Raw genomic sequence first — 144,179 nt, forward strand, 5'->3', positions numbered from 1 at the left:
CATTGGAGGTCATTACGAGGTAGGCGGTAAGGGGTTAACGGCACCGGTAAAGGTGCCGGAGCCGTCAACCCCTTACTGCCACATTACGAGTTCTGCTCGTGGGACCCGCTAAGGCCACCAGGTAAAACCAGGCATCCTTAGCGGGTCCTGCGAGCAGACCAGGGTGCTAACAACGGGCCCGTTATTAACGGGCCCGTTGTCAGCACCCTCCCCATTCCCATTTAGCCCTATGGGGATGGGTTCCTTGAATGTGGAATTACCAGGCCCTCCAAGGTCGGAATGGCCCGGTAATTCCTCACTCAAGGAACCCGGTACCCGGTAAGGGGGTAGCCATGCCGCTAATAGCGGCATGGTTACCTCCTACCTCGTAATGACCCCCATTGAGACTCTTGAATGTTACAAGCTGCTGATATTTTGAACGGAAGGCCCTAGTGAACCCAATTGAAGGAGGCCCACGCTGCAAGAAGTATCGGTGCGCGGCAGAGGGGGATCCTAAAGAGAAGAATAGTTTCCCAGTGAAGATTTATTGAAGGAAGGATTTGTTTGTTGTTTATGGCCCATCAGGTCCCCTGCAAATTAACAAGGGGGGTCCTGGGGGTCCCTCTGCCAGACATTAGTCCTGATTACGAGGGACTTACCCAGAGTCTTTAGCTCACTATCTTTCACAGAGAAGAAATATCCCAAACATATCAGTCTGTCCTGCCCTGGGGCAGTCCAGCACCGAAATGCTAGGCAATTCTCCTCTGAACAAGAGTACCAACAGAAACCCCAGACACGTGTTTCGGTCTGGTTGGACCTCATCAGTAGGGTGGATCTGTGCCTCTCTAAGAATAGTGAGCAAGGGGTCCACGTCTGGATTCCCCTAGTAATTTAGGGTGAGACCCAAAGTTACTTAAATATGCAAATTAACAAGGGGGGTCCTGGGAGTCCATCTGCCAGACATTAGTCCTGGTTACGAGGGACTTAACCAGAGTCATTAGCTCACTATCTTTCACAGAGAAGAAATATCTCAAACATATCAGTCTGTCCTGCCCTGGGGCAGTCCAGCACCGAAATGATAGGCAATTCTCCTCTGAACAAGAGTATCAACAGAAACCCCAGACACGTGTTTCGGTCTGGTTGGACCTCATCAGTAGGGTGGATCTGTGCCTCTCTAAGAATAGTGAGCAAGGGGTCCACGTCTGGATTCCCCTAGTAACTTAGGGTGAGACCCAAAGTTACTTAAATATGCAAATTAACAAGGGGGGTCCTGGGAGTCCCTCTGCCAGACATTAGTCCTGGTCCAACCAGAACGAAACACGTGTCTGGGGATGCTGTTGGTAATCTTGTTCAGAGGAGAATTGCCTAGCATTTCGGTGCTGGACTGCCCCAGGGCAGGACAGACTGATATGTTTGGGATATTTCTTCTCTGTGAAAGATAGTGAGCTAAAGACTCTGGGTAAGTCTCTCGTAACCAGGACTAATGTCTGGTAGAGGGACTCCCAGGGACCCCTTGTTAATTTGTATATATAAGTAACTTTGGGTCTCACCCTAAATTACTAGGGGAATCCAGACGTGGACCCCTTGCTCACTATTCTTAGAGAGGCACAGCTCCTCCCTACTGATGAGGTCCAACCAGACTGAAATACGTGTCTGGAGATGCTGTTGGTATTCTTGTTCAGAGGAGAATTGCCTAGCATTTCGGTGCTGGACTGCCCCAGGGCAGGACAAAGACTAATATGTTTGGGATATTTCTTCTCTGTGAAAGATAGTGAGCTAAAGACCCTGGGTAAGTCTCTCGTAACCAGGACTAATGTCTGGTAGAGGGACTCCCAGGGCCCCCCTTGTTAATTTGCTTCAGGTTCCGTGCGGCAAGAGACTTTTTATGACAGAGACTTGTCCTCAGAAGGCCCTGATATTTTGGAACGAACGGTGAGCTTGTGCTGGAGAAGCCCAGGAGTGTGCTGTGCTCAAGAGTCCCACCTTATCCCATGCTAAAAAAGAGGGGAAGGGAGACACCAGCCATACCATCCTGGCTAATCATTTGGTGAACACTTCTTTCTTTTCCTCGTGAACATTGTCCCACACTATTTTCTAACATAGCGGTAAGGATTGGCAATAGTTTCTTTTAGTATAGGCCCTTTTTGTTTGACTAAGACGCCACTAGGACTGCATTATCAACATTTGATGGTCGTAGCTTGCTCCCATCTTAGATTTTGGTTTAGATTAGGCATTTATCTCATCCGCTATACAGTTTAATAAACACCCTTCAACTGTGATCACTTGTGTCTGTCTTTACTGTTTCCACCATGAGTTCCTTACACCACCTCCACCTCTGTCGTCTCCCCAGACCTGATTTGTTAGTCATCAATCGGTCCTCAGGTTGTTTAAAGAACACCCTGGTTCTCGACGGATAGCGTGATATCACTCAGGTCTCAAGTTGCAAGTCTGTGATTCTTTTTTTCCTTTCTTTTCATTTCCTCCAGCTGAGTATTGCATGCTGCATTTTTTATTTCTATTGCATTGCAAGCTTGTACAACAAATTCCAGATTCACTCTTTTTATGAAGTATGTTATTCCAGACCAATAGGCTGGAGAGAATTTGCAACTATGCACGTAGCTCTTTTGCATTTCTAAATTTGAATTATTAAAATTTGATTGAATTTCTTTACTTCCAGTAAGAATTGTACGCTGGAGTATGTTTGTATCAATAGTGCAGGTGTACTAATGGGATCCCTGTTTGAGACCTATTTTTGATATAGTTCTTTCTGTCTTCCCTCCCCCTTTCGAACAGTAGTATACCTCCTTTATGCTGCACAGATTTTGCACTGTAGGGTGGAGTATGGGATGCCATGCACTTTATTTGTATAGATTCAACATGAACTGCATGTTTTTATGCTATTTTATTATGTACTCTGAATTAGTTGTTATGTGATTTGAGATGTGATTAATAAAGACATGTTATTTTTACATTATCCTTGACCTGGCCTATTCCCTCATTGGTTTTCCAATCTGATGGTTATATAGCGCGCTTGATTTTTCTAGCAGGCTGTACCGTGTGACCCTCCCTCCTCATTTAGTTTCTTGGTTTGTTGTTCCCCGGTTCCACGTATTAGGGGATACCCATTCTTGCTTCTATACTATCACCACAAAGGCCACAGAAGCTGCCAAAATTACCAGGGTGACGATGTCCGCAAATGCCAAGGGGTGCCAGATGTCAACTGTCCAGCAGAATCAAATGTAACCAAATGTAGTCAAAGTCTAATACAAGTGCAGCCAAAGATGCACCAATATTCCAATATTCTGTGTTTCTCCAGTAAACACAGGCACATTAGTGTCAAGGGTACATTTGCATCGTTTGAGGCTGATAAATATCTTTTTATTAGCCGGAGGGAGGAATCAAGCTGCACTGTCTTTGTCGGCCGCCTACGACTCCCCCTCTGGTGCAGTACACCCCTCACTCACACACAACACGTGTCAGCTAACTGACCATTAGGATGCAGGAGCCAGCAAGGGTGAGTCAGGCTGTGCTGACTCTGATTCTGTCAACTGCTTCAGACTTAGACAGCGTGTCACTATCTGTACCGCCTCCGCACACAGGTTTAGTGGCCAAGACTTCTGCGATTGTCTGTTTTTCTGGTGCTCAGCTGGGAACTCAGCGGAGAACTGCAGGCAACTGCCAGCTACACTGCTGCTACGCTGATGCTAGGGGAAGGCTTCTATTTCTGCTTCTCCTTGCGTCACTTTATGGCTTGGCTTTGTTTCACATCTCGTGCTTCATTCCACCTCCAACAACTGCGGCCAAATGCCAGCTACGCTGACCTTTTTTGTGATCAAAGCAAACAAAACATACACACATTGTTGAATGCAACATATTACATGTAAATGCATTCCAATGCAATAGGAAGGAAAAGACTATGCACTAAGGCAAATTCTTCTGAGAAGGCCAAATAAAGACCAATATGCCAAAATCCAGGAAGAGTAAGAAGAGCAACGTACTTGAATGGTATAGGATAACCTAAAGGATTTGACCAGTGCCCATGCATATATTCTGCTGAAATACTCCAGAGTCCAAAACACCCTTTATAGGGAAATTCCTATGCACTGAGGTTTTATGTGGGGCAGTCCCATTATGTACAGAACCATGGGCTTCATTGTGGCCCAAGGGGCTCTCTAATCAAACAATCTCAAAAGCAATTAATAGCAGTGCCACAGGCTAGTACTGGACATAATTCAGCATTGGGGAGGATGAGGCAGCACATGAGTCCATCCTTACTAGAGAAGCACAATCAATAAGTGAAATAACTGAGGTGAGGCATTGGTGAGGCAAAAGCACCCACATCAGACCTGTGCTGTAGCGCCTTGATGCATCTGTGTGCTAGATGGAATTACCAATGAGATATTTCAGACCAAACAACCGTACAGACTCAAAGGAGATGGTAAAATACTGCTTTAATCTCAAAGAAGTAAAGCAGGGTGAATAAACACTCATCAAGTCGATTCATGCAGGATTCCAATGTCTTTTCGATCATACTTAGTTTATATAATGCTAGATGCGTCATCTATGACATCATCCATCGTGGCAAGTTGCAAAAACCTATCGAGGGGTGTGATTGAATATGGGGAACATGTCTACCTATCGAATATATGCGTGTTAGTCCCTCATTGGCGGACTCTTATCTGTGAGACACATCATGAGCAACTTTTATACACGTGGAGTAACGCACACGTCATAGCAGAGAATGTGGCAGCAGAATAATACTTTGCAACATTGTATGTAAAAGTGCATGGCAGGCTATTCTAATTGGATGGGAACCAAATCCAACCTTGGACATTCGACCTGCTAGCAGCATGTACACAGAAACGAAACCCAGGTGCTTGGAGATATGTCAGCTTTCCCCTTTTTTCCCCAACTAGTCAATCCCCTCTTATCCGTAGGCCTCCTGCCAGTGTCTTCTGTTTGAAGGCTGACCTTGCCATTCTGCACTGTCTCGGGACATTTGAAGGGAGTGTAGGCACATCATTATCTTAACTTCAGACTTAATGAATATCCTATTTTGCAAGCTCTTCCTCACGTGTTACAACACCATGAAATTGTCCTAATCGACAGTGCATTTAACACCATTTGATTCACTTATGCTGGCTGCAGTTGCTCCACTTGGCTGTTATAGACTTGCTCACTATATCCCATAGTAACCCAGGAAGTGATGTTTGGTGCAGAGGACTTTGAAACCTGTCTTGCCATGAAGACTTACACTATTGTGAAGAAAAGGATTGCGTGGCCCCGTCCCCTGCTGCTACAAAAACCACGAGCTGTTCGCATCCGCGCACACGTTCCCAGGAGTGCACCATGAAGTGCTGTTTGGTGCTGAGGACTTTGAAGCCCTTCTTGCCATGATGATTTCAACTATTGTGAAGAAAAGGGTGATTGCATTTATAAGCAAAATAAATAGCAAAAATAAACACATGACATAAATGAAATAATTAAAAATAATCAAACATCCATATCTGTATATGAAGTACCTAGTCGTATAACACGCTGAAGATACATTTTTGAAAAATGTCTGCGAGAACATAAGAACAAAAACAAGAATCAACTATGGCTACGACTAGCCAATCTAGCGAGAAGTAACAATAATCGCGGCATATGGGACCTCGTAAATGGTTTGAAAAAAAGGAGCTGCCAATAAATAGTGTACATGAAGAATGTTGGGAAACACATTTAGGCCTTGCACTAGGTCTCAATGAACCCATAGATAAAAAACATAAACATAACATAACAACGTGGATCTGTAGAACAAAGGTGAGTGACATAACAAAGATATAAGGAAATCTATCATCCTCTAGAGATGCTTGTCCTGATGGTACCTGTAATGGCTTAATCAGACTATGCTCAGGGTTGTGGGGAAGTGCACTTCACACGCTCTTTCAATACATTGGCGAATTGGGAGAAGTAAGAAATACTTGCAAAGAGAGTACCATTCTACCGATACATAAAATAGGGAGTTGGGAAGATCCCATGAACTATTGGATGCTAGCTATGCTGGATATCCCAGCAATGCTGTTTGCTAAAGTTCTGTTAATCGATTTAAACCAATGGATTGCTAACAACCAAATACTCACCCAGAATCAGACAGGCTTCCGAACTAAAGCATCCACAATCCATAATCTACTTACATTAATTTCTTCAATAGAATATGCATGTGAAAGACTTCAACTCCCAGTATATGGAGCCTTTATTGATTTTAGATCTGCCATTGGCACATTAATGCGTAATAGACTATGGAATAAACTCAAAGCCTGCAATATACCGGAAGGACCGTTGTCCATGATTAGGCTTCTTTATCAGAATACCATGGTCCGAGTTAGACTGGATGCGGAATGCAGAGTTACTGAACAAATACGCCCAAGACGTGGTGTGTAGCAGGGATATATTCTTGCATCCACGCTGTTAAACCTCTACCTTGCAACTTTCTTAACCAAGACAGAAACATGTCCCATACAATTGGGTGATCTAAACTTTAGTTGGTTGGGCTACGCTTACGACCTCCTGTTAGTAGATTACACACTGATGGGCTTACAAACCAAACTACAGGGCTTAAAAATCAAACTACATGTGTTTGGTCAATATGCTTAAGAAAATAGTCTACGAATCAAAATCGATAAGACAAAAATAGTCACTTTTATGGGTAAAATCAAAAGTAATAAAACCAGTCGTATGAGATGGACAATTAATCAAACTAATGTGGGAAGTGTAGAATGTTACAAATGCCTGGGTTTGTATATTGATAACAAACTAAGTTCGAACACCCAATGGGATGTAATTAAGACCAAAAGTATGAACATCACTTATGCCTTAAGTAATTTCATCGGCACCCAAGGTGGATGTTCAACTAAGACCGTTATGATGCTCTGTACTGCAAAGATCCTACTGTTTATGCCATATGGAGTGGAAGCATGGTGGCGAAATTGTATAATTGCATTGGGAAAGCTTGTGGCTAAAATACAGAGACTACTACTAAGAATGCCAAAAACGCTTCCCATAGAATATATACTTTTAGAATTCAACTTAATGAGTATCAAATAAATAATAGATCTGAGATTAACCATGAGCTAGGAAAAATGAATCACCTTGAATAATAGAACCATCATGGTGGATGCCTACCAAGCGTTCAAAACATAAATGATTATCATGACTTTGGTGTACTTGTTAATATGCATCGAACACGTCATCTATGGTTAAGAGGATTTTAAATAGAGAACATCACATGCACCAACATGAGCCTTAAGAGATGGATTAAGAAGACATTACAGTGGTAGGCGAATGAAAGAACAGGTTGTTTGCTTAGCAACAAATGTCAATAGTGGCACCTATATTCAATACTATCTGGAAAATAATATAACATCAAAGTACATCTTTGCTTACCAAAATAGCAAAATAATACGACTATACCTGCACTTCAAATGTAACATCACTGAAAATTAGAAGCGCTAAATTGGGAATAACGCGTAAGGACAGATTATGTTGACTATGTGGTGTAGTGGTAATTGAGTCGGCTAAGCATATCACGTGCGAATGTTATAGTTTAAACTCCCTAAGAAATAAGCATATGAAGGCATACAATGATCAGATCAACTATATTGAAGTAATGAACTTGTGGGACAATCTTCTAGAGGGCAATGATACCATGCTAATATACCATGTGATTACATTTTATTTTCCTTTATTTTGTACATGTATCTGTGATATGCAAAACCACTAAGTGATTATATGTGTATTATAATTAAATAAATAAAACATATATATTAACTTCATGCCCTTTTAATTGTCCAATATTTGCCACCAATAAATGTTCTTGCTCCTCCTAATCTTTGGCAGATATGCCTTTGCGCATGGTGTGGTCATATACTCCTTTTGTGCTTTTCCTTCATCTCTTGAAATAGCATCCTTGGTTGCATGACAAAGTACTTCTTTATTCTGCAAGGGAAAAACAGCTTCTTCATCATCTTTCCACGTTAAGATCCTGGGCTTGAATTTTGAGGTAGCTGGGTTGATTGACATAAGCCGCCGTCCATCTTCTTCCAATAGTCGTCCTAAATGTTCAATATATACCTCTTAAAAGCATGCTTCTACGTATTCTTTCTACCTTGAGTTTCAGCGTATTTACAGTTATTGACCAGTGAGTCAGTTCATTCGTCTTTGTGTTCGCACGTACTACATCATGGAGTACATGTTTTTCTTAGTTCTTCAATTACATAGTCATTCTTAAGTGTTTTCATATTGTTTCAACATAGGTTCATTTATCTTCTTTATGACATTCTTTTGCTGTTCTTACACTTTGTTTAATGCACATCCATGTTGCTAACCATTTTATTCTAAGTTGCTAAGCATTCTCACAACTCAGCAAGGGACATACTTCTTGGTAGCTTTCCTGCACTGTTTCAAACTGAGGGTATCTTCTGAATGGCTGCCTGAGTGCATAATCGACGTGGTAGGACAAGTCACAAAAACTTGTGCATTGGTTCCCAATTGTGGCTCCTCGTCTGTCATTCCTGATTAATCTTCTTCGATCATCTTATCAAATGTTCTTTTCTTTGGGACCCGTATTTTTTTCACCCCCCCTCTGGTGGCCAGCATTCTTCATATGTCCATCCACACTCCCGGTCATAGGATGCATAAAATATCCATCGTCCCTCATATTTTTTCAAATCCTGTGGATAATAGAACTTCGTTCCTGGAGGTACAAGAGAACTCTTCTTTATATTCCCTTGAGTACTTTCTTCAGTCTGTGTTTTCTCTCCAGTATGGCTGTTAATGTCAATTATTACCTTCATTTCAATAGCTTTCTTGGCTGTTTTCTGGCATTGTACCAAGATGATCCGTATGAGACAGAATCCCCCTATTACTAATATTAATATTGCTCCAAGTAGATTAAAAGCATTTGCCAACCAAGATAGAATCCATCCAAACAAAGATGAGAACCAATCGTGTCCTGCTGTTTCATGAGCTTCACCTTCCATCTTTGTGTGCAGGGTCATCAACATGGTTATTGCCTCTGTGTGGGTCCCATTTTCTTCATCATGAGAAGGTATAAATGTGCAGCAAAATGGTCTGACCTTAGTGCACACAACCTCCTTCCATTGCTGTTATCAGATCCGGAACATACCTGTTCTGGAGAGTCATCAGCCTAATGGCTCTCAACTCTTCCTTTATTGCATTGAATCCTTTTATTGTTGCATTGATCATCTGCAGCAGTGCCCATCTTGTAATCTGGAGCCACTTAGAATTTGCTGCAACTTGGAGTGCTGGTATGAACATAAATGTCATTCTCTCTCTTCAGGCGGCAAAAATGAAGTGATCTCTTCCTTCTGTTATATTCATAAATGTTTGGGAACTCTTCAATGTGGAGGTCACTTTGGGGAATCACTAGTGCTGGGACATTTACAGTGGAGCACACTCCTCTCCAATGTTTAGGCAACTGCATGTAGGCTCTGGATCCGATTGTTAAATATCGATCCATCCAAACTGCAGTTCCTCCATTCATTTCTGGTACGTCAATTGTTTCTCCACAAAGTAAGAAAAGAGGGTCACACGGATGAATGCACAATTAATTAGAGTGTGATCGACTCATGTAGGTGTAGGGAGGAGAGAAGGCTCGGTCAGGTATTTCATTATAAAATGATATTTTATTATTATCAAAATGTACAATGGAGTAAAAATCATTCACACAATAACATTATAAAATGTATATAAACATTGAAAATTCTAAAAGAAAACCTGTGGTACACTGCTAAATGTAATTCATACCCTCTTCGTATCTGAAGCAGTGCACAATAATCAGTATAAAGATGCGAACATAAAGTGCTTAGTTTCTCCACAACCTTTGTTCTTTCCAACATAAACCTTGCCATCATATTTGAAGCAGGTTGTTGCATTCTTTATTTGTAATATATGCACTGGTCCTGCTACGTTGTCAACCCAAGTTTATTGTTTTGCATGTTTAGCCCATGATTCCATCTATTCATCAGTTATCTTTTGCACTCGGTGGACAGAGTCTTCCTCATTAGATGAGACTTTCTTCATTAGGTGTGCAGGGCATGATATTAGTCAATTTTCTCATCCATTTCTTGTTGCTACATGCCCATACAGAAACAGCTGTGCTCTTTCCCAGCATCCTGGCTCTCCTGATTTTTCAGTCATGACTGAGCAATTCATTCTCTTCATGTCAACAGCTTGTATCTACTCTCCAAATTGGGATGGATACATATGTTTCTTCTTTGTCCACCCTAATTCACTAAGTCCATCCTTTTTGTCTTAACCCATTTATCTCTGTATGGAAAAGTCAGTCTTGATCTTCATCTTAAAGATGCCCACTTGCCTTCAAATTGGCCTCTCCTAGTGCAGGCTGCTAGATGGCTGAGACATTTTGCATCGTGTGGGGACATTTCTCTTGCAAAAAAATGTTCTTGCTGCATTCATGGCATACAATATTAATGAACAGACATAGCAACCTTCTTCTGACGTTCTGTCTTCAACCTCTTTCATGTGCTCGTACCATAAATTATTTGCCAAATCAGCCTATTTATTGAAGTATGAGTTTATACTTTCATTATCTTCCTCAGCATCTCCCTTTACTCAGGAAAAAAAGGGTTGTTTAATATCAGACCATAATGGGGTTCTGGAGTTCTTAATAGGGAAAATAGGAATAATGGGACTAGTGGGGGAAGTCTTATTTTCCGGTCCTCGCTGCTTATAAGATGTGTGAATGCCAATGTTATAAGGAGAACTGTCAAAATCAAAATACCACAAAAAGCTCCAATAATTATTTTTTGTTTGGTACATCTCTTTCGTGGAGCTACAGTTCTCACCTCTTGGAACATTTCTATTGTTACTGCTTTATTTTGAATATATACATTCTTATTGTTTTTACCTGTAAGTCATACACTTATAACAAGAAATGTAAAATGATTGGCAAAACAATTCTTCAAAACAATGAAGCCATTCTTCCATTCTTTGAATCTCCGGAAAATGTAACAATGTTCATAGTTCTTCATATTGAAGCTGGATAAGACTGAAGTATATAGGAAAAAATGAGAATTTATGAACAATCAGCAACATAAAAGTTCAAATATTGTTTTCCTTTTTTGATTATTTCATAGTTTTCTCTATCTTAGTCTAGGGAAGGTTTTCCAAGATTACTGCAGATTGATCAATCCATAAATCAACCCTAATCTAAAGATGTTTCGCTTTCTTTGTCCACGTTTTTGACCATTGATCGTGTGGTCATTCTTTGTTGCTCTTCTCTTTTTTCACTGTGGGCATTTGCTTCACTGTGGGTGGGTGCAGGAGAGGTCAATGTTGCTTCACCTTTATAGGGCTTGATGTTGTGCTGGTAGATCCATGCCCTTCTTCAGTTCAGTTTAACTGCAGTAGGTCTTATGTCTTCCACTTCATGTGGGCCTTCAAATTGGGGGGTACTCCAGGTACACACCAATCAGCATACTGGCACCTGGTCTCCTATATGTACTATCAATGTCTTTAATGCATTTTCCAAATTAACAGGCAAATTGTCTTCTTTATTTACGTTTGACCCCTCCTGTTGACGCTTCATCTGTTAAGAAATAAAAGAAATACTTTGAGTCATCGTTTTCAAATAATCATGCATCTCATCGCCTAAGGCCCTTGCTACACTGTGGGCAGCTGTATTTACCCTTGTTGGGAGTGTGAGAGGAGTTCTGATTCAGCGTCCAGTGACCAGCTCATGGGGTGTTAAATGGTGATCTGAACAAGGTTAATTTCGTAGTGCATATAATGCAAGGGGTAAATATAGCCATCCTTTATTTAATGTCAATTTAAACTTTGCTGTCCTTTCTTTCAGAAGTCCATTTAATCTCTCACATATACCGTTAGCTTGCGGGAAGTAGGCCAAAGCAAATTTATGCTTGATGCCTAATCGTTAGACTATGGCCCTCCTTCCGACCCAGGCTTTGGACCATGGTGCTAATAGCACCATGGTCCATGCCGGTAACTTACCGACTCCACCATGGCGGAATGGGGAATTACCGCCCCATTCCGAGGTTGGCAGGGCGGTAATTCCCCATGCCGCCATGACCCTTCCCCATTCCCATTTTTGCCCCATAAGGCTCAATGGGAATGGGGAAGGCGCTAAGTACCAAGGTCCCTTTGCGGGTTGGTTTTTTAACGCCTGCTAAAAGCAGGCGTTAAAGTGCCACCCGCAAAGGGACCTCGTAATCAGGCGTTAAGGGTTTAACGGCGCCGCCACCTTTTATGGTGCCGTTAACCCCTTAACGCCTGGGTTGTAATGTAATTTTCAAAGAGTTCCTTCAGGAAATGCGGCCCAATATCGGATCGCAAAACTTCGCACATCCTCCATCTTGGAAATACCTTGTGGACTAAACATTTTGCAGCACATGTAGCATCAGGATTCAGCACAGACCTGCTTTAATCCATCTGGAAAAGGGACAAACTAAAACCATCATGTATCGATAGCCATTACATGTTTGCAACGTATACACATAATCTATGTGCAATTGTTGGAAGGGACCATTAGGTCTGGGGATTATTACTCTCACTGTTCGCAGGGTGTGCCCTGCCATAAATTCATGGCACACAATACAGTTTACAATTTACTGTGCCACATGTTCACTGAGGTTAGGTTCAAACTAGTCTTCTGCTATTTTAGCAGCTAAATTCTCTTGAGTCACATGCGCGGGACAGTGGAGCTGCTCCAATGCTACTCTTAACAATTCTAGAGGCATAACTGGCTTTCCTGTACTGTCCTGTCTCCAAATTGTCTAAATGTGGGATAATAAAAACACCCCTGCCTTTTCCATAACTTTTTTTCTTCTTGCAATGCTCATCCTTGTATCTCCAACTGTACAATGGATACCATATCATATCTTTTTTTAACCAACATGCATCGCCCTCCCGCTTTCTTAAAATCTTTTAACTGATCTTCATACATGGTTGAATAATATGCTGCACGTTTGGTTTCTAAATCTGTGGCTTTGTTCCCACAAGAGATTAAGGGCCTCATTACACGGTAGGCGGTAACCATGGCGCTATTAGCGCCATGGTTGCTGCCGGTATTTTACTGTGTCAGCCTTGGTGGATGGCGGAATTACCGCCCTACTCCAAGGTGAGAGGGGGCGTTAATTCCCCATTCACCAAGACACTTCCCCATTCCCATTTTTGCCTCCAAAGGGCATAATGGTAATGAGGAAGGAGCTAATTACGGTACCGCAAATTGCGGTACCGTAATTAGCACCGAGGTCCCTTTGCGCCACCCTACTTTAACGGCTGGTAAAACCAGCCGTTAAGGTCGGGTCCTGCAAAGGGAACTCGTAGTAAGGTGGTAAGGGTTTACCGGTACCGGTGCCCTTACCGGTACTGGTAAACCCTTACCGCCTAACGCGTAATGAGGCCCTAAGTCTGTCCTTTTTTAATGTATTGTGCATTTCACGATGGCTATGGTTGCTGGAAAGCTTAAGGTTTCAATGATTTTGTCCAATAGCCCCGCATGTTGCACGGGAGTGTCGTCTGTGCGGAGGAAGCCCCTCCTCTTCCAATGTGCTAGGCGTGCATGTACTGTTGACGTCACATAGGCAGAGTCAGAGTACACTGTCACTTCCTCATCATCACAACTTCATAGCGCCTCAATAAGCGCTGGTAATTCTGCAGCCTCCGCTGAATAGGTTGACAGTAATCGTCTGCCCATTAATACTTCAAAGGTGCCCTCTCATGTCACCCTTACTACTGCCAATCCCAAATGTCTCACCCCAGTCTGTTGGTCAATTTTAGATGAACCATCAATGAAAACCACTTCCCCTCTTCCTAGAGCATTTTCTCCAACTGTGGGGAATATCATTATAACATTTGGTGTATGTAACACAATCATGAACATCAACGTATCTCATTGGTTCTGTTTTTGAGATAATTACCTCATACCCTGATGCTCTTTGAGTGGTCAACGTACTATTGCATTTCTCTAGAATTGCAAATAATGCATGCTCTACAAATAGAGTTACGGAACTCCCCATAGTTATACTTGAAGCCTTTTCTATGGCAAATGCAGCAGCTGCAAAGTTTGTTCACAGGAATAGTGTCCTTTCATAACTGGATCTAAGGTCCCACTGTAATAAGCTAATGGTTTATGACCATATCCTAATGTCCTAATAACGTTTTCTGTGTAAGGACTGCTGTTATGACTTCTCCACTTGAATGGGAAAATAAGTAAAATTTGTCACTGTAATTTGAATCCCTAATTCTGGAGCTGTACTAAATACATTATTTAATTAATTAAATCCTTCAGTCATGTCTTCTGTCCACACTGTTTTAGTTTTAGCCACCTGTTCTTCTTTGAGCGCTTTTAAAATTGGTTGAATATATGTACTGTAATCAAAAACTAAGGCCCTGCAATAATTGCATAGACCTATAAATTGCTGTATTTGTCTCACCGTGTTTGGCTGTATGGTTCTCATATTGCCTTCTGCTCTTTCAAGTCCGGAATAAATCTCCATGACCCCACATTTGTTCTTTTGACAGGGTACACAGCCGTGTTGCATGTAGAATCTGATGTTCTTAGGATGCCTTGTTTCATTAGGGCAGATATAGTTTTGAATATTCCCTCATCCACTTCCCTGGACATCAGGTACTGTTTTGCACTTGGCAGAATAGCTCCTGGTTTAAGCTTAATTTTCACTGCTCCTACTCCTTTCAATAGGCCCATGCCATATGGTCTTGTGGTCCATAAGATGCTTGGCGTTTTTTCCATATCTTCTTGAAAAGATATGGCTTTGTTTTTACCAACACCAATCTCTGTGGTACCTCTATGCTCTCAACTTTAATATAATAAGTGAGACTTATAAAGAATACTAATTCGTCATCTGAATAGTTACCCGTAAATAGTTCCTCATCTGTCAAATCTGTCAATCTATATCCTTCATTGAAGGCTATCACTGTTCTCCGTCCCTCATCCTCTGTCCCATGAAGCAACACCCGTTGTTCTCTTACCACTGCTGCTTCTAATTCCAAAGAAATAACTTGCCCTTACTCATCATCCATGGGAATTTCTGGCCTCAACAAAAATGTATCTGGCATCCTTATTATTTTACTTGTCAGTTTGGGTAACCATAATTATAGAATGTTCACTCCATACAAAAATACTAAATTCCCTTATATTTATATAAGGTATCCCCGTGGTTGAGCACACTATGCCTTTGTCAGTGAAGATATCGTCATGTTCAGTTTTGTCCTCAAATCACATCCTAATATGTTCACCAGTGTCTGTCTACAATATTATAATGGCATGGACATATTGTGTTCCCCTATAGAAATGGGTAATTTGTCTGTAAATGGAACTAAACTCGTCGCCCCAGTAAATCACTCAGCATTGATGGCAATGCCTGATAATGGGTATTTTCCCTCATGGACACAGGAAAGAGTCGCTCCAGTGTCTTAAAAAAATGGAAATGTCTTGCCTCCATTCCTCTTGGGGGTCTGGTGATACAGAGAGTACTGAACACATCAGGTCGTCCTGTGGCCTGTCCTATTGTGGGTAAAAATTCATCCTCCTGCCTGTGAAAGGATTCCTTCCCACCACATTCACACTCCCTAACTTGGGTTTGGCCTTTTGTGTAGCTCCCGTGTCCATCTGTCATTGTGATGCACCTGTCTGTTGCATTGGGATATATTGTATCTGTTGTGTGGGTGCCTGTTGCATTTGCATAGTTGCTTGCTGTTGCTGCCTCTACACCGACTGTGTCTGCATTGGTACTTGTTGAAATTGCTGCGGTTGTGACAACTGTGTCTGTATTGGCACTTGCTGAAACTGTTGTGGTTGTGGCACATATGCCTGATTCTGCATATGATCTTGGGCATAATATACTGGTGAGTCTGTATTATATTATGGAGCATATCCTATCCCTCCTTTTGGAGATTGCCAATTCTGTTGTTGCATGCCGCCTCTGCTTCTGCATCATCTAGCCACATGTCCTATTTTTCTACAATTCCAACATATCAAGGACTGTCCACCATTAAATCCTCCCCTTGCATGAGGGTTTTGAAATCTTCCTTGTCCTCCTCCTTAAGGCCCATTTTCTCTGCCTCGCGGCCTATATAATTATACCCATTCTGATCTTGGGAATTGGCTATGCTATTTTGCTGTGGTTGCTGTACTATTTGTGCAGTGTTTCCCTCATTACTTATCAACACTGTTCCCTCTGTAGCGAACTTTGATATTTTTTTCTGCACCAACTTTGCCTCTTCTTGCCTTCTATCCTTGACTTTCTTCTTGTTTTTTCTCTTTTAGCATTCTGCAATAATGCACGGTTGCCAATTGTATCTCTGGCCATGGTTTTGCTTCCATTCCCACCTGTTTCTTTAACTGCCTCTGTACTGGTTCAGGCAGTCCCTGACATAATATGTGGTAAAATAACACTACCGTTTATCACACGGTTTGTGCGTCTCCGCACTCCATCTATCCAGAATATCCTGAATAAAAGCAATGGGGTCTTCATCCTCCCTCCTCTTCCTAGTCATTATCGCCCCAATATACGATATACGATGTATCTGGATATTGTACTCTAAGCGCTCGCCATAGGTCTGTTCTACAGTTATTGAATGGCACCCTATCGTGCACTGTGTTTTGTGCAGTTATTTTTGGATAACATGCTCTTTTCAAAATGTCAACAGATCTCACTCCTACGATGACTAATAATAGGGCTTTATATCACCTATAGCTGATGCCATTCCTGAAGTCCTTTTCTCCGATTCCTTAATCCATTTTCCCGCACTGGAAGTCAAACTCGGCAGTGTGCATTTTACATTATCCTTATCTGGGGCCATGGTATATATTGTGGTCACCACCCTCGTTTTTCTAAAAGTGGGAATTGTGAAAACCCTGATCCTTTGTCCTACCGAGCCACACTCCTTGTCTTCCAGGCAGCCTTATCATTGCATGCTTGTTTTCTCCCTGGCAATGTCCATAGTCTGCTCGCGTAGGGTGGGGACGCATCCCCTGTACTATGCAATCGTACTTGCGGTTGTTCAGCATATTGTATTGGTTCTGGTGTTTTTCGTATAGGGTCCTCAAGATCTAACAATTTTACCCCTTTATCTACACTTGATTCTCTAGAAAATCCATATGCACTTTCTTCTAGCGTCTTATTTTGTTTCCTTTCTGACATTTTTATGCCTCAACTCATATGAATATTGTCCTCTTCCAAGTCCTCAAGATCTAACCTACTTAAGGATATAGTTCTATGATCGTCTATTCTGATGTTATCCAAGCTTCCTACTGATCCTCTAAAGGATGCTCCTTGCTCGCCCTCTTGAATTCTATACCCTTCTTTATCCCTAATTTGTCTATATAGGTTCCCCATTCTTGTTCCTATGCTCTCTGTGTCTTCTCTCCATGTTGGCATATCTAATGGTCCTCGCGGTGTGCGAGCAGTGTGTTCATGCCTAGTTACTCAGCACGGTCCTTGGTGGTGAATTTTGGAGTCTGCTTTCAGTGGCTACCAGCAGAGGAGGAGGAGCAGCAAGCACTGAGAAGCACCGCAAGCAGACAAAAACCTGCACTCTGTGCGGAGTGCACGGAGTGTGTGAGCAGTGTGTTTGTGTTCGCTTGTCAGCTGGGCTGCAGGGTTGCACCACAGCCGGTCGGTCTGTCAGCCTCAAGTGACACTCGTAACACTTGTGACAACGCCACTATACTGGGAAATGTGGTGAACCATCCCTCAAGGTCAGTGCGCAGTGTTTGCTAATTCCAGTGACAATCGTAAACATTGGTGGATGCTCCCAATATTTGGAATGAACCCTACAAACATTCATAATTAGCATAGAAGCTATAGCCTCTTTTAATCGAACTTACACTGGAAATTAACCGCCAATACATAGCGATAGAAGGCGCCACTGTCTACTAAAGAAAATACAACTAGACAACAGTGTAAAATAGTTGGGCAAGAGCAAACAAACAGCTGTGAAAAAAAACTAACCAGAGGCAACCATTAAATACTTTCTGCGCAGCAGAGCCCTGGTGGACGACCCGCGAGCACCGGAATGGGATGGTTCATTTGTAGCTATGGATAATCCCTGGACTGCTCTGTTGAACACACAAACGGGGAAACAAATGCTAGTGGGTCAATAAATAAAAGTGAGTGCTCAAGTGCATGCAACAGACCACCCTCAAGATCAGCAAGCCTGTAGCACGAGACCACAGGGAACTTCGAACCTTGACCAACTACTGGCTTCAGAAATTGAATATACCTTCGCAGTTACAAAAATCAAAAAGTAAATCAAGGCATGTTTTCCAAAAAAGAAGGTGCAAGAGTTTGGGAGAACTAAACACATGAACATCAGAAGAGAGGAAATCTTCCCTTGAACCAATGGATATGGATCAGGCTGTGGGCTCTTTTAACATGGGAACAGGCTTCCCCCAAGCCCTCAGTCTGTCACCTATAACAACAAATGCAATACAGAAATCCCCATCAGAATCCCAATCCATAGAACGACTTCAATCGGATACAACAGATCCAAAGCAAGAGCAAGAAACTGGAGAACCAGCAAAACAAGTTATCCCAGGAGGGGTTATGCAGGACAAAATATCAAACAAAGTCACTCTATCAGCCCTTATCTCTGTGATAAACCTGTTGGAAAATGTGTTTGAAATGTTAAAGGGCTAAGTCCAGATTCAGGGATTTTGCTAGAACTAACCAAAGAAGTGGAACAATGTGAATCGTCAATGGTAGGTTTAAAAAATGTACTAAATACAACAATAGTACCATTATTACAAAACCTGATGGAAGAGGTCGCAAGGCAAACCCTAAAAGTGACCCTGATTAATGGGGCCCTGCATGAACTAAAAACTGGGGGAAAGGAGACACAGACAGGCCGATTCATGGAATAAATGTGCGCCGAAAATCCCGGCGCAGAGGGGCCAATACGTGCGCTGGGCCGAAAATCAGCGCAAAGCGCAGGGAAACCAGCGCACGTCGATTCATGGAAGTCCGTGCGCAAGAAAAGCAGAGGACGTGCGCCGAAAAAGCGCGCGGCGCAGGCCGGCGCACAGGTCAACCAACGTCGTGCGCCACGGCCACTGCGCCATCACTCCGAGCGCAGCGCACAGCTCTAAAGTAGGCGGAACACAGGGCGGGACACTCGGAATGGGGAATAAAATGGGGCACAACACTCGGAATGGGGAAGAATGTGGGCGGCACGGGGAAAGTCCAGGAGGCAAGTGCGCGGAACGCCCACACGCTCGCATACAACACGTATTCATGGAATAGAATAGGGCAAAAAAGCGCACGCTCAAAGCAGCGCACAGGCACAAACAGGCACAAACACGACCGCCACAAGAAAGCAGGCGGTAGCGTGTCTGCGCCTGCAAGAAATGTGCGCTAAAAGGCGCGCCAACAAATAGCACCTATATACAGACATGACCAATGTACAATACTGTTGCCCTCCTGGACAAATGACGTACAAAGGGGTACCCACAAACACAGACACGCGCAGAGAGAAAAAATAAACGTGTGCGTGCATACCGGGGTGCGCGGTAAGTTCCACACGCGATATGGGCTGGGCGGGTACGTGGATTGCAGGGGTGCGCGGGAAGTTCCACACGCGATATGGCAGGGAACGTGGATTCGAGGTGTGCGCGGGAAGTTCCACACGCGAAATGGCCGGGTACGTGGATTACTGGGGCGCGCGGGAAGTTCCACACGCGATATGGCAGGGAACGTGGATTCGAGGGGTGCGCGGGAAGTTGCACACGCGAAATGGCCGGGTACGTGGTTTTCAGGGGCGCGCGGGAAGTTCCACACGCGACATGGCCGGGTACGTGGATTTCTGGGGCGCGCGGGAAGTTCCACACGCGATATGGCCGGGTACGTGGATTACTGGGGCGCGCGGGAAGTTCCACACGCGATATGGCAGGGAACGTGGATTCGAGGGGTGCGCGGGAAGTTGCACACGCGAAATGGCCGGGTACGTGGTTATCAGGGGCGCGCGGGAAGTTCCACACGCGATATGGCCGGGTACGTGGATTGCAGGAGTGCGCGGGAAGTTGCACACGCGATATGGCAGGGAACGTGGATTCGAGGGGTGCGCGGGAAGTTGCACACGCGAAATGGCCGGGTACGTGGCTTTCAGGGGCGCGCGGGAAGTCCCACACGCGATATGGCAGGGAACGTGGATTCGAGGGGTGCGCGGGAAGTTGCACACGCGAAATGGCCGGGTACGTGGATTGCAGGAGTGCGCGGGAAGTTGCACACGCGATATGGCCGGGTACGTGGTTTTCAGGGGCGCGCGGGAAGTTCCACACGCGACATGGCCGGGTACGTGGATTTCTGGGGCGCGCGGGAAGTTCCACACGCGATATGGCAGGGAACGTGGATTCGAGGGGTGCGCGGGAAGTTGCACACGCGAAATGGCCGGGTACGTGGATTGCAGGAGTGCGCGGGAAGTTGCACACGCGATATGGCAGGGAACGTGGATTCGAGGGGTGCGCGGGAAGTTGCACACGCGAAATGGCCGGGTACGTGGTTATCAGGGGCGCGCGGGAAGTTCCACACGCGATATGGCCGGGTACGTGGATTGCAGGAGTGCGCGGGAAGTTCCACACGCGAAATGGCCGGGTACGTGGATTACTGGGGCGCGCGGGAAGTTCCACACGCGATATGGCAGGGAACGTGGATTTGAGGGGTGCGCGGGAAGTTGCACACGCGATTTGGCTGTGAGCTCCCAGGCATTACCTGTACACCCTCCACGGCCCCTGCAGGCAGCACACACCACAGGGAACTACCCTGCACACCTGCTCATGTCTCCCACCACCCCCACCCCCAGCACTGTGGGCAACCTGCCAGCAGGCCCCCACCCATGGCCAACCCATGTCTCCCACCACCCCCACCCCCAGCACTGTGGGGAACCTGCCAGCAGGCCCCCACCCATGGCCAACCCATGTCTCCCACCACCCCCACCCCCAGCACTGTGGGCAACCAGCCAGCAGGCCCCCACCCATGGCCAACCCATGTCTCCCACCACCCCCACCCCCAGCACTGTGGCCAACCTGCCAGCAGGCCCCCACCCATGGCCAACCCATGTCTCCCACCACCCCCAGCACTGTGGGCAACCTGCCAGCAGGCCCCCACCCATGGCCAACCCATGTCTCCCACCACCCCCACCCCCAGCACTGTGGGCAACCTGCCAGCAGGCCCCCACCCATGGCCAACCCATGTCTCCCACCACCCCCACCCCCAGCACTGTGGGCAACCAGCCAGCAGGCCCCCACCCATGGCCAACCCATGTCTCCCACCACCCCCACCCCCAGCACTGTGGCCAACCTGCCAGCAGGCCCCCACCCATGGCCAACCCATGTCTCCCACCACCCCCAGCACTGTGGGCAACCTGCCAGCAGGCCCCCACCCATGGCCAACCCATGTCTCCCACCACCCCCACCCCCAGCACTGTGGGCAACCTGCCAGCAGGCCCCCACCCATGGCCAACCCATGTCTCCCACCACCCCCACCCCCAGCACTGTGGGCAACCTGCCAGCAGGCCCCCACCCATGGCCAACCCATGTCTCCCACCACCCCCACCCCCAGCACTGTGGGGAACCTGCCAGCAGGCCCCCACCCATGGCCAACCCATGTCTCCCACCACCCCCACCCCCAGCACTGTGGGGAACCTGCCAGCAGGCCCCCACCCATGGCCAACCCATGTCTCCCACCACCCCCACCCCCAGCACTGTGGGCAACCAGCCAGCAGGCCCCCACCCATGGCCAACCCATGTCTCCCACCACCCCCACCCCCAGCACTGTGGGCAACCTGCCAGCAGGCCCCCACCCATGGCCAACCCATGTCTCCCACCACCCCCAACCCCCCATCCACCTGGGGCACCCTCCACCAGGCCCCCACCCATGTCCCCCTGGCCCCTGGTCCTGACGATACACAATAATGGCAGTAATGACCAGCATACCCAGCACAAACACCCAGGCAAGGATTGCATGCACCCACATAGTGAATGCAATCACATGACACAACCCCAAAGGCAAGTAAGCAAAAGAACACATGTCCGCCACACACACATACACAATGGGTGCAAGTCAATGTCAAAACCCATATCATGGCATGTAAGAAACCAAAGAAAAAATGACACAAGTGTAAGATAATATCAAAATGTATTAAAAATAAAAATAAAGTAAACTCTGACAACTATCTGGTAAAGCAAATAAAAGGTCCATGTCCGGGAACAAAAATTAGAAACCAAAAAACAAAGGATAGAAAAATGAATAGATTTTGTCCAAAGTAAACACATGTAGAATGAAATGAAAGATAAACCATTACGACATGGTGTGACCAATATGAAAGTTAAAAAATTTATCTCACAAAAAATAACTATATTTACAGGATTGTTCAAGGGTCCATGAGCCCAACACCACAAATTAAACCTAATACTAACTATTTAAAAAAATATGTACAAAGAAGTGGCCATTGTCCAAGCGGTCCAAAAAAAAAAAATTAAATAAAGGAAACCTAGCACTAACTAACTAAAAAACTATATACAAAGGCAGCGGGCTAGTCCTGCGGCTCACTTGGTGATGCTGGCCAGGGCATCCTCGAACTCCACGTCAATGTCCTGGAGGCGGGACTCAGTCCTGGCCCCGAGGTCTCGCAGGGACAACCCCATGTGCTCTCCAAATTCCCTGCGAGCCTCCTCGAGGCACTCAGCCCGCCTCAATGCCTGATGCATGGAGATCTCCGCCCTGGCCATGGCGAGCCGCTCCTCTTCCGCCCGCTGCCGCTCCGCACCTATCCGCTGGCCAAACTCCTCCCACACGGAACACACCGCCATGCCAGGGTTGCCCTGCCCTCCGGCCGATGCCTGCCCCTCCGATCTTGATGGCCCTGAGCCATGATGCCTCCCACGTCGAGCCCGCTGCTGCCTGCGACGCCACTGCCTCTGCCAGCACGACGGCATCCAGGCTGATGGTAACCACCGACGCCGTCGTGCACGTGCCCTGCCCGATGATGCCGGCACATCTTCCATCTGCTGGGGTCCACTTGCTGTGTCGTCCACCCCTGCTGGACCTCCGACTCCCAACTGTGGCAGGGATGGGATCCCCACCGAGCTGGCTGCATTGGTCGGGGCAGGTCCACAGGGGGCCATGGTGGCATCTGGGCCGGAAGACGGCAAGGAGAACGACTGGTGGATAGCCTGCACAGAGGAGGAGAGGGCCGTCAGATTGGCCAACACATGCAGGAACCCCCCGAACATGGCCGATCCCAATTGGGCCACGTCGGCACGGTGCACTTCGTGATGACGTGCGTGCTCCTCCCGGGAAGCACGCACGGCATCACGAATCACAGCCGTGCGCATCGCGACCCCAATCAGGACCTGCTCCACGCGGCCAGGGGTTCCCACGGCCGCAGGTGGAGGGGAGTCAGTTGACATGGACATCCCCTCTACCTGCGGACGGGCCTGGGACGGGGCATCCCTGCTGGTGCATGGTGGTGCACTCACAGGGTCAGGGACAGCGACATGCACAGGCCCCTCCACGGTGACCTGTGCTGCCTCCTGCCCCTGGCCCTGGACTGCACCACTTGCACCAGCAGGGATGCTCCCACCAGGGCCCATGTGTGCACCAGTGTCGGCCTCCTCCTCCTCTGTGCAAACCACCAACCTGGATGGCTCCTCACCGTCTCCCGCCGTAGCAGGCCCCTGTGGGGGCTCACCCACCCCTTCCGCTGCAGCCGTGGGGGCATCCCCGCCGCCTTGCTCCACAGCGCCGTCTCCGCCCTCTTCTTCACTAGCCGCTGCGTAGAGGGAGACAAAGAACACAAGCATCAGGCTACTGTACAATGGTCCCCTAGACAGGAAGCAATAGCAGATGAGCACCCCTGTCAAAGTACACTTCCATCATGTCCCTCCACAACACATGGGTCAGTCCAGGCAAAACACACACAGTAACAGGCATGGTGCATGCCATGCACATTTCCATGCATGTCCAATTGACTCTTGAAACATTCAATGAAATGTAACTCACATGCATCATGGCTCATGCATATCACATGCACACACTACACCTCAGTCACATCCATCTGGCCACAATCACACCAAACACAGGCAAAACAAGGGTAAGGTGGGTGCGTCACTGAATCTGTGCATTGTCACACACATGAGTCATGCATCCATGGCATGCACAAGTCACAGACATGCAGGTCAGGCACACAGACATGGCTACCATATATGTACCTGGCATCAGCACCCATCCTCACCCCCATCCATGTCCAGGTACAGAGACTGGCATGCTCTCATGTCCCAAATCTGCATAGTGCTCCCCATGCCACATTTCTACACATGCAACAACCATGTGGGTCACACATCACTGGTCGCACATGCATTACCATGATGTCCCAGCACACATACATGCATACATGGCACATGGCACACATACAGGCAAGTATCATAGAACCAGCACACCGCAACATGCCCTGTCTCACACAGTGATGCTTGGACACTTACCGCTCAACTCCAGACGGGTCTCCCTCTCAAGGATCTGGGCGTGGAGCGCTGGGCGTACGCGTTCCAGGACCCTCTTCTGGATGGAACTCATGTGGCCCCGGCCCCCCTCCACGAGGCGCCGGGCCTTCACAAGGGTCCTGGACCTCAAGTCCTCCCAGCGCTTCTTGATCTTCAAGACGTTGCGGGTTGCCACCCCCTCCGCGTTGATGGCAACCACACAGTCGGCCCAGATCCTCTCCCGTCCTTCCTTGCTGGCGCGGGACGATCCAAAGAGGGCATCATACTGCCCCAGGACATGCTCCACCAGGACACCAACTTCGGTGGCAGTGAAGCTGGTGCCCCTCTGCCCCTCTGGCCTGGGGTTGCCACTGGTGCCAGATGTAGAAGTGCCCGACATGGCAACCCCAGAAGCAGGTGTGGGTGGGCAACTGGGTCCTGGGGCTGGGCTGTGGAGCGATGTAATCCCAGTTGGGAGTCTTCAGTTCCAGCAGGGGTGGACACAGCAACTGGACCCCTGCAGATGGCTGATGTGCAGGCACCAAATGGCAGGGCACGGTGGCAGCAGGCAGGCAGGCAGGCAGGCAGCAGCAGATAGCACGTGGGAGGCTGCTCAGGGCACTTGGGGGGCAGTAACTCGGCCTTCGGGGCAGGAGCGTGGTGTTCCGTGTGTTTTCGGGTGGCCAGCTTGATACGGAGTGATTTGGCACGTGAAATTCCTGCACGTCAGCGTGAAATCCGAGGAAAGGCCCTTAGCGCGTAAGTGCGTCAGCACGCATACGCGATTCTATTGGACCAGAGTCCCTCATCGCGTAAGCGCGTCTGACGTGATCCGCACGGGCGTTCCCCACTCAGCACGTGAAGACGAGCACACGTGGAAATCCTGCACGTCAGAGTGTCATCGCGTGTAATTGGCCAAAAGTGCGCGTACACGCCATTGGCCTATGTACGTGTATTTCATCGCGTGTAATTGCCCAAAAGTGCGCTTACACGCCATTGGCCTATATACGTGTATTTCAGGGGCGCGCGGCCACTTACACAGGCAAGTACGTCAGCGCACCTGTATGCCTGCAGCGTGGGAATTTCCACACGCGATTGGAGTGGGAACCCGATTCCAGGGGTGCGAGGCTCACACGCTGCCTACTACACGCGCAAGGCATTAATTTGCGCACTTTTCAATAAACAAGCCAGATGCCAGGATGAACATACCGTTCCTAGCAGCAGTGGCAGTGGGCTACCAAAGGAGGATGAGGAGGAGAGTCAGGGCCAGAATATTCACACCCAGAACCAGCCTATTCGGGATGCCTGATGACCAGGTGTATGGGAGGTACAGGTTTCCAGCACACATCATACTGGACCTGGTCAGTGAGTGGGAGGATGACCTCACATCACCCACCCTGTGCTCCCAAGCACTCAGCCCCCTGCAGAAGGTCCTGAATGTACTGCACTTCTTGGCCACTGGATCCTTTCAGCGGACAAGTGCCATAGTGGGTGGTGTGTCACAGGCCACGCAGTCACGCTGCCTACACCAGGTCTTGAACATCATCACTGCACGGCCTTCAGTCCGCAGGCACATATATCTCCCCAGGACTCATGCAGAAAGGCGGACGTGCATCCAGGAATTCTATGGTGTGGCTCAATTCCCCAAAGTGCTTGGTGCAATTGACTGCACACATGTGGCTCTACGTCCACCCAGGGCAACAGAGCACATCTATAGAAACCGCAAGCACTGGCATTCCATCAACGTCCAAGTTGTATGCAATGCCAAGGGAATCATCACATCAGTATATGCCAACTATCCAGGGTCCACCCACGACAGCTTCATCTACAGAATGTCTACCCTATGCCGGGACCTAGAGGCTGGCCAGCATGGAGATACATGGCTGCTTGGTGAGCATGAATGCCACTCCACATGCATGCATGTCAGATACTGGGTCATGACACAACACCACTAATGATACCCATCACCACCTCCGCAGGGGACAGTGCCTACCCTATCAGCCCCCACATGATGACCCCAATCCGGAACCCCACCACGCCACCCCAGGTAAGGTACAACACAGCCCACATTGCTACACGGGGCATAGTGGAGCGCACATTCGGAGTGCTCAAGTCACGCTTTCGCTCCCTTGACCGTTCTGGCGGGCAGCTGTTATATGCTCCCCGAATAGTGTGCAGGATCATAGTGGCAGCATGTGTCCTGCACAACGTTGCAACACGCCGGGGCCTGCCCGTGGACATGGTGGTGCCCCCACATCCACAACCACATGCACGCCCGCTGCGCATGGGAGGGGAAAGGGCACGGGGGGAGGCAGCCCGTACGCAACTGGTGGCCAACTTCTTCACCTAGGAATCACAGTGCTGGCTAGTGCACACTGCTCTGGCACATACCATCTGACAATCAATGATGACTCTACCTGACAATGTCTGAAAAGTACTTGACAATGAACTGTCAGATACACATCAGCCTGAGATTGTTAACATGGAAGTGTCAATATGTGTGCACCCCTAGCTACACATACACCAGCTATGCATCACAACGCAAAGACACAACTCCATCAATCTAAAATGCATTCCCACAGGCGATTCACTACATGACAACATTGCCATGTCACCCACTCCCTTCACAGTCCCGCCACTGAGGACACCATGTCATGGTATGTGACAGCAAACAAACTGGCCATCACAACATGACACCAGTGTCACAAATAGCAGTGCCCCAAATGGAACATAGCCGCACTTGAGCAGCTAACCGCCCTGGAGCCACTACTACACACCTGTGTAAGAGTAATTTCTATCAAATTACACACCAACCCACCCTGAAGCCCACCCAAACAAGACACATTGCATGTAATCAATGGTAGTCTCATTACCTGATTCAGCTGGTATGTCCTCACCGTCCAGATGTACAGTGATGGCGCCATGCAAAAGTGTCAGTGCACATCTACCGACATGTAGTGTGACTCCAGAGAGTATGCCCTTGTGAAGATCTGTGTGAAATACCTGCAAAACATGAGCAACATATGTAAGTAGAGGCACATATCATACCATCATGCATAGTTAGGTGCAACAACAATGAACACTATGAATGTCTACACAGTATTGACTATGGACTGGCCAACAGCTCATGGGAGTCCAATGTCACCGTGTAATTTGCTGTCACTTGGGCACACCCTTTGCAAGCCCATGGAAAGGGAAGCAGGAGGGGTGTGGATGTCTGCTACCCAAGCATCGAAACCAAACTCAGGACAAGCCTGCATGTGCCCAGCCACAATACAGTGTATGCCCAGGTACCCACACAAGGCAACACTCTTGCAAAATAAAAATGAAAAAGAGAAAAAATGGCCATGAAAGGGCCGGCGGGGGGGGGGGGGGCCACCTATGAGGTCCGAGGACAGGATGCACGCCACAATCCTCCTGTGTGGATCATGGGAAAGGAAAACACCCCATAGGCTCGTGGCCCACACGGCTACTCTGTTGTGGGAGATGAGTCGCTATGGCTCTGTCCAGACCCTGCAGCTGACTCTGGAGGTGGGGGAGCTGCCTCAGAAGATGGTGTGACAATGGGAGGCAGCCCACGCAAAGCACGAGTTTGCTCCTCCATGGCTGCAAGCAGGCGGGTCTGGTAGTTCTGGTTCTGGGTTATAATCATGCGGAGGTCCCCATGCAGTAACTCCCGGGATGACCTGACCTCCGCACGAGTTGCCTGCATCTCGGCCGAGAGCGTCCGTGTCAGACGCTCCAGCTGCTCCTCTGTCCTTCTATGGGATGAAGCCTCAAGCTCTAACAGGGTCGACCTGAGGTGACGGAGTTCTTCCCTCAGGGCTTCCCTGTGGCGCTGGGACTCCATGGAAAGTGATTCCCCCAGAGTCGCCAGTGCCGCCCGCCTGTCCATGTTGGACGCCAACATATCCTCCCTGTGTGCCTGGCAGATGGACTCTGTAGCCTGCTCCAGTCGCTCCATCAGCCTTTCTGGGGGGACAATGGAAGTGGCCACCCTATCCATGGCCTGTGCAATCATCTCGGATGATGCTGCCTGTTGGGTGGCCATACCGTAGATGGATTGCTCCCATACGGTATTGCCAGGTGGCATACGGCCACCACGTTGACGGGCACCACACCTGCCTGGGGCAAGGCGGACTGCGCCTTGCTGTGCCGGCAAGGCCTCAGGCTGCAGGACTGCATTCCCTCTCTGATCTGCAGCCCCAGGAACAGGATCAGAGATTGGGTGGTGTGGCCCTGCATCCGTAACCACCGGAGGCTGATCTGCCGACACTGACATCCCCATTGAGGCCAATGGCCTGGCTGCAGGTGGGTCGGACAGAGGAGATTCTCTCCCAAGAACACTCACCTGCGACTGCACATAGGTGTCATCCTCCGAGTCTACACCTGAATACTGCTCGGGGGAGGAACCCCCAGAGACACCCCTCGACAGCACGGCCTGCAGCACTTGTGGGTTTTCACCCACAAACACACCACGTCCCTCACTTGTGGTAGGTCGGCCCGGGTTGCCCTCCTGGGACGGCTCCACCACCACATCCCCAGCATCAACAAGTGCTTCGTCCCCTGCAAAGACATGAAAGAGAAAAATGGAAACAGGCATTAGCACCATGGCATGCAACAAGGGCTGATGAACAACATAGGCAGTAGTCCTACGACACATGTCCTACATGACTGGGAGTCCTCCTATGCATTCACCATCACTGGGTCTGTAGGGGAGGCTCAGGGCATACTATGTACTGATTGGAGAGCAACGCCTGCTCACCTTGATGCCTAGCACTGCCATCACACATTGGGCGGTGATTGCCATGTCAAAGGCACATGCCATCACACACATGGCATGTGACATAGCCACCAAGTGAAGAGGGAGAGGAGGGCTACTTTTTTGGATTTCTACCACTCTGGTCCTGACATTGCATCGTCACATCAATTAGTATACATGTTGTACATGGATCTGCTAGTCCAAATTGGCAACGATGCACAGTGCCTTGTCTAGATCAACATAATGCAGTAAACATTGTGATTCCACCTCCCCAACACCTGTAACGGAATAATTTTGCATTCGTGAAGCACCGGTCAAGTAATGTTTGTAGGTGCAGCGGAGCACTGAGGGGTGGTGGGGCAGAAGGGGATGCCAGTCAACAATACTACTGGTGCTGGTGTCATTCATGTCACGCAAGTGCAGGGGTGGGTGGCACAATGAAGTGCAAGGGGGAGTGGCGGCTGGAAGTGCTGTACAAGGTAAGTAGGACTTGACGTCAAGGGCAGATGGTGTTAGGCGCAGACAAGTGCTGGGGGGGTGGCCTATAGGGGTACAGAGACAATCATGCTGTGCTGTGGGCTCGGAGGGGACAGGGGAGGTACACACTGCCTCTGGCTCGGCAAGGTCCTTTCAGATTTCTATGTGTCCTGCAGAGTTGTCACATGCCGCAGATATGTGCCCTTGGATTGGGGATCTCATCTTGGTGAGAAGGGTGAGGCGCTATTGCCTTTGGAGCATGTGGCAGGCCAGTTTGCCAGAGGATGGCCATGATGCAGGACATTCCCTCTCTGCCACCCGGCACCTGTGGTTTGGGTTCCCAAGATCCGAGTCATGCCAGGACTCTGCATTGGCATGGGGCTTCAGACAGGTGGTCATGACCGTGGCTAAGACATCCAGTGTACCTGACATGGAGTGGAGCATGGAGTGGGCCCTGTCAGGATGGGAGTGAGCCTAAGGGGGAGCTGGATGGGGGGGACATTTTGGCAGCATGAGCCTCGACTGACACACACTTCATGGGTCGGAATACCAAGAAGGTGTGTGACAGTGGTGAGGGTGGCTTTGCCTGTGGGGTGTTGAGGGTGAGCTGGGAGGAGAGGAGAATGTGATCACTCCAGGAGAGAGGAGTGCAGAGATGGACGGAGAGGGGAAAGTCAGATGAGATCAGAGCATCAAGAGTGTGCCCTGCAGAATGAGTAGGGACAGACGGGAGTCTAGAGGGTGAGAGGGAGTTGCTGAGGTCACAGAAAGGTCACGTGGGGGCGTCAACAGGCATGCAGGTGGATGCGTACCGCACCAAGGATGAGGAATTCTGTGTCTGGGGACATGAGTGAGGAGGAGAGGTGAGGACACTCAGAAAGGAAGTAGTACATTTGACCAGTTTTCCCAGACACAGTACGCACTGTTTGGAATGTCAAGGTGTGGTGGACAGAAACCTCACACAAGCCATTCCAGAGTGGAGTAGGTCTAAGTAGGTGTGACAGTGGCAGGAATACCCTCAGGGAAGCCAAGGGCACACCCCCCCTGCACAGTAGTGGCGGGCCAAGGAGAGGGTCAAGGATGCAGACAGAGCTGGCCGTCAGACATGTTTCCATGAGACCAAGGATGTCAAGGTGCATAACCTCATGTAAGTGACAGTTATCGGAGGAATGCCTGATGCAGCCGCAGTGAAAGGAGTGTAATTGTGGAGGAGGTTGACAGCCTTGTAGGACTTACGGGGAGTGCTAGAGATCAGAGGTGCCGCATGTGTAGGAGTTGGAGTGGGAGGCGGAGAAGGTTCATGGGAGGGTGCAGGGAGGCAGTGCAGGATTGATGAGGAGAGAGGAGGGGGGACAGCAGGAGAGGTAAGGAAGTTGATGAGATGTGGGTAGCATTTCTCAAGGAGATTGAGGTTGGCCTAAGGGCCTTGGACTGAGACGCTCCCATTACCATGCACATCATTAGTGGTATCTGAGGATTGGAAGGAGGCCAGGAGTACACCCCAACGGGTCCCACCTATGATGGTGGAAGAGGAGCAAGGAGAGAGGACAGGGACCATGTGAAGGGTCTATGGGACAGGCAAAGGCATGTATGAGCAGATGTCAGTGAGAGTTAGCTTAGAGTAGGCTCAGATGCACTGGTCAGCAATAGGGTGGGTCGCATTGGAGGGCAGGCTGCCCTCATTTGACTTTTGGCAAGCAGGTGTCGTGCGTAGGGCACGATGGTCTGAACTGTAGAAGTCATGGAAGATAGACCATGAAGAGCAGCATGGAGTGTGAGGGAATGGGGCTCGAAACCAGACGGTACCAAAGGACCCAGGAAGGAGGTGGATGTCAAGGCTACATCCACATTATGACTGCATGTTGGTAGGCATTTATATACAGAGGACGCATTAGCATGTGGTATCATTGCATGTCAGGCATGTGAAGATGAAACTTTAATGGCTGGGGGAAAGGAGAGGAATGGTATGTAAGACATCAGATGAATAGACAGGGGAGTATGAGCAACAATGTAGTGACAAAATTACTAATCAAGGGCAACTTCCATGGTGTTGGCCCATATGTGCACTGTTGCCAGTAGGGATAGTGCTGTGGCCAGATGGTGTTGCACTGAACATACTGGATGAGGCACATGGGTGCCACTGTCAACTCTGCCACACACCCCCTTGACAGGCACCCAACATGAATGCTTCACACACACACCATGCACATGGATGATACACACATGCATGTGCACTCACCGGATGATGCCTCGTAATCAGGGAGGTCTCCCACACCTTGGAGTTGTCCCTCGGTGACGTAGGATCCAGCTACGGACTCGTGTGGTGTGAGTTCTATTTCCTGTGCTGGGGACCCACCTCCAGTCACCAAGGTTGCGGCATGACTTGAGGCCAGCTTATCCTTTGCCCTGCGCTTAAGGTCATTCCAGCGCTTCTGGCAATCACTAGCTGTGCGCCTCACTACTCCAAGGGCACTTATTCTGTCAGCAATGGTCTGCCAGTGTGCCTGGCGTCTGGCATGTGTGGTCTTGGACCCTGCAACGATGACCATTTCCCTATCATGATCTGACACATACTGAACAAGTGCATTAAGTTCGGCGTCTGTGAAGCTTGGCTTCCTTGATGGGCCGGACTGTGCAGCCGTGTCTGGGGCATCAGCCTGTGCCGGACGTGCACTCTTCCTCTTGCGCTTGGAAGGGGGTGGGGATCCAGAGTGTCCTACGCCGCTGTGGACACTAGGGGCAGGAGCCGTGGTGGACTCTGTACTGGGTGTGTGTGATTGCCCACTCAGCATGGGAGTAGGTGCAGGCATTGGGGGTAGTGGGATGGGGTCAGGCCTGATCTGAGGTGCATGAACTAGGACCGACACAGTCTTGGCAGGGTGTATGAGAGGTGGGGTGGATTGAGCCACACCCTGACTACGGGGGCCAGCAGATGACCTATCTGGCATAGATGCGCGTGCCCTGATGACACCAATGTGCACCGGTGCACGTACAGTGGACCTGCTGACCTGGATGTCAGCGATGGAATCACCCTCGGACAGGTCTGGTGCCACAATGGCCTGGTCCGACATGGGCTGATCAGGGTTGGTATCAGCCACATGACTCTCAACTGGGGGGGGGGGGGGGGCATGGGTGTCCCTGACTGTTCCTCCAGACTGGGGGGAACAGGGGCGCCCTGCAAGTCACAACCACGTCCCCTGTTGGATCCTCCACGGCCACCACGTGTGGCTCGGCCACCTTTGCCACCCTTACGGCTTGCACGCCTCCCAACCATGGCACTGATGGTATTGTGCGTATGGGAGTGGGTGTGCACAATTGTCCTGGGCAATTGGGTGTCAAAGGGGTTGGGTACCAGATGGTATTCGTACCCTAGTGCAGTGGCAAGGCTATATGACACCCCTGGGGAAAGATGACGGGTCACGCAACGCACAGGCACCCCAAAAAAGTTAAGGAACGTGCACAATACCCCTCCTAGACCACGTGTGCTGATGGAAAACCCTGCACTACGCTGTGGCATCCAGTAACACAATGAACGTATGCGTGTCACACGCGGCCTAGATTGACCTCTGAAGGGGTAGGCTACACACGGGGCAAGCACAGATGTTAGATACGTGCGTGACTCACCGTCTGCCAGGTAAAAGAGCGTGAAAAAATAGCACTTTTGGTTGGCAACACCCCCGCCAAAAGAAGAGGTGTACGCTGTCTGAGGAGACAGGACAACTGTAGAAGGGGACACTGTTTGAGGGAACAGGCCCAGGAAAACCAGTACAAGAGGAAAAAGAGAAAAGAGCTGTCAGAGGTAACAGGGAGTACGAACTGGAAACGCCGTGAAGTAAATCGCGTGTGAAACGACAAGAAGTACCGATTTCACCCACTCGCTCGCCACGAAAAGCACGTACAAGGAAATTGTGTTCAACACTACCTTTTATACAGGCCCACACGTACATCGTCACTTACGGCGTGTACGTGCTTGGCCCATTTTCACCAATCACACGCTTTGGCACTCCTGCGTGTAGGTATCTTTTCACCAATCACACGCTTTGTCACTCCTGCATGTGGATCCTTTTTCACCAATCACGCGCTTCGACACTCCTGCGTGTAGCTCACTTTTCACCAATCACACGCTTTGTCACTCCTGCATGTGGATCCTTTTTCACCAATCACGCGCTTCGACACTCCTGCGTGTCGCTCACTTTTCACCAATCACACGCTTTGACACTGCACGTGCAGGTAACTATTGACGCACATATGCTGGTGACGGGTTTTCGCGCGATGCGGGTTTTCGCGCGATGAGTGTGGGGTTTTCTGGTGCAAAATCACTCCCTATCAGGCTGTCCACGCGTTCTAACACGAAAGACCACGCTCCTGGCCAGGAGGCCGAATTTAAGTCCCCAAGAACCCTGAGCACGCTCCCACCTGCCATCGGCTGCTGCCTGACTGCCTGCTGGCCACGTGCCCCACAGTGCTGGTGGGTGGGGGTGGTGGGAGACATGGGTGGGGGCCTGGTGGAGGGTGCCCCTGGTGGATGGGGGTTGGGGTGGTGGGAGACATGGATGGGGGCCTGATGGCAGGTGCCCCTGCACTGCTGGGGGGTGGGGGTGGTGGGAGACATGGGTGGGGGCCTGGTGGAGGGTGCCCCGGGTGGATGGGGGTGCAGGGGGACATGATCAGGTGTGCAGGGTAGTCCACTGTTTTGTGGGCTGCCTGCAGGGGCCGGGGAGGGTGTACAGGGTACACCTGTGGGGGCCCACCCAGCCTATTCGCATGTGATAATTCCCACGCACCCCTGTGATACACGTACCCTGGCCAATCGCGTGTTGAACTTCCCGCTACCCCTGTAATACACGCACCCTGCCTGTTCGCGTGTGATGATTCCCGCGTACCCCTGTAATACACGTTCCCTGGCCTATCGCGTGTTCTACTTCACGCGTCCCCCTGTAATACACGTTCCCTGGCCCATCGCGTGTTGAACTTCCCGCTACCCCTGTAATACACGCACCCTGGCTGTTCGCGTGTGATGATTCCCGCGTACCCCTGTGATGCACGTTCCCTGGCCTATCGCGTGTTCTACTTCACGCGTCCCCCTGTAATACACGTTCCCTGGCCCATCGCGTGTTGAACTTCCCGCTACCCCTGTAATACACGCACCCTGGCTGTTCGCGTGTGATGATTCCCGCGTACCCCTGTGATGCACGTTCCCTGGCCTATCGCTTGTTCTACTTCACGCGTCCCCCTGTAATACACGTTCCCTGGCCCATCGCGTGTTGAACTTCCCGCTACCCCTGTAATACACGCACCCTGGCTGTTCGCGTGTGATGATTCCCGCGTACCCCTGTGATGCACGTTCCCTGGCCTATCGCTTGTTCTACTTCACGCGTCCCCCTGTAATACACGTTCCCTGGCCCTTCGCGTGTTGAAGTTCCCGCTATCCCTGTAATACACGCATCCTGGCTGTTCGCGTGTGATGATTCCCGCGTACCCCTGTGATGCACGTTCCCTGGCCTATCGCGTGTTCTACTTCACGCGTCCCCCTGTAATACACGTTCCCTGGCCCATCGCGTGTTGGACTTCCCGCTACCCCTGTAATACACGCACCCTGGCTGTTCGCGTGTGATGATTCCCGCGTACCCCTGTGATTCACGTTCCCTGCCTAGTCGCGTGTAGTACTTCCCGCGTACTCCTGATTTGGAGATTGCCCGCTTTGCTTTCCTTGTTTGCCTGCCCTGTGAAGTGGTCCGGGGTTAGCGCAGCCCTTAGCGATGATTTAGCGCTTTTGATGGCTTTTCCGTGCGCGAGGGCGTTCTTGGGGGCGTTACTGGCGCTGCTGCAGGCTCGCTGCGATTCTCTGCGCCACGGCTGTTTTGGGAGCTTGAAATCCATGAATACGCTGTGCGCGGAAATCTGTTTTAGCGCACGTGCCTGGCGCAGACTATCGCAGGCGCACGCTGTGCGCCAGCCGCGTGCGCTACTTGTGCGCTGGATTCTATGAATTAGCCTGAGAGTGTAATCATCGAACTCTTAAATCACACTTTTGGAAATAAAGATCCTACAAAAGATGAAGAACTTGCACCTCTGGAGGGTAGACCTGGTTTAACGTTTGACAACACCCCCTCTCAGAATCAACTCTGGAGGAATTTTGAAGAATGGCACAGGTAGTAGAGAGTGATGCAATAGAACCTATAAGAACTCTCCCAGAGACATTCTACAAACCTGTACAAGGGGAAATGACTACTGGGAATGCCTGGACTGAGAGTACACACCAGAGTTAGCAGGGGAGAAGAAAAGCCAAAAGAAAGGGACAAAAAAAGGAAGGTTGGAATCTACACCACCAGAAGGATGGGTGGGGAAAAAGTCAAAGAATAAGAAAACAAAAAAAGTAACAAACACAGGTACGACAAGCTTCATTAAGGTTTTAACAAACCCAAGTCTGGCTGATACAAATAGACCAACGAGTCCACAGAGGGTGGCTAACTGGAATGAATTAAGACAGCGGGAGGAATACACCACAGAAGCAATGGACAAAACCAAAGACAAGCAATCATTGAAGAAAGATAAGGCCCAGAAGAACTCCAATATACAAGAGACTAGGGCAAGCATAGGCATACAGACAGAGGAAACATCTGACCACGAAAAGCATGCCATCATCGACAACCACTAAAATCACAAAGCATTAACTGAAAGGGAAAAGGAACAACAACATCCCACCAACTTGGATCCTAAGACAGTGAGAAAACCAATTAAATGGGCTCCCATCTTCAATCTAGGGAAAAAACAAACATCAAACCAATCAGCAAACCGGAGTGTGTTGCTCAAAACATAGTCATCTCTAGGGCTAAAATTGGCCCCAATCTTTCTACAAGGAAAGTCAAGACAACAAGAGGGGTGCCTAGGGAGTGATAAAATGGCGTCCGCTGAGGGCCCACCATCTGAGATCCAAGAAGGTGGAAGGTCCACCACGTCAGAGAAAGACCCGCATATTATACCAGATAACCTGGGGAAAGGAAAGTAGACCAGTGAACCACTCAAGGTGAGGAGATGGGAAGAGGAGACAGCAATAAATCAGAATATAATAATTAATACTGAAGAAATGGCTCCATATGCCTTCCCAAGATTATGGCTAAAGAGCACAAAAAAAACATCACTGAACTGAAGCGCCATTTTGGCTCACCTAAAGAAAGTTCCAGACCTGTACCTGTCTCTTCAGAGGACATAGGGCCTCATTATGACCCTGGCGTTAACCAATGGCGCTATTAGCGCCATGGTTAACGCCGGTAACTTACCGAATCCGCCATGGTGAAATGGGGAATTACCACCCCATTCCAAGGTTGGCGGGGCGGTAATTCCCCATTTACCATTGGCCCTTCCCCATTCCTATTTTTGCCCCATAGGGCTCAATGGGAATGGGGAAGGTGGTAATTACGGTACCGCAAATTGCGGTACAGACCAGCCGTTAAGGTCGGGAGCTGCAAAGGGACCTCCTAGTAAGGCGTTAAGGGGTTAACGGCGCCGCAACCTTTTACGGCGCCGTTAACCCCTTAACGCCTAGGTCGTAATGAGGCCCATAGAGTTTGTTAAGTTTCCATTAACTCATACTGTCCTTGTGGCTGAGGTGGGTCTGAAATCTAAAGTAGGGGCAAAAGCAATTTTGGCAGCCTCTAAATCATTGCAATTACATGGCCTAGAGGTTTACACGGCTCTGCCAGAAAGAGATCTGGTGAAACAAACGGGGGACCAAGCCTTGGGGGGTGACCTTAAACCAAAGAAGGTAAAAAACATCACAAGAATGGTAGTCACAGAAATAACCAATGGTTGCTCTGCCAAACAAGGTAACTCCCAAAAGAAAATGTAGTCTATGCTCCCCGAAACTCTAACCCAGGTCTTTCAGAAGCTAGGAGTGGGAATGGAATCCTTTTAGTTGGAGGAAGTGCGATTCGTGAGTTGGAACACACGGGGCTCTAACTCCTTCAAAACAACAATTATGAAGGAGGAAATCTTTGGGAAAAACGACCTGATCTTCTTTCAAGAGACTTCATTAATAAACGCCTTCAATCTCGAAGGTTTTAAAATACTGCATCGGAAAGCGTCATTCCAGGGGAGGTATAGGTCATCAGGAGGTCTTACTATTGCTTGCAGGACCTCCATAACAGTGAAGTCAGAACTTATTGCAACCTCACAGAAGGGAATTTTAGCGGCAAAACTGGGTCTATGATCTGATGATGGTTTGAAAAAAATAATTGCCATAAATATATACTGGAACCCCGTCTGTACCAACCTCACAATCGTTTTGGAATCTCCTGATCAAAGTGAACTTGGAACATTTGGGGACTACGGTCCTCACAGCAGGCGATCTCAACACAGAATGTATTGCTACCCCTGTTAGGGAAGACAGGCTGAGAGCAAAAAGAGTTACTGCAGTGGGTAGAAGATGGCTAGTCTTTCTTCGCAGAATGGAACATGAAGATGATCAATGGCTCTTAGAGGGGGATGTCCCACCTGCAATAACCTGGAGACAGGGAAATTCCACCTCTACTATAGACTACATGTTCCTATCCCCCAATTACTAAAAATATGCACAAACGTTGAGATTAAACATGAGGTTACAACTGACCACAACTGCCTAGAGGTGGAAATATCTTGCCATTCTTCTAGGAAAGTGTAATACCATCACCAATCTCTATTCCGTGAATGATGGTAAAAATAGATTGCCAAAATATAGAAGAGATGGGAGGCGCTTGAATGACAGGCTCCAAAAGGTTTATCAAGGTATGTCAGTTATTTTGCCCTGAATCAAAAATGTAGCCCAGTGTTTTTCCAGGACTTCTTATGGTCCTTAGATTGCCCGACAAGATTAAGTCATGACAAGCAGACATTACATCAGCATATATTTGATGAGGAGACCTGGGTAAAAAAAGAGAAATGCGTAATATCCTAAAGATCATGAGGACAAAAATCCTAGACCCGGAGGAATATAAAAAAAGAGCAAATAAAATCAAGAAAGCATATAAAATCTGGTCCCGGGAATGTCAAAACCTATGTCTACAAAAAGACAGATAGCTGATGCTTGATGCATTGTGCAACACCTCTTGTAACTTTTGGGAAATAGTGAACTTTGCCAAGGCTCTTCAAAGGAATGCCCAAACCAAAAAGATAAAGAAGACATCTTACTCTGGAGCGGCAGGTCTTAATGGCTTGACTTATCAGGTATTAAAGGGTAGTATAAGCCTGTGGTCAGGGCTGCTAATACAGCTATTTCGAGAAATCCTGGAGAGAAGACTCTTTCCCCCATCTTGGAAGATGTCCATTATTATCCCTATGTTTAGAAGGGGGGATCGAACGGATCCGACCAACTACCATCCGATCTCTCTACTCTACCTAGAAGGCAAGTTATTTGCAGGACTTATGTTGAGGGAGCTAGAGAACTGGGCCAAACAAAGTAACATCTTTCCCAAATTCCAAACTGGTTTTCGCAAAGGGCACTCAACATCATTAAATGGAGCTATACTTGTGACCATGAGTGACAAATCTGGCCTAAAGGGGGGACCGGCACTTTATGGGGCATGGATAGACTTATCGAGAGCTTTTGACCTGGTTAATAGGGACCGTCTCTGGGCAAACCTGGAGAGTTGGGGAATTCCAAAACCATTGCTGTCTATGTTAGCCACTCTCCAAAAGGACAACATGGTGAGAGTAAGACTAGATAGTGAGGGTCTACTGTCAGAATATGTGAATGTCGGGAGGGGAGTTAGACAGGGATGCATGGTGGCACCCTTTCTATTTAATCGCTACTTAGTGGACATAGGAAGGGCGATGGAAATAACAGCATTGGCAAGCCCAAAAATCGGCAGTTGTCCGATTCGATGGCTGGCATATGCGGACAACATCGGTCTCTTAGATAACACAGCAGAGGGTCTTCAGCGTCTGCTGAACTCACTAGAACTATACATACAGGAGAATGACTTGTCAAACAATCCGGGAAAGTCCAAAATAGTTATATTTAAGAGACAAGATAGACAGGGACCTACATTTAAGTGGACTCTGGGAGCCCAAACCATACCGGTGGTAGAGGAAGGTGTATATCTGGGGTTTACTCTACATGCATCTCCGCAGGTCGGACAAAAAAATCAAGATTTCACTGGGAAAGCCTCCCAACTGGCCTCGCAAATGAAATACTGAGAAAATATTACATATTTTCCATAATGTCTGTGATTAAATACTACATAGAAACAGTGATCCTGATTATTTTATATGGGCTAAAAGTCTTGCCTGGGAAATGAACTGGCAAATACTAGAGGGTAGTATATGGAAGAAGGTTCTTGGTCTTCCGCAGAGCATCCCAATGGCCAGTCTAAGATACGAGCTAGGCTTAAGATCACTAAAATCACAGGCACAATGGAAGCTAATATCCCTACATTGACAGATTATGGTCCCGCAGGTCATTGACCTCTACGAGGATTTACAAGCTCACTTGAAATACTGTCTGTCGACGGTCTTGACCAATTTGCATAAATTGGCCCTTGGAGCACTGTCCTTGTGCGACAGTGACATTGAAACCCTCATAGGCAACTCAATGAAGGTAAAACAGGAACTAATGCACATGGATTGGATACACACAATAGATCACATGCTCAAGCTAACCCTAGCAGGCTCACTTTCCCCATTCAATAATAAAATTGGATTTCTCGCAAAGTATATTGAAAGGAAGGCAGAAGCTCCTAAGATTCCATTTGAACTTGATACATACCGGGGAAGAGCTATCTTGTTGTGGCCAGAGCAGAGAAACAAAATAATTGTGTACCACTTCCGAGGGTTCGAATAGGCAGTCCATCAAACACAACATGATGGAGTGTAGGGGCACCTGGGATGTAAGATTAAGGTGCTTCCGGCGATTTGTAGAGACCGAGGACCGATTGACTTCAGAAATGTTTTGGAACAGGCTTCTAGCTGGCCATGAAACATCACTGACCATAAATGTAGTACAGGTTCTGCAGTTGTGTGGGTTAATATAAAGAGTATACTATGAATAGTATTTATATGCTGCACCAATCAATTGACGGGAAATGATGACATTTTAACCAATATGTAACAGAAATGATTACACATACTGAATGTGCATGTATGAAAAAACTATTTTTGGTTTTAACACAAGAAAAAAAATGGTCCTCGCCACCCTCCATGGGACGGTTGTGACCCTCTCTCTTCTTCGGTTCGTTCTTGTGTTTCTATCGGTATCATGCTTCTACAGCATAAATATTAAATCTCATCATCTTTAAATCCGCTGCTTCTGTTAATTTGTTCTTCCCTTCTCCTTATTTCCCTTAATTCTTATTCATGTTTCCTTCTTTGTAACCTTTCAATCTTTGGGCTTCTATTTCTTCTTGTTTCTCTTCTTCTAGCCTTTCCTTCTCCCTTTTTTGCCTCATATTTTCTTTGTTCTTCCCTTCGCTTACATTTCTTGTCTCTTTCTTGTTTGTATAGCCTCTAGTCTTCCTTCTCTTTCGCTTTCTTGTCATGCTCTTCCCACTCCTCTCTTTCTCAAACTCCACCAATACCTTTATCATCTAGTTTGAGCAATATGTGTCCTCCCATCGATTTGTTCTGTACTATTGTCATACCCTTAGCTATATCCATTATTCTTATTTGATTCAATGTCTCTTCTTCTATCTCTATCTGTTTGTTCTGTGTATACTTTTTCTCATCACACTGTTTACTTTCATTGCGTGTCTGTATATATTTCTATTCACCAATTTTTCTCTCTTCCTCTGTCTCTTCACTAGTATAGCCAACGGGTTTGTATGGTGGATTAACATACCCTGCTGCTGCTTTCAATTCCTTTAAAGAGTAAAATCCATCCTCTTTATCTTGTACGTTGTGTTTCTCAGGAAGGGAAAGGGGAGCTGAAGGCGTTACGTCTTCCGCTTTATGCTGACTAAGCATCCACTCCCTATAGACTGGATCTTCTTTCTTATTTTGGTACATTTTCCAAAGTTCTAATACTGTGTAACGCTCACCTGGTTCCCACGGGGGCGCTGATCTAGTCTGGATTATTGCGGCCTCTTCTAGCGTGATACGCAGGACCCGGAACACCGATTGGACAGGACCTCCAAATCGTGCTTCCTTGGCCCGTAGGAATATCCTTCTGCAGATGAGAAAGGGGATTAACAGTCTGCAGAATGGTGTGCTAGCTCCCCCCTTGCCCCCTCCGTTCCTCTCTATTCCTCCAAACCCGGTTTAAGCTCACCTTATAGTTTGGAAGGTTCAACTCTCCATCCTGCTTCTGGTGCAGGGGCGCGCGTTCATCCAGTTACTTCACTGGTTTTCAGAATGGCGCTGGCAAAACCCACTTGACTTTCCTGAGCGATGCGCCGTAAGTATGAAAGTTCAAAGTTCAAGTGAGGCTCCCTTTATGCTGTCTTTCTCACCTGTGATCTGTCCTTTATTTCAGGTGCAGAATGAAGGCGATGCGTCGAGGGGTTAACCTGCCGAGGAGAGTAGTAATGAGGGCGATCCCTCTAGATGTCCTTATCATTCCTCTGAAATGTCTCTAGTCCTTTCCCCATAGGGGCCGGGTACGGTACCTGCCAACGGGGCGGCGCCGACCCGAAATGTGGAAGAAAAGCCGGTAAGTATTATGGCTGTTAATCAGGCTTTCCTTCTGTGTGTCCTTCTGCTCACCTTTTGTTTTTTCCTCTCTCCCCTAGGTGCAGAGATGTGGCGTCCGATGCTGACAGCCGCGATGGAGCCGGGAGATGTCTCGAGGACAGGACAGGTGAGTGAAGCGTGGCGCTGCAGCGAGCAACACGATGCTTTTAAATTGAAGTCTTCCTTCAGGGATGCTGGCGAGAAGATTCCGGATGCAGGTAAGAAGCTTGAAATAATCCTTGGTTTTCACCTTTCTCTTCTCTTCCTTCCTTGCAGGTCTTCCAGGTTCAAGACGGGCGTGGCTGTAGTCCAGGAGCAGGAGCAGACACGGTGAGCGTTAAGCTGCAGGAAGCAGAACAACGCGAAGCATGATCTGCTGTTTGGGCGTGGCTTAAATAGTCTCAAAAGAAGTCCCAGGTATGTATCCTTCCCCAACTAGGTATGTATCCTTCCCTGGCCACGCCAGAGTGAAAAAATAGTCCCTATGAAAAAATAGTCCCTTTCAGGTCTCAGGGAGGCCTGAAGCGTGCAGCATGGTCTGCATCAGGTAATTGCACAAAACACCTCCCTTTATGAGCCTGGCGCCTATGGCGCCAGGACTGATGTCCAACATGAGCCTGGCGCCAAAGGCGCCAGGACTGAGTCCAAAGAGTCCCTATAAGGGGCTGCTGGGCTTTTACCCGAGGGCATGATGCCTGCTTCCGGGGGTGCTGGGCCTGGCCTGATGCTCCGGGGGTAGGCATCATGACATACTGCCAATTTTTTCTCCAGCTTCTTTCCCTTATGAGTGGTATGTAAATATGTCATCAGGTTACATAATACTGTATTTGACAATGAGCATCCTTGAAGCCAGGGCAGAAATGTCTTATTGGTCGTGCCATTAAGCCATTTGGAATGGTACTGCATAATCTTGGCGGCATATCTTGACAGTGTTCTGTATAGGTGTGTGAGTGTCAGGCAGGGCCTGAGGGTAGAGGCGTGCCCACTAAGCTAAAGGGAGAAAGGCACACAAGAAGCTGGACTGCAAGGAGTCCTGTAGACAAGAAAGGATAGGCAACAGAGGCTGTGAAAAAAAGGGGCAGGGAATATAAAGATACAAACACGCTGGGTTCCCTCTTGGGGTGTACGCAGAATGGGGAAAGAGTGTTCCACGGAACTTGGGAAACTCCAGTCTTCTGCACAGATTGCTATTACAGGGGCCCACTCTGAATGCTCATGGCTGGGAGCAACAGCAGTGGGTGTCTGTACCTGAACCCTAAGGCACGAACAAGGTAACAGTACTCACAAGACTGTAGCCTGTACAGGTCCAGCAGGAACCGAACAATGACTGCTTCCTGAAACAGGAACCAGTACACTGTAAACAATGGCACGAAGTACAACACTGAAACGCGACAAGGGAAGGGGCAGAGATTGGCTGCTGGAATCCAACAGTCAAACTCTGTACATAGGATTTACATAAAACACAAGTGAAGACAAGAACAGAAATATCCAGGGAAAAGGAAGTCAAAGAGAGCAAGGTTCAGAACAGAGAACCGGAAGAAAGGAAGGGCAGAAACCTAGTATATAAATGCAGGGAATGGTGACCGGAAACTGTACACGGGAATCAAGAACAGTAACTCAGGGATGGAAAGACAAGAGAAGGCTAGTAGAGGGAAATTAAGGTAACAGTATAACTGAAGTGGAAAACCAAAGGGGAGGACTGAAGACTCAAGGAAGACAAGGACAGGAATCATTGACAGAGGGCTGCAGGCAAGGAAGAGAGCAAGGGAGCAGTAGCCAGAAAACAGAGGGCTTTAAATAAGAAAGGGTACAAGGGGGCTGTAGCCAGGGAACAGAGGGCTGCAAACAAGGAAGAGAGCAAAGGGGCTGTAGCCAGGGAACAGAGTGCTGCAAACAAGGAAGCAGGGCTGCAGTATGGAAGGCACAGAGGTGTAGGCAAAAGGCAGCGGAGAGAGCACAGGGCTCTGGAACAAGAGCAGGAACTGGAAGCCACAGGACACAGCAAATATCCAAGGAACAGGGCGACAAAGGGCTGGTAGAAAGTTCAATGCAAGAGGCCTGTGCTCCTGCAGGCAGCTGCTTAAATACTGAGCTGCCCTGTGCTGAAGTAGGCTAATTAGCAGCACCTGGAGCAGGACACCTGAATGTAATTGGCCTCCGCCCTCTCTAGTCCTGGGAAAGCGAAAGTTACACTGTTCTCTAAGGATTCTGGTGATTGTAATTCTAGAACTGCTGTATAGGAATAGCCAGGAAATGGGAAATGCCACAAGGTGCATTATGGGACATGTAGTTTGTAAAAGTAAATACTAAAGTTCCAAAGCCTTGTAAATGGAAAGTAAAGACAATAATATGAATAGATGTTGTTCAGGGAGTATTACAGAAACAATTGTGTCCCAAATAGTCCACGATGGGTGCCAATTGGTGCGCCAGTGGCACAATCGCGACAGTGAGAGGTATTTCATTCATTACAACAAGCCGATTCACACTTGCAATATTTAATCAAAATGTTCTCTTAATTCCAAATTAATTAAATATATTGTTTCAATATATTTGAGTAGGCACCATCAACCACCACTCGTATTCCAGGAGATCAGGATATTTTCACTACCTTTGTTTATTATTTTTGAAAACAAAATGTATTTCACACTATTTTCCTAGCTCCTTTTTTTACACTTTCTGTTAATTATTTTTATATCGTCCTTGGTTTAGTATCTTTTTCACTTCTATTTTGGTTTTGTCTAGTTCTAGCTAGAATATACATATATATATATATATATATATATATATATATATATATATATATATATATATATATATATATATATATATTCTCTTTACATACTTCTTTCCCCACTGCCTTAATGGGTGCATTCTCCTCTCTTTTTATTACCCCCTCTGGGAGTTTGATACATGATCTTTTATTAGGCTCTGCCCTTAGGAATCCTTAACGCTCCGATATGGCGCTATAGCATGTACCCTTTCCATCTCTCTTGAGCCCATGAATTCGATGTATCCTTATCTCTCTTTCTTTTATAATCCCAAAAATCCAGTTACTCTTCATGCCTCTTATTTACACCATAACACAATTACAATCCCTCCCCCTTATGTGTTTACCAACTACGATCATCTAAGTACGTCTGGTACTAGCTCGAGTCCCCCGGCATCGACTCTCCCACAATCAACCAGTTTGCCTGTCGTCCATGGGGCACCTGCGGGGACCGAACAGGAATTTCTTGAAAGGGGGACCTGACGACCATATGTTGATCACGTGATTCTTTTTGCGCACAGCTCACCACAGGGAACTCTGCAGTAATCTGGTTGATGGTGGGAGTCGTTGATCGTCCGGAAATCTGGGTCGAGGTTCTAGGTCTGATCTCTAGGTCATTTAGACTTGAACCAGCCTCACTGCTACCAAATATGATCTAGCACCTTGAAACATCTGTGTGCTAGATGGAATTACCAATAAAATATCTCAGACCAAATAACTGGGCAGACTCAAAGGAGATAGTAAAATACTGCTTTAATCTCTTTAATCTCAAAGAAGTAAAGCAGGGTGAATAAACACTCATCAAGTTGATTCGTGCAGGATCACAATGTCTTTTTGATCATACTTAGTTTATATAATGCTAGATGTGTCATCTATGACCTCACCCAATGTGGGATTGGATTGGGGGAACATTTCTACCTATAGAATATATGCGTGTTCTATACATGTGTTGTAAGGCACTTGTCATAGCAGAGAATGTGGCAGCGGAATAATAATCCAACCTTGGACATTCGGCTTTCTAGCAGCACGTACACAGAAACGAGACCCAGGTGCTTAGAGATACATCAACTTTCCCCTTGCTTCCCCAATTAGTCTACTTCCTCTCATCAGTAGGCCTCATGCCAGTGTCTTCTGTTTGAAGGCTGACCTTGCCAGTCTGCACTGTCTCGGGACATTGAAGGGAGTGTTGGCACATCATTATCTTAGCTTCAGACTTAATGAATAGCCTTTGTTTGTGCACTCTTCGTCACGTGCAAGCCCATGAAATTGTCAATATCAATGGTGCATTCAACAAAATTTGATTCAATTATGTTGGGTGCAGTTGCTCCTCTTGGCCTTTATAGTGTTGCTCACTCTATCCCATGTTTACCTCATGCCCCTTTAATTGTCCAATGTTTGACATCAGTAAATGTTCTTGTTCCTCCTAATCTTTGGGAAAAAATGTCCTTTCCCATTGTCTGCTCCTATTCTTCCTTTGTGCTTTTCCTTCATCGCTCAAAATAAAATCCTTGGTTCCAAGCAAATGTACTTCTTTATTGTGCAAGGGAAAAACAGCTTCTTCATCATCTTTCCTTATTAAGATCCTGGGCTCGTATTTTGAGGTAGCTGGGTTGATAGACATAAGCCATCATTCATCTTCTTCTAATGGTTGTCCTAAACGTAGAATTTATACCTCTCATAAGCAAGCTTCGGCGTATTCTTTCTACCTTGCGTTTCAGCGTATTTACAGTTATTGACCAGTGGGTCACTTCATTCTCCTTTGTGTTCACACATACTGCATCATGGAGTACATGTTTTAATTAGTGCTTCAATTACATCGTCATTCTTAAGTATTTTCATAGCGTTTCAGCATAGGTTCATATATCTTCTTTAGGAGATTCGTTTGCTGTCCTTAAACTGTGTTCAATGTACATCCATGTCACGCACCATTTTATTCATGGCTGCATTCTGAAAACTTGGCAAGGGTCATGCTTTTTGGTAGCTTTCCTCCACTTTTTCAACATGAGGTTATCTTCTGAATGGCTGCCTGGGTGCATATCGTCTTTCATATAATCGGAGGGATGTGGACCTGTTGCATAAACTTGTGCATGGGATCCCAATTGTGGCTCCTCGTCTGTCATTCCATTAGGACGGGGGCGAGGGGGCGTTGACTAGGGAGAATGTGTCCACTTGCTCCTCTACATACCCTTAAAGCTTGAAGTTATAAGGCCAGAAATGGCAACAACTCTTGCTTTTTGGGTGTATGTGTATACCAGTCTCCTCGTATTTAAAATACCTAATACCATCTCTAAACACTGGGCCTCATCACGACTTGGGCGGTAACGCCGGCGCTATTAGCGATGGCGCTATCTGCCCTACCGCCAAACTCCCCGGCGCTAATAGCGCCAGATCACGAGTTCGGCGGTAATGTTAATCCCCATTCCCCATTGAGCCCATTCGGGAATGCCCCATTGGGCTCAATGGGGAAATTTCACGCTAATACCACGGGCGGATTTCCCGCCAGCGGTATGAGTGCAAATTTTCAGTGGATTTCCCCTAGCTCAGAGCTGGGGTGAAATCCGCCGAAGTCCTGATTTGGCAGACCCTTAAATCCGGCGGTAATAGCGCTACCGCCGGATTTAAGGGTTACCGCCAAAGTCGTGATGAGGCCCACTGTGTGGTCATCATGTGCAGTAGGGTTATTAACAATTGTGATCTAATCGGTGCACAGAGGATGGAGATCTTATGTTGATCTGCTTAAATACAGGCTTAAGGACAAAGAACTCTGTTGTATCAGAGGTAAGGGGGCTATGTAGACATTGCACATTAGGCTTGCAGGTACACATATAAGGTGTGCTTTATTCTTCAGTTTCAAATTCAAAATCATTGATTAGCCACAAGTGTACAAAAGACAGGCAACACCCACCGGCCACCTCTGCCTATCTCAGGCCCATCTGACACACACATAGAGCATTCATTCAAAACCCACATACCCAACATTCTCTGCCGAAGCATTCACTTTGCAGATACCATCATTCATCTCACATTCAGAGTGGCCAGCAGGACAAGGAACAAGACCACAACACATCCCCCTCTCGTACAACAAACAGCAGGTAGGGTCACTCCATATGGGGAAACACTTATTTATTTATTTATTCGCATTTATAAAACGTATTAGAAGGCCGGGGGTATCAAGGCGTTGTTACATGAAGGCGTCTTAGTTAAAGGTACATGCTTTGTTTACAGGTTACAATAGTGTGGCAAAGTAGAGATGAATCGGTACAGCGTCCAGTGGTTACAGATAATTTAGTTACAAGGTACAGTTATAATCATCGTATTGGAGTTTGGTGGATGGTGCTCTGAGTATATTATTACATACAATGTTAAGTGCTTAGTTGATAAACACATGAAGTGTGAAAGCCTATCCTCATGTTGCAAAGGCGGCTACATCAGAACATGCGGTTACAATTTGAAAGTCCAGGCACATGTAAAGGGAAAGCCTGCCCTCATGTTGCAAAGGCAGCTACATCAGCACATGTGGCTACAAATTTAAAGTCCAGGTACATGTAAAGGGAAAGCCTGTCCTCATGTTGCAAGGGCAGCTACATCAGCACATGCGGTTACAATCTGAAATGGGAGAGATAATCACAGTACAAGGATAAAGGCCAGGTAAGTGGACGGTCATTTTGTCTGGCAGGGTAGAGATATACATTTACATGGAATTACCGCTACATTGCAATGACTCGTTAAACATGGTTTTTGTGAGTATAGTGTAAATGGCGAAATCGTGCTAGTGGCTCAGGCGAGTAGGTAGTAGTGCAGGTGTAAGGGATCGTATGGAAGGAATTACTAATGATGTGGACAAGTTGGCGTTACAAGTGGTACAGCTCTCTAGTACATTAAGTACTTGAGGTGACATATTAACTGATTTATGGTGCCTAACGGTGGTTAGGATATGCGCATTACACACAAGACTCAATTGTGTAAGAAGTCGGTGGGTGGCAGGCGAGTTCCGGCCGTGCATAAGGGTGATGAATGAACAGATGACCCAGTAGGGTACGAAGCACAAGGGAGAAAGCACTGCTCGGGACTGGTCCGCCCTGTCACACAAATGAACAGGTTCATGACTATGAACCTGTCCATTTTTAGTGAACTGTCCAACATGAACCCATCAATTATCCCACAATGCCAAGCAAACCACAAATACTTAATGTACCACTCATGGCTCGCTGAGCACATGACAGGGACAGGAATGAGCCACAAATACATTACCAGGATGTATGGAATGACTCAATAGCAACCATGGGTAATACCAAAATACTGACAGTCTGCCACATTCGAACCAGGCCTGCACTCAAATAGCCACACAGTATCCGGACAAATATCCAAACAGCACACATACTGCTGGGACAGGGTAAGCTCCACACTGTAGGACTCCCATCCATGACTACAAGTGCAACGAACACTACTGGACAAAATATTGAACATGAACCAACCACACTCGGCACAGCATGCCACACCTGCAATCGACGTGTCCCACAATACCGGATAATGTCGATGTACCAGATGGGTTGAGTGGCCACAGCTTTATTTAGGTTTCTTTCAGGTGGTTCTAGTTAACTTTTTGGTTATTTGGTCCTGTCGCCAGATGCCACCCCGTTTCCACAATGGGGTGATAAGTTACATTTGCCAAGTATTTGTCTCGGTTTGATGTCCCAGACTACTGGAAAGGCCTATGTGGAAATCCACTTGGTTACTTCTTCACTTTCAGTTATGGTGGTCTTTAGGAATATCGTGAAATAATAGTCCATCAAAAGGTTTAGAAATATTCACAAAATGTGCTCTTTATTCCAAGTAAGAAAAAGGGTTAAGAAATAGGCCTATTGCAAATTGTGTCCAATACATTTTGGTCAATGATGACCATCTTCAGGGACATTTGCTAGATAGGAATAAGCATAGTCAAGATAATCATGTTTTAAAGCTGTGGTAATGTAAACTACATTGCATGTTATGTTAGATTCAAATTATCTATTCATATTTACCAGGCTTCTGATATCTTCACTTTGTAATAGCCAAAGTTTGTCTATCTTTCAATCCGGTGCCCTCAATGTTTCTGCAATAAATTAATAGATTGCTGATGATCCAATTCCTTTTAAACTCCTGAGTTCTTATAATGTGGTTGCAGTGTTGTAGTACAATATACAAACAAATATCATACCTTAGTGTCTGATAGTGAGAATGTTCAGGAGGTCCTGTACAAGCACCTGCGTGGGAAAACATTTACAGGTCTCAATTTATGTCCACATTTAAATGTAGAGTCCAAAAGTCCATAATTGCAGTCTTAATCATTAGGGTGGATGAAGGCTTACCTCATTTTCCATATCGTTGACCAGCAGGACACCAGATTCACTGTGAAGCGACTGTCTGTGTGTACTGCTCGTTTTTATGTGCCAAAATGGCGCCTGCAAAATGAACCTGAAGAACATGCTGCAAAATTAGCTACACACCCTACATATAAGGAAACTGCTAAAGTAATGAGGACATGTGTGTAAATATAATCTCAAAGAAACGTACAAAGTCTAGGGGCCTCATTACGACCCAGGCGGTAAGTTACCGCCTGGGTCGTACCCTTATCACCATGGCGTAAACTATGTTTACGCCATGGTGGTTGGCGGATTTACCGCCCCATTCCAAGGTGAGTGGGGCGGTAAATCCCCATTTCCCATTTTACCCTTCTCCATTCCCATTTTTGCCCCATAGGGCATAATGGGAATGGGGAAAGGCGCTAATCACGCCACCGTAAATTACGGTGGCGTAATTAGCACCAAGGTCCCTTTGCGGCATGGGTTTTAACGCCTGCAAAAAGCAGGTGTTAAAATCACCATCCCGCAAAGGGACCTTGGAATCAGGCGTTAAGGGTCGGCGCCGTTTACAGCACCGTAAAAACCCCTTAACGCCTGGGTCCTAATGAGGGCCTAGGTGTCTCAGGGCCACAACTTAAATCAGACCAATAGAAAAGACAACCCAGAGGCTTAAATTGACAAAAAACACACATGTGCATGGGCCCCCATGGACCTACACCTAAACTAAAGTAGGCCACAACACTTTCACTCAAACCCACTGATGGGCCTCTCATGACAATGAGTGAACACCAAATGTTTCATATTAACTAAACTAAGCTGCAGCAAAGTGAACCATAGAAGAAGATCCCCTCAAGTAATAAGGAAATATGCTCTGTCACAGGTGGCTCGAAGAACACTCCTACTCCCAGAGATGATTCAAGGGTTTTTATTGATTCCTTTGGCAGGGCACCAGGGCCGTCCCTCACTCTCTTGGCTAGAAACAACATTTGCAATCCTAAACCAGGTATCCCTTGTTCCCGAGTTAGTAGATAAAGACGATTGTCCCCTGCTGGCAAATCTCTAGCTTGCTGTCAATGATACCTTAAAAGCAATTGCCTTCTCTATCCTAGCTCCCACCAGGACTTTCTAAACTAGCCCTACACTGTAGATGCAGTTAGCAACTAAAATTAGTTAGGGAATGTGCCTTCCAGACACTCTACCTGACTCAGTCTCCTTTCTCCCATGCTCTGATATTCTTCTCCCTGTCTCTTAATGTTGTTCTCCCCTCGCGTTTCCCTTATGTCCAACTCCACCCACCTTCTCTTTTCTGCCTCTTCTCCCTGCGCCTTCCACCGCTGTCCCTCCAATGTCTCTTACTCCTTCAACTACTTGCCTCCGCCCTTCAATTATACTACTCTCTCCTCCACACTACTACTCCCTCCTCCACAATACTACTCCCTCCTCTAGCCTCATGCTACTACTATCTCTTCCACACTAGTACTAGTCCACCCAACTGTTTACTCAAGCACCCTACTTTCACTCCCAAAAGCACATTACACTCAACCTCTACACTCCCTCTAACACTCTCACTAAATCACCTTGCACACACACTCACTGCAAAGTACCACTTGTCGCACCAACCAATAGCTCACCTTTTCTTTCATTTGCCTCCACACTCTAGTCCACCATCCTTCCTCCTGCTGGTCTCTTGGTCTTCCACCTCCTCCTCATCTGACAAACCCCCAACTTCCTGTTTCCTGTTGCTGCTTTGATCTTCCCCCTTCTTCTCCCATTGGACTAATGGCCCTGGCAGGTATGACCCTGGAGGTGTTACAATCATGGGAAGTTTCAACTAATGGGTTACGCCCTGCCTCTTTTTGCAGCACTGGGCCATCATGCTGCAACAATGGCAGCCTGCGGTGTACATTTTTCCAGTTCGTGTTACAGGCCACGGTGTAGTGATCTCCAAGGTAAGTGAATGTTTGTTATGCTCTTTCTGCTCTCTGCTAAGTATTTGATGGAGCAAGTCGGGCTCAGCAAGCATTCGCTCTGTCGACAGAAACATTCCTTCTCACATTCATTCTACCTGGCTGGACAAGGAACACGATCACGGCAAAACCCATCCTTCTGGATGCTGTAGTCCCTTGCAGCATCTTGCACCACAGAGAGTGTATTTCAATTGATGGTTGCATGTCCTTTTTCTTTGGAGAGTTTACAAACTTATATCAGCTGCATACATTCATGAAAGATCAATATGATGCCACTTGGGTTGGCATTTTTATAGAGCAGGTAGCTGCACCAGGCCGAGATGATAAGCAATCTGGATGTTCAAATAATAATCATAATATTTACGGTGTTTGGTTTAGCACTGCTGTCCAAATCCTATTTCTGAACATTTGGTAACCAATAGTATGTATTACTATTATTATTACTCATAGGGCCTCATTATAAGTCTGGTGGTAAGGGGTTAACGGCACCAGTAAAGGTGCCGGCGCCATCAACCCCGTATGGCCTGATTACGAGGTCCCCTCACAGGACCCACTCTGCACGTCTAGTTTTACCAGATGTGCAGAGCGGGTCCCGCGAGGGAAAGAGGGAGCAAGCACCGGGCCGCTCGTAATCAGCCCGTTGTTTGCTCCCTCTCCCATTCCCATTCAGCCCTATGGGGGCTGAAATGGGAATGGGGAAGGTCCGGGCCAGGGTTCCTGAAGGGAGGTATTACCGGGCCCTCCGAACTCAGAATGGCCCGGTAATTACCCATTCTGGGAACCCGGACCCGATTTTGGCGGCAGCCATGCTGCCAATAGCGGCATGGCTACCGCCAAAGTCGTAATGATGGCCATAGTGTGATAATAAATGTATCAATCTGAGGAGTTGGAGAGGTGTCAGACTAAAACGTCCCAAGCGAGGTATCGAACCCATGATACATAGGGCCTCATTCCGAGTGCGGCGGTAAGGGGTTAACAGCACCGGTAAGGATGTTGGTGCCGTTAACCCCTTACCGCCTTATTCCGAGGTGCTTTAGTAAAACTGAAAAACCCCTGAAATTCGCCAGTTATGGTAAACTAAGCCACCATACCTGCCATCACCACTGTGCACTGCTAACACTGACACCCAGAACATGAACGATGGCATCACAAATGTCATTGATGACATCACTGACGACATCACATGTTTAGCCCCTTTGTTTTCGTTCATTGCCATACATATATATGTCCATTCAGTAAAAAGACTTTGTTAAAGTGATGTTACACTTCACATTGAAACCAAAAAACACTGCACATTCCCCAATTATGGTAAGCTAAGCAACCATAACTCGCACCACCAATGTGCATTGCTAAGCCTAACACCCGGGACATCAAAGATGACATCACAAATGTCATCGATGACATCACTGATGACATCACTGATGACATCACATGTGTACCTCCCTCATTTTTTATTCACTGACATATCTATGCCAGGTGCCTTTCTTCATTATCAGTCAGGAAGTAAAAAGGTAAAAAGTGCTTTATTTGTCGTTGTAACCCTTCTCATATGTTCCTAAAATGCTTTCCTTAGGGTACAATGACATCACATCATACATATACATAGGATAAGAAGGAATCCTGAAACAGCATTTTTTTCTGTGCAGGAAGGTAATGAGGACAGTTATGAATAGTTTCTGGTAATACAACAGGTTTTTTTGCTTACCTTACGGTCCCTGTATATCCTTCTATTAGTATACATTGTGGGCTCTTTGTCTTTTGTGAGTAATAGTACAATTATGCAGTAAGGGAAGCATTCGTAGATGTTTAAGTAGCACAGTGTACAAAAATCTGCAATGGAAGCATATATCAATGTAGTAGCGGAAATGGGATGATTTAGAATATTGCACCTCTGTAGCACATGTTGCAGACAATGGCTACGTTTCTTTTTGAGGGCGTTCATGTATTGAAAGAACGCACTATTTCAATGGATTTTTTTTGCAATGCATTGCTTAATGAACTATTTGGCATATGATAGTTCTGCAATGATGTGTTACTTTTTTTGGCCAATATTCTAATGACAATCACTAGTGGAGGTGCAGCGTGAAAAGTAAATGCACATGTGATGTCATCAGTGATGTCATCAATGACATGTGTGATGTCATCTTTGATGTCCTGGGTGTTAGGCTTAGCAATGCACGTTGGTGGTGCGAGTTATGGTTGCTTAGCTTTCCATAATTGGGGACTGTGCAGTGTTTTTTGGTTTCAATGTGAAGTGTAACATCCCTTTAACAAAGTTTTTTTACTGACTGGACATATATATGTATGGCAGTGAACGAAAACAAAGGGGCTAAACATGTGATGTCGTCAGTGATGTTATGGCGCACGTTTGTTAGTCTGCATTTGCTGTCCAGCGGACACCCATTTCTGTTGCGGATGTGTTCAGGATGTCATCATGTGACTGCACCCACGCTGAGCGTGTGGACTAATTTGCACAGTTTGTGTGCTTCCGCAACAGTACAAAAGAACTTATACACACAAGGCAAATTATTGTACAGTATAAAAATATCATTTCACATATCGCAGAAAATAGCTTACCTGTGGACATGGTGTGTAATATATTTGGAACGCTTTTCAGTGATGCAATCTTTCAAGTTCTGGGTGTTAATGTTAGCAGTGCACAGTGGTGATGGCAGGTATGGTGGCTTAGTTTACCATAACTGGCGAATTTCAGGGGTTTTTCGGTTTGAATTTGAACTATAATGGGCAGGTGGAACAGTTTTTTTTAGGGAAGTGCACAGGTTTTTGGTAGGGCAACTTAACCATAACGTCCCCTTACCAAAGTTTTTTTTGCAGTGAATTTTACAGGTTTTTGGGAGGGCAACTTAACCATAATGTCCCCTTAACAAAGTTTTTTTTGTAGTGAATTGTACAGGTTTTTGGAAGGGGAACTTAATTATAACATTGTGTTAATAAAGTTGATGTGCTTTACATATACTGTCATCATGTGATTTTGGGAGATATGTAGTATAATGGACGTACTTGATAGATATGTAACATACAACATACAGAACCCCCTCCCTATTGATATTAGAAAGGGACGGACTAAGCGCATGTTTGCGGACGGGGCGGAATAGGTCAACAGTACCCAAAGAGGCAGGGGGTATCTGAAAATGTACTATTCTCTTACACAAAAAATGCTCAACGTAGAAAAAGGAGACAAAGACATTACAAGTATTAATAAATAAATATGGAAACCTAAACGTGTGAAATGGAAACGACGCATTTAATAACCATGTAGAATGAAATGGATGGTACCATAAAAAAAAGGATGCCTCCATCGTAATTACTTCAAAGAGCTCTGCAGCCTAGACCGACAGTGGAGGCACGCAGTAGGACGAAGGGAAATAACATCAAAATAGTAAGTGAAGGTCATTTTTTATATGTGTGTGTACTTTTTTTGGCACGTGGTGCAGAAGTAATAATGCCTTTCTGTTGTTTTGACAGAGAAATGACAAGTACTTTGGAGTGGTTGAAAGAGTACTTTCCGCATGGGGAAATGTCGGAAGATAGCGATAACAATGGTACACAGCACTCTGCGTATGCAAAGTAATGGCCAGTATTTTATGTGCATTTAATAGATATATAGTTATTTTTTACAGACCAGGAAAGGAAAGAAGAAAGGGCAACAAACGACACAGAAGAAGACAGGCTGAAAAGGATTCAACTGAAAATGGAGACACTGAATGAGAATTTTAAAGGTTTAAGGGAATTTGTGGAGGACTGTGTAAGAGGAAAAGTACGTTACCACTGTCCCACCTGTACCTGACCCCCTTCTCCATTCCCTAGGGAACCATCCCCAAACCTTCAAGAAGAAAATAGACGTTTTGACGAAACGTCCATCCCTTCTTCCCCTCACAAATCTTCCCCTCATTACCAGTCTGTGTTGAATCCTAATTCCCCTATATTTGTGTCAGTATCTGCTTCCCCCGGTATTTCTTTGGAATGAAGTGTGTGTGCATGTTTGGAATGTTTTTGTATAGTAGTTGTAGTTAAAGAGTTTGAGTAATCATTTATTTTTTTAAAAGACTTAAAATGTTCGCAAACAGCGCGCCTGTTTGACCTATCCGTAATGAATGGAATGTGGATGTTGTAATGGCAGTACACCTACCGTACTAATGTCAACTAAGATGGAATTGATGTTTGACCGCACCATCTTTGCAAGTTGTGCGTAAAGAAACAGAAAGCGACGTCCTAAGGACATTATACCTCGCCGTACAGCTTACAAACGACATAAAACATGTTCGTAGAACACACCAGGTGTCCGGGATGTCTGTAAATGAGCAAAATGAGAACGTGTTAAGGACACTATACCTGTCTGTATCGTCTGCAGCCAAGATGGTACTGTTCGTAGTCAAACAAAATGGAGTTGTCCTAAGGACAATGGACCTTTCCGTACAGTGAGCCTATTTTGTACGCACATGCGCAGTACAACCATAAGTACAGCGAACATCGCGCCTGTCCCTACTTGTCCGTCTCACTTGTACTACTGTCTCCTGCACTCACATCGCCCGCTCGGTAAACTGCTGCATGTATTGTAAATGACTGCATATTGAAATTGTACACTATTTGTATATAATATAAGTATGTATGTATCTTTTAATTATGTAACACATAGATAACTATCTACTATGTAACCGTCTTCTTAAAGCACCCTTCTACCTCTGGGTTTGGAGCGCTATACAAATAAATAAAACAAACAAACAAACAAACTTGTGTCGCACTTTGAATTAGTTTGAGAACCCGAACACTGTCCATAGGACACTTGCGCGCATGTGTATGTTTGTTAGTCTGCATTTGCTGTCCAGCGGACACCCATTTCTGTCGCGGATGTGTTCAGGATGTCATCATGTGACCGCACCCACGCTGAGCGTGTGGACTAATTTGCGCAGTTTGTGTGCTTCCACAACAGTACAAAAGAACTTATACACACAAGGCAAATTATTGTACAGTATAAAAATATCATTTCACATATCGCAGAAAATAGCTTACCTGTGGACATGGTGTGTAAAATATTTGGAACGCTTTTCAGTGATGAAGATGGTGATGAGGCGCATCCCTCCACCCCTATAAATGGCCACACCCCCGAGCACATCTTCATTGTGCTTCTGGCTATAGCAGATTGAGTTGTGCTGCCTTTACTGCTGTAGTGACCAATAGGAAAATTAATTGTTATGGCATCCATGGCTACTGTCACTTCATTAGCCCCAGCAACACCCCCAAACCCTCCACCACCCCCTCCCCAAGGGCCTGCTGAGGGATATACGGGTGAGGATGCAGAGATCGAGGAAGAGGAGGAAGAAGAGAATGAGGTGGAGGAACTGCACACTACAAGCACTCCCCTAGAGCTGTGGGTGTGGCGGTTGTTTTCCGTTTGTGGGAACGTACCAAAAGCATGTGCAAACCGGGTCAGGTGTAACCAGTGCCAGTTGGTGCTGAGTCACGGAAGACCTGGTGTGTACAGCTTTGGTACTACAACCATGAAGCGCCACCTAACTTCGTTCTACAGTGCAGACATTCGCAAGGTGGTGCCATGTGAAGAACGTAGTAGATTAAGTTCCTCCACAGCATCCTCCTTGTCCGATCCTCTCACCACAAGAGACACTCCTGTGGGAGAGTTCCTCCCTCCAGCTGCCTCACAAGCCATTTGAAATGCTATTGACCCTTTTCTTTCAAAGGTGACAATAATGTGTATGTATTGTGATGCAGTACTCTGCAGGGGGGGAGTTTTCAAAGTGCTTTTGAGGCTACGGTCACGGAGCATCAGAATAACTGCTTCCTACCCAAGTAAAGATCACCCTATAGCTTTCTCTCTCCACCTGCCCCTTCTTATCTCCGTGGTTGGTATCCCTTTCTTACCCTCCTTTGCCCTCCTCTCCTAGTGTGTTGTGTGCCCAAAAGCAGGAAAGTGGAAAACAATAAAAACATTTAAAAAATGGCTCTTTTCAGAGCCGTCTTTCTCAGTTTAAAAGTAGAACTAGCAAGTGACTGTTGTAGGCCCCCACGCATTTTTGAAAAAGTCAGCGGCCAGTCGTAGGACACAGAAATGGAGGGTGCACGCGGAGTAAAACCAATGGACTTTACGCTGCTAATAAGTGGTGGCTCTGAAAAGAGCCTTTGGTGGTGTTCTGTATGCTTCAAAAACTGAACATTGGGAAAAACGGAATGGCAAATAGGTTAGTGTGATTCCAAAAAAGGGCGCAATGCATTTTGTACATTGTGAAGAAAAATTTGGTTGCCAGCATATGTGAAATGGACGCCATCTCTGCGAAAAATGAAAGAACTCCGAAACAAAATGTTTTCATTGTGGAATGAGGACATGCCAACATCTCTTAGAAAAGGACAAACAGCCTTATTCACATTGCGTCTCACTTTCTCCATTTGTGGACCAAATGCAGAAGAACGGAGCCATATTTGTCTTTGTGCAATACAGGAAAAAACTATGTGGCAATTGGGGAACATGTCCATGATCTGCGCAAGTCTTTCCTTCATTGCACATTGCAAAGAAATTCCAGAGACGTGGCCTAGACTGTTTCCTCCGCAATGAATGATAAGTATAGTGGGATGACGCTCTGTCAGTAAAGTAACACAGAGAGGTACCAAGTCCAGCCATCTCATTCCACGCATGCCAAGCCAGTGCACTTCCGCATGAGGCAATCCAAGATCTGTAGATAGACGGCAACTTTCTGCATACACCTTCAACCAATGTATCCATGAGTCTCCCAAAATCCAGACAATCTGTTTTCGAGCACACAGAGCCATAGCTGCATGGTCTCCTGTCAGGGAGAGGATGGTCTAACTAAATCTCTCAGTGCAGAACATACCTACTGAACTGTATTGACCAATCCCTAGCTGCACTCATTCTCATTTGCATGCGTCTCCACCCCAGAATCCCTGTTGGTAATGTGCACTACCTGCAAACTACCGCATGTCCACGGACAAGTACAGGATCAGAGCGTGATGACTGTACAATTAAGTAATAATCCCCTTTTCCCCTTGAAGGTGGGCTCTGAAAAGAGCAGTTTTTTTAAAATTTTTGGGCAGATGCCTTACCTGTTATTTTGTGTTTTTTTTTAAAATGTTCGTTCTTACTTTCCTCCTACAACCATTACAGAACCTTCTCTAAAGCAAGCCGTACATTCCAAAAGAACATGGCATTTCCCAAAGAAGACAGTGCAACACCATCTGCTGCAAAATAATCCGCATTACTGGGATCAATGTTGTCGTGGCTGCAGAAAAACATACCAGCTCGTTACATGAAAGCATGCATGCCGCGAATTATGTTACACCTCCCAATACTTTGACCTGGACAGAAAACATTTTCCTCTAGGGAGTAAACCGGAAAAAATTACTTTCTGGAAAGATGTTCATGAGTGCTTGAACCAAATCTCTTAAATCTTCCAACAAAGTACGTGAACTCACATACCCCAAATGGCAAGCACTGTAGTGCAAAAGTACCACATGAGGAGAGGTCATCGTACGCATTTGTCTGCAAACCTGCAGAATTGGTGCAACAGCGCCATGAGCCTCAGCACTCTACACCACCTCCACTCCTCTCACATCGAAATGGTGTGCCACATGCTTACTCTCGGCATAGTGCTGTAAGCCATGGACAAAAATATCTCCAAGCACCAAAAGCCTGACCCTCTCCACCTCTGCCATCTTCAGTATACACACCGTCTTTCGACACAAAAGAGCAATGTGAACATCTGATTGGCTAATGCCTACAGTCCCCTTTCCATGCTGGATTTGCTGTAGAAACCCGTATGTGACACGCCCTACCCACGGACAAGCGTTGTCTACGTGCGGGACGTAACTCTTACCCAGTGCTTCTACCCTTTCCACATCAGTCGCAAATCCAGTCCCTCATTGGACACAACTAAGCAGTCACAAAACCATCCACCAATCATATTACACATCGCTAAATCGCTAAATCTAACTCCGTCAGCAACATTGCGCACTTCAAATTTACTATCGATGACTCTGAATGACTCTGAATGGACGCATATCGTTGCAAAGCACCTACCTCACAAACGACTGTGCAAGTGTCACGGATTTCTACGTACACCTCCATGCATGTGCACATGCATGAGTATAGAGTACAGGTATGCATATTTTAATCAAAGAAGATGTGCAACCCTTATGATTTCATTTAAACAAATTAATGCTGTAAATCTGCATAGGCAATACATACCAACGCTTCCCTTAAGTGCAAAATGTCCGATTTTTCATTGGCAAACCGCACTACATCTTATTGTCTCCCGCATCACCTGTCCATAGGTTACAGGCACGCCTATTTAGCGCGAAACTCAAGTTTACATTACGAAATGTCTGAGTTGTGTACTGTGTACGGCCTGCAGTAATGCTACTTGCAATGCAATCGTATGGGAAAAATAAGCGTCCTGATTGCTGTGGTGACATCTCCCTCTGAGGGTCTCCCGATATTTCGGCATCGTACTTATAATTTGAAAGTAGAAAATGTTTCACCATCTACTATAATGTCCTATCGCTTACAAACCTCTCTCCTATAGATAAAATAGCTTTAAAAAAACAAGGCATTTTCATAACCTTAAAATTGTTCTCATTTCTGAAGGACTTGCAAGTAACATACTGCAAAAAACATACAAAGACAGCACATAGTGAAGTGAAATGCACACATGCACTGTGTTGCAAAACGAAAGGAGAATACTCTAACAAATGATGCACAATTAACGTGTACAGTATCATCACTGCTTTAAACACATAAAGTGAATATTTCTTTTTTCTCAATCGCAGTGAAGAATAAGCTCCTGGGAAGCAACAGCATCTACACTGCAAACAACATATCCGAAGAAACCTGGTCTTTTCGCAAAAAAAAGTAAGTACAGTACTACCTTTATATTCTAACTATTCCTCAATGAGCGTGCGTTGGTTATTTGTTAACTTTGGGCACCAAAGCAAACATTGATTTGTGCACCATTCAACTTACAAAGCCCCATTTGTTAAACAAAGAATAAGGGGCAGAATGGCTCACAAACCCCTGTGTGTTTGGAACTCAAATAACATACGGAATCATTAGAATGTTAGTACTAGGAAAGAAATAGCTGTTTCAATGTTATGTCATTTCGTTTACAAATAATGCTTCTCGTCACCACTAGGCCACTTTGTACTGTCATCTGAAGCACATTGCAGTGCTATGTAAATAGAAGAAATAGCCTTCCCAAATAATTGTAAGAGTCCAATGCACATTCACACACCACGACAAACAGCTTCCCCATCAAAATCATGCACGCATGCACACAACACACATACAATGTACAACAGACCAAATCATGCCTTCTTTTTTTCAACAGACACCAAAGAATGCCTACCAAAAAGCAAGTCCGTAGAAAGGAATGCAGAATTAGAGCAAATAAAAAGAAAAGTGTCCAATCTAAGCATCCATCTGTAGTAGAGTTTGTAGAGAACGTTGGAACAAACCAGCTAATAGTCGTTTAGCAAAACAAAGGAAGCGTCAACTACCGAAACTTTACCTCTTCCATCAAAATGTGTCACAAAACACAAAAATCTTGGCAAACAATCGGATACCAGTACAGCTAGCAATGCCCCTAATAATCCTGATATAGTAACAAGAACCCACAGTAAAAAAAGTATTTTAGCAAAAATGTTACGCCACAGAGTCCTTCAGAATCTAATAAGAAGAGGTCCCAAATCATCCTCAACCCTTAAAACCTACCGTAGAAAATTAATCCTACAAGCTCTCGTGGACAGTGCAATCCTTCTCAAAAGGAAGATTTTTATATTAGTGTTAAGTAGGATGAAAGCACTAACAAAACTAAGTACCAAACTACAAAAGAAACTCAGCAATAAACGGAATGTGAACAAAAATAATTTCTTAAATGTTTGTGGAGGTAAATGGAGTATCACGACAAACACAGAACCATATTTTAATGAAGAAGCATACAAACAAAATCAAACAAACACAATTGCCATCCATAGCAGTGGACAAGGGTATGAACAAATCAATAGTACCATCATGGAACAAGAAACACTGCTTACAAAAGTATCCCCTGAAATTACCTCTCGATTCGACAGAACCACACCATCCAGTATACAAATGGCCGTGCACATCAATGTGTGCCATTCCAAACAAATCTTTCAAATCTTTACATCAGTTCCTCAATCATTATGTAAAAGGTAAAGACAAAAGTAAAATGAAAGTGCTGCTAAATATGGATATTTGTCCAGTGTGCAAATACACAGGACTACAAGGAAATTCATTAGCCTGCATTTCTGGGCCTATTTGCAAAAGCACCTTCCATGATATCAAAAGGATATCAGTACATTATTCAAATGTAAGAAATCTAGTGTATAAAATATAGTATGCAAAAAGTCCAGCTTCAGAATTAGGCAATTTAAATAATACTCTTCTGCATGGTACACCCAAATAATTGCAAGAAGAAATTGATCGTATTCAGAGAAAATATTTTGGAAGTGAAAGCCACTTACAAAATGCAATAGTTTTAGAACATAGTAGCAACAATTCTCTACATAGCAACATTCTATTACACACATACAGAAAAGAAATACTAAAATGTAAAAGGGCATCGGCTGAAGTACCAAACCATGTGTGTGTGTGGTGCCGCAGAACTTTTTACAAAAGGAACACAAAAACTATAGACATAGCATACAAAATAGAAAACAATGAAGATTCTAAATGCTTTAAATTAGCTGTCTACCTTTAAGCAGAAAACAAATATGCAGTAACTGAACGCCTAATATGTTGCAGTTACTGCACTACAAAATTAGACAACAACCACACTCCTTCACGTGCTATTACAAATAATTTGGAATTGTTCCCACTACCAAAAATCCTGCAACAACTCAATTTGTATGAGAGCATCATAATTCAAACAGTTCACCCATTTCAAGCAATCATACGCCTTCATCCAAAAACAGCAAAATTACCTCCCTCTGAATTGGTGAAAGACATTTGTGGCAAAGTAGTTTATTTGCCATTAGATCTAACCGAAAGTGTACTAACTCTAGGAGTGCAACGTTCAATAGAGCATTCTTTAATAGTCTTGGTAAATGGTGTACCAACAAAAGACAAAAAAATTGAGAACAACTGGTGGACTTACATAAAGTTAGACAAGCATTTCAATACCTAAAAGACAATAACGAGTACTACAAGGCAATAAATATTGAAGAATGCTTAAGGGAAACAACTGAAATAATTCAAGAACCATCAGAAACTGGACAATTCGAACTTCTGGATCCTGCTACAGTATCCGCTCTTTTGGACCAGTACACAATTCATCCATTGCATTCCAATGAAAGCATAGATGATGCACTAGAAACTTACCAAATGCGACAAACCAAAGGTTCACCAATGACTATATGGGAAAAAAGTATAGAAGCACGTGCTTTTCCACTGCTATTTCCTAGGTGGAAAGGTGGAAGATACGATGATAGACCCACTCAGATTGGGGCATCAGAATATTCGCAAGATCCCAGATTTAGACAAAATGTGGAATACATATTCCACCTACTCTATGAAAGTGAATTATCAATGTTATGTTAGGGAGTTGCACACATTTTGAAATCTGGAACCCACTTTCAAAATATGTCAGCTACGCAGTTAATACAAAAAGTACAGGAAAAAGATGAGGTTTTACAATCAAGTATAACAAATTTGTTTGCAAACATGCGTGGTACAAAGGAATACTGGTTCTGACGGCACGGAGACGTGCGTTGTATGAGCAGAAACCTTGGACCACCAACTTGGCTTGTTACACTAAGTTGTGCAAAACATGCTTGGAAAGATTTACATGAGTTCCTACGCATAGCAGACAGAAAAAAAAACAACATAGATATATTAACACCTGGAGAACTTTGCTCTCTAGATCCAGTTAATGTGTCAAGATATTTCCATCATCGTTTCATTGCCATGCTACACTCTGTTTGCAATAAAACTGTTACTCCCCTTGGAGAAGTGCAACACTTCTTTTGGAGAAAAGAATATCAAGCGAGAGGAGCACCACATACTCACATGCTGTTATGGATCAAAGGTGCATCTAAATTTGGTGACGACAGTGATAACACTGTTTTGCAGTTTATCCAAAAATATGTCACTTGTGAAATCCCTTCACAACTGACACATAGAGAGATGCATGGGCAGATTTTCCAATTTCAAAGACACAAATGTGGCAAATATTGTCACTGCAAATACAAAAACAAAGGTAAATACTACACCAAATGCCGCTTTGGTTTCCCTAGACCAGTTACAGAAACAGGTGAAGTAAACAACTTCATGCCTTCAGTTCGAAATAAGTGTTAAAGGTAAATCACCTAAGAACACGTATTACATAAAAAGAACAGAAGAATCAAAATATATCAATGATTACAATGCAATGATGCCCTCTTATGGAATGAAAACATAGATGTGCAGTACATTGCAGACAAGTCTACTGCTGTTGCACGATATGTTACAGCCTACTTAACAAAAGCAGAAAAAAAAGAGCTTCAAGACCTCTGGGATGACCTAGCATCAGACAAAACACTATCACAGAAATTGTACAGCCTAGGCATAAAAATGCTCTCTCATAGAGAATGTGGTGCCTATGAAGCAGCAGATCGTTTAACCGGTACTGCTTTGTATGGAAAATCAGACAACATAGTATGGCTAAGTCTTGGTCCTACTACATCTAGGAAAAGAGTGCTGAAGTCATATGAGGACATAGAAACAATTGCCAGAAATGATCCCAACAGCCAAGACATTCTAAAAAACAATTTACTGGACACATACTGTCCGAACAGGAGTAGCACTTTGGAAAGCATGTGTTTATACCACAATGCTCAAAACTTTGCATACAAAAATAATATAAAACCCGATGAAAGCTAACGTAGATATAGAGTGACCAATTGTGAAGGGAGCTTAGTGAAACTTACCAAACAAAGCTTAATTAATCATGTAAAATTGTCATTAACAACTCCTTAACAGAAAGAACTATATTACATGTCTCTGTTACAACTTTTTAAACCACGGAGAAAAGCGGAAGACATACTAGATAACTATGACTGCTATGAAGATACCTTCAAAGCAAATGAAAGCACTATCACCAATGTGAACTTTACACAGTACAAAACAATGTTACACAATGAGCAGCAACAGGAAGAAGAACTTCAAGCCCAACTAGATAAGGACTCTTCCAAAAGTAGTCAACCTTCTGTAACAGGAGGTCAAGAACCACTAGGACAACCACTAATAGCAAATGATGCAGAAGTAGCCATGGCAGAAGTAGAAAACACCATGTATCAGTATCAAGAAGATATAGAAGACTTAACTGTACAACAAGCAAAACTTAACAAAGATCAGCGCACCATTTTTGAAGACGTAAAAAAATAAATTGTACATGGTGTACAACATGAAAAAAAAGAATGTACCTGCCAAAATTACAAACCTATACTGCTGTGAGTGAGTGGTGAAGCTGGGTCAGGAAAAACATTCTTGATCAAAATCATCAGCAAGTTTCTTCAACAATTGACAAACAACAAACTGTCAGCTGTTGCAACGGCCCCCACAGGTTTAGCTGCCTACAACATAAGCGGTGTAACTTTACATCGATTACTTCTGCTTCCACTTGAGCATCAAAATAAATTAGACTATTACAAACTTTCTGCAGAAGCTGCAATGGAAGTACGCAGAGTATTGAAACAAATGAAAATGCTACAAATAGATGAAGTGAGCATGCTCTCCAACCTAATGTTGGCTTTGATTCACCTCAGATTGCAGGAAGTACTTAAAAATATCAACGAAGAACTCTTTGCAGAGAAACACATTGTCGTTTTCGGAGATCTTCTACAATTCACACCAGTGAAAGGTGAACCTATTTTTGAAACCTTAGGCCACAAACTCTGCCGTAAAACTGTTGGCAGCATAGGAAATGTCAACCTTTGGCAACATTTCCAATACAGAGAATTAACAGAGAACATGCGGCAATCTGCAGATCTCACTTATACCAACATCTTAAAAAGTATTAGAGTTGGTGTGCTATCGCAAGAAGCACAAACAGTATTGAAAAACCAGCACATTCATGCACTCTATGGCGATAATGCATGTGCAACTGATGTTATGGAACGATTAGCGCACAAAAATGTCAATTGTATGGCCTTAATGCCAACACTTGCAAGCTGTTTCAAATTCAATTAAACAATGTAAAATAAAGAAATACAACCAATAATAGAAATTAGGACTACAGACAAACTAGACGTACATGGTATGACAGTACCCATGTGTGAGCAAGCCACAACAAGACTAAATAGTTTAGAAAATTCAATCTCCAACACAGCTGGGTTGGAAAAAATATTAAAATTATCCTTAAATTGTAGAGTAATGCTTAAACGTACCCTTGACGTCGAGCAAGGGCTAGTTAATGGAGCACTGGGTACAGTTGTTGGCTTTCAATTATACCCATGTGATAGCAATATTCAGTTTGTCAATATTCACTTTGATAAACTTTCAGAAGTGAAAAGGATAGGGCGCTCAATTGCTCGATTCCTTCTCTTCAAAGACATGTATGTACATAGAGAGCAATTTTCTCTAACTCTTGCATATGCAGTTACCATTAATAAATCCCAAGGTCTTACCCTAGACAAAGCATTGATAGATATGGGAAATACAGTCTTTAAAGAAGGCAGGAGCTACGTAGCATTATCACGCTTACATACACTTGACCGTCTATTGCTAATGAACTTTGATGCAAGTAAAGTCAAAGCTGATATTCCTTGCATTCTAGAATACAATAGACTGTGTTCACCGTACACCCCCCATTTGAAACAATATCCTGTTCCAGATAAAGTAAAACGTGGTAAAAGAAAACTAAATCAAACAGAAATGCAACAGAATCCAACAGCAAATCCCTCAAAGAACACAAAAGAAGCTAAAGCTTCATCAATTACCACAAACAAAGAAGAACCTATTAGGGAATGTGAACCAGGTACGTCTTCATAGAAGGAACAGAAACTCCGAAAAATGCACTCAGATGCAGAACTAGCTGGTCCATTTAAATTTGCAAATGAAACTGGGGTAAGTTGCTATGCAATTGTAGCAATGAATATTCTATTTCAATTGCCACCGATTGTTAACAATATTTACTTACACAGTACAGACAAATTGTGTTTGCAAATGTTAGTGCTTCATAGAAATGCAACAAACTATCCTGACAACACGTACAGTGTGCATGGAATAAGGCAAGAATTGGACCACTGTGCTAGAATGGTGAGATTCACTATAAACTCACAAGAAGAACCACAAGAATTTCTAATTTACTTACTACTAGTATTGGAAAACAAAAGCATACCTGTAAATGAAATCTTCCAGATTTCGTACATGTGGAAACATACATGCTCTCTCTGTAGAAATGTGATACAGGAACAAATCCCAAATGGGCGATGTGCGTATGTTTACATACCTAATTGTGAATCTATTCCATTTCAGCAACTTGTACAGAATGCAAACCATGGCAGATTATGTACTATTTGCAATTCAGACAATCGCTCCACCTTACTGATACAATCACATAATGCCTACATAATACTTATGCTTCTACGTTATAATGCAGATGGTACTAAAACAACTGCAAACTGATTGGATTCACACACGGTCAAGTGTCACTTGGAAAGAAAACCTTTACAACAATAGGTATTATCTACCATGCAGGAGCTACAACCAATGCAGGTCACTACACTGCATACATTAAAAAGAAATGTGGATGGTTTGAATGTAATGATAGCACCATTACACTAAAGCAGAGATTGCCAGCTAATCTTACAAATGCGTATTTAATTTTCTTAAAGCCAACATTTAATAACTAATGTGTACTTCAAGATTAGCAAAAAATTATGTGAAAGACTACAAACAGTTTGAATACACCAACAGGTATCTAACTGCCCAAGAGGATATAACAACAACACAAATAAATGAATATCACAGATCTGTAAGAACAAATGCACAGTTAGAATACGCCAACAGATATCTAACTGCTGTTAAAAATCGGCAGCAAGGCAACAAACATAACATTAATCAGAAAGAAGAAGGAGGCACTGAAAGGAAACAAGGAACTAGTTAGTACCATAGCAAATAAAGTTTTTTTTAAATCAGACAAGGATTTTGTTTCCCCAGACCCAAGAATTAGAAAAGCAAACACAGAAACTGAGCGGAATGGACAGTACACCGGTTTGTAAACTAAATATGAGGGTCAACAAAAAAAAAGGTAAACTGTCTATTATGCAATGTAGTAAGTTTTCATAAAATGCAAAGACTAACATAACTTTTCTTTTAGCACAGTAATTAAGAAAGGATACTTCCGCCAAGTACTAAAGGCATTTTAAACATATATGGATTCTGAACAAAGTAAGGCGTAAGTATATGAGCAGTCATTTTGTACACATGCGAACCTACATGTCAAATCTATGGTAGCAATATGCTGCTGTGGCTGTAGGCTGGCCCTTGCGTCTTGGTTGTGTAACCTACCACCTACGCCTTACGACCAAGGTACAAAGAGTATAGTTCCTACCCACAACCATCGCTGCATATCAAAACCATGGTCCTTGTAAATTAACTACTTTTAAGTTAACTTTTGGGACCATCGTATGCAGCCATGCAGCCAAGACGCTAGGACGTGTACACAACTACCGCATTACACCACACCAATATTTACTTATAACCCCACTGCTTATGACTTCAGTCTTGGGTGCATGGCCTTTGGGCATGCAGGCAACACTCTGGGTCCGGGGCAGAAACACCACAGCATATCGGAACCATTGTGCCTTGTAATTTCACTATGTACAAAGTTGGTTTTCGGAGCATGGCCAAAGGCCATGCTCCCAAAACGCTATGCCCTCCCCACAACCATCTTAATGATGTTGCATAGTACAAGTGTACCTATAGCTGTGATATGCTGCAGTAGTTTGTAGCCACAGGCTACAGACGTGAATGTGAGGCCATAGATGTATCAATGAATGGGTGTACAGTATATAAAATCACTAGGTGCTTACAACTGCAGTGCGTATTACTTTGTTCAAATACTCTACATCCTGGCCACTACTACCACACCATATGACATCCATTGGGGCATATACCAACACTACGTACAAATGTGCTTTTGGGGACATGGCCTTCGGCCATGCACCCATAACTGCAGCCCCTCCCCACAGCCGCCTGAGTGATGCACTACCACACCATATCACAACCATTGTGCCTTGTAAGTACACTACATATAACTGTGCTGTTGGGTGCATGGCCTGTGGCCATGCACGCATGACTGCAGAACCTCCCCACAGCCACCTGAGTGATGTTCAATACTAGGGGTGTCTCTGTAGCTGTGAAATGCTGCAGTGGTTGTGGGCAGGGCCTAAAATCTTAGGTGTATGTCCATACATTTCAATATATGAATGTGAAGTGGCTTATAACTCCAGTGCTTAGACTGTACACACTCCCCACAACCATCTGATCAATAATGAATACTACAGGTGTACCCATTGCTGTGACATGCTGCGGTGGCTGTGGCCAGGACCTTCCAGGTCTTGGAAGTATGGCGTCCGGCCTATGGCCTACGGCCATGCACTCAAGACTCTAGGCCCTGGCCACAATCACTGCAGCATATTACACCCATCGTTGCGTAAAAATCAGTAGCACACCCATAGAAGGAAACATTGTAAATGTAGCATTTACTGAATTTGTACCCAAAACTCTGGGAGCTGGCCACACCTGGCAGATACATAATCGAATGTGTGGATGTGAAGTAAAAATGTGATAAGCTGCAGTGGTTTTGGGCAGTGTGTACATGCTTGGGTGTATGGCATACAGCCTGCAACCATGCACACAAAAGTATACATCTTGGCCACAACCACCGCACTAGATAAAACCCATGTTGGCTTGTAAGTGAAGAGGTTATAACTTTGTTGTTGGGTGCATGGCCTTCGGCCATTCACCCAAGAATACAGGGTCTCCCCACAACCACCTCAGTGATGTGAGGTTGTTGGGGTTTTTCTATAGGTGTGGTATCCTTCAGTGATTTGGCCAGAGGCTGCACTCCTAGCTGTATGTCCATAGATATTACATGGGATAGGTGTGCAGTGGCTTGGACGTCCAGTGCTTATAACTTTGTTCTTGGGTGTACACACTCCCCACAACCAGGCAATCAATACGCAGCACTACAGGTGTATTCATGGGTGTGACATGCTGCAGTGGTTGTGGCCAGGGCCTACAGTCTTGGAAGTAAGGCCTTCGGCCTTCGGCCGACGGCCATGCATCCATGACTCTAGGCCCTAGCCACAACCACTGTAGCATGTCACACCCATGGCGGCGTAGTAATGAATACAATACCCATAGGAAAAAGTAAAGCAATTACGGCATGTTGTCAATTTCAATGCTCCTACGGCCATGCACCCAAGACTGTAGGCCCTGCCCACAATCACTGCAGCATATTACACACATGGTTGCGTAAAAATCAGTAGCACACCCATAGAAGGAAACATTGTAAATGTAGCATGTACTGAATTTGTACCCAAAATCTGGGAGCTGGCCACACCTGCCAGATACATAATCGATTGTGTGTGTGTGAAGTATAAACGTGATAAGCTGCAGTGGTTGTGGGCAGTGTGTACATGCTTGGGTGCATGACATACAGCCTGCAACCATGCACCCAAAAGTATACATCTTGCCCACAACCACCGCACTAGATAAAACCCATGTTGGCTTGTAAGTGAAGAGGTTATAACTTTGTTGTTGGGTTCATGGCCTTTGGCCATGCACCCAAGAATGCAGGGTCTCCCCACAACCACCTCAGTGATGTGTGGTAGTTGGGGTTTTTCTATAGGTGTGGTATCCTTCAGTGCTTCTGGCCAGAGGCTGCACTCCTAGCTGTATGTCCATAGTTATTACATGGGATAGGTGTGCAGTGGCTTGGACGTCCAGTGCTTATAACTTTGTTCATGGGTGCATGGCCTTTGGCCATGCACCCAAGAGTGTACACACTCCCCACAACCAGGCAATAGATACGCAATACTACAAGTGTATTCATGGGTGTGACATGCTGCAGTGGTTGTGGCCAGGGCCTACAGTCTTGGAAGTAAGGCCTTCGGCCTTCGGCCATGCATCCAAGACTCTAGGCCCTGGCCACAACCACCGTAGCATGTCACACGCATGGCAGCGTACTAATGAATACAATACCCATAGGAAAAAATAATGCAATTACGGCATGTTGTCAATTTCAAGGGTCGCCTAACACCATGCATGTCCTTACAACAGTTACAAGTTGCCTGTGCACTGCATGGAATGAAATACTACCGTTATTTGACCCCTCTTTTTCTGTGCGTACATAGTGGCCATCATGAAGACCGACCGCCAGAACAAATGCATTGATCACCCATGTCTTACTGTCTGAACCTTTCCCAACGCTCTATGACACAGCAAAAGAGTTTTATAAGTACTGTGGGTTGAGGCTTCTAGGAATGGAACCTGCCTGTGCTGTGCAACAGTTATATTTAGATTGTGAGTTAAGCCAGATCACAGGAGCTGATTTGGGGTTAAGCCTGAGCCCCAATTTGGTACGTGGAAAGGGTTTTTTTGCTCCCGGTTATCTTGGTTGTAAAGATTAGAAATGATATCCATAACACTTTGGTTAGTACAAAGTGATTCGTTTATTTGCGGTCAGCCGACACGTGTTTCGACCCGTACGGTCTTTCTCAAGGCTGAACAGTGTTCAATGGTGACAAGTGTTAATGTGATTTGTGACAATTGTGTGACAGATTATATTATGTTCCATTGTGGTGTAGGGGTGATGTGCAGTAAGTGACAAAAAATAGCAAAAAGTAGCATCACGTCAAAAAACATTGACGTGTTAATTTATAAAAAGCATTGTTGCATGCAAACAAGGAGAAGGGGAGGAAAAGAAAAGGGAGAAGGTTAGCAAGTGGGCAGAAGGGGAGGAATTGGTTTTTCTTTTCTTTAATGAGGTAAAATCCTCTTACCTAGTCTGTTTGTTGATTACCCTCAGTGGGGTTTTGTTCAATTTGGAACCGTCCTTACGGCAGTCCTGGCTCCTATTGGGCCCTGTGATAAGGAGGTACAATAACGGTGGATGAAAAAGCATTGTGGTACGATCTGCCTGATTGATTTCTAGTTGGTTCCCAGCTAGTGAGTGTACTTAGCGGCGTCGAAATCACATCACGTGCAAATTCCGGCTCGTGTGTGTTTCTTGGCCGTGTGGGTCGTCCCTAGCGATTTCTTTGGTCCATTATGGGGCCCCCTGTGTGGGTGCTGTGAGCTGGTCTGGATTGACATCAAGAGCTCTTTGGTAGACGCTCTTGTGTGTGGCCAGCCACTCGAAGGGTTGGTGTTGTTCCGGGTCGCTCGAGTGGGGAACTGGTCTATGGGAATGTCCCTGCTGGTTAGAAGTCTGCTAACCATGAGGGCGGGCGGGGAGGCTTACCTTTGTATTCTGTCTGCGTTCCAGGGCAGCGGTCTGCTCCTTTACTCCACCGCTCTGGTGGCCGCCATTATAAGGCGCTTGTGAGCTAGCTGAATCGCGTTATGTGACGAATGCGCATGCTCAGTGGCATAGCATACTGCGAATGTCACTGAGCATGCGCGTGTCCTGTCGTGTCTGCGCATGCTCAGTGGATCATTGCTGGCACTGTAGTGTTCGGAGTGGTGAGATCTGAGAAGAGGTTGTATGGGGCCATTGGCCCATGGCAATTGGTTGGTTGCCAGGGAGGGGGGAATTAGTGTTGGGAGGCGCATAAGCCAGAAAGTGTTCCTTATGAGGAGAGCCGTGAGGATATTTGAGCTTGGTGGGAAATTCATGTTCCAGTTTGTGTGTGCAGGGGAGTTTGTTGGACCCCGGGCCACATAAGGATTCTATGTAATGTGGGGATAGATACAATTGGTATGTGTGTCAAGGACATGGGTTGGGCATAGAGTTGCCCTCAGATTAGAAAAATAGGGAGAGGAGAGGAAATGTTTACAGGAAGACATTTAGATCGTGGTCTTTGTTCAGGCCATTTTTAACACATCTAAAGTGACAAATTAGCCGTGCTTCTTCTTGTCTTAATTTCTGAATTCTGTCTCCTCCTCTTGGTCCCAGCCGTACCATCTTGAGTCCGATGAACCTGATGTCACTCTTATTGTCCATTTGATGATACTTTTGCCAGTGGTTTGCGAGTGGCAGTTTCGGATCTTGTGAATGTATGCTGTTGATGTGCTCTCTAATCCTAAAACGTGTCTCACGAATAGTGCTGCCTATATATATCTTGTTGCAAACACAGATTATTGCATATATCACATATTTGCTTTTGCAGTTGATGTGCTCTTTGATATTGAAGATTGGGCAGCCTGAGAATTTTGCACATTTGGTCTGGGTTGCATACTTGCACATGGCGCAAGTCCCGCATTTCGTGAAACCCATTGGTGTGCGTTTACTGAGCCAATCTTGTGCTGTAATGTTTTTGTCTGACAGGAAAGAGGGGCTTAATAAAGTTCTTAGAGTTGGTGCTCTTCTGTAGGACATACTGGGATATGTTTCCAGTTGTGACCTAATATGTTCATCCATGCGGAGTAATCCCCAGTGCTTTGTCAAGATTTTTTGGAATGCGTAGCTGTCCTTGTTGTATCTGGTTACAAATCTGATCACAGGATTGTTATTTTGTCTTCCGGGTTTGGGCTGGAGTAGAGTTGGTCTTTCTAATTGACAGGCCTGTTTTCTTGCTTGTGTCAAGTTTTCTTGGGGATATCCCCGACTTTTGAATCTTCGATCTAGTAGGTTGCACTCATCTGTGAAGGATCTCTCTGTGCTACAGTTTCTTCTTGCCCTAATGTATTCCCCTTTGGGTATGTTGCGTATAACGCTCTTTCTATGGCAACTTTCGGCATGCAAGGTGGAGTTTACTTCCGTTGGCTTCCGGTAGGTTCTGGTAGTGATTTCGTTTTCTTCTATCTCAATTGTTAAGTCCAGAAAGTCAATTCGAGTCTTGCTGGTGTGGCTGATTAGTTCAATGCCAAAGTCATTGGTGTTGAGATAATCCATATATTCAGTGAGCTCTACTTCTGTTCCTTTCCAAATTAGGATAATGTCATCTATGAATCTGGCCCAGTTGACAATGAGCCTGGTGTATCTGTCTTCCTTCATTGCATGCTTGATTTCGTAGGAGTGCATGAAGCAGTTAGCTAGAGCTGGAGCATAGCTGGCTCCCATTGCGATCCCCTTCGTTTGTTTAAAGTATTCGCCATCGAATATGAATACATTGTTTGTGAGCGAGAATTTAAGGAAGGCTTTAGTCATTTCCACCTGTTCTAGGTGTGAGGCTGATTCTTGTCTGAGAAGAAACCCCACACTAGTTATCGCAAGTTCATGGTTTATTGATGTATATAGGGCCTTGACGTCGAGCGTAGCCATTAGAAAGTGAGGTTCCCATTTGATGCTGGCTAGTATCTCCAAAGTGTGCATTGTATCTCTTAAGTAGCTTGGTATTTTTGTAACGAGTGGTTGTATGACATTGTTGATGTATCTAGCCATTGTTTCCGTGATTCCTCCAATACCGCTGAGGATTGGTCTTCCTTCGGGAATGGTGTCGAAGGCTTTGTGGACTTTGGGTAGAAAATAAATAGTTGGCATTATCGGGTGGTCTGTTTTAAGGTAGCTGTATTCATCGTCAGTTATCAGTCCTGCTGTTTTGTAATTGATGAGCAGTTCCTGGTGTTCTTTTAGAATCTTCGCCTGCGGGTTGTTCTCCAATTTGACGTAGTTGCCTGGCGTTTCGAGGTGGTTCAATGCCATTTTAAGGTAGTCAGCTTTATTCATTATTACTATGTTGCCACCCTTGTCGGCCTCCTTGATTATGATATTAGTTTCTTCTCGTAGGTTTCTAAGTACGTTCTGTTCTTCCTTAGTCAGATTGTCCTTGGCCTCTTTTCCTTTGGTGCGTTGGTCTTCAAGTTTATGGAGGTCATTGATTACCGCTTGGTGGAAAGTGTCTATATAGTTTTCCGTAAACAGTTGAGGCGTAAATCTTGATTTGCTTTTGAGTTCCGGAATTGTCATTGCCATATTCTGGATACCCAGTTCTTCTAAGCATTCTTGCTTGCTTTTGTCATTTTCTACGAGCGTACTGAGGAGATGGATGTCTTCAACATCCCCTATCGTGAGTATGCTAGGCTTTGGTGTTTTCTCCTTTGGTTTGTATACCGATGTTTTGGTGGCAAAGAATTTCTTGAGTTTGAGAAGTCTTGTAAATTTAAATAGGTCTATTTGTATGTCCACAAAGTTGTTTTTGCTGGATGGTGAGAAGGAAAGACCCTTGTTGAGTACTTTCGTTTCAGGATTTGTGAATTCTCTGTTTGACAGATTCATAATTAGATTTTGTTCTGTTTCTGGCCCCCAATTTTCTGTGACTGGGACCTTGTCCGTCTTTGTTCCATTTCTTCCTCCAACTGTCTTGCGTCTTCTGACTCTTCTTCCTCCACTGCTTTGGCCTGAACAAAGACCACGATCTAAATGTCTTCCTGTAAACATTTCCTCTCCTCTCCCTATTTTTCTAATCTGAGGGCAACTCTATGCCCAACCCATGTCCTTGACACACATACCAATTGTATCTATCCCCACATTACATAGAATCCTTATGTGGCCCGGGGTCCAACAAACTCCCCTGCACACACAAACTGGAACATGAATTTCCCACCAAGCTCAAATATCCTCACGGCTCTCCTCATAAGGAACACTTTCTGGCTTATGCGCCTCCCAACACTAATTCCCCCCTCCCTGGCAACCAACCAATTGCCATGGGCCAATGGCCCCATACAACCTCTTCTCAGATCTCACCACTCCGAACACTACAGTGCCAGCAATGATCCACTGAGCATGCGCAGACACGACAGGACACGCGCATGCTCAGTGACATTCGCAGTATGCTATGCCACTGAGCATGCGCATTCGTCACATAACGCGATTCAGCTAGCTCACAAGCGCCTTATAATGGCGGCCACCAGAGCGGTGGAGTAAAGGAGCAGACCGCTGCCCTGGAACGCAGACAGAATACAAAGGTAAGCCTCCCCGCCCGCCCTCATGGTTAGCAGACTTCTAACCAGCAGGGACATTCCCATAGACCAGTTCCCCACTCGAGCGACCCGGAACAACACCAACCCTTCGAGTGGCTGGCCACACACAAGAGCGTCTACCAAAGAGCTCTTGATGTCAATCCAGACCAGCTCACAGCACCCACACAGGGGGCCCCATAATGGACCAAAGAAATCGCTAGGGACGACCCACACGGCCAAGAAACACACACGAGCCGGAATTTGCACGTGATGTGATTTCGACGCCGCTAAGTACACTCACTAGCTGGGAACCAACTAGAAATCAATCAGGCAGATCGTACCACAATGCTTTTTCATCCACCGTTATTGTACCTCCTTATCACAGGGCCCAATAGGAGCCAGGACTGCCGTAAGGACGGTTCCAAATTGAACAAAACCCCACTGAGGGTAATCAACAAACAGACTAGGTAAGAGGATTTTACCTCATTAAAGAAAAGAAAAACCAATTCCTCCCCTTCTGCCCACTTGCTAACCTTCTCCCTTTTCTTTTCCTCCCCTTCTCCTTGTTTGCATGCAACAATGCTTTTTATAAATTAACACGTCAATGTTTTTTGACGTGATGCTACTTTTTGCTATTTTTTGTCACTTACTGCACATCACCCCTACACCACAATGGAACATAATATAATCTGTCACACAATTGTCACAAATCACATTAACACTTGTCACCATTGAACACTGTTCAGCCTTGAGAAAGACCGTACGGGTCGAAACACGTGTCGGCTGACCGCAAATAAACGAATCACTTTGTACTAACCAAAGTGTTATGGATATCATTTCTAATCTTTACAACCAAGATAACCGGGAGCAAAAAAACCCTTTCCACGTACCAAATTGGGGCTCAGGCTTAACCCCAAATCAGCTCCTGTGATCTGGCTTAACTCACAATCTAAATATAACTGTTGCACAGCACAGGCAGGTTCCATTCCTAGAAGCCTCAACCCACAGTACCTTGACACTAGGGAACCAGCCAATGCTATCGCACCTGGAGAATTCCAATACGAATAAAACAGAAAAATAAATCGAAGGAATGGCAGAATATATGATGTCAAGGAACGAAGACATCAGGGCACTCTTTGCCCCACGAGGATCAATGGACAATGCATTTAGAAACAGCAAGTTGGAGGAAGACCTCAAACATAAATTCATGAGGCTAGAGAAACTATCAAAAAAAGAAATTAACAAATTTTGGGAGAAAACAACGATGCAGGAATATGCAGAGCAAAAGAAAATACCGAGAGGCCTCAGGATCCTGATTTTTCCTGACTTCGATGACCCACTGGATTCAGACCTAGCAGACGCATGGGAAGAGAATCTCATATTAGGATCGACCAGGATGATAGAACTACTAATAGAACATGCAAAAAGAAAACACGATAGAGTGGTGATTCTACTTGAAGAATTAAAGAAAGAAATAGAAGATTATGATGCTCCAAAAACGACTAAAGAGAAGAACTATAAAACAATGTATAGAATTCTGAAAATTCACCAAGATGAAGTTAAAATGAGAAAACTCCACAAATTTTTCAGGGATGATAAAGACTACAGAGAAGACAGGGTCTTCACCTATCAACCCAAATATGACCAAAACCAACAAAGACCCAAATCCAGAGAAAGCACCCCAAACAGCTCAGGGGCCAGTTCAGAAATTGATAGTGAACCAGATGAAACATCAGACCTACCAGAGAAAACAACAGATAAACCACCAGTAAAACGCAGTTTTTTAGATCAAATCAAACTACACAAGAAAGCAAGTCGTCTGAAACTTCAACCCAAAAGCAACAACAAAAAAACAGTATCCTTCGCAAAACCATTAACAGATACAGGAACACAACAAGAAAAAGCAGTGGAGGAAGAAGAGTCAGAAGACGCAAGACAGTTGGAGGAAGAAATGGAACAAAGACGGACAAGGTCCCAGTCACAGAAAATTGGGGGCCAGAAACAGAACAAAATCTAATTATGAATCTGTCAAACAGAGAATTCACAAATCCTGAAACGAAAGTACTCAACAAGGGTCTTTCCTTCTCACCATCCAGCAAAAACAACTTTGTGGACATACAAATAGACCTATTTAAATTTACAAGACTTCTCAAACTCAAGAAATTCTTTGCCACCAAAACATCGGTATACAAACCAAAGGAGAAAACACCAAAGCCTAGCATACTCACGATAGGGGATGTTGAAGACATCCATCTCCTCAGTACGCTCGTAGAAAATGACAAAAGCAAGCAAGAATGCTTAGAAGAACTGGGTATCCAGAATATGGCAATGACAATTCCGGAACTCAAAAGCAAATCAAGATTTACGCCTCAACTGTTTACGGAAAACTATATAGACACTTTCCACCAAGCGGTAATCAATGACCTCCATAAACTTGAAGACCAACGCACCAAAGGAAAAGAGGCCAAGGACAATCTGACTAAGGAAGAACAGAACGTACTTAGAAACCTACGAGAAGAAACTAATATCATAATCAAGGAGGCCGACAAGGGTGGCAACATAGTAATAATGAATAAAGCTGACTACCTTAAAATGGCATTGAACCACCTCGAAACGCCAGGCAACTACGTCAAATTGGAGAACAACCCGCAGGCGAAGATTCTAAAAGAACACCAGGAACTGCTCATCAATTACAAAACAGCAGGACTGATAACTGACGATGAATACAGCTACCTTAAAACAGACCACCCGATAATGCCAACTATTTATTTTCTACCCAAAGTCCACAAAGCCTTCGACACCATTCCCGAAGGAAGACCAATCCTCAGCGGTATTGGAGGAATCACGGAAACAATGGCTAGATACATCAACAATGTCATACAACCACTCGTTACAAAAATACCAAGCTACTTAAGAGATACAATGCACACTTTGGAGATACTAGCCAGCATCAAATGGGAACCTCACTTTCTAATGGCTACGCTCGACGTCAAGGCCCTATATACATCAATAAACCATGAACTTGCGATAACTAGTGTGGGGTTTCTTCTCAGACAAGAATCAGCCTCACACCTAGAACAGGTGGAAATGACTAAAGCCTTCCTTAAATTCTCGCTCACAAACAATGTATTCATATTCGATGGCGAATACTTTAAACAAACGAAGGGGATCGCAATGGGAGCCAGCTATGCTCCAGCTCTAGCTAACTGCTTCATGCACTCCTACGAAATCAAGCATGCAATGAAGGAAGACAGATACACCAGGCTCATTGTCAACTGGGCCAGATTCATAGATGACATTATCCTAATTTGGAAAGGAACAGAAGTAGAGCTCACTGAATATATGGATTATCTCAACACCAATGACTTTGGCATTGAACTAATCAGCCACACCAGCAAGACTCGAATTGACTTTCTGGACTTAACAATTGAGATAGAAGAAAACGAAATCACTACCAGAACCTACCGGAAGCCAACGGAAGTAAACTCCACCTTGCATGCCGAAAGTTGCCATAGAAAGAGCGTTATACGCAACATACCCAAAGGGGAATACATTAGGGCAAGAAGAAACTGTAGCACAGAGAGATCCTTCACAGATGAGTGCAACCTACTAGATCGAAGATTCAAAAGTCGGGGATATCCCCAAGAAAACTTGACACAAGCAAGAAAACAGGCCTGTCAATTAGAAAGACCAACTCTACTCCAGCCCAAACCCGGAAGACAAAATAACAATCCTGTGATCAGATTTGTAACCAGATACAACAAGGACAGCTACGCATTCCAAAAAATCTTGACAAAGCACTGGGGATTACTCCGCATGGATGAACATATTAGGTCACAACTGGAAACATATCCCAGTATGTCCTACAGAAGAGCACCAACTCTAAGAACTTTATTAAGCCCCTCTTTCCTGTCAGACAAAAACATTACAGCACAAGATTGGCTCAGTAAACGCACACCAATGGGTTTCACGAAATGCGGGACTTGCGCCATGTGCAAGTATGCAACCCAGACCAAATGTGCAAAATTCTCAGGCTGCCCAATCTTCAATATCAAAGAGCACATCAACTGCAAAAGCAAATATGTGATATATGCAATAATCTGTGTTTGCAACAAGATATATATAGGCAGCACTATTCGTGAGACACGTTTTAGGATTAGAGAGCACATCAACAGCATACATTCACAAGATCCGAAACTGCCACTCGCAAACCACTGGCAAAAGTATCATCAAATGGACAATAAGAGTGACATCAGGTTCATCGGACTCAAGATGGTACGGCTGGGACCAAGAGGAGGAGACAGAATTCAGAAATTAAGACAAGAAGAAGCACGGCTAATTTGTCACTTTAGATGTGTTAAAAATGGCCTGAACAAAGACCACGATCTAAATGTCTTCCTGTAAACATTTCCTCTCCTCTCCCTATTTTTCTAATCTGAGGGCAACTCTATGCCCAACCCATGTCCTTGACACACATACCAATTGTATCTATCCCCACATTACATAGAATCCTTATGTGGCCCGGGGTCCAACAAACTCCCCTGCACACACAAACTGGAACATGAATTTCCCACCAAGCTCAAATATCCTCACGGCTCTCCTCATAAGGAACACTTTCTGGCTTATGCGCCTCCCAACACTAATTCCCCCCTCCCTGGCAACCAACCAATTGCCATGGGCCAATGGCCCCATACAACCTCTTCTCAGATCTCACCACTCCGAACACTACAGTGCCAGCAATGATCCACTGAGCATGCGCAGACACGACAGGACACGCGCATGCTCAGTGACATTCGCAGTATGCTATGCCACTGAGCATGCGCATTCGTCACATAACGCGATTCAGCTAGCTCACAAGCGCCTTATAATGGCGGCCACCAGAGCGGTGGAGTAAAGGAGCAGACCGCTGCCCTGGAACGCAGACAGAATACAAAGGTAAGCCTCCCCGCCCGCCCTCATGGTTAGCAGACTTCTAACCAGCAGGGACATTCCCATAGACCAGTTCCCCACTCGAGCGACCCGGAACAACACCAACCCTTCGAGTGGCTGGCCACACACAAGAGCGTCTACCAAAGAGCTCTTGATGTCAATCCAGACCAGCTCACAGCACCCACACAGGGGGCCCCATAATGGACCAAAGAAATCGCTAGGGACGACCCACACGGCCAAGAAACACACACGAGCCGGAATTTGCACGTGATGTGATTTCGACGCCGCTAAGTACACTCACTAGCTGGGAACCAACTAGAAATCAATCAGGCAGATCGTACCACAATGCTTTTTCATCCACCGTTATTGTACCTCCTTATCACAGGGCCCAATAGGAGCCAGGACTGCCGTAAGGACGGTTCCAAATTGAACAAAACCCCACTGAGGGTAATCAACAAACAGACTAGGTAAGAGGATTTTACCTCATTAAAGAAAAGAAAAACCAATTCCTCCCCTTCTGCCCACTTGCTAACCTTCTCCCTTTTCTTTTCCTCCCCTTCTCCTTGTTTGCATGCAACAATGCTTTTTATAAATTAACACGTCAATGTTTTTTGACGTGATGCTACTTTTTGCTATTTTTTGTCACTTACTGCACATCACCCCTACACCACAATGGAACATAATATAATCTGTCACACAATTGTCACAAATCACATTAACACTTGTCACCATTGAACACTGTTCAGCCTTGAGAAAGACCGTACGGGTCGAAACACGTGTCGGCTGACCGCAAATAAACGAATCACTTTGTACTAACCAAAGTGTTATGGATATCATTTCTAATCTTTACAACCAAGATAACCGGGAGCAAAAAAACCCTTTCCGAGTTTTATAAGTATAGCATGTTTGCGCTGGTTGTCACTCCGCTATCGGCGGATCCAAGATGTCGGGCGCATCCAAACAATCTGACGCAGAACACGTCTCGCTGCAGCCAATCGGCAGAGACATCGCGTGACCTCGGTCATGACGCCAGCCCCTTAGCCAATCGATATCTTGTCTGTGGACCGAACAGGGAAGTGTGACCGCGAAGCGGACATAGATATCACACATTTTTTCAGACCTACTTTTTGGTCATTTTTATGAAAAGTACTGCACGGAAGGTCACCATATTTACAAAAGCACGCTTTCTGGACCAAGCCCCCCCTGTACCTGCCTCAAATTTGGTGAAAATCTGTCCAGCGGTTTGACCTGTAGCTGTGCGTTTTTCCCCCATTCAGTCTGTGGGAAAAAAAGACGTTTTGGGACCCCCCGTAGAACTTTTCCCCCCCTTGACCAAACCTCACCAAACTTTGAGTGACCCATATACTTTTTTTGCAAAGTTTGGTGAGGATTCGTCCAGGCGGAGCAGAGTTATAGGCCGCCCAAAAAGTGCTCTTCCTATGGAAATAGCAACTTAACCATAGCTACACGGCCACTACTGTGGCCGTGTAATATATATCTATATGTAAATAAAGTCACCTGGAACCCACCTTACCTCTCCAGCTGGTCTGTGAGTGAGATTGACTTACTATGGAAGGTAGATACAACAGACTCCCGCTCCTTCTGGGAGCCAGTACAAGCTGAGGGGGTTTCTCCTGCTATTGTTTTCACATTTGCATTGTGTTTTTTTTTGTGCCAGTGACCTTTTTCTTTCAATGTAATCACGCTGTGGCTTACATCCTGAATGCCACTGATTCATTCCTCTGCAAATTGTATAACACAATGTGCCTCATTACGACCCAGGCGGAATGGGTTTAACGGCACTGGTAAAGGTGCCAGTGCCGTTAAACCCTTTCCACCCTATTACGAAGTTCCCTTGCGGGACCCGCTCTGGACGTCTGGTCAGATCCTTTGCGGGTCCCGCGAGGGGACCAGGGAGCTAACAACGGGCCCGTTATTAATGGGCCCATTGTTCGCTCCCTCGCCATTTCCATTGAGCCCTATGGGGGCTCAAATGGGAATGGGGATGTGTTCCCTGAATGGGGAAATACCGGGTCCTCCAAGGTTGGAATGGCCCACTATTTCCCCATTCAGGGTCCACGGACCCGGACCCGAGTTTGAAGGCAGCCATGCCCTTATTAAGGGCATGGCTGCCTCCAAACTCGTAATGAGGCCCAATGTATGTTTTTTCAAAGACATTTGATTCACATGAATTAGAGTAACAGTGCAGGATTGGTTAAAAACTGCACAATTTCTGTGTTGAGCTATCTGGCTTGCACAAAAGAGGGAGGGGTAGCCTATACACTCGCTTTTCATGTACGTGTGATACGTATAACCCATGTGTCGAATGGGGCCCCATAAACAAAAAAATAGGGGTAGACCCAATGTGTTAAACCTTATCTGTATATCGTATAGAAATATCTATTATATTGTTGCACTCTCCTGATGGAATTACATCTGGTTTTCGATTTGTATATTAAATGCTGATAGGATTTCACTAACAAATGCTGCATTAGAATTTCTTAATATGATTTTATGATTTTAACACAATAACATTTTATACTATGCTGTTTTATGCATGAATTTCATTTTAACTGTATTACACAATAAATAAAGAATTCAATTTAGAATGTTTTATGGTTTCACCAGCATTCGTCCCTGCGGTCAGATTGTTGGCTGGCCAGAGATCTGGTCTGCAAGCACAATATTCTGAAGGAGAAGAAGTCATTTTCAACAGCTTGCAGCCTGAGGCATCAAGTGTTATTGCCGGGGAGGAGGGCAGACATATGCACCAGTGCTCAGCGGTTGTCAAACATTGACCGTCAAAGCTGCTGCTCTACCAGATCACTAATTAACTCAACCATAAGGTGGACCTGTCATACTTCTCCCCCACCGCCACATTTGATTCTGCATGCCTCTGGCGTCCTGAAGATACCCCCGACAGGAGGATTGAGTCCTCCTTTACATTGAATACTGCACCCATGTCTAGAGCTCAAGAAACTGGTTCCCAGTTCTCTGGTGGTAAATCTCCGGACAACCCAATAAATCCTGAGGCCCCTCGTAAATCCATACCGGTGAATACTCCTAAGGAACTAGTGCCTCCCACTATCATGGCTCTTAATTTTGTCCTGACTTCATTGGTTAAGGTTTTTGAAAATCTCAAATCTGAAGTGCAGCAGCAGTCTGGCACGTTATTGGAAATTACAAAAGACCTGGAATTGCGCAAAATATCCATGGCGGCTAAAAAAAACTGCTCTGAACGAGGCAATTTTTGAGATCATGGGGGAAATACGCTCTACTGCCAGCCTGCAATCTACCAAGCTGGAGTATTTGCTCGAGAGATGGACTGACTCAAGGGAGAAGATCAGGGTCTTATCCGAAAAAATTGATTTGTTGTCTCAACAATCCCCTGATGCTATTAGTCCTATCCCTGCAAATGTTCCACTGGTTGACGAAGTGATTGACACCCCGCTTTCATCCTCAGTGATGGAGGAGTTTCTTCGCCTGGCACAAGTGGTGAAGGCCGAACTACTCAATGATAGTTTGGCTAAAAAGGGTGATCAAATGTTTTCCCGGACTGGGGAGCTGAAGGAAGAGCCCAAAAAGAAGAAATCAAATGGGAAATCCAAAAAGCGAAAGAAAAAAACAAATAAGCCTCTATCTGATCCTCTTCCAACATCAGGGGAGAAAGTGAAGAAGACAAAACAGAAAAATCAGTCAACAGACACTAATCGGTTCATTAAAAACTTGAAGGGGTTGACCACAATGCCAAAGGACTTTGATGGGTCAAGACACCCAAAGGCGGATAAGGATAAAAAGGTAAAATCTCCTCCAAATACTCAGAAAGAACGGCTGGAAGTACCGTCGGGTGGGGGGCGGGCGAAACTAACAAGTGCAGTGGCAATTCAAACTGATCCTCTCGTTTCCCCCAATGAAAATAGCCCCCATTTTTTAAAAAAAAGTTCCTCAAAAAGCAAAGCCAAAGGAATCTTTGCTCAAATTTGGCTCCTATCTTTTTGAAAGCTGGTTCTAAACCTAATCCTACGAATTCAACTTTACCAGCTCAGTCTACAGCTGAGGATAGGACCTTGGGGTGGCAGCCTTAAACCTACTGGGGGTTAACAATCATTTGCCTCAGGGCGCCTTTGGAACTATTCCAGGACAATTACCTTCAGTAGGGCCGGGTATCAGCTGGCCCAATGTCTCCGATCCTCAGTCCAGCCAACAGAGCAAAAGTAGTCCGATTGACTTTAGACAACCAGCCCCAAAATCAGCTCTACAAAAGATGGATCTTAAAGTCTATCTTTCAAGAAAGCTGCCGACTGTTCCTGGAAACTTTACTTTAAATCGTTCAGCGATTTTGAAGGATATGAGATCTATCCCTTGTCTCAAGTATTTTTCAACAGCAGACATTAAATTGGTTACTCTTCCATCCAGTCATAACACCAATATAGCTGAACTGCAGTTAAACTCAAGATTGGGGAAAGAAATGATTGTGGGTGCTAAAGAGGACTGGAATCAGCTGGATATACTGGTTTCAGAACTGTGCCCTCAGATGATGAATGCAAACCGGGGTGTAATCCCTGAATTAGGACCAAGCTCTTTTGCCAGTGGTCCGGTTGCTTCTACCTCAAATACTTGGGATCTGGTTCCAGAGATCATCACCCAAGTTCTTCTCAAAATGGGTATCTCTCAGCAGAGACTCTAGTCAATCGCCAGCTTACTTTACTTTCTTGGAATTCTAGGGGTTTTAATTCTCTATCTTCTGACCCCATGTAATTTCGGACCATCCAAAGTGCAGATTTGATATTTCTCCAGGAAACCTGTCTGATGTATAATGTGGGAATTGATGGTTTTTCAACTTTTCAACAGCTGGCCTAGCAACTGAGGGGGGGCGAGGGGGTCGGCCAGTGGGGGGTCTGCTTGTCGCATGTAGAAATTATGTTTTTGTGTCTTCGAACTGTTATCAAATGAGAGATGTGAGGGTATTCAGATTGTGAGGGTGACCATGTCAGGTGTTAAGGTAGATGAGAACTGTTTGGTGGTTAATTTGTACTGGAACCATTTGGGCTGCAATCTTTGGGAGTTTTTACAGGATTTATCGGATCATCTTGTACAATATGTCTCCTTATTTCCAGCAGACCAACTTATAATAGCAGGTGATCTAAATTCCCAATATGTTGATGCCTTGGATAGAGCATCAGGCCTTAGTAAATCCAGCACAAGGAATGGGAAAATCTGGATAAAATGTATGAGGGAAAGGGTTCTCTGGTTATTAAATGGAAATGTGTTGGGTGATCACTCCTGTGAACCCATGTGGCATAGAAGTGCCTCCTTTTCTACATTAGATTACTTTTTTGTATCTAGAAAGATCTTTGATAGATGCTCAGAATTTGTTATGACAAGAGGAAATATAGATGGTCATGATATATTGATTGCCACAATTTCTCGAGAAAGGGTGTTGGTCCAATTAGTTTACCAACCAGAGGTTGGAGTAAACTCTGCAAGAAACCGCCTAAGAACATTTGATAGAAGGGGTGTGACTCTCATAAATAACTTGTCTGGATGAGTTAAACAGTTATCTGACAAAGAGCTCTACTCTTGTTGCAACCCGGTCAATTTTCAAGCATTCTTGTGGGAATTGAGTCTTCAATCTGCCCAGGGCAGTAAAAAACTTGTGACCCATAAGCATGTTTTTGATTCACAATTTCATGAGCGCAAGAGGCTGAAACGGAAACAGATTGTCAGATTGAAAAGAATGGGCCTTGATAAAGACCTTTTGGATAAATACATAAGGGATGCGAATAACTCCCACAGGAATTGGGTACGCTTGCACAGACACCTAATTTACCAACAAGATGGGGAAAAGATGTTGAGGGTGGTATTCCGCAGTAGTTCTAGGAATTTTTGGTCAATGGTAGGCTCGTAGGATGGGCAAAAATCTGATAACCAAGAGTCGATCTTGCATGAGCAGGTGTGGGTCGGGCACTTTACAGAGGTTTATGGTGATTCCGTTACATCAATCCAAAAAACGGATTTGGGAGGTACATGGGCCTTATCCTTCTCATGTGAGTCTATTGAAAACAGATTAATAAATTGTCCAGTTCTAGAGCGTTTGGCCCTAATGTCCTTAGTAATAGTATCCTAAAAAGGAATCCCTACCTATGGGCACGACTTTTGAAACATCTATTTGATAACATTCTATTGACCAAAGAATTTCCGGAATCCTGGAGATCTTCGGTGGTGATCCCCATCTTTAAAAGGGGGGACCATTTGGCTGCCTCGAATTACAGTCCAATATCTCTTTTAGATGCGGACCGCAAAATCTTTGTGGGCTTGATCTTGGCAGAAATGGAGATCTGGGGCAAGTCAAAGGGCATCATCCCTAAACAACAAACGGGGTTTAATAGGGGGCTGTCACCCTCCCTCAATGGACTGGTATTGAGTTATCTCTGTGCTCAGTCGGGAGGAAAAGGTGGGTTGCCCCTTTTTGGAGGCTGGATTGACCTATCCCAGGCGTTCAACACCATTAATAGAAATTTGCTTTGGAAAAAATTGAACGCCTGGGGGGCCCTCCTCACCGCCTGTCCATACTCATCGAACTCCATGAGAACACTTCTATGCTAGTTAGATTATCAAGAGCTGGCGCCCTTTCAGACCTAATTAAGATAAAACGAGGTGTCAGCCAGGGATGCCTGATTGCCCCCTTTCTATTCATTCTTTTTATCTCAGACTTGACCCTATGGTTGCATGATAGGACTCTGGCCTCCCCAAAAGCTGGTGATCTGAAAATTATTTGGCTTGCTTATGCCGATGATGTGGTAGTTTTGGACCACATTCAAGTGGGTCTCCAGCGTCTATTGTGGGCTCTAGCAGACTATGCCAAGTGTAATGACTTAAAGATTAACCTGGGAAAATCTAAAATTCTTGTATTTAAACATCCTAAAAAGTTACTAAAGTCATTCACTTGGGTGTTGGAGAACCGGGTTGTAGAGTTTGTATCCGAGCTCACATACTTAGGTGCTAGCATTCAATCTTTCCGAACTATGGGTCATGTTGTCGCAACATTAGAACTTAAGGCACTTAATTTGGGAGCACAGATGAAAAAAATTCTTCATAAATTCTGTAAGTTCTCTATCCTGCCTATGATTAAGTTTTACATAGGCAGGGTAGTTCCGATTATTGCGTTTGGTTTGGAATTTAATTCCCTATCTATCAATATAGAGTGGGATAAATTGGAGGCCAAACTGTTGAAGAAGCCACTGAATTTGCCCAACTGTGTTCCTATTAGTTGTCTGAGGTATGAATTTGGCTTGACTTCATTGAGGGGAATCATAGAGTGGAAATGGGTCTCATTGTTGAGGTTAACCTTAGACCCGCCCAAATGCTCATTATATGAAGATGTTGCATTGGCCAGCCAGAGAGGAGGTAATATCTTCCTTACTAACTTGGAGACAAAATGTCAAGAAATACTGGCTGAGTCGGATTGCTCTGTGGAACTTCTTGTCGAGAATCCTATAAAAGTCAAAGTGCGCATGCAGCAAGCTGACTGGATTAGGACAACTGAGAAAATGAGGTTGGCAAAACTCTCGGCTTCTCATAATCAAACTGCTTAAAGAAGAGCATATATGCCACATTATTTAAATTGGTCCTCGGATTTAGCCATCAGATACATTTTTTTGAGATTTAGATTGAATCGTCTTCCCACGTGGGACATTCTATCAATAATAAATAGTGAGGACTACCCAACTGATTTGTGTAACAAATGTGAGGATGAGGAATGTCAGTCCCTTTACCATTTACTCTCAAAGTGTCAAGGTACGTGGGCTTTGAGAGTATCAAGATTTCGGGGTTTTGTTCATGATGTGAGGTGGTTGAATATGGACATATTTTGGGAGCGATTTTGTTCCAGAGCTGAGGTTTTTTTGACATTGAGGTAGTTGCAGATCATAAAGAATTAGGTTTAGGGGGTGAGATTTTTATTTATATATATGATTGTTGTTCTGAGGATATGTTGGTTTACATTGATGTATTGTGATTTTACCGGTTTTCCTTGTTTTAAATTTTTTGTAGGTCTGTACTGAGGTTTTTTTTTTATATCTCTTTTTGTTTTATTAATTTTTCTGTATTGTCTTGGTTTAACTGAGTTTTCTTGTTTGTAAAAAAAAATTCCTTGCTGTTAACAGTGTTAAAAGCCATTATTTCGTTTTATTAATTATGTATGATAAATGTATGGCTAATTCACTATAAATAAAAATAATAAAAATAAGATACCCCGACAAACCTGCATCACAGGGGTGTCACCAAACTCACAGATATCCTGTAAGCTCTCCCTACGCGGTGATGGTTCTGCACCGAACCTCTCAGCATCACCAAGTCACACCATCAACATCAGGGAAGAGGGACACGCCAATACTGTAGAAGCAAGACACATGACATGCCAATAGCCAGGATATGGTGACATTTATAAGCAGGTTTGGACAGAGTTCACCGAGGAATGGGCGTCTTGGCTGAGCTCTCGAGCACCCTTCTTACTTAGCTTAGGTTAGCATGCCAAGGGACTTTTGTTATGTACACTGTCATTGTATTAACTATAGTGTCTCCGAGAAGCCGTCAGAGCTACTCCATCAATAAATCCAAGAATAAACCTACTTCCTTGAAAATCTTGAAAGAAACAAGAATAAGGCAGACAAAAGAATCTACTGACGCTCATTTTGACCTCTGCATTTTGGCCCCTAGGAAAGAGTCTGATGTGTACTCTGTCAAACCTGTTAATCTCTTTTCAACCATTGTGGTCAATCTCCACACACGTCAGAGACAGGTAATTGATTCATCTCTGGCCTTTTACTGCATGCGCTGAATCTGATGGGATCTCACTCATTGGCCACATGCGGGGGCATAGGCCTGGCATGTCACCAGAAATGGTTGAAATTGACGCTGATATTGCAACTTCCTCTGTCACTAATTTCGAGGGATTGCACCTGCCTTGTCATTGTGCAAAAGCAGTGTAAATAAACCCAAATATTCTGAGTATGCGTAATTTAGATTACACACGTTTGCTATATGCACCGCTTCCGTGCTGTGTGAGGGGTTGCAGCGCATGCGCAGAATCACCCTATCCGCAAGGCATGGAATAAGCAATCACTGGGAGTCTCCATTAAAAGACGTTCTTCTCAAAGCATCTCCTGGACCAATTTTCCCATAATAATGCTACTATCTAAGGCTGCTTAGTATTGATATACTATTCCTACAAAGGACTAAACACTGAAAAATAAGTACAATGGTTTGGCAACATAAACGATCTGGCTGGCATGCTGATAGGCCACCATGTCTGCACCTTCACCATCCGCAAATGTGCTTTGTTACGCACAACGAAAGCCCCACAAGTCAACCCAAGTGCATCCCTTATATTAAAAAATAACAGGATAATGCTTGGGAAAACATGCTTCCCCTCTAGTTTCAAAGACAGCATTTTTCCATAAGTGCAGCCATGCTTTTCCAATAAAAGTTCATTAAAGAGTGGTTATGCAGGGACACGAGCATGCAGTGAAGCGATCCCCTTAGCAATCGAGTATTTGTTGTCAAGGGGAAGGCAAATTATTAAAAATGAATATGTGTATATATATATATATATATATATATATATAGCCTAATTACCTAATTAAGGGATTGACTCGTTTTCTTCTGGATCAACTATAAATATATATATATATATATACCCACGCCAGAATCTTGTAGTTTTGGTGTCAGTCCATTAAAGTGCAATTGAGACACTATCCCTGAAATCTGAGACCGACCGGAAATATTATTATTGTTATTTTTTTCTATTGAAACGTGCAGGCGAGGAGGAGGTTTCTGTTTCACCAAGCACACGCAGAGGACGCTGAAAGAATACTTCATTCATTAGCAGAAACTGAAGCCAAATGTGGGAGGCCAGAGATCCATTTTTCGTGCGTTGGTAACATCTCACTTGGAGGGAGAGGAGGGACAGCCGGATTGAGCAAGGATTTCACCGCAAAAGCAGAACGCAGAGAGAGAATCCGCGCTCTTTGCTGAATTAGGCCGAGCACAATGCAGCCATTGATCTGCTGAGACCCAACGGTTTCCAGTAACAAGGAAACATATCCGATGAAAGATAAAAGATGCCACTTGGATTTAAGGTAAAAGTAGGTAGCCATTTCTTTGGGACCATGTATATTTAAGAGCTTCCAAGTGTCTCTGGCGTATTCCAGAATTAGATGGGTTATTGAAAGCAAATCAAGCGAAGAAGGAACTCCCTGAAGAGAGCAGGAGGGTGAGTGTTTGAGTGAGTGTATTTATAGACCACTGCCTTTAAATACATGTTCTTACTCACTAACCCATTCACTCGCTCACTCTACGTTTCCGAAAATGTCTTCATCACTTAATTTGCACATTTCACAAGTCATTCCGAAATAAACTGTGATACTTGCACCAAAGGAATTGATAAAGGAACTTTATGAAATCACATGCAGCTGGAAGGTATGGTGTGCTAAAACCATTTTCTGGAAACATAGCTGTGAAGCCATGATTCGTGTCAAATCTTTAGCCAGTGGTGGTTAGTTGATGAGGGCACTGAGCCTCTGTCACATTCTTTTAGTACAGTAGACCCCTGATACTAACTACATCTCCTTCAGAAATTAAAGCCCTTGCTTTAGTTTGTCTGAAGACACTAAAATCAGATTCAAGGAACAGCCAGTCCCTTTCTCTATCGCACCTGGAGGAACCAGCCAGCTCACCGACCTACCCACCATCCTTTTAGCACTTGTGAAAAGTGCACGTCACGCAGAAAATATGACTACATGTCACCCATGCACATAGCACTTCTCTGGCTGCTAAGAGTGGGTGAAGCTCGGTCAACCAAATTGTAAGAGAGGAGCCGATTATTGACTTCCATATTCATCGGTCCGACAAAATATTCTAGCTCCTGCCAACATCTGAAAATCACATTCAAACCGCTGGGAGAGCTTCAGAATGAGGGACATGCATTGGCAAGCCAATCTCTTTGTTTGGTGACCTAGTTTTCCTGCCCTTTCGTCTTTCCTACACTAAAATTCAAAATAAATGGAAAATAAAACTTTTGTGAAAAAGCTGTGTGAAGCCCTTTGAGACTTGACTGCTTTTTACATCCCCTACCCTTACATTTCCTCCTTCAACCCCACATAAAAAGGAAAATAAATAAAGAAACAAAAAAACAAAAAAAACAAAAACAGAAACGATGATTTTTGGTGTTTTGAACCCCTTTCACTCAGAAAACCCCAATAAAAGAAAAAGAAAAAGAGCAACAGTAACCGTTTGTAGACACCCTATGTGAAAACCTTTCCCATTCTGCCCCATGGACTATTATGGAACAAGTGGCTCTCTGGGAATAATTCATCTTCAGGAGTGTGGGGTGGTCAACAGCAGGAACATGAGTGGGTAGGAATTGAGGGTAGCAGGTTGAGCAACATGAAGAGCCTTTAGAAGGCAGGTCTAGTGTAGGATGAGATGTTGAAGGAGGAGCTGGAACTGGATGTTGATGTATGGCATGTGGAGGGTGCTGATATTGTCTAAAAGAGAGGCAGTAAAAGGAGGAAGAGGCCTATCATCCTTTGGAGGGTGAGGAGGAGGAGGCTGACTGAGATGATGCTTGTGGCTTCTTTTCTGTAGGTGGGCAAGCCAGGCCAGAGGACAAACAGAATGGCACTGCCCAACCATTGAGCCTCATTACAACCCTGGCGTTGGACCATGGTGCTATTAGCACCATGGTCCATGCCGGATTCCGCCATGGTGGATGGCAGATTTACTGCCCCATTCCAAGGTTGGCGGGGCGGTAAATCCCCATTCACCATGGCCCCTTCCCCATTCCCATTTTTGGCCCATAGGGCTCAATGGGAATGGGGAAGGCGCTAATTACGGCACCGTAAATTACGGTGCCGTAATTAGCACCAAGGTCCCTTAGCGGGTTGGACTTTAACGCCTGCAAAAAGCAGGCGTTAAAGTGTGAATCGGGCGTTAACGGTTTAACAGCACCGCAGCCTTTTACGGCGCTGTTAACCCCTTAACGCCAGGGTTGTAATGAGGCCCATTGTCTAGTCTTGGCCTCCACAGGTTGTGCAATGCTTCTCCAAGCTTGAGGTGAATGTACAGGCATAAACCTGCAAAGTTGTGTGCAAGCTCTGTAATAAAAGTAAGACACTCAGACCTAAACGTGACAAATACTCACACCAGCTCACTATTCCTACCTTTAATAGAACTAAAGCCGGTGGCTCCAGTTTCGAGCTACTAGCACTAAAATCCTGGAACACACTTCCACTTGAACTCAGAACAGAAACTTCCCTCATGGATTTCAGAAAGGCACTGAAAACCAAACTATTCAAGTAAACCGCACCTACTCCGCTGTCTCCCTGTAATCTTGTTACAAGAGTAGCGTATGTACCTAACCACTGAACCTGTACCTAAGTATTGTAACTATGTTAACCTGCTGCCAAGTTAAAATGCTGTAACAGCGCCTCGATGCCCGAGGGCAGTTTGTGTGCTTTATCGATGGAAAGAAATATATAAAAGTGTGGAGGGGAAAAAGAGAGAGCATTATGCATTGGGCAGAGCTTCACGGCATAAATATATTTAGTGGCACCATTGAGCCCTTCATGCACCAAATACTCCTCAATCTCTATTGTATAGTGCTACAAAACTGCCTTGGAATCCCTGTGAGTATATTTGCTCAACACATACCCATCTGTGTTACCTCTCCCTAGAAGATAGTCCACACATAATGGACAAACACAAAACCATACTAAAACAAGCATTTAGACCTGCCTCACCTCCTCTCAGTGTCTGCAAACTCCTTTCCTCTTTCTCTCCCTCATACTTCACCCTGGTTCATGAGATTCTTCCTAGCAAACTATGTCCCGGTGACCTCATGCAGAAGCACAAAATGCCTCGGACAGTGATGAAGTTCTTTGAAACTAGTACAATGATGAATCACATAACATAACAAAAATATCTGTTAGTGGTTTTTCCAGACTGCACATAACCACCAATCAACCACATGCAGTACTGGAGTGTACAAGTAGCATGGCAACAATGAACACACTTACAAGCACAACTTAAACATGATTCAACAGCCCACTCCCCAATGTAGATATTTCCACTAGCAGAATAAAAGTGAAAATAAATCAATAATATAAAACATCTCTCTACTAGGCAGAAGGAAAACAAATGTTAAGCTCTTTTAAAGCAAAAAGCATCACCATGCCAAAGGAATACAAATACTTTCATTATAAATAAATATATATGTATGTGTAACTCTAGCCTCATCTTACACAATAGCCAAGGCTTTTACAACATGGCTAATCATATGCACTCATAATCCATGTTGTTTATTTGTCAAGGAGCTTCACCTTTGTATTGCATATCTCCTGTTTAACTCTCTCAGCTGGTTTAGCATAGGAGAGAGGAAGGGTAATCTTGCATCACTATTCTGGTCAAAGGGGGCACACACAGCAGCTGCACAGTTAGGGGTGAGTGCAGGGTTTTTACACTGCCTTTGCCCTTCGGGAATCGATGCCATAGGGCAAACATGGAAAATGCACAGTTAGTGCTGATTGTGGGGTATTGGTACTGCCTTACGCTGTGCATCAGGGTGGTATACCTTTAGCACATTTTAGCTATATTGGCAACTTCACAGTTAGGGGTGATTGTGGGGTGTTTGTACTGTTCTGTGCTTCTTGTTAATATACAGTAGGGCATGTGGGTGTGGGCGCTTAATCACCTTAACCCAAGTGGGCCCACCACCTGAACAACAAGTGCACGTTTTGTACATAAACCAAGTTTATGGTAGAAACATCCGGGAAGTAGTTAGATGGTGCTGTAGAACCAAACTAACACAAGTCTCAATAAACCACCTCAGTTGACATCTTATAAACATTTACATTTTTGCAACAGTGAAAACACTCCCAGATACTTTATCACCATTCACCCCTTACATGTGTTTGGACAAAAACCTTTTCAAAGATATCACATCCTTCTCCAATTCCTACACTCTCATTGGTAGCAATTATCTTAACTACCATCTTCAGATGATGTGTTGAACACATCTCTTTCTAAGATTTGTCTGTCGTAGGTCATAACATCATTATTCTGTTAAACATTTTTATGCAGACATAAATCATTACTAGTAATAACTGTCCTAAACCCTTTTATACTTAACATTTAATTGCACATTTTTTGCATAAATATTTGAAACGATATGAAGAAAGCTGTGTAAACAAGTTCTCGTTGAATTACCGATAACTATCTAATTCCCCAGGTAACTGCTTTCATTGGAACATTGTAATCTAAAACACTGCTATTTAATTTGCATACAGCACGTCTGAAAATACAATTGAAACTCCTGGGTTTCAATTAGTTAGCCTTGGACATTACCTCACCCCATGTTTTGCTGCTGGTCAAAAGGAAATAGTGACACCCCTCTGTCAAGCCCGCATGCATTCAGAAGATTACCTCTGCCGTCTGTGATACCTATCAGACCACAAACCCCATGGCCTTCTCCTTCTGCTGAGCTGACCATGAAGGTTGAAGTTACTTATTTAGTCATCCTCTGGCCTCTGAAATCCAGCAGAATAATTTTCTCAAAAGTCAAAGTTCACTTTTCAAAACAGCTTTGACTGCTGTGTTTTAATCCATGTGTAAAAAGCCCACTACACTTATATTCATGAATTCCCTATGTCTTTGTATCAGTGTGCATGCATGTTCAATAATGGTCATACTTTCTTCACAGTTGGTTCTCTATGACTAGACCTCTTCCTTGCATGCACATTAAAAACCTTCCCCATCTCTCAGTTTCCACGTACTTCAGAGCATGCCATATGTGAATTGTGTTTATGTTTCATTTGGTGGTTTTAACATTTTATCTTTCTGCATGTGTGTAAGCTAGTATAAATCAGTTCTAAACAAAAAGTAACACTACAGTAACATATCCCGTCCATAATTAACTACACTGGATACATATGAAGTTGCAACATCGCACTCAGTTTGTTGCACCCCCAGCCATCAATATTGTGCATGCAACATAAACCACCTTTGCTCGTGGGAACTTTTCCTGACCACCCCAATATTCCCCTCTTTAGTCAATACTTTAATTAACAAATCATAATCATCTTCTTGCAGAACAAACCCTACAAACATCCTTCATAGTGGTCCTAATATGGGCATACACCTCCAGCGAACAATCACAACTCGTCCGCCCACCATATCCGCAATCTACCTGCTGCTCCACACAATCATGCCGATTTGGTGGAGGAAGCAAGACAACTTCAGTTTGAGTACCCATATGGGATGAAGTGGAAGTGGCCCTACCCTTGGACAGAGTCACAGGGCCTCATTACACGGAAGGCGGTGGACCAAGGTGCTATTAGCACTTTGGTCCATGCCGGTAAAATACCGGCACCGCCTTGGCGGAAAGGGGATTTACCGCCCCATTCCAAGGTTGGAGGGGCGGTAAATCCCCTTTCCGCCATTGCCCTTCCCCATTCCCATTTCTGTCCCATAGGGCTCTATGGAAATGGGGAAGGTGCTAATTACGGCACCGCAATTTTGCGGTGCCGTAATTAGCTCCGAGGTCCCTTAGAGGGTTGGATTTTAACGCCTGCAAGAAGCAGGCGTTAAATCCTCCAACCCGCAAAGGGACCTCGTAGTACGGCGGTAAGGGTTAACGGTCACCGTTGCCATTAACGGTGACCGTTAACCCTTACCGCCGTCCGTGTAATGAGGCCCACAGTCATCATAGCAGCAGCTATCGGTACCTCGGTAGAGCAACATCGTAAAAGCAATTGACAAGAACAGAAAAGAACAAGGAAAAAGACAAAAATAGGCAATATGATCTTCACAGCGAGGTTCAAAAAAGAAGGTACCCAAGAAAACAAATGGTCGATTCATGAATCATTGGTAATTCCATGATCACTTTGAGTTAATGCAAGGCAGCAATTTATTTTGTCAGGGTACTGTTCTCTGTGTCATTGGGAGGCACACATGTGCAGCAGGTACTCCCAATTTTATGTCCTACTCTGCCCTCCATTGCTGTTGGGAGTTAGAGTAAGTACTGGTTCTGCTAAGTCATTAGCCTTAGTGTTTCCATAACTCTTCCCTAATTGCATGAAATGCTGACTCAGATGTGTTGACGAATAGCACATTTTCGTACCTGGTCACCTGGAACCATTTGGCATTTCCCGCTGCTTGGACGCCAGGTGCCACATGGGACGCAAAGAAACTCTTGGTGTGGCTGAAGAGTTGAAATAGATCGGAATGTCCATCAAACCCACTTATGATGCTGGTGAGAGGTAATTTGATTGTCTACTTCGTTGCAAGTGTTTCTGATTTTCGTCATACAAAGTCCTTGGTTTGTCCATATAAGATGATATAAGGGATGTAAGGAGCACAAGTGACAAAGGGGGGCACATATGAAACTTCGGGCATTGAACAGGCCAAAACTAGATGTTCCTCAGGGATGACAAGAACTGGCACATGAAGGGTAGACAAACTGCACACACCTCGCCAGGCTGGAGGCAACTGCCTGTGTGCGTGTGGTCCACAGGTCCAGAGGTTATCAAGAAGGGCAGCCTGTACCACCAACCAGATCAGTGATGCAAGGCATGTGGCTGCAGTTCTCATTTGTGCCAATGGGCACTATGCCATCAACCTTGAAATACAGAGAAAAATGGGTGTCTGTATCGTTACAGATTTGTCTGGGTCTTTGAGCCATGCCAGATGTTGCAAGTAACTTCTCTGTGCATTCCAGCATTCTAGGTTCATTTGTGCCATCTAGTCTTCTGAGAATACCCTCATTCCTCCAGCACTGCAACTCTTCACCCCTTGTCCCATTGATTTTTAGAAAACATAGCACCTTCCAGAATCAATTGGGCTCCTTGAAAGCACTGTATGTTTTTCTGCTCTTTATGATCGGCAACTGAACAGTCTTCATTGATTGGTACGGTGGATGCCATAATTGACTGCCCTTTAAACTTCCCTCGGACCCTGCACAAGGCTAGGTGCACGAGACATAGCACATCTGTCTCCTCTACCTCACTCATGATAAAAACCCTGGGGATGCCAGAAGCATGGGGATAAGAGAGCAGATGTAGCAATATCCTATGCAACTCTCTCTCCCCATCTTCCTCATATGGTTACATCATATGTTATCTGCTTCAGAACCATGTGCATTTGTTGTGGGATCTAGTTCATCATCCCCATTATTCAAAAAATCACTATTAACATTTATTTTTTCCCTTGACATGATATGTTCGAATACCACAAAACTAGACACATTTAAGCATGTTGCCATCTTCAGACATGATGACACAAGGGGCCTCATTACAAGGTTGGAGGTAGCCATGGTGCTATTAGCTATTAGCGCCATGGCTGCCTCCAAAACCCTTCTGACTCGGGCCTGGTGAATGGAGTAATTACCGGTCCATTCCGAGGTCGGAGGGACCGGTAATTCCCCATTCACCAGGGCCATTCCCCATTCCCATTTGAGCCCCCATAGGGCTCAATGGTAGGGGGAAGGCAGCAATAACTTGACCCCGGTGTCCCTTTGTGGGTCCCGTCCTTAACGCCTGCAAAAACCAGGCATTAAGGAACACCCGCAAAGGGAACTCATAGTAGGGAGGTAAGGGATTACTGGCACCGGTGCCTTTACCAGTGCTGGTAATCCCTTACCTCCCACCTCGTAATGAGGCCCAAGGAACATAAAACCATAAAAAAAACATTCATGTTCACACAATTTAGAAGTTTAGTCATTTCTTTCCCAAACAAAAAGATTCAAATTTCCGATCTTTGTTTACACCCCCCTTTGCACTGGAATGAATGGTTAGTCCTTAGGCTGTACTTAACTTTATGTCTGCTCCTGTGTCGGTGGAGGGTTGGCAGTATCTCTTTGGATATCACCGAGATTAATTCAATTCTTGTTGCCCTCTACCATCACAGCAGTCTGAGTTGAGTAAATAAATCGGTGAGGCCCATGGAAAATCTGTTAACTCCAGCGATGCACAAAGGTGCGGATGAAGTTGCAATCTCCCAGGAGCAGCAGTGTCTTTCTTTGATCGGCAATAGCCTTGTAGTTTCCTCATGTTGTCTATTGGTGAGAAGAAACAACCTGTGAGGATATAATCTTAACACTTTTCATTAAAGCCCTATGGTACTCCCTAAACTCCTCTCCTAGTACCGCTGAGGTCTTCTGTGCATCTGATGCCGTGCGTGCAGGTGAGAGTGCTGTGTACAGCCTATGGATGGTCAGAATTTCATGAGGGCTTAAATGGTGATCCTTTTCTGGCTGATTTCTTAATTTAAACAATGGCAACGGAAGGTAGTAGTGCCAGAATTTCTTCAATTCATTATATAATTTGGCTAACCGGGCCCTAAGGGACCCATTGAGGCTTTCCATGATTCCGTTGGCCTGCGGGTGGTAAACTGAGCACAACCTGGTTTGATTTCTAAAAGCAAAGTCATTTCTGCGAACCAGGCATTAAAGAAGTCAGTTCCATTGTTGGATTTTAGGACCTCACTAATTCCCCACCACGGAAATACCTCTCTCACCAGAAATCTTGCTGCTGATTTAGCATCAGGATGTACACAGGGACCAACCTCAAGCCACTAGGAGAATGGACAAGCCACCACAATCAAGTATCTGAAATTGCTGCATTTCGTAATCATGTCCACAAAGTCAATGTGGAGCTCCTTGAATGAGACAGAGGGCCTAGTCAGGACCCCTCTAGGACCTCATGGTATTTCGGGGATTTAATTCCTTGCACACTAAACAATTCCCTATGAATCTACTTACCTGTACTTGTAAAGTTAGGAATAAACCATTCCTCCCAGAGCTCTGCTGCGATATTCCGCCGAGAAGTATGTGATGGGTAGTGTATTTGTTCTAGAGCCAAAAGAAGTATCTATATGGACATTACTACCTTGCCCGTCACCCCCTTTCCCCACAACAAATCCATGAGTGATAGGACACAGCCTCCCTTTTTTCGCAGCTCCTGTTCTTCTCTAGGGGCTCTCTCTTGCATTTCTATGATTTGAAGCACTGGGACTGCAGTGTATGTGGCTGGCAACTGTACCTGTTGTGACACAGTTTTCATTTCCTGGAAATCTATAAAGGGTAAATACTCTACTTGTCTGTGGCATCATTCCAAAGAGCTATTGAATTAGTACGGTTAGTATGTGCATCGCATTTAACCAAACCTATCTCTGCGGGCAAAGTTAATGCTTCAATTAGTTGGGATAACAGCGCGGCATGCTGCATATTGGACCCGTCAGATCTCCTAAAACCTCTTCTCTGCCATCTTGATAACCCACAATGTACAAGGTAGTGGAGGTGACATACGCAGAGTAAGAATAAATAGTGTCTGCCTTCTCCATACTCATTTCTAGCACCTCTATAAGTGCCACTAGTTCCGCCACTTTCACAGAGTAATGCAAAGGCAACCATCCCTTCAGTCTGACCCTGTATTGAATGAATGATGATTGAACACCCATCAAGAAAAAGTACCTCACCCCTCCAGTTTTTGTAACCTAAGGGATAGCCTGTGGTCGGGCAGGACATTAAGGCTGAAATGATATTCAGTACAGGGGGGTGCTCCTGACCTCAAACATTTAAACTACAATGGTTTGCTGTAGAAACAATTATAACACATCTCCATATTAAGTACAATACATCTTCATAAGTATGCATCATAGGAGGGAAACGTACAAATCCAAATTCTGGAAGAACTGGAAAACCAGTTAATTAGGACCTTTATTTATTTAGGTCACATATTACAGCATGGATAATTCAAATTTGCTAGCTGGAAGACTTACATATAGAGAGTAAGCAGTAACATAGTCCGTAGTCGCCTGCTTGCTGAGTTTTGTAAAGCAAGGACACAAATGTTTAACAGAAAAGCCACATAATGCTGCCTGTTATACTTAAAGTCGTACAGAAATCTAAAGTGACTTTTTATAGGCACTCTGCCAACATTTCAACAAAGAACACATTCGTAAAATAAGTATAGTGTGTTGTCTCCACAATACTGTATTGTTACTCTGTTGTGTTGCCTTTGTGTTGTGTCACAAAATATTACTTCATATTTATCAATACTTTTACAACCAGTACTTCGTACAATGCAATGTTTTACTTCAAGAAACCTAAAAATAGGGTCTGCTAAGAGGCAACGTCAACACTGAAGGTGGTAAGAATGATGTAGGTCATTGGTCTCAATGATGTAGGTTCAAGACGCGATGACGTGGGACGATTCGGCTGTGAAAGGGTGGAAGCCTTCTTCTGGGGCCAGGAAAAGCAGGTCTCCCTATGATTAAAATACAATATACAAGATATTGTTGGATGTTCCAGAACATGGACCATGTATTCTAATGTTAAAAATGCCCGTGAGAGGCTACAAACTGGGGAAAGCCCTCCGTACCCAAGCACTGACTTTGCGTTCAGAGGTTTTTAGGTGTATGAACAGATAGTAGCAGTGCTCATGGTAAACAGATGGTTGCCCGCTGGCTGAGGGACGCTGGGTAATCACTAAGGAGCGACCTGAAAAAGACATATGTGGTGGATTAATACACATGTGGCTGGGGATCCTATTAGTTGCTGACATGATGTAAAAGTAACAAAAAGGGAGGGGAACCAGGTAGAATGGGTACCGCAGGATGAGGTGCTGCGTGAGTCCCTCGGTGTGAAAGGAATCTTGGTGGCAGGAGATCAGTTCCTGTCTGTAAGATCTAGGCGGTCAGAAGATCGAAGCTGCTGAGCGGGGGAAGGGGGGAGAGACAAAAAAACAAAAAAGGAAAATGAAGAGACCGCAACAACCTGTCAGTGAATGGTAACGGCTGTGAGGTGGAGCCCTGAATGGGAGGCTGGTGCCCTATGTGGGGTAGAACTCACCGAAAGGCATGGATCTGTTGGCGTGCGGCGAATTTGCACAGAAGCGGTGCTCGTGTTTAGAAGGGAAGGAGCTGTGCGAGCAATATGAAGTGTGCATGTGGGTGGAGTGAGCGTCTGTCCCTCGCGCATGCGCATGGGCGCAGCAGTCTGGTCTCCAGGGAGACAATGACGCAAAAGGACACGTCATTTAGAATTCGACAGTTGGTGTTGTGGATACACCTGGGCTCTGTGAGCAGGCCTGCTAGGTGAGTTGGATGTCGGTGCTCGTGTATTTAAAGGAAAGAGAAAACTGTAAATGGAAGGACATTGCATAAAATATGCACATTGTGGAATGATGCTATTGAGTAGTCAAAGGCTGGGTGCTGCGTTGCACAGAGTGAAGCACCGGCTGGTCGGGGTGATCAGTGTAAACAGTTGGAGAGGGCTGTTGGGGGTCGGAATGTCCCTGAAAAGAAGAGATAGAAGGAATACCAGTGAGTGAGGTGCATAGTGGCTAGGAGGGCGGGCAAATGGAGAATGTGCCCTCGGTGGGCCTGAGGGCGTGTACTAGGGGCCCTGGGTGGCTAAGGGAGGAACGCACCTACAGACAGGCTTGTAGAAACAGTGTTGTGGCCGCAGGGTAACCGGCTACAGGGGGAGAGTACAGCTGGTTACAGATATTCAACCTGTGTGAGTTCATTGAGACCCTGAGCAATGGTTTGTAGCTTGAAAATCCACCAAGATTCTTTGTAATGCCCCTCCAGGGCATCCTTTTTCCTATTCACCCTCTCTTTCTCTTCTCCCCACACTTGGCAAAATCATGTATAGTATCCTCAGGCTACACTGGCCTAGCTACAAATGTCTCAGAATTGACTAGGTGACACTGCATGGGATGTATTCACGCATTTGATAAAATTACCTCATACTCCAAAATTCTTCGGGTCGTCAGTGTCAATTTGGATTTTTCTAATATCATAAAAAGGATATGCTCTACATACAATGGGCCTCATTACACGGTAGGCGGTAACCATGGCGCTATTCGCGCCATGATTGCCGCCGGTATTTTACCATGTCCGCCTTGGTGGATGGCGGAATTACCGCCCTACTCCAAGGTGAGCGGGGGCGGTAATTCCCCATTCACCAAGGCACTTCCCCATTCCCATTTTTGCCCCCATAGGGCTCAATGGGAATGGGGAAGGCTCTAATTACGGTACCGCAATTAGCACCAAGGTCCCTTTGCGGGCCCGTTCCTTAACGGCTGGTAAAACCAGCCGTTAAGGTCGGGTCCCCAAAGGGACCTCGTAGTAAGGCGGTAAGGGTTTACCGGTACCGGTGCCCTTACCGGTACCGGTAAACCCTTACCGCCTACCATGTAATGAGGCCCAATGTCATCAGGCAACCCATAGTAAAGGTGGAAGACTTTTGAATCGTAAAAGACGCTGCCGCTAAAGCTTGCTAACAATGGAATCGTCCCTGCATCACTGGGACTAGGAGTCTGCTGTAATACACTAAAGGTTTTTGGCCTAACAATGTCTGCTGGTTCAGGACCATTGTCATCACCTGCCCATGCGAATGTGGGAACAAATAAAATGGCTTCTTGTAAATCAGTGTTAGAAGGACCAGAGCATTGCAGATCACAGCCTTAAATTTCCAAAAGCATGTCCCCATTTCATCAGACCACTCTATCAGATCTTTCACCTTCTGCACTTCTTTTTTTTTATTGAACGAGAGTTACATCAGAACAAAGCACCACACAATCAGCAGCATAATTCCATCATTACTGCAAGCTGATAATCAAAACACAACAAACAATGTTTTACTTTTCATGGAGTAGTCAGGGGAGTAAAGTCGTTATCCGACAACATATAACAGAGGTAGTTTCTAAAGGGGGCACAGATATCGTTAGGGTGGCATGTTGCAGACACAGTTAAGATTTTGCACATAATATGTTGTTTCCCAAATAAAACTTTACAATTTTATTTCGTTTCTTTGGAATGCAACCTTTATTAAAAGATTAGAGGTGTTGATCTAATATCTCTCGGCTGCAGAGGAGATTATATAAGTCGAGAGATAAACTTCATGAAACTGTTTCATAATTCATATTTGTTAAAAAACATCATTTGGAGTGTATGGACTAGGAATAGTCAAAGACAACTCCTATTCCTTTTTATTCGGAGATTTATTTCTTGATGTGGACTCCGAACCAAAAAGTTTTTATAAAATTTACAAAATTTACACAATCCCTTTTCGTGTTGGGATCAGAAGTGTGGCTTGATTTGGGGATATCTCTGATCCGTCATTATTCCAATCAGGTCACATGGAAGCCGACCGGTTTCAGTGGTATTGAAGTTATTAGGACCACTTTCTTCCGGGCTAAGGACCAACACCCCTTGGTGTGTGGTCTGATTTCTTCTGCTGGTAGTGGTGAATCTCTAAATTCAGAATAGGAGATTGCCCATTCCAGGTGAGGCAACTCCCAAATGTCAGGGTCCTGGATGCGGGTAGGTAAATTATTTACAGATTCCCGAATCCGAGATGATCACACATTCCTTATTCACCTACAGAAGAAATATGTTCTTTTAAATTTAGGTGAAAAATGAAACTAGAAGGATGACTATGTTTGCATCAGAGAGCATTTAAAAGACAAGAGTGTTAAAAACTAACTGTTTTCAATTAACAAGTCGACTCCTGAGGAGTTTGACCTGTGGAGCTCACAGGCCCAGTAGGTTATCCCCATGTCACGTCGCCATGAAGCAACCCATTTGGTCACTCTGTTATTTGTAGCCCATATGGTACTAGGGATTTTACAAACTGTAGTTTCCCAAGCCAACCTTATACATGGAAAGAAAGTACATATAGGGCAATGGAGGTAGGGGTTTTATTCAGCCCGTGGTCTAATTTTACAAAAGGAGGCAAACCAGGGCACGGTTCACATCTATGGATACTGGGGTCTCACTGCGTAAAACGTGTATCTTTTTTAAGAAAAACTGTGTGTTTTAAATAGGATCGAAATGGAAAGGAGGAACGGCTGCAAAATGTCAGCAAAAGGCTAGGAAGCCGTGCATGAACAGCGTTAGCGTATACATATCGGGTATTGCTTACTTCCCAGTTGGTGGGGAGTACCCCTCGAGATTCTAGCCACAGTCTGATGTTGATACACTGAACGGCGCCTAGGCTGTCGTGTATTCAACGCGTAGTCCGTCACGTGATGAACTACGTGTGGGCCATGGTGGACACTGAAAAAGGACTAAAAATGGACCGCATGGATAGCGGCCATCTTAGTATGGAATGTTGATGACAAGAAGCGGCGGGTCTGTCTGGAAATAGGCAAACAGGCCGTTTTTCATTAGACACATCTCCCGCATAAGTAGCCAAATTATTTTAGCCAAAATACGGGCTAAACTCTTAAGGAACCAGACACGATGATAACGGCTGGATCTTCAGAAAAAATAGAGAAGCTTATTTTAAGAATGACATATTTAGAAAGAACATTATTACGAAAGAGCCTTATATACCGTCCTGATGTTTTTTACAATGTGAACTCAAAATGTACAACTCGAGAGATAGCTTTCAGAGGCTAATGCCAAAAGGCCTAATGCTGGTGAGGTCTCAGTGTATAGGTCTAAATGGTGCTTCTCATGATCACAATAAATCAGAAGGAGATTTTTATACACCAATACAGTGAGTGTGATGGTTGGGGATGTGGTTTATCTCCAGCAAAGCGGAGTATCAAGGGGGAAATCAAACTCTATATAGGTTGTAAAACAGAGGCAAAGTGTACAATAGATAGCCAGCAGTGCAGTTTGTTACACACATACATTTAGGAAACAAATAAATGAGCATTAGAGGGTAGCAAGTGATTGCCAACACATTGATTCATTTAGGCCTTCCACATCAGTTCTTAATCTGTATATCCCCAATTGTTCACGTCTGAAAAGTAGGTTATGAATATTCCCTCCTCTTGTTGGTATCTTCACTTTCTCAAGGATTGTCCATTGCATGTCTTTGGGGCTGTGTTTTTTTTCTAAGTAATGTTCCACCATAGGGGCTGTGATCTTTTTTGTTCATATGCAAGAGTGATGCTCCGCCAGCCTCGTTATGATCGGTCGGGTAGTCATCCCTACATATCTAAGTGCACATGGACAGGTGATCAGGTAAATAACATTTTTAGTATTGCAGTTAGTCATTTCTTTTTGTACCCATGGATGGTGCCATCCGATGTCTATGGTTTTGGTTCTCGTAGTACCAGAGCAGGCACTGCATGACCCACATGTGGTATGTCATGTTGATTTTTCATAATTCCAGAGTGTCTCATGAGGCAGACTTTTTTCTTTGTAGGTTTTGACGAGGGAATCCCTCAGGTTCTTGTTTCTTTTCATGGCAAAGCGTGGAGTAGCCAAATTCAATTCCCCCACATTCAAAATTGGCCAGAGGCTTAGAACTTCCTGTTTGAGTTTGTTGGTAAGTGGTGAGAACGTAAAGACCGCTGTAATTTTATCCTCAGAACTTTTTTGTTTAGCGTGCTTATCTAGCGTGAAATAACATAGAGTGACCAAATGGGTTGCTTCATGGCGACGTGACATGGGGATAGCCTACTGGGCCTGTGAGCTCCACAGGTCAAACTCCTCATGAGTCGACCTGTTAATTGAAAAAAGCTAGTTTTTTACGCTCTTGTGTTTTAAATGCTCTCTGATGCAAACACAGTCATCCTTCTAGTTTCATTTTTCACCTAAATTTAAAAAAACATATTTCTTCTGTAGGTGAATAACGAATGTGTGATCATCTCGGATTCGGGAATCTGTAAATAATTTACCTACCCGCATCCAGGACCCTGACATTTGGGAGTTGCCTCACCTGGAATGGGCAATCTCCTATTCTGAATTTAGAGATTCACCACTACCAGCAGAAGAAATCAGACCACACACCAAGGGGTGTTCGTCCTTAGCCCTGAAGAAAGTGGTCCTAATAACTTCAATACCACCGAAACCGGTCGGCTTCCATGTGACCTGATTGGAATAATGACGGATCAGAGATATCCCCAAATCAAGCCACACTTCTGATCCCAACACGAAAAGGGATCCTGTAAATTTTGTAAATTTTATAAAAACTTTTTGGTTCGGAGTCCACATCAAGAAATACATCTCCGAATAAAAAGGAATAGGAGTCGTCTTTGACTATTCCTGGTCCATACACTCCAAATGATGTTTTTTAACAAATATGACTTATGAAACAGTTTCATGAAGTTTATCTCTCGATTTATATAATCTCCTCTGCAGCCGAGAGATATTAGATCAACACCTCTAATCTTTTAATAAAGGTTGCATTCCAAAGAAACAAAATAAAATTGTAAAGTTTTATTTCGGAAAAAACATATTATGTGCAAAACCTTGAAGGATAAAGCAAAAACAGGAATCCAACAGTGTGGAGTAAAAGCCCCACAAGAAAAAGCAATACCTGAATAGAATTGGCTCAAATCAAATTGTGATATGATGATAGGGAAGATTTGAGTTTCAGATCCCCCAACTAGGTTCCAATATTGTGGATGCAGACACAGTTAACACAAATTTCTCTTCGCACTCATTCACCATAGTAAGTTCTCTAAGGAAGTCTTCCTTACGGGGTGCGTTAATTGACTTCCAGCACTTTAATATGCAGCGTTTAGCAACTATACATGCTACATTAAATAGTCGTCTGGTAGTTTCTGCCGTTTTACCTATATAACCAAACAGGTATTTTAGTGGTGTAGGGGAAGCAGGGATAGAAATGATCTCCTCCAGGATCTCTGCCACCTCGTCCCAGAATTTTGCCACCAGGGGCCAAGACTAGTACACATGATATCCATTTGCATTAGCGGCATCGCATTTCAGACATTTCCCTGTGCAGTTCTCCAAAAATTTAGCCAGCTTAAAAGGGGAATAGTGTAACTGATTAAGTATTTTAAATTGTACTAATCTCAACCCTGAATTCAGGGAAATGGACCTAGTGAGCCAAAAGCATCTGAGCCATTTTTCTTCGCTGATTGTGTACCCCAAGTCATGCTCCCAGGTCTCCTTCATGGTGTTGTGGGAAGGTGAGTGTGTTTGAACTAGAGTGTACAGAATAGATACCCCGTTCTTCTGCCCATCTGTCACTGTTATAGCCCTTATACATTTGTGTGTAGGGGGTTCTGTGGGGAATGTTGACCACATAGCTGCAAACGCAGCTTTCATGCGATGAAAGTGGAATCGCTTAAGCTGCCTACTCCCCATTGCATCTACACAGTCCTTCAGTTCGATGTACCTGCCCTCTGGCAAAATATTACACATTTTAAACTGTTTAGCCAGATACCACAGCTTCTGAAGTGATCTATCGAACATGGGGGCAATATTGGGAAAATTACATAATGGGATTTCTGGGTGAAACGGGTTCACAAGTCTGATCTTTTTATATTTTTTGAACCATGCGTGTGGGGTAAAACTCACTGGGTCAAAATCGTAGGAGTCCTTGTGTTTGGAACCGAATATAACCGAGCAGACATCAGAGGTGGAGTGTCATGAGCACTGGTTCCAAGGAGTCAGGACAAGCCCAACATCCCCGGAAGCAGGCTCACAACCCCCGCCCCTGGCCCCAACCGACCCCTATCGGGGCCCTCTGGACCATGTCCTGGCGCCGTCGGCGCCAGGCTCATAAGAATCACTGGTCCCGGCGCCAGAGGTGCCGGGCTCACACTTTGGGTAAAGGTGCTTGGGTGGACTTACCTGTAGCAGACCATGCTGCATACTCACCTTCACAAGTCCTGGCAAAATGAAGCTCCAGCCTTCTGCTGGGTGGGACTATTTTTCCAATCTGGAACTACTTTCTTACCTGGGTGGGGCTGGCATCACTCCTTGACTCTGGAACACAGGAACTCTTTTTCTCTTGGGCGAGGCTGAGGAGGAAGACACCTAATCACCTCAACACTATTTAAACCACACCCGATTGGAAGAATGTGCTTCGCGTTATTCTGCATCTGCAGCAGGACGCTCACCGAGTCAGCTCCAGTCTTCTAGTGATATCTTCTGCTCCAGCCTGTGAAAACAAGTCAGATCTTCACTTACCATCCAGGGATCCAGTCTCCGGCCGCACCTGTCAGCAAAGGAACATCAGGTTAGCAAAAGGCAACGTTTTAGCAGCCGCGCTTACTTACCTGAATCCACGGCATCTCCCGAATCCCGCGGCCTATACCTGCAAGACAAAGAACTCCGGTTAGTTCAAAAAAAGGGGAAATTGGACACAATTATATTTTCACTTACCGGAGCTGTGCGCTCCTCGCCATCTCCTCTTCTGCTGCATCTCCGCACCTGCAAATCAAGAAAAAGACATTAAGAGGTGCGAATAAACCTGTCAGCAAGCATATTACTTACGTGCTCCTCCACGTGCACGGACCTTCATACTTACGTGCATCCGTATGCTCAGCATATAGCATTTCGGCACCTAAGAAACAAAGGCAAAGACTTCATTAAAAGGTGCTCTCGAACTTTACAAACCGACCAGCATCCGCTGGTGCAGAAAACGACGGCATCGCTTCTTCAGCAGCTTTAAACCCTCTGAGGCTACAAGAGACTTAAAGCAATCCCAGTGAAGTAACTGGAACCCAGCGCCCCTGCATCAGTCACAGGATGGAGAGCCCAGCATTTACATATCTAAGGTGAGAGCTCATTCAGACTTTGGGCGGCCTCAGGGAAAAAACGAATAAGGAGGAGAAGCCCAACCAACAACCAGCCATTAATCCCTTTTTCTTCCGCCTGCAGACACCTTACTCTACAAGTCAGACATTCCATAAGAGGAGGTCCGGTCCAGAGAACCATCCGAGTCCTGCGCTTCTCAATTGATGACACGGTAACTGTCCAGCCAGGATCTGCGCCTCCGTGGGAACCAGGTGAGCGTTACAGAACGCGAAGCCCTCCAATAACTTCCTACCCAGGCGCAATGGAAACTTCAGACACTGACCAACTAGCCCAGCTATTAGGAGAATTAAGAGCAGAGGTACATGCAGCCCTCCAGGAAACGAATGCCCTGAGGAGAGAATTGATTGTATCAAAAGGACGAACTGATGATCTTGCCAGACAGTTGTTACAATCACAAGCGGGGCAAACCCCTTTGCCTGCAGGAGGGAGCTACATTCCTGCAGCCTCGGCCAGTCCGGTACAAATCAATCTACCCGGAAACGTGCCTTTGGCTCCGCCCGAACGCTTCTCCGGTGATCCTAAAAGGTTTGCGGTTTTCATCAACCAGTGCCGATTGCACTTTCTGTGTAGACCAGCTGCTTTTCCGACGGACCAGACTAAGGTAGCCTTTGTGCTTTTGTATCTTAGCGGCAGTGCTGCTGATTGGTCGGTCCCTCTAATAGCACAGGATGATCCGATTCTTCACAATTTCCAAGCCTTCCAGACCAACATGGAAAGACTGTTTGCAAGACATTCCCAGGGCCAGGCCTTGGACAACGAACTCCTTTCCCTACGGCAAGGCAATCAGGATCTCCTGGCTTATATTGCGTCATTTAATAGGCTAGTAGTTGAAACCAGATGGCCCGAGGACAAGAGGATCACGCTGTTCCACAGAGGTCTGCGGGGAGAACTCAAAGATGTTCTAGCCCAGGTAGTGAATCCTCCTCAGGATTGCTCTGAATACATCGATTTAGTGGTCCAATTGGATCACAGATTGCAAGACAGGAAGGCAGACCGCTCCACGTTCGAAACTCGAGTGTTCTCCAAACCACAGATTTCCACCAAGGGAGCTGAAGCCGTAGAACCTATGCAAATAGGGGTCATGAAGGGCCCTTTAACCCAGAAAGAACGCGACAGGAGAAGATAGTTGCAGTTATGCCTCTATTGTGGAAATTCAGGACATTTCCTTCGAGAATGCCCAGTGAAACCTACAAAGAAGACAGTGGGAGCTTCTGATAAAAATACCGAAAGGCCCGAGCCGGGAAACGACCTCGCCCGACAAGTGTAGAGGTCCGCTTGCCGAGCGTTAAAACCAGTTCTTTGACCTCGCATTTCATAGTCTCAATGGTCCTCATGAATCCAGAGCAACCGGATCGTTTGCATGCTATTAAAGCATACATTGATAGCGGAGCAATCAGTAATTATGTAGACCACGAAATGGCTTCCAGGATGAACCTACCCCTCTGTCCTAAGGCAATTAAAGACGTTATTACCACAGTGGATGATACGGAAATAGCTTTTGGACCAGTGACCCATACCACCACGGAAGTGACGTTATTAAGTCAAGATGGACATTGTGAGGTGATCATGTTCGATGTGATCAAGGCTCCTCAATTCCAAGCAATATTGGGGATTCCCTGGTTGGAAAAACACAATCCTCAAATTGATTGGCGAGCAAAGACAATACGGTTTCCAGAGTGTGCCCCCACTTGTTATCCTCGACCCAGTATTGGACTAGCAGCGACAACGCCCGGAAGTCCGCAACTGCCTATGGAGTATCAGGAATTCCAAGAAGTCTTTCAGAAGGAGCAGGCCAATACTCTACCTCCCCACAGGTCGTACGACTGTCAGATAGACCTGATACCCGGATCCACTCCCCCCTGTAGTAGAATTTATGCCCTTACCGAGCCTGAGAATCTTCATTTGCGACAGTATCTGGACCAGTACCCAGCCAACGGATTCATCCGTCCTTCAAAGTCTCCAGTATCCTCAGCTCTGTTCTTCGTGCCGAAAAAAGAAGGTGACCTTAGGACCTGTATAGATTATCGTGCCCTGAACCAAATCACGGTAAAGAATAGGTATCCATTACCTCTAATTCCGGAACTCCTTGACCAAGTTAAAAGCGCCTGTATATACACAAAGCTAGATCTTCGGGGAGCGTACCACTTGGTACGGATCAAAGAAGGCGACGAATGGAAGACGGCCTTTCGCACCAAGTATGGACTATTTGAATACCAAGTTATGCCCTTTGGTCTTTGCAATGCTCCGGCCGCCTTCCAGTACTTCATGAATGACGTTCTTAGAGAACTTATAGACGTTTGTGTAGTCGTCTACATTGATGACATCCTTGTGTACTCATCTTCTGAAGCAGATCATCAGAAACACGTGAGAGCTGTTCTTGAAAGGCTGCGCCAACATAAACTTTTTGCCAAGCTTGAAAAGTGTGTTTTTCATGTCACCGAGGTCGAATTTTTAGGTTTCATATTGACACCCAACGGGGTCCACATGGACTCGAGGAAAGTTGACGCTATCATCAAGTGGCCATCACCAACTTCCGTGAAGGGAGTCCAAAGCATGTTAGGTTTCGCCAACTTTTACCGCAGGTTTATCCCGGAATTTTCACGAATAGTTCAGCCCATTACGGCTCTTTTAAAAAAGAATAAACGTTTCGAGTGGACAGCAGAGGCAGAACAGGCCTTTCAGGAGTTAAAAGCCAAATTTATCTCAGCTCCTATATTAAAACACCCACGCCCGGACCTTCCTTATATCGTTGAGACCGACGCCTCCAGCTTGGCAATGGGGGCAGTTTTATCGCAGAGGGATCCAGAAACTAACCAATTACACCCTGTGGCATTCTGGTCCCGCAAGTTCTCGGCGCCCGAAATCAACTACACCATCACTGATAAAGAACTTCTAGCTATTAAGTCCGCCTTCAAGGCCTGGCGGCACTACCTCCTTGGAGCCAAACACACAGTCACAGTAATCACTGATCATCGCAACTTACAGTATTTGAAGACCGCTAAAGCTCAATCCTCCAGACAACTTCGCTGGGCTCTGTTTTTTGCCGAATTTGACTTTGTAATCACTTATCGTCCAGGCAACAAGAATGGCAAAGCAGATGCCCTTTCCCGGATTGGAATGGAGGAACACATGGTCAATCCTGAACCCGTACCTATAATTCCCGAACAAAGAATCCTGGGCCTGGTCTCCTCGCAATCCATCGAAGATATCGAAGCAAAGGCCAAACAACTTCTCTTGCTACCATGATTCTTTAATGGAGGGACATCCTGGCATTGCCAAAACCTCAGAGAAGATCAAGAGACACTTCTGGTGGCCGTCATGGAGAAAGGACATCAAGGACTTTGTAATGTCTTGTGGGGTGTGCGCCCAAAACAAAAGTCAGAAAGAAAAACCAGCAGGCCTCTTACACCCACTAGACATCCCGCCACACCCCTGGCATACCCTTTCCATGGACTTCATTACTGATTTACCCTCATGCTCCGGATACAACACCATTTTAGTAATCGTGGATTTGTTTTCTAAAATGGCCCACTTCATCCCACTGAAGGGCTTACCCTCAGCTTCAGTCCTGGCCCGAGAATTCCTCGAAAACATTGTTCGGTTACATGGTTTCCCTTCAATTTTGATCTCAGATAGGGGAAGCCAGTTTATCTCGCACTTTTGGCGAAATTGCTGTCGTCTAGCTCAAATTGATGTGAGACTTTCAACCAGCCATCACCCCCAGACCGATGGGCAAACCGAGAGGACAAATCAAACTCTGGAACAATATTTACGGTGCATGCTGCAACAGTCGGAAAGTAATTGGAAAGACATCCTTTGGATCGCCGAATATGCCTACAACAATTCGGTCCATTCAGGAACCGGAAAAAGTCCCTTTTACCTCTTATACGGGATTCACCCTCAAACCTCCAATCTTGATCCACCTCAGGATCTCGGAACACCTGCCGTAGATCATCTACACACTGCTATCACTCAAGCTTTCAAGGAAGCCACGACCCATCTTCAACTAGCCAAAGAACAGTATAAAAAGGGAGCAGACCGACATCGAAGGGAGGCCCCCCAATACCGGGTTGGAGACCTAGTTTGGTTATCCACTAAACATTTAACTCTTAAAGGACCTCGCACCTTCAATCCAAAATATCTGGGACCATATCCTGTCACCGCCATAATAAATCCAGTGGCTGTCAAGTTGGGCTTGCCGTCCCACATGAAAATACATCCAGTTTTCCACGTATCTCTACTAAAACCAATGCAGCCTGGAACCCGATTGACTAAAGCTCCAGAACCTATTCAAGTTAATGGAGAACTCGAATTTGAGGTCAAAAACATCCTGGACTCCAAGATCATCAAGTCCAAGCTATACTATCTGATTGACTGGAAGAGCTACGGGCCCCAAGAACGATCATGGGAACCCTCTGAATACGTCCACGCACCTCGCCTAATCAAAAGATTCCACCGAACTTTTCCCGACAAACCAAAAACCCCGGGGGAGACAATTTTGGGAGGGGCCTTGAGGGGGGGTGCTGTCATGAGCACTGGTTCCAAGGAGTCAGGACAAGCCCAACATCCCCGGAAGCAGGCTCACAACCTCCGCCCCTGGTCCCAACCGACCCCTATCGGGGCCCTCTGGACCATGTTCTGGTGCCGTCGGTGCCAGGCTCATAAGAATCACTGGTCCCGGCGCCAGAGGTGCCGGGCTCATACTTTGGGTAAAGGTGCTTGGGTGGACTTACCTGTAGCAGACCATGCTGCATACTCACCTTCACAAGTCCTGGCAAAATGAAGCTCCAGCCTTCTGCTGGGTGGGACTATTTTTCCAATCTGGAACTACTTTCTTACCTGGGTGGGGCTGGCATCACTCCTTGTCTCTGGAACACAGGAACTCTTTTTCTCTTGGGCGAGGCTGAGGAGGAAGACACCTAATCACCTCAACACTATTTAAACCACGCCCGATTGGAAGAATGTGCTTCGCGTTATTCTGCATCTGCAGCAGGACGCTCACCGAGTCAGCTCCAGTCTTCTAGTGATATCTTCTGCTCCAGCCTGTGAAAACAAGTCAGATCTTCACTTACCATCCAGGGATCCAGTCTCCGGCCGCACCTGTCAGCAAAGGAACATCAGGTTAGCAAAAGGCAACGTTTTAGCAGCCGCGCTTACTTACCTGAATCCACGGCATCTCCCGAATCCCGCGGCCTCTACCTGCAAGACAAAGAACTCCGGTTAGTTCAAAAAAAGGGGAAATTGGACACAATTATATTTTCACTTACCTGAGCTGTGCGCTCCTCGCCATCTCCTCTTCTGCTGCATCTCCGCACCTGCAAATCAAGAAAAAGACATTAAGAGGTGCGAATAAACCTGTCAGCAAGCATATTACTTACGTGCTCCTCCACGTGCACGGACCTTCATACTTACGTGCATCCGTATGCTCAGCATATAGCATTTCGGCACCTAAGAAACAAAGGCAAAGACTTCATTAAAAGGTGCTCTCGAACTTTACAAACCGACCAGCATCCGCTGGTGCAGAAAACGACGGCATCGCTTCTTCAGCAGCTTTAAACCCTCTGAGGCTACAAGAGACTTAAAGCAATCCCAGTGAAGTAACTGGAACCCAGCGCCCCTGCATCAGTCGCAGGATGGAGAGCCCAGCATTTACATATCTAAGGTGAGAGCTCATTCAGACTTTGGGCGGCCTCAGGGAAAAAACGAATAAGGAGGAGAAGCCCAACCAACAACCAGCCATTAATCCCTTTTTCTTCCGCCTGCAGACACCTTACTCTACAAGTCAGACATTCCATAAGAGGAGGTCCGGTCCAGAGAACCATCCGAGTCCTGCGCTTCTCAATTGAAGACACGGTAACTGTCCAGCCAGGATCTGCGCCTCCGTGGGAACCAGGTGAGCGTTACATGGAGGCCGCATAGCTCTCTATTGGGATATGTGCTGCCTTGTCATCCGGGTCAAACCAGTGCTTGGCAAACTGTGCTTGGGCTACTAAGCAGTATAGCTCGCAGTCTGGGGCTGAAATGCCTCTACTCGAGAACGGCTTTTTAATTTGGTCCATTTTATCCTGGCTGTCTTCCCACCCCATATGAACGTGAAGACCAATGATTGAAGTTTCCTAAAAAATGTTTCCCGGGCCAGATGGGTATGTTGCCAAAACAATAAAGTAATTTGGGGAGGACTATCATCTTAAGGAGAGCCACTCGGCCATATAAGGAGATGGGAAGTCTGGTCCATAGCTGCAGTTTAATGGTCAATGACTGCAAGAGCACCTCATGAGTTTCCATGTATAACGTGTGTTTGGTCCTGGACACCACCATGCCAGGGGACCATTTAAACCTGCCGATGCCAGATAGATCTTGGGTAGCTGGGGTTAAAGGAAACAGCTCAGACTTCAGTATTCAGCAAATGTATGGATATCTGCCATACTTGGCTCCAGTTTTGCTTTGGGGAACGAACATACAGCAAGGTGTCATCAGCGTATAGGGAGATTAATTGAGGGGGTCCAGTCATTCTGATCCCTCTGTGTGTATGGTGTTGCCCGATGAATTGTGCCATGGGTTCGATCATGAGAGCAAATAATATGGGGGAAAAGGGACATCCCTGCCTGGAGCCCCTACCTAATGGAAAGGGGGATGAGATGGTATGGTTGGTGAGGACCTGGGGTTCTGGGGTCATGTACAAGAGCCGGACACAGTTGAGGAAGTATTGACCTAATCCAAAACACTGCAAATAAGTAGGACCATGACACAGAATCAAAAGCCTTCTCATCGTCTAGAGTTGTAAAAACTGTATCAGTTTTGGGATTGATCTGGGTCATCACACCAAAGAGACGTCTTAGGTTACTTTCTGCACTTCTTTCAGCCCCTGCAGTAAGGGCCTCAAGCAACTACAATAATCAAAAATCAATGATCTACAATAGTTACAAAGCCCCAAAAACTGCTTCATCTGTTTCGCTGTAACTGGCAGAGGTGTACTCTGGTCTGCAGAGGCTCTCTCCGGAATTACCTTCCTCCCTGCAGGCAATATTACTTGCCCCAAATATACTTTGTCTGGCAGTACTGCAATCTTTCTTTGTCCACTTTGTACCCCTTCTGCGCAAGCATGGTGAGGAGCGCAATGGAGTCTCCCCGACACTGTTCTTCTGAAGTGCTGCAGACCAATCGATAGTCCACATACTGAATTACGGTACTGGACACGGGCAAATTCCCCAAATCCATTTGAAACACCCTGTTAAAGACACATTCAGAGATTTGCAGTACCTCTGGGGCAATCTTGTGTGCTCAAATCTCTGAGAATCGAGGTGTAAGGGAACAGAGAAAATTTAAATTTTCAAATCAATCACCACGAAGTGGGTCAACCCAGTAGGGATGTTACAGAGAATGGTAGCAGGTTTCTGTACTACTGGCTATTCCACCTCATCAATATTATTGAGGGGGCGCAAATCCTGGACCATTCTCCAATTGGGCCCCATCGCTTTCTTCACAAGGTAGATTGTCATATTGCAAGGGGACACAGAATATTGTATTATGCTTTGCTTCAACAACACCACCATAATGGTCTCATAAATCCCTTCATCTGCTTCCCTTGACATGGGATACTGCTTAACCTGTGGTCATTTCACAGCGGGTTTCAATATTATCAGTACTGCTCCAATAATCATTAGGAGGCTCCATCATGAGGATTGCTAGTCCATAAATCGTCCATCACTTTTCCTAAATCTTCCTTCCAATATGGCGATGTATTTTTAACGATGAGCATGGTCTGTTGTACTTCCCTTTGTTCTATTGCTATCTGGCAATGTACCTCAAACTCATAAACCATCTCTCCTTTGTCTTCTGTGTCTTCGAACAATTGCTCGTCGGACACGTCACTCTCCACCGTCGTCATCTGTTCCTGAAAGAACCACCCTGTCCTTCTTGATCACTACAGCCTCTAAGAGAATTGTAATAATGGTGCCTGGTGTTACCTACTTCTGTACTTAAGGCCGAAATAAAAACTCAAAAAGTACCCGCAAGTGTGATTTCTGATTCCCGGGACCCAACTCAACAAAACCGTCACCCCATAAAGAAACCATGCTGAATGTACAGGACCCCATCTACTCACGCTGTCAGTACAATAGACATGTAAACGCGCTCCTTTGCTTACCGGACAGAACCGTGAAGTCAAGCACACTATTCCTTCCTACATGAAGGCAATCGACATCTGTAGCTTGCTCAGAAGGTGCCTTCCCAAAAGGTTCACTGGGACGCCTGTACAATATAACAAAGGGGTAGAAACATTTTGTGTACCTACCTCTATAGGAAGATCTTCAGATAGTCCCAGAGCCCTGTGTGTCCATCATTTTACCTGACAAGGGTAACTCACCTTCCTTAATGCAAGATATGGTTGCCCCTGCGCCAAATATGAATGGGAATATTCAATCTCCTACCTGCACAACACATGGCAGGGCCAGGGATTGCATCTTCTGAGTTCCCATGTTGAACTACTGTGGCCGTTCATGGCAATATCGTGACAAGTGTCCCAACTGTCCACATGACCAACACTGAATACCATAAAGCCCTCCATAATTATTTCCCACTGGCCCGTTAAAGCAAGGACCCATTGCTCCGAACCCGCCAAATGACCCACTTGTGTGTGGAAATTCTCCCTTGCCCATCAGAAACCCCTTCATTTGCCTTGCTCCAGGAGCATAACCCTCCATCCACCCCTGTGTCATGCTCAATTCACCCTGTCCCTGTTGTCCCAATTGCCCCTGCTGTCCCTGTATAGAATTCGTAATTATCGTGCCTTTTGCTGCAACAATTTCTTTTGAACAAGCTTAGGCTCTGCTTTTTGTGCTTGCTCTAGACTCTCCCTTTCTTTTTCCTGCCTGCTTTTACAACAATGCACAATATGTGCTTGGATTTCCAGCCAACTCTTGCCTTCCATCCCTACCACCTTATCTAAAAATGCTGGACTTCCCTGGGGAGTCCTTTCTTTAGCACGTGGTATAAAATTGCCACATTCTTATCCCAGGCCTTTCCTATTTCTGCCCTCCACATTTCCTGAATTGACTGGATGTTTTTGGCAGGATCATCATCCAATTTCATTGTTTTAGCTAGAATATAATTTATATCAGGCATATCAGGATACATAATCTGCAAGGGCCCCCAGACCTCTGCTGTGCAATTATCAAAATCCGCTCCATTGTGGGCCTTTGCATCCAACTGAACTCCTGGATACCCCAATCTCCCCCAAAGCTTGTCTGACCGTTCCCCCATTAGGGCCGTGATTAAGCTCTTCATGTTCGCTATGGCTTACATGATACCAGCAATATGTTTCTCTAATGCATAAATCCACTTCACCACCCTTGCAGTGAGCGAAGGGAGTGTCTTCCTCAGGTTATTCCAGTCCATTTGTGACCATGAGGCATAATACACCCTTCCTTGGCCCTTCTGATGTAACAGAACCTGAGTAACAACCGGTATTACTGGGGGTTCTTTCATCTCTCCCCTACCAGCAGCCCCCACCACCCTCCGGAGGAGCAGGAGCTCCAGACCATGTCCCTGCAGGAGCAGAGGACCAACGGACCCAACGCCTGTATCCAGCAGGAAGCGCACTGAATAATGGTAAGCGCTCAGGCACCCACGCTTTTTCACTGCAAAATGCAAAATTTGCCAGCACTTTGCAGTTAATAAAAAAGGAACAAATTCCTTCAATTGTGGAGGCTCTTCCACACAGCCCTTCACGGGCCAAACCTTGAAGTGCCCCTCGCCGCCATCATACCCCACGAGGCATCCTGCCACTCAAAGATGGCCTCCCTGTGATTTTCGGTAGTCCACTCGACCACAACAGGCCACCAGCAGCCAGCCGATTGGCTGCCGGGCCCTTCTACTACCCCATTGGCTGCCGGCTGGCGAAGCCGGCCCACTCCCTCCAAGGCCCATGGGAGACAAGGCTGGCACCTGTTCTGTGCCTGTTCTTGCCACATTCTGCCGTTTGCCAGACCCCCTGGCCCTCGAACGTGCGAACACCAAGGTAACACTATATATAGCTACTGCGCACTACCACCAGCAACAGATGACACGGCTTGTGTGTTTAATTTGAATCTACATATCTGTACACATTTTTGCTTCTAGCCCTAGTGTCTTTACTGCCGCATTGCATTTTAGTCAGTGCACTATTCTGAATTTAGGCCCATTGCATTTTAGTCAATGTACTATTCTGATTCTAGGTGCTGCCCCATTGCATTTAGTTAATGTACTATTCTGATTCTAGGTGCTGCCCCACTGCATTTCAGTTAATGTACTATTCTGATTCTAGGTGCTGCCCCACTGCATTTTAGTCAATGTACTATTCTGATTCTAGGTGCTGCCCCATTGCATTTAGTTAATGTACTATTCTGATTCTAGGTGCTGCCCCATTGCATTTCAGTTAATGTACTATTCTGATTCTAGGTGCTGCCCCACTGCATTTTAGTCAATGTACTATTCTGATTCTAGGTGCTGCCCCATTGCATTTAGTTAATGTACTATTCTGATTCTAGGTGCTGCCCCATTGCATTTCAGTTAATGTACTATTTGAACTCTAGGTGCTGCCCCATTGCATTTAGTTAATGTACTACTCTGATTCTAGGTGCTGCCCCACTGCATTTCAGTTAATGTACTATTCGGATTCTAGGTGCTGCCCCATTGCATTTCAGTTAATGTACTATTCGAATTCTAGGTGCTGCCCCATTGCATTTAGTTAATGTACTATTCTGATTCTAGGTGCTGCCCCACGGCATTTTAGTTAATGTACTATTCTGATTCTAGGTGCTGCCCCATTGCATGTTAGCTAATGCACTATTCTGAATTTAGGTGCCGCCCCACTGCATTTCAGTTAATGTACTATTCTGATTCTAGGCGCTTCCCCATTTTAGTCAATGTCAGGAATTGTCACATCTAAGTGCCCTCTGATGTAAGCATTTTAGTCAATGTTAGGAATTGTCACCTCTAGGTGCCCCTGATGTATGCCAACTAGCCACCGACTATCTTAGTCTGGCCTGCTCCCCACCAGCGCCACTAGAATCCACCACTATCTACAGACCATGATCTTCTGGCTCGCCCTAATCATGTTCCCATTCTGCTTAATACAGGACGACGTACCCTGTAGCACCAATAGCTACATAGCCCACCAGGACGGCCTGGCCAAACTAGGGTGCCCCAGACACCACCCCATCCCATGCCCCACCCCGTTCCTACCCTCTGCATCCCCCTTCCCCTCCACTAACCACCCTCTCACCATCACCTCCATTGCCATCCGTGGCCCACCTACCAACAGCCACCCCAGCCCCATTGCGAAGTCTAACCAAATTAAACTGACCACCAAACCTCCCGCCCTCTTTAAGCCGCCCGGCCTAACCACCCCATCCCTTACTCCCAACCTCACAGCCCGCAATGACAGATTAGGCTCCAGGCTCCCCACCACAATTTCTAGACCCAGCTCCAAACCTTACACCAAAACTAATACAAAGCACATTGCCCCGAACAAGCCCACACCTCCCCCACTAAAAGGCGCCCTACTCAACGTCAGATCCTTGGCTGCCCACCCCACAGAAATTGCAGACATTATCCTTACCAACGACCTTGACTTTCTAGCCCTAACAGAAACCTGGCTTCATGAGGCATCCGGACCCCATTTATCGCTAGCCATCCCAGACAAATACTCTATCCTCAGAGCGGACAGACCAAACGCCAGAGGTGGAGGCGTAGCGATCATTTCAAAATCCGCCCTAGGCCTTAGACCAACCGACACAGTCGCACTCACATCCTGTGAGTTACTCACAGCCAAACTACAAACATCCCCCACAACCACAATCACCATCCACCTCATATATAGACCGCCAGGCCCCCCTGGGACCTTTGAAGAAGACATCACATCCCTCATCACCGAATATTCCAAACCATCAGCACAAATCATGATCCTCGGAGACTTCAATCTCGGCTACCAAGACCCAAACGATGCACATGCTGCATCCCTAGCCAATGTCCTAACCGATCATGGTCTTACTCAACTCGTTGTACTCCCTACCCACCAAAAAGGCAGAACCCTTGATTGGGTAGCAACTCACAATTGTAATACAACTTGCAAAGACCCCCAACCTCTGGCATGGACCGATCACCATATGATCCCTCTTGAGGTCAACACCAATCAGGCACTGCCCAATAAGCACCCCATGGCACCAGCATGTCCCACCAGGAATAAACGCAACATTACTGCTGAAGCCCTACTACCACTGGTCTTACCTACCCTCAATGCTCTCCCAGCCAACGCTGACCTAAACCTGATGATTGACACCTTCAATGATTCCATGGCCAGAGCAATGGACACCATTGCCCCTTTAAAAATACGCAAAGTTAAACCCAAAGCTCATCTGAACTCGTGGTACACCCCTGAGCTCAAAATACTCAGGAAAGAGAAAGCTAAGGCTCATCACACCTGGAAGACTAACCCCACCGTGGAAAACAAATCCAACCTCACTAACTTATCCTCACTTTACAAAAGCGAGATAATCCAGACCAAAAAAGATGCTTACAACACCAGGATCACTCAGGCAGGATCATCCACTAAAGAACTATTTAAAATTCTGAAGGAACTAGAAAACCCTATTTCACCTCCAAAAACCTGCCTGAAAGACAAAGCCTGGTGCACCAACATCCAGAACGCCCTCAACAATAAAATTTTAGGACTCCAAACTAAAATTGAAGACAAACGGCAACAACTCTTCAACAATAAGGTCACCAACCTTAGCCTACCTACACCTAACAACACTAGCGCAGGCTTCTCGTTTAAGAAAGTCACCATCCCGGAAGTTCAAAAAATCATCACCTCCCTAAAACCCTTTAACTGTAAAGGAGACAGCTGCCCGGCACAGATCATAAAAGATGCAGCCAGAGAGCTCTCGCCCTTCATTACCAAACTCATCAACCTATCCATCACCAATAACTCTATCCCCAGCAACTTAAAACAATCATGGGTTCTCCCACTCCTGAAAAAACAATCCCTCAACCCGGCCATACCCACCAACTACAGGCCCATCACCACAGTCCCCTTCCTACTGAAAATCCTGGACAGAGTTGCCTACATCCAAATTCAGGAATACCTGGAATCCAACCAACTGCTAGGAATACGTCAATCTGGCTTCAGACCTCAACACGGATCTGAAACCGCCCTTGTTGATCTCAAAAGCCAGATTGATGAAATTAAAGACAAAGGCAATGCCGCAATCCTACTCCTACTAGACCTCTCAGCGGCCTTTGACCTGGTCAGCCACGAAGTCCTCTGTAATCACCTTGCCACCGCAGCCCACTTCTCCTCCCCTGCCATCACATGGATACAATCCTTCCTGGCTAACAGAACCATGCGAGTCTTTTCCACTATAGCTGCAGCAGACCCCATCCCCATCACATGCGGGGTCCCACAAGGATCCTGTGTATCCCCCACTTTGTACAACATATTTACAAAGCCTCTATTTGACCAACTGGACTGTCTGGGTGTCACCTACACAAACTACGCAGATGACACCCAGATACTCCTCACCATCTCTGGTATTTACCAAGAAGACACCGCCCGGATCAACAAAACATTCTCCATCATTCAGGCATGGATGGCCTCCCATGGCCTCTGCCTGAATGATGAGAAGACAGAGCTCCTAATCGTCGGCTCCCCCAACACTCTAACTAAACTCGACCCTAGCTATAACAACATCACCATCGATGGCCATGCCATCCCCATAGCCAAAAGCGTAAAAACCCTTGGTTTCTATCTAGATGCCAACACCAACCTTAGCAAACACACCAATATGACCGCCTCAGCAGCTGCCTATACCAACAAGCTCATTAGGGCCAGCAGACCTTTCCTATCACCCAACAGCTGCCTCACCCTTGCCAGGGCCCTAATACAATCCAAACTCGATTACTGTAACAGCCTGTACCTTGGTGCTAATCAATCCGTACTCAACAAGCTGCAGGTAATACAAAACAACGCCTTGCGCGCAGCCCTCAACATTCCCAGACAAGAGCATATCTCCGCTACTAGGAAAGCCTGCAAATGGCTATCCATACGCCAAAAAATTGATCTAAAAACCATCTGTCTCACGTACAAATCCCTCAATCACCTAGCACCACCATATCTAGCTAATAAATTCACCCTGAAACCTGCCACCAGATCCACCAGATCCTCCAACACTCTTTGCTTATCAGTGCCCAGGTTCCACCTAAAAAGAGCTGGAGGGGTAAGCTTCACAGTGCTTGCCCCCCAACTCTGGAACTCCCTACCGCTCAACATCAAAACTGTCGAATCCTTCCAGATCTTTAGGAAGCAGGTCATCAGCTCGCTCCTAAACAAAGAATAGCGCCATTAACACCAGACCCGTGCGGTAACTGGCTTAGTCACTGTATTTATATTGAAAACTGTATATCGTACGTACTGCATTTGTTCTTGTTTACTGATCACTGTATATATATGTATATATTATAAACTGTACGAAGTATGCAACACTAAGATACTTCTTAACGCTGTAACCAAATTCTTAAGCGCCCTTCTACCTCTGGGTTTGGAGCGCCATACAAATAAAATAAACAAACAAACAATACTACTTGCTATGGCCATTTGAGTACCCTGGTGCATTCTATGACTCCATGGTGTGCTCTCTATCGCTGCTACTGAACCAGGAGGTAGGGTGACTATGCCCTGCTCTCCCTGCTTGACACCCCATTCCTCTCCTTCTTCATCATCTACCCCAGTTACCACACCCCCAGCCCTTCCACAGGCATGGAAGCATACTCACAACTACCATAGCATGCCGCTTCCCATCCTTCCTGTCCAAATCCTGTACCTGTGGCAGCGTCCCTGTCTTGCATATCCACAGTAACTGTTTTGATAACCAATTTATCCAATTTCAGAAGAACCTGCCCATGTCTCAACCTTCCTTCTTCTAAACCCCTTACCTGTCTTCTCACTTCCTCCCGCTCTTCATCTCTTTGACGCCATAGCAGCACTACCTCTTCCTCCACTAGTCTTAGCGCTTCTTTCATTTTTTCTCACTCATTTGTCTCTACCCCTTCCTGCAGCCTATCCTCTATATTATCATGAAAAGGCCTGACCTCCTCTTTCTCCCTCATTCTTGATCCTTCGTCCGCACTTCTGGCAGCTGGCCTTACTGTCATTCCTCCACCCTTAATCTGTCTGCTTATCTAGTAAACGGGGGAGTTGTTCCATTTCCGCTCTTCATTTGCAACATCGCTGCAGCCCTAACCATTGAAGGAGTAGGCCTTCCACTTCCCTCGAAATCGCACTTCATAGGCCATGCATAGACCTTTGTCCATCTCGCAACCACTGGAGTGGCCGCTAGGGTAAATAGAAGTTTGAACTCTGGCTCTGTGTACCCTTCTGCAGGTGATAAAAGATAGCACCCAAGTATGCGTGGTGCTGAAGGAATCGCTGCCTTGTCGGCCATTCCTCCATGATTTCAACATTATGGCCCTTCCTCCCTTTTTCATACATCCTCCATTGCTCTGAGATATGTAACCACTTCTCAAGTTTCTTGTGCCTTGTAGTCAAGAAAGTATGCAAGTTCTCTATTATCCCTGTATCATAGGTGCCCTTGATATGGCAAGAATTGAGCATTTGCCCCCTAGTTTCGCACAGACATTCCCTATGGCATTTAAAATGTTCACCTTATAGCCAGGAAATACCTGACACAAATTATTCAACAGAGTCTCCATACTCCACCCCAATGTATCCAATTTATCCAAGACAATTTCACAAAAACAATATCAAGCTGAATCTTTTTACCCCTATCCTTTTTCTCAGTCGTTCCCCACAATCACTCACCGTACTCGTTTCTACCGCAATTACCTCACTCAGCGGCTTTAATTCTACTTCTCATCCTTATACAAAAGACAACATCTTATCAAAAAACTTGTGCAGACCAATATCTCTGAGATAACCCCACCACTGGAGAATAAGAAGGGGCACAATGCATTACAGTGGAGCACCGCTGCTCTTGCTCTGTTCATCACTGGTATGGCCTTCTATACTACAAAACCATAGAAAACTACTCTTTTGTTTTATATGCAAAAGGTTGTTTGTTACTAAATATAAACTAAATGCATAAATAAATAAAAAAATCAACTCTTGGTATCAAGGTATCAAGATGTTATCTGTGAACTCCAGATAAGTAGTACTCGCCACTTTTTTTTTTGCATATGGTGGGAGGATAACTTTGATTACTTCTTCTAGATTCCATACTGTGTTGGTAAATAGGCAATTCCATTTTAGCTTGTTAATTTTTAAAACTTCCTTTAAATGTTCTATGGGCCTCATTTCGAGTTTGGAGGTGGCCATGCCGTTTTTAACGGCATGGCAACCCACGAACTCGGGTCCGGGTCCCGAAAAATGGGAATTACAAGGCCATTTGCGGTTTTTTATCAGACCTTTGCGGGCCTGGTAATTCCCATTCACGAGACCCGGACCCGGTACGTCCCCATTCTCATTTGAGTCTCCATAGGGCTCAATGGGAATGGGGAGGATGGTAACAACGGCTCCGTTAATAACAGGACCTTTTCTACCATCCTGTTCTGCTAGCGGGTGCTGCTCTGCACATTTGGTCTGACCAGGCGTACAGAGCGGCCCCGCGAGCAGAACTTGTAATGTGGCGGTAGAGTGATAACGACACCAGCAGCACTACCAGCGCCATTATCACTCTACCGCCAGGGTCGTAATGAGGCCCTATGTCTTTTTGTGCCCATTATAATCTATTTTCTGCATTGTTTGGGAGGACATTTACACATTTTTCCCGCTCTTTCTGCCCCTCCTTTTGGATGGATGTGCAATGTAGCATACCACGATCACTAGCTCCACTATGGATAACCACTATGGAGCTCGAGATTGTGCACAGCCTTCTATTCATAACCACATAGTCGATTAAGGATTTGAGTATTCCATTTGACCATGCATAGATTGTATCGATGGGTTCAGTCTCCTTAATTGGTTGCATTCCCATGGGTTCCAAAACAAAAAATTCAAATAACGATTGCCAATTGTATTTTTGCCCCATTTTGGGGCCATTTGGAGCAGTCAACAATCTTCTATTAAAATCCCCCGCCAGGATGATTCCATCCCTAGGGGGTTCTCCATCCAACAAGCGATGGCCTCTGTTATTATATCTAGTATTAATTTAGTACAGGGAACCCATGGGGGGTCATAGATATTGATAATTAGGATTTTATCCTTTGGCACCGAAGTGGAGTATTGCAGTATGCCCATTAGCACATTAGGGGAATCCTTTTTCGTTGTCCAGGGTTCTAGTTTTATGTCCTAGCCCCTATAGCCAGTGCCCCACTCGCCCTACCTTTGTTTTGTTTTGTGGACTTCTAGTACAGGAGTTGATACCCAACTATATAGAAATGTTTATGCACCAGTTCTCTTTCAACACAAATTTGTCCACTTCCTTCTTCAGGAGCTGGCCCATTGGATGTGTTAAAAATGAATTATGGCTTCTTGTATTCCAAGAGGCCCACAACAGATTTCCAGTATCTTTCACATGTCAATTGGCCCCACTACATGCATTCATAGGCATCCATAGCGTGGCAGTAATGACCTGGGGCATTATCCGCGAGTTCTGTTCTTGTAACGCTCTCAGTGCATCTCTTTCTGTTGGTAAATTTAAGATAAAACACCCATTCCTTACATTGTCGTCCTGTACCACTTTTATGCCTTTTGTTTTTTGACATGCAATTAGAGTGTGTTTTCAATAAGGCCACGACTGAGGGTGACACAATCTCGATCAATGCCCAATTTGTCTCACTATTCCATTCCGGCAGCTCAATTTGCAGAATATCTCTAGATTGTATATAGTCCAGGCATCAGAGTTGTTTAAAAATTGCCAGTACTGTTTTTCGATTTAAAAAAAATGGGCTTTGTGATGTGGGTGCATTTTCTTCCAATATCACCCATGTGCCACCATCTTTCAATGCACCGGGATATATAATTGGCAGTTTGTAGTCACCTTCGATCTGTGCTTGTGCCCCCGGCGAGTTACTATATAAAATGTCCTTAGGGATTGGCAAAGGTTTCCTTTCCCCATCCAACTCTGTTGGCTTTTGAGCTTGTAGCAATATTTTATCCATCTTCTGGTCGCGTTTAAGTGTATCCTCTGATTGTGCTTTTTACTTATTCCTCATTTCCTCTGTACCTGTCGGTCCTTGCTTCACCTTTATGCCCAGACCCTCCTTTTTCTGATGACCACGACCTTTACACTCAAACATCTTAAACTGCTTTTGAGGTGCCAGAGTTTTCAATTTAGGTGTTGCATATATCTCCTTTCGTGATTGTTTATTTTCTAGAGCCTTTTTTAATTCAATGGGTGGGGAGAATTGGACCTCCTCAAAATCCCAGTCCGGTTTGTACTTACCAATACTCCATCTGTCCTCCTGTATCATATCTCTATCAAGTTGACCTTGCTTTTGCTGCCCTTTGTGTGTTCCAGTTATAATGTGCTCTTTTCCTCATTCTCTTTCTACCTGTTTGGCTTTATCATTTATGTTGCAATCCACTTTTTTGTGCAGAGTATATCTAGCAACTTGTTTGAGAGCTTTTGACTGGCTCCCAACTCCTCCTTTATGGTAGCCATTAATATGGCTTGAGCGTCTATCTTGCATTCCATAGCCATCAGGAGGTTCTTTGTGGCAAGGTCATCGACCATTGATGTATCTCCTGCTGTAACTAACTCAGTTACCTCTTCTAAGCAAGATGTATCAGAAGAGTCAGAATGTGAGGTGAAGACTGTCATATCTGGAGAGTAGGACAGACTAATGCCCTCATTATCTTCCACACTTTCCATGTTTGGCAACTTTTTCTCTCCCCCCTAGCGATGCTCTCTGTAATTTATTTACAAGCTTTAATAAAGAATGATTGTTATCAATGGCATCAGACAGGCGCTTTTTTTTGTTTGCCTCTCGAGCCACTGATGAGTGTCTGTGCAGGCGCTTACCTTTTGCTCTAAAAAAGCTGTGATATCAGCTTGGGAGGGCTGATAAATGTTTGAATTTTTTAGTACATCGTACTTGTTGCCGCTTCGTAGATTGGGGCATTTGTGTGGTGCAATAGCTTTCCCCAAATGCCCTTTGTACGTCATTGTTATGGCTAGACAGCCCGCTGTCCCCTAGGGAGTGGGCAAAAGGAGGAGAAGGGATCAAACTTAAACGTCCCTTGGGCCTCAGACCTGGGGCCTTAGGCTCTTCGTATTCACAGTTTATAGCCTCTCATATTTTTTAAATGGCATACACAGGTCAAAGCCAATCTGCCTGCAGTCCCCGTGTTTATTCCTTTTCCTTCTTTTTCCACTGGACCAGTGCCTACAATGCGCTTGCCAGGGAAACTCTGTGATAACTTTGCCCAAGATGTGAGGGTTCACCTACTCTGAAGCGGCATCGTGAGCAGATTTCTCCTTTGCCACTTTTAAACACTGTCAACATCTTTGCTATGTGCTAAGTAGCAAAGACCCTCCAAAACCACTCCCTTCAGTGCACCAGGCATTGGGGTGTGCAATGTTCACTTTAAGTAGCCGCAGGCCACAGTGCACACCATAGAACTCATTGGTGTGTAACAGGGCTCTCGGCTTCTCAATCCCCCGGTGAGCCGGAAAAGTCAAGGCTTATCTCCTAGCAAATCCGTCACCGGGGACCGCCGAGGCAAAGTGCCAGCATCCACGCCACTACCGGCACCCAGGACAGTGCACAGGCCACAAATTTCAGGTCTTTAAGAAAAGAAGAAAAAAAAGAAAAAACATTGATCAACATTAGAGGCAAAAAGAACCTTCTAGTTTCCTTGTCTCTTCGATTTGTCTCGTCCACTGCATTCGCAGAGCCCAATATTCAGAGGAAAGGACCCTAATCGAGGTGTAAAGCCGTGTCAAGCCGCACCTCACAGTCCGTGGAAGCATGTAGCAAAGGTCAAAGCCAGCAATCCAAGAGGCCGCTTCCGACACGTTCTCTGACCAAGAGTTGATTATGAATCTGCTCGTAAACTGAAGCTTAATACCGTAAACAAGCCTAATATGTGTTCAGAACTGTAAAAGCATACCGGGAACTGAAAATGCTACAGAAACTTCTAAGAAACTGACCAGTGACTCATAACAAAGATTTTTGTAAACATGCATCCCCCACCTACAGTTGCCTGATATAGAAGAAAACAGGAAAAAAATAACCTTTAAGGTGATAACCATAAGCACAAGGGATTAAAATACGATGGCACAATAAATCTTGGAGGACTTAATTATGTAGAATCCAAAATCGAATCTTTCTGCTCTGGATTACTAATATCTACTTACTTGGACATTATGCAATGGCACAATTGAAGCTATCTCAATCAGAGCAGACTCCTCCACGTTGCATGGTTAAACACTGACATATTTATTTGGCTAAAAAATGAAACATTCCTCTCACTCCACCCAAAGTTAGAACATCTTCTAAAAGTTAAGAAGGGAGACCTGCAACAAAGAGGAGAAACATTAAATCTCCCTGAAAATGGCTAAAATAGCCAGTGAGTGTTTCATGAGTGCTACAATATAGCGTTATAGGATCAGATATTTTGTAGAGGCCAGGGCAACTATCTAAGTTAGGGAGAGAGTTATCAAAGGTTGTTAAGACCTTCTTTTATTTCCCTGCAGATTCATACATTGTTGCCACTGTACTTGCTGTTGGCAGTGGATTCCATCCCCAGGTACAGTCAGTAAAGTTATAGTTGGTGCTCCTTTAGCCCTATTCAACCTGGGGAAGAATAGTTTGCCTGTAGATAACAAGAGGCAAGTTACAGAACCACTAGTGTAAAATGCACTGTCAGTAGAGCATAGCAGAATATGCCCTGAAAGCGTTTCTGCTCTTCACTTCTGCTTTTGTTTGTGGCGCAGGTGGAAGGCAGAATCTAAGCAGCACTAAGCACAGCACTGCCCCCACAACTCTGCTGCTTCTTGTAAATGAGGCACTCATTACATGTACATGGGGAGGTTTCTGAGAGTCTGGGGCATCTGAAAAGCTTCCTTGGCAGGGTCAGATTCAGTCACATGCCAAGTTCGGTGATACTGAAAGTATGACAGGGTTGGGGCAGAGTCAATCACATTGCAGACTCTCTACACCTGAAAGTCTTAGAGGACATTAAAAAGTCACATTCTCTTGTGCCTGTTTGGATTTGTCTCAGGGGAATGCACAATGCATGACATGCTAATTGGCGACACTGTCATGGACTTTCTTTTAAGTGGAACAGCCGTGGTATGAATGTCTACTGTTCCACTTGAATGCAATTCTATCCCTCAGACATGGTTAGAAATGTTTTTTTCTTCTTAACATTTTGCAATGACACACCCATCCACTTCGGTGCTGGAAATCGGTCACACATAAGTGTTGGGAGTGAGCACCCGAAGCAAATGTATGCGTGGGTGCTGGCAAGCCCCTCTGAAATATTCAATGCACGTGTGTGGATAAAGTGATCTTTCTTTGCGTATCACAGATGCACCCATTCAGATTCCCTTTTTCACTCTATTTGCACAATTTCGCAAATAAGAGCGCGTCACTGTGCATTTCAAAGGGCCTCCAGAATCCACAAACGAAATGCTCTTTGAAATGGGCAGAAAATAGTCACGTTGCCCTGCGCCTCTTTGAAATAGACATAATGGGATGTGCAATGCATGGCAGAGTCATTGCCGGCGCTGTCATGCATTTTGCTTTAAAGGGCCCTCTTGCATTTACATCCCTCAAGCAATGAAAGGAATCATTTTAAAAACACATTTCACAATGTTCCCGAGATCTTTCCCTTGCCCAGCAGCTTCTGCCTGGAATGCGTTACCCTTCGCACTACAACTGGAAAAGGATCTACTGCCTTTCCGAAAAAAAATTAAAAACCATGCATTTCGAATAAGTTACCTTCGCCTGCCCCCCTAGGTTGTCCTGTGCTTGAATTTTTGTCCTATGTGTCTTTGTCGCGCCCTGATGCCTGCTGTTTTTTTTTTTTTTTGCCACGTAATAAATTAATAAATAAATAACCAACTAAAAGGCGCTCATACCTGAGCTGCCCTTTAGCCCCCCTGAAACGCACAAAACCCCTTGCTGGATAAGGTGATCGGCGCATTTCCAAAATAAATGTAAACGAAAAAAGTGCATCCTCTGGATTATTTTCCTTTACATTCACTCGACCAGTCTTCGGGAATTCAGCATTACTACAGAGCTGTGGTCAAGCCACCGAGCCAAACCACCAGACACTCATCATATCTGTGCAAGTGCTATGAAGTCAGTTCGAACCTTGTGGAGTATTTTGAGCCTCGAATCCAAATGATTTGAATCTTTCGAGCTGAGCCGATCCGCCATTGTTTACGTAGGTTCAAATATTTTTGGAACCAGTTCGCACATCCCTGCCTTACCTGCTTTCTCCCGGAGGCGGCACTGAAGCCTTTCATGCGTTATGTGTTGTGGAGGTGTTCCCACAATGCCATGCGAGACTCCAACGAAACTGAGAAATATTCAGCCTGCAATGTGCTCCCCTGGAGGAAAGGGGGTGGGAATTGTATGTTGATCTGCGCCTTATCTTTAGTCGGAGGCTTCAGGTGTACTTCTATGATAAAAACACCCTTGTAATTCTGAAATGAAACAGGGTCAGGTGTTACTCTGGCTTTTGATCCTTTACATAGCCAGATCCCATGTTACCCCAGGTTACCTGTGATTTCTGAGCTGTGGCTTGTATGTGGTCTTCTTGTTCCTGCTGAAAACCTTCTTCACTGACACGAAAATGACCCTCAATAGTTCGTGACAAGCTGTGAGAGTTCAAATGACCGGATTATTTCCAGCTGAAGTCATTAAGGGAGTAATTCATAGAATATAGCACACAAGTGGCGCACGCGGCTGGCGCACAGTGTGCGCGAGCGAATCTCTGCGCCAGCCGCGTGCGCTAAAATCCATTTCCGCGCACAGCGTATTCATGGATTTCAGCTACCAAAACCAGCCGTGGCGCACAGTGGCGCAGTGACCCTGCAGCAGCGCCAGTTACGCCCCCAAGAACACCCCTCCCACAGGGAAAAGCCATCAAAATCCCCAATCCAGCGCAAAGGGCTGCGCTAACCCTGTACCAGCACGGCAAGCGGGGTACGTGTATTACTGGGGTTCGCGGGAAGTTTCACACACGATTGGCCCTGTGCGAGCGGGGTACGTGTATATCATGGGTGCGCGGGAAGTTTCACACGCAATTCCAGCAGGGTACGTGTATTACAGGGGTGCGCGGGAAGTTTCACACACGATTTCAGCAGGGTACATGTATTTCAGGGGTGCCCGGGAAGTTTCAAACGCGATTTCGCAGGGTATGTGTATTTCAGGGGTGCGCGGGAAGTTTCACACGCGATTCCAGCAGGGTACGTGTATTACTGGGGTTCGCGGGAAGTTTCACACGCGATTGGCCCTGTGTGAGCGGGGCACGTGTATATCATGGCTGCGCGGGAAGTTTCACACGCGATTCCAGCAAGGTACGTGTATTACAGTGGAGCGTGGGAAGTTTCACACGCAATTTCAGCAGGGTACGTGTATTTCGGGGGTGCCGGGGAGTCCTACACGTGATTTGGCAGTGTGGGTCCTCCCAGGTGTTCCCTGTACACCCTCCACAGCCCCTGCAGGCAGCCCACACCACAGGGAACTACCCTGCACCCCTGTTCATGTCCCGCAGGCAGCCCACCCAACATGGGCATGCCCCCCAGCAAAGGCACATGTCTCCTTGCACTACTGATCACCAACTCATGTCCCCCTGAACCCCCACCCCCCAGCAGTGTGGGGCACCTGCCAGCAGGCCCCCACTCATGTCCCACTCATGTCCCCCTGCACCGCCACCCCCCAGCAGTGTGGGGCACCTGCCAGCAGGCCCTCACTCATGTCCCACTCATGTCCCCCTACATCCTCACCCCCCAGCAGTGTGGGGCACCTGCCAGCAGGCCCCCACTCATGTCCCACTCATGTCCCCCTGCACCCCCACCCCACAGCAGCGTGCGGCACCTGCCAGCAGGCCCCCACTCATGTCCCACTCATGTCCCCCTGCACCCCCACCCCCCAGAATTGTGGGGCACCTGCCAGCAGGCTCCCACTCATGTCCCACTCATGTCCCCTTGCACCCCCACCCCCAGCAGTGTGAGGCACCTGCCAGCAGGCCCCCACATATGTCCCCCAAACACCACGCCATGACTATACAGACCCATGGCCCTAATGCCAACCCAAATCCCACCCCTCCACCCCCCAGTGCAAACACCCAACGAACCACTGCACCCACTCCCTAGTAAATCACCCATTCCATGATAGTCTGAAAAGAACCAGCATGCCCATCAGCAAATGTCCTACAGAGCCACACAGTTGCAACACATGACTGTGCCAATGCTCATGGAGACATGCACCAAAATCATAACTGTACACCACACCAACAATGTTGAATAAAGAAATGTATTAAAAAGTATAACAAATGTCAAAATGAAAAGCACACATGCAAATGAAGAAATAATATTTGAAATAAGAAAAAGAAAGTCAAATCCAAGCAAGAATAGATATCCAAAACATGAAAAAATATAAGTGGTGCATCCCAAAGTCCATAGAACGAAATCCAAAGATGGAAAGCATAAAACAACATTACTCCATGTGAATATGACTAAAAGAACGTATATACATGTCCTGAAAATTGAAAACGAAAGTCTGAAGGGTCCATTATCCCAAAAGCAAATGAAACCTACCAAGAACTCTATCTAAAATACAACTATATACAAAAAGTGGAGCAATGTCCGTGGACTCCAAATCATAATAATAAAGAAATGAAACCTAAACCTAAATAACTATATACAAAGGCGGCGGGCTAGTCCAACGGCTCACTGGTTGATGTCATGGGCCAGGGCATCATCGAACTCCTGTTCAGTGACTTGGAGGCGGGCATGTTGCTTGGCCCCGAGGTCTCGCAGGGATAATGCGGTGTCCAGCTCCAACTCCCTGTGAATACCCTCGAGGCACTCAGCCCGCCTCAGCACCCTCCGCATGGAGTACTCCGCCCTGACCATTGTGAGCCATTCCTCCTCCGCCCGCCGCCGCTCTGCACCTATCTGCTGGCCCAACCGCTCCCACACGGAAGACACTCCCATTCCAGGGTTCTCTTGCCCTCCGGCCGATGCCTGCCCCCCTGATGTTGATGGCCCCGAGCCATGGTGCCTCCCACGTCGAGCCTGTCGCTGCCTCCGACGCAACTGCCTCTGCCAGCACGACGGCATCCAGGCTGATGGAATCCACCGACGCCATCGTGCACGTGCCCTGCCCGATGATGCCGTCACATCCTCCATCTGCAGGGGTCCAGTTGCTGGTGTGTCCACCCCTGCTGGATCTCCGACTCCCGACTGTGGCAGGGATGGGATCCCCACTGAGTTGGCTGCGTTGGTCGGGACAGGTCCACAGGGGGCCCTGGTGGCATCTGGGCCGGAAGACGGCATGGAGAACGACTGGCGCATAGCCTCCACAGAGGAGGAGAGGGTCGCCAGAGTGGCCGACACATATACGAAACCCCCGACCATGACCGCTCCCAACTGGGCCATGTTGGCACGGTGCTCTTCGTGATGACCTGCGTGCTCCCCCCGCGAAGCACGCACGTCATCACGAATGACACCCGTGCGCAACGCAACACCAATCAGGACCTTCTCCATACGGCCTGGGGGCCCCTCGTCCACAGGTGGAGGGGAGTCAGATGACATGGACATCCCCCCTACCTGCGGACGGGCCTGGGATGGGGCATTCCTGCTGGTGCATGGTGCTGCAGTCACAGTGTCAGGGACAGTGTCATGCACAGGCCCCTCCACGGCGACCTGTGCTGCCTCCTGCCCCTGCCCCTGGACTGCACCACTTGCACCAGCAGGGATGTCCCCACCAGGCCCCATGTGCGGCTCAGTAGCGGCCTCCTCCTCCTCTGTGAAAACCACCAACCTGGATGGCTCCACACCGTCTTCTGCCATTGCAAGCCCAAGTGGGGGCTCACCCACCCCTTCCGCTGCAGCCGTGGGGGCATCCCTGCCGCTTTGCTCCACAGCGCCATCTCCGCCCTCTTCTTCACTTGGCACTGTGCAGAGGGAGACATAGAACACAAGCATCAGGGTACTGTACAATGGTCCCCTAGACAGGAAGCAATAGCAGATGAGTGGCACTGTCAAAGATCACTTCCATCATGTCCCTCCACAACACATCGGTCAGTGCAGGCAAAACACATGCAGTAACAGGCATGGCACATGCTATGGACATTAGCATACATGTCCAAGGGACTCTTGAAACATACAATGTTGTTTTTGAACTCACATGCATCATGGGTCATGCCTATCACATGCACACACTTCACCGTAGTTTCATCCATCTGGCCTCGTACACCCCAGACACAGTGGATGCAAGGATAACTAGGCTGCATCAGTGAATCTGAACATTGTCACAGACATGTGTCATGCATCCATGGCATTCACAAGTCACAGACACGCAGGTCAGACACACAGACATGGACACCATACATGTACATGGCATCAGCACCCATCCCTCACCCCCACCCATGTCCAGGAACAGAGACTGGCATGCTCTCATGTGTCCATTCCGCATAGGGCTCCCCATGTTGTATTTAAACACATGCACCAACTGTGTGGTTCACACATTACTGGTCTCACATGCATGACCATGATGTCCCTGCACACACACATGCGTACATGGCCTATGTCACACATACAGGCAAGTATCAGACAACCAGCACACTGCAACATGCCCTGTCTCACACAGCAATGCTTGGCCAATTACCCTTCGACTCCAGACGGGTCTGCCTCTCAAGGATCTGGGCATGGAGCGCTGGGCGTACGCGTTCCAGGACCCTCATCTGGATGGTACTCATGCTGCCCCGGCCCCCCTCAACGAGGCGCCGGGCCTTTATGAGGGTCCTGGACCTCAAGTCCTCCCAGCGCTTCTTGACTTGCTTGATGTTGCGGGTTGCCACCCCCTCTGCGTTGATGGCAACCACAAAGTCGTCCCAGATCCTGTCCCGTCCTTCCTTATCGGCGCGTGATGATCCGAAGAGGGCATCATAATGCCCCAGGACAAGCTCCACCAGGACACCAACTTCCTTCTGACTGGAGCTGGTGGCCCTCTGCCCCTCTGGCTGGGGGTCGCCAGTGGTCTCAGATGGTGTTTGCCCCGACATGGCGACCCCCGAGACAGGCGTGGGTGGGCAACTGGGTCCTGGTGCTGGGCTGTGGAGCGATGGTATCCCAGTCGGGAGTCTTCTGTTCCAGCAGGGGTGGGCACCGCAACTGGACCCCTGCAGATGGCTGATGTGCAGGCACCAAATGGCAGGGCACGAGGGCAGCAGGCAGTCAGGCAGCAGCAGATGGCAGGTGGGAGCGTGCTCGGGGCTCTGGGGGGCAGTGATTCAGCCTTTTGGGCAGGAGCGTGGTCTTCCGTGTGTTTTCGCGTGGCCAGCTTGATACGGAGTGATTTGGCACGTGAAAAAATTGCACGTCAGCGTGTGCACGCAATTTGAGGAAAGGCCCTTAGCGCGTAAGCGTGTCTGCACGCATACGCGATTTCATTGGACCAATGGCCCTTAGCGTGTAAGCGTGTCAGCATGCATACGCGATTTAATTGGACCAAAGGCCCTTAGCACGTAAGCGCGTCTGTGACGTATCACGCACGGGCGTTGCCCTGGCAGGGCTTGAAGATCCCACGTGGATTTCCATTGCTCTGTACGTTCTTTCCGTGGGGTGCGGTGTGTGTGTTTTCCAGGCATTGGGGTTCACACGCAATTAGTTCACAGCGGGTGGGTGTTGGCTACGCGTTCTTCTACACGCAGACGGTGAGTGGTACCCCGCTCGCCCAAGGCCTATCGCGTGTGAAACTTCCTGCGCACCCCCGAAATACACATACCCCCTCAATCGCGTGTGAAACTTCCCACGCACCCCCGAAATACACGTACCCCGCTCAATCACGTGTAAAACTTCCCGTGCACCCCCAAAATACACGTACCCTGCTCAATCACGTGTGAAACTTCCCGTGCACCCCCGAAATACACGTACCCCGCTCAATCGGGTGTGAAACTTCCCGCGCACACCCGAAATACACGTACCCCGCTCAATCGCATGTGAAACTTCCCGCGCACCCCCGAAATACACGTACCCCGCTCAATCGCGTGTAAAACTTCCCGCGCACCCCCGAAATACACGTACCCCGCTCAATCGCGTGTGAAACTTCCCGCACACCCCCGAAATACACGTACCCCGCTCAATCGCGTGTGAAACTTTCCGCACACCCCCGAAATACACGTGCCCCGTCTGCTTCCCTGCAGTACATCCCCAATTACGCCCTTATTTTTGCGCGTTGTTCCCCATTCCACGCATTACGCCCCGTGTTCCGCCCACTTTCTGGTGTATGCGCCGAGGTTGTGCGCTTTCACTGTGCGTGTCGCGCACGCCGTTCGGGATGTTGCAGTGACGTGTGCGCCATGCACGGGTTTGGCGCACATCCCGAGGAAAACGCGTGCAGGGACTTCCATAAATCACACGCGTGCGCCTGTTTTTTCGCACTGGCGCCTGCTTGCGCCTTCTTGCGCCAAGATTTTCGGTGCACGTTTGTTCCATGAATCGGCCCCTAAGTCTTAACACTGTCAGCTGGCACTCCTGCCATTGTCTTTGGGAGTCTGTACATACATTGACTGTGCTACTGCAATGAGTCCTATTGCCAAGCAAGGTGTTCCAAATGGGTCGTGAATTCTGCATGCATGCTGAGTCTTTTAAAGCTAAGTACTGCCGCAGCATGCACAGCTGGTTCAAGCTCTTGACACAGAACACCTAGAAACAGACCTACATGCAAACCTCCGGGTACATCTGGTCTGCTTGCATCAATGCAGCAGTGCGTTATTTTCCCTCTTCCCCCACTAACCTAACCCATCCCCCACTAACCTAACCCATCCCACTCTCTTTCATATCTTCAAGAGCATCCAAGGGATCCGTGCTGGTCCAAACGCTACTACTGGCCTTTGAACCCAGTTAGCAGGCCTGAAGCTAGATCCATGGGCCCACAGAGGCGAAGCTCAGGGTCCACTGGCTTCAATGCAGAACCACAGGCCCAACACTCCTGGCTTAGACCTGGCTCGATGCACACTGACCATATGCCCAGTCCACGGCCACAACTGCCTATTTGGACACAGCCTGCAGGTTTAAGCCAGGCTCGGGCTGAGTCCCAGAACTGCCTCGAGCTTGGTGTCTCAACTCAAAACCTGTGAGCCAGATTCAAGATTCGTAGCTTGGGCCGAAACAAAAATATATATCTTTTTTTTTGCAGGCATGTTACACCACACTGTAGTTTCTTCATCTTCTCTAGTGTAGGGTGGACTACCAGAGGGCTGCAATGTACCCCTTTTTTGTGATATTTTTAATGGTCGATTCCGCTGGCTAACCCGTGAAAAATGCACGGGCCTTGCTCTGCATGTACATCAGTAGACTGCACCTGGTGAACCCATTGCGTTCCCTCCGTAGTCGTCTCTCTTTCCTGCACCTGTAACTCCCTCTCTCCCTTGGTTCATGTCTCCCAACTTTCACTCACCACCCCTTTTCCTTCACCTCTCCACCTATTTCCCATACACCTCACCGCCCCTCTTTCCCATTCTGTCTCTCTTTACTCGTACCTAATTGACCGCCTCTCTAACGCCTGTACTAAGGACATTTGCCAATGCTTGCTAAAATATGTGCTTGATTTGCGTATGTTTTGCGCATCTCTAATTTGCACTAATAGTAATTTTTCCAAAACAGTGTTCCAGTGAAATTATGCACTTAAAGAATTGATAACACTAGCCGTGCCTTAATCAAAGATTTTTTTAAAACCACAAAATGCCAATATTTTTTGATGACTGCCAGAGAAGACTTTCAAAATAATACACTTTATCTCAGTCAGTATATTAGATCTCCTTGTTGCTTACAATAAAATATAGTTTCATTGTTGCTTTTTCTTATTCTCATGCTGATTTAGGAAAAGAACTGTCAGCAGTGTAAGTTTGCAACCTACTTTCAAACCACATGCATGCAGACATCCTTGAATACAATGCAACAATACCAGAGCAGCTTAGCTTTTGAAATCAATTGCAAAACAACAGCAAGCAGAGCAGTTTTCTTTGATTACGAATTAGAAGCAATTTATTAAAGATGTCAACTCATGACAAAACAAATAGATTTAATAGCCCGGATTTCATAAAGACGCATCCATCTTGTTACGACTTCACTTAAGAATGACTCCAGTGCAAAGTGTTAATACAATCATAAGTCAAGACAGACACGAGAACAGTCAGACCCTCTCTAGCAGAGCCTGGCAGTCCAGCGGATGCTGGCCTGCAAACTACCGCAGCACCGAATATGGCTCTTATTATGTTGATGGGTGGAGAACTGCACCGAGGACATTGATCTCGCGCCCGGGCTTGTCGAAATGCTGCAACAGGCGAAGGAGCCATTTTGATTTATCAGAGACGCAGTAACTCAATCAGACTCCCTGATCGGTGCCAATTCGCGCTCACCCTACGAGCGGCCATCTCGTCAGCCATGCTGATATAGTTCCTTTATCTCTGTGACAACATGCCAAGAACTTCCTTTCCCCGGCAAGAGCTACTGAGATAGTTGAATTGAAATTGTTGGTGTAAATAAAACAGAGGAGCTTCATTGCCGCGTCAAAAATAATGAAAGATGTCAAACGGCCTGCTGAGGCAGCAGACTTTTACGCTGAGAGCGTGGTCACTCACAGACATTTTTCTCCCTGGAACTCAGCGTTCCAGGCAATGAAAAAGTCCCATTGGAAATGGTGATATTTTTGATCTATGACAGCAATTTCTAAATATGTCAGTAATCGGATAGTCTACCAAAGAGCGGCTCTTGGAATAGGAGACTTCATCAGTTCCTTTAAAAAAAAAAATCCCTTTCAATTGCAGTGCGATTGATATTCGAAATTACATTTACTGCCTGCTGTCAAGGGTCATTTATGCAGCGTTGTCCGGCTTGCGACCTGTGTCTGACTGCCTTGCGAAATGCAAACTTAATTATTAGGTAGACTGTATTGCCAGCACAAGCAACTGTTTTAAACTGTGTGGTGTATTATATGTCTTTCTGGTTTCTGTCCTGGTAGTTTTATGTATCACAGTTTATTTTTGAAAAATCTCCATTTAATCTAACATCACATATCCTGTTATGATGTCATTACGATTATTAGTTGCAACCTCATCATCCCCCCTCGCCTGCACTTGCCTGATCTCAATGTCACCTGGCCTAGTAGGACCGTTGTCTGTCCCCCCTCTGTTTCCCCTCCCTTGCCTCGTCGCGCCTTGAAACACTTGTGTATAGGCACGTTATACATGTCATATCATATCATATCATTAATGCACAACTATCAACATATGTTCAAATGTAAACGCAATGAACAATAAAAACAGTTGTCTGCAGCCAGCTCTTTGCAGGTATGTTGGACTACGAACCCCATGATCCTTCACCATTATCTATGCTGGCTAGGGCTAGCGGGAGCTATAGTCCAAAACATCTGGAGAGTCAAAGGAATCAGATGCAACGGCATTAGATGAATACATGTGATGTTACATAAAATATAAAGATATATATAGTCCACTAATACAGAGTGATATGATGTGTTCTCTCTCCATCATAAGTCATATATTTTTGGGGGTTAGTTAAATTACAGTAGTGCAAGTGAAATCAGTAGAATTCGCCCACAATTTGGCTTTGCTGGCAGAACAGATTATTTTCCATAATTCACTACGTTTTGGCAAATGTAGTTTTTTGACTGAAATATTTGATTTTTGCTCCAAATTTCGGCCAATTGGAGGACTGAAACGTATGGCAGCCCCCTAATTGGCTGACAAAACAAAAATCCTACATTTTAAGCAGGAAATTGCTTAAAGTGACCATTCGATCCTGCACTGGCAGCCAGTGAACGTTCCTTCTTGCAGCGGTAATGTGATTTTTTCTAGGGATGTTGAGGGCCACTCTTAAGGTATTATTTCGTATCACCTGGAGTTTTTTCAGATTGCGACAGTTCATTCCGCATACAGGGTATTGCAATAGTCTCGTCTGGATAATATGAGGGCTGTAGCCAAGGCGATGCAACTGTCTGTTGAAAGGAAGGGTCTGCAGGCAATTATGAGTTTAGAGGTATAAGCTGCTGCAGAGGCCGTCGCATTGACTTGCCTAGTTAGCGTGTGGGCAGAGTCAAGGTAGACACCTAGAGTTTTTACTTCTTTGGATACTTTAATCATGATACTGTCAATATCGAAGGAATTAAACTGGTTGTCTAGTTTATTCAGAGTGGTTTTGCGAGCCAATAAGGAGTAACTCGGTTTTATGGTCATTTAGGCATGAACCGTGGATAGCCATCCAGGCCTGGATAGTTTGGTAGATTTTATTTAGAAGTTTGGAGTCAGTGTTGTTAGAGCCTGTGATATGAATGAGGATTTGGGTGTCATATGCGCAGTTAGTGTAGGTGACACCCAAGTCATCCAGATGGTCAAAAAGTGGCTTTGTGAATATATTGTAAAGTGTAGGTGAAACGCAGGATCCTTGTGGAACTCCACAAGAGACTGGGGCAGGTTCAGCTGCTGCCGTTGGGGTGAATACCCTCATAGCTCTTTTGGAAAGGAAAGACTGTATCCATTGTGTGGCTTTAGTTGAGAAATGATCAGCTGAGACAAGGTGTTTGCAGAGTATTTTATGATTGACCAGGTCAAAGGCCGCTGAGAGGTCTAGTAAGAGGAGTGCCAGGTTGCCAATGTCTTTAAGCTCGTCCATTTGTATTATTAGGTCCACGAGGGCTGATCGCCATATCCAGGTCTGAAGCCTGACTGGCGCAGGCCAAGGAGGTTATTGGATTCTAGGCGGTTATGAATTTGCAGGTAAGCAGCCCGGTCCAGTATTTTAAGTAAGAACAGTACTGTTGTTATGGGATGATTGTTAGTTGGGGTGTTAGGATCTAAAGTAGATTTCTTGAGTAATGGGAGGACACAGGCATCTTTGAGGTTGGTGGGATGGTGCCTGTTTCAAAGGAGGCATTTATTAGTGAAGTGATGAATGGAGTGAGCCCAGCCACAGAGTCTTTGATGACTGAGGCTAGGCAGACGTCCCCTTGACATCTGGATGGTTTGAGGCTCAATATGATTTTTGTAACTTCAGTTAAGGAGACTGGGGTGAAATAAAATTGTAAGTTGGGTTTCGGGGGGGTTTCAATGGGTGTCTGGAGGTGCATGTTGGTTGTTAAGTTGGACTTCTTAGATTACATTTTTGTTTGTAATAATGTGATTTTGTCCTGAAGGGCTTTTTGAGGGTTTGTGCACCAGGTCGAGTCTTTGAAACAGGATTCTTGCAGTGGCACTGGTGATTCTTATTCTCGAAGAATAGCAAAGAGCTCTCTGGTTCAGGGTTAGCTTTTGTAATTCTTTCATTGTAAGTGGTTTGGAGGATAGCTTGTTTGTCTTTGTTAGAGGCAATAGTAAAACTCTCTTTATTCCATTCGGTAGGGTATCTTTTCCAATTTGACTCTGCTGCCCTTTTGGTACTGCACATGGTTTTGAGATTGGTAGTATACCATGTGTTGAGGTGGGCAAGCGTTTTGGCTTTATGCATACTTAGAGGTGCTACTTTGTCTACAGCAGCTAGTATGGTTCGATTATATAGCTCTCCCATAGAGGATGGGTCCGAACTCGGGTTGTGTGTTTAGTTGGTGAGGGGGTACATTAATGGCAGTAGTTTCTACGCTGTGATATTACATTTATTTCTCGTGAGGGCAGATGGAGCTAGGATTGAGGAGGAGACTAAGGAGGGGTTCTGCTGGATGGTGAAGGTGATGACAGGATGGTCAGACCATGGGCAGGGTGTATTGGATAGGATCGTAATGTTGCAGTTGAGATCTGTCAGCCAATCCAATGTTCTACCTTTGATGTGAGTAGGGTTAATGACATGGTGCGAGAAGCCTAGTGCACTGATAGTGTTAGCTAAGGCTAAA

Source organism: Ambystoma mexicanum, chromosome 7p (genome assembly GCF_040938575.1).
Source record: "Ambystoma mexicanum isolate Mex_15411 chromosome 7p, UKY_AmexF1_1, whole genome shotgun sequence".
Taxonomy (NCBI): Eukaryota; Metazoa; Chordata; class Amphibia; order Caudata; family Ambystomatidae; genus Ambystoma; species Ambystoma mexicanum.